Here is a 144,179-nt window from a genome sequence, read left to right on the forward strand (position 1 = left end):
TGTGCTATCTGGAATGTGCCAGTGATAGCAAGAGCTCAGCAGGCATCTTGATTCATAAGGTAACTTTGAGCATGAACTTAGGGCCTAGGACAAGGGCAATATGCTATTTATGTATTTATTTGCTTTCAGAATGCCCCATATGAGAGCTTTGTTTGCAGAAAGTATATCATGGGCCCTGGAGCTAGAAGGAGGTTAGGATATTAATTACTGTCATTTGTATGTATGACCAAACAATTGTTCAACACATTCCTACTCAGCCATTTCAGTACTTTTGTGCAGGTTTCTTGTTTTTATTTTAAAAATTTTTTAAATATGACTTGTCTTTTGCTGCTTTATTTTTAAAAACTCCCCAGTCTTCTTTTTTTTTTTTAACCTGAGTCATCTTAAAGAAAAGCTTTTGTAGATGTATTTCCTGTTTTTTTTTAAATGATTATCTAATCTTTGGAGTTGATAATAGAACGACGACAACAACAACAACAAAAATGTAAAATTTATTCCAGCTAGACTTTGGAAATTTTTTTCTGAAGATATTTTTCTTCCCTTGGAAAATAGAAGCTGAGGTCATCCTAATGTCCAAGGTTCAAATACTGAATATGTTTTGGTTCAAAGCATATTATAAAGATAATTTTATTCTTATCAACATAATCTAGAGATGAATGTACTGATTTATTAAACTGGTAGTTGAACCAATAGTAGTTTTTCTCATATTTTTACCTCTGTCCTTGGAGAAAATATGCAATGAGAGATAAACCCTCTACCTGTGATGAAACAATCTTGACATTTTTTTTCTCCCTGCAGGAATGAGTTAGGTGATGAGCAATAAAAAGCTCAAAACTCTTACTGCAGTCTAGGGCTCCTGTAGTTAGTCTTATATGTATTATATTAGGAAGACTTCCTTAGAGCCAAACCTTTTTTTCAGATTCTCTTGGGGATGAGAAAGATGGGAACCAGTAGAGTAAGCTAAGGTCTTTCTTCCATATATCACATCCATACAGATGGATGGAAGACTGTGACTCTGATCCCTCATGATTTACAGATGTATTTAATCTCACAAAATCATATTTCCTGCCTGCTTCCTTTTCTTTGTTCCAATGAAGTGGTTTTTGTGGTGCAGGTATTATAGTGGAGTTTTACATCTCATCTAGAGACTGAGACTTCATGGTTTACCACAGTGTGGACAGAGACACACACCAACCAGAATTCTGGCTGTAATAACTTACTATGGGTCGTCTAACAAACTACCACAAGCTTTGTGGTTTAAAGCAATGCAGATTTGTTTTTTTACAGTTCTGGGAGACAGACGTCTAACATTAGTTTTACTGGGTTAAGGGCAAAGTATTGACAGGGCTGGTTCCTTCTGGAGGCTCTGAGGGAAGATTCTGTTTCTTTTCCTTTTTCAGCTTCTAGTAGTTGCCTGCATTTCTTGGCTTGTGGCCCCTTCCTCCATCTTTAAAGCACATCAATCCAACCTTTGTTTCCATTATCACATTGCCGTCTCCTCTGACTGTGACTCCTCATACCCACTAATAATCCAAGATACTCTCCCCTTTCAAGATCCTTAACTTAATCATATCTGCAAAGTCCCTTTTGTTGTGTAGGATAACATTTACAGGTTCCAGGCATTAGGATGTGGACATATTTGGGGGCCATTATTCAGCTTATTATACTTGTTAAGACTCTTCAGTGTCTGCCTCAGCTTCAGAGAACCACTTTGCTTGAGATCACACCTTTCTGGGAAGCTTACATCCAGTGACTGAGTGAAGCAAAAGTATAAAGGCCTGGCCATTTTGACCCAGCTCCACTTTAATGGAGAATACTTACTACAGAGCTTTCTGCCACATTGGCTGAGGCTTTCTTGGACCTGTTTCACAGTTCAATTTATCTCTCTGGCCTATCCCACTTTCTCCCATTTTAATTCATATGTGTTTATCCCTAATCTTGTACCTCAAACTCTGCATCCACATCCGCTTCTCGATAACCTAAACTATTGACAGTAGGGAGTAGTTACTGATAGGTACTGGGCGTAGGCTAAAAAAGGAGTTGCTAAGATAGACTTTTAGAACTGGATCATTCTCTGTCTACCAGACAATGAGGAGCCCAAACTGCTCCTGGCAAAGGTGTTGTTTCATCAGTAAGCTTTCAGCCTTAGTGAATTGGGGAATAAATTAGTAGAGGAGAATGCACTAGTGGGTGAAATGTATTAGATACTTGAGACTTACAGAGGAAAGAATGAGTATATAGAGATAGCAAGATTGGGTAGTTATTACTAGTGTTATTACTTGTTTTTGTAAATAAAATTTTTTGGAACACAGCCATACCTATTCATTTATGTATTGTCTATGGCTGCTTTTGCGTTATAATGGCAGAGTTGAGTTTTTGTCACAGAGACTATATGGCTCACAAAGTCAAAAGTATTTACCATCTTGCTTTTTACAGAAAAATTTTGCCAGCTTCTGCTTGGATGCTGAAGTGGTAGTCCCTATAATATCTCTATTTAATTTACCTGGCCCTTGCAGAATCCAATGGATCGTGAAGAATGAATGTAGACTATCAGAAACTCAGCTAAATAGTATCCCTGATTGTACTCATGGTGCCTGATGGAGATTCTTTGCTAGAGTAGATTACTTTGGTCTCAGGTATGCGGTATAGGGCTATTGAGTCATAAAATGAATTCTTTTCTAGTCCAACTGGATAAGAGACTAAGAAACAGTTCACATTCATATGGAATGGACAATATCATTCATTTGTAGGTTTTTCCTAGGGCTGTCTTAACTCTTCTATCTTGTGTCATAATATAGTGTGAAGAGATCTAGACCATCTTGACATTTGGCATTCCACTGATCAATTATTTTGATGACATGTTGATTCTGTTGGATTTGTAAGAGGTAGTTAGCACAGTGCAAGCATTGGTAAGACATGTGCTCTAGAGTATGGGAGATAAAACCTATGAAGATTTAAGTGTTTGCCACATCTGTAAGTATTTTAGAGGCTTATTGATCAGGGGTGTGCCTGTATATCTCTTTCAAAGTAAATGACAAATTATTGCATCTTGTACTTCCTATATTAAAAAAGAAGCATGACACCCTGTGGGTCTCTGAGTTCTGAAGACAGCATAATTCTATACTAGAGATACTTCTCCAGTCCATATACTGGGTGACATAAAAGGCTGCCAACTTTAAATTGGATCCAGAGTAGGAAAGAGCTCCGCCACAGATCCAGGCTGTGGTGCAAGCAGCCCTGCCACTTGGGTCATACAATTTGGCAGACTCTATGATAGTAAATGTGTTAGTGGTAAGACAAGATAATGTGTGGAGTTTGTGGCAAGTCTCAGTGGGCAAATCATAATGTTAGCCCCTTGGATTCTGGAGCAAGGCAATGCCATTTTCAGTGGAGAATTATATGGCTTTTGATGTGCTCCTGAGCCCTAGTAAAGAAAAGATGCCTAGGTATGGAGCATTGGGTGACTATGTATATAGAAATTCTTATCATGATCTGGTCCTGTCAGACTCACCAAATAATAAGGCCAGACATGCCCAGCAACAGTACATTGCAAGATGAAGGTGGTACACTTGGGAGCAAGTACAGGCATAATCAGATTGTGCAAAAAAGTTTCATGAGTATCATAGACCATCATGGCATCTATCACTGTTTTACCAGTGCCCTTCTGTCAGCTCATGCCTGTGGTTCTATGGGTGATTCTACCTGAAGGATAAAGAAAAAACTCAAGCTTGGTTTATTAATGGATCAGCTCAGTATGTAAATGAAGGTCAAAAATAGCTTCACTTAAAAGTTGTCTTGAAAGACAGAAGGTCCAGGCAACTATAGTCTACTACATCCTTTGCACAAATCCATTTCTCCCTAGTCTCACTAGCACATTTTTTTCCCTCCTAACCTTAGCTCTTGCCTCATTATATTTTGAAACCATTAACCTTTCAAATAATTTTATGGAATCCAGTTACTTGCCTCTTTTAAGAGTTATCACCCATAACTTTGTCAAGCTTCCTTCTTTTTAGAGAGAAGACCTTATTCAACATGTAGATTAGCTATCTTTTTGACCCAAGAACTGTACATCATTGCCATAGCTCATGGCCCTGCCTATGTAATTTGTTTCTTGAGCTATAGAGTAGTTTCACAAGACTTGGCTACTTCAGGGTTTCATCTCTATGGTATTTAAAGGAATAATATTAAACTCAAACTTAGAAATGCTTCTTAAACATTATAATCTGTTAAGAAAAAAGAACATTGTTTAGGGTGTTTTTTGATGGTAAAAGGAGATGGTTTTGGCTGAATTATCAACATTGAAAAATGTCCACGTTTGTTATTGAGCCTCCAGGTTTTAACAACAACAAAAAAGAATTGTTTAGACATCAAGCAGAAAAAGCAAGTTACTTAAAAAGGGGAAAATTCAGTCTGCTTGCATCAGACTTTTACAGAAACATTTAGTGCTGGAAGAAATAGGGATGCCTACCACATTCTTAGACAAAATATTATATTCACCCATATTATCATTCAAATAGGTTAGAACTTTCTGATTGGACTTTTATCTATGAAAAGATAAATGTAGGGAGAAGGAAACGAGGTTAGTTATAGAAACAAAGAAACTGGGCCTTAAAATCAGAAAGAAACCTGGGAGCATGAGCCTATTTATGTTCTTGGCCCTACCACATGGGCACTGTGGAAGAAATTCTGACATCTCCTTAAACAAATGTGTGTCTTTTTTTATTGTTAATTATTTTCTGGAGTTTTCTTTCAAGCCACACTTTAAAATTCTTGATATATATCTTTTCTTGTAAAGCCGATCCTGTTTGATCAGAGGATAATTCAAGCTGATTGTTATTATTGTTATTCTTATTCTTATTTTGCTGTACCACAGAGCATTTCCCCCCATAAATGTACACAAAAAGGTATATGCAGGAAGTTTCTCACAAAGATATTACAAAATGAACAATTTACTTTAATCCAAGAATTTGCCAGAACTCAGAAGAGCCACTGGAATTTAACAAGTTTCCACTAGATGGCAAGCATCCTCTTTCAATTTCTCAGTGGCATCAAGCTAAAAAATTGCTATTTAAAACTTACATCTTTGTATGAGACAGCTGCACTTGTATCAAAAAATGATAAAGGCACTGATTCACAAATTTAGCCAAATTTAGAATCAAGTTATTCAAACTGAAACTGGAAATATATTGTGATGTTTAAAAGTTTTATTTGGAGAATATAATTCATTCATTCATTTGACACTCAGTGCTTCATGTCTGTTTTTCATACTTTGTTTCATTTACTCCCCCATCAATGAGATTATGTGTTTTTATTAGTCTCATTTTAGACAATGGGAAACTGAGGCTTAGGGAGATTAAACAGTTTATTAGCCAAAGATACACAGCTTAAACCTACACAGTTTGTCCCAAAACCTGTTCTCCTAACTCCTCATCTTAGTGCCCGCTATAAATAAATTATAGTAAATCAACTTAAAGTATTTAGCACAATGTCATGTCTGGAAGTATTTATTATTTTCTTCTTGTAGACATCAGCAGGGTTAAATCTTCTGGCATGCCCTTTATGAAAGACTGTATAAAGAAATGAAAATGATTACAAAACACACTCTATTAGAGCAAAGAATGTCTGTACAATGTTGCCTATTTTAAGCATGTGCAAGATGAAAAGAGATGGCATAAAACACTGCAAATGTACTATAGAGAAAGACAAAAATATAGACAGAAACAGAAAGAGAGTGAGAGAAACATTCATGTGAAAGACAGATGAGGAAACCATCTGTAAGAAATCATAATTTCAGTAACAGAAGCTATTTCCCTGTGAGTGAGTCTTGCTACGGGAAGAATTTTATACAAATACAATAAAATGAAAGTTTAAAGACAAGAATATAAAACAACAGAATGAAAAAAAAGCAAGTCGCAAAGTCAAGGAAACTCACTCAGATGTAAAAAAAAAAGCATTTAAAATCTAATAAATATATTAAAACAATAAGAAGCAGAAGACACATGGTTAAAATTCAAATTAATGTGATAGAAGAAAGGCATAAGATTGCAGTGAATGTGAAGCAAGATGGAGATGAAAGTAATTAGGAAGAGGCTGATAGACATGGAAGACTGACAAAACAATTGGCATATCCAAAGTAGACAACAGATGGTGAGAAAAAGTATTCAGAGATATGATAATGGAAATTTTTTTTAACAAGGAAGTACGCACATCTAATAGGAAAAATTGATACTGAATTATCAACATTGAAAAATGCCCTGTTTGTTATTGAGCCTCAAGGTTTTAACAACAACAAAAAAGAATTGTTTAGACATCAAGCAGAAAAAGCAAGTTACTTAGAAAGAGGAAAATTCAGCCTGCTTGCATCAGACTTTTTACAGAAACATTTAGTCCTGGAAGAAATCGGGATGCTTACCACATTCTTAGACAAAATATTATATTCACCCATGTTCCCATTGAAATATAAAGGATTTAGGGAATATTTAAGAGGTCTTTTTTAAAAAAGAAAAAAACTACTAAGCTATCATAAAATGGAGCCCAGCCAATCAAGAAATTAATGAAAAAAAAATAGAGAACCAGGAATACAGACATACATCTAGTGAGAGTAGTGGTAAGTGCTTGACACTGTACTAGATGCTGGGGTTAAAAACATGAGTAAGGCATTTCTGTCTTGATGGAACTTAGCCTAGTTCCAGATTCCAGCCTAGTTCCAAGATTCAGAGATGTCAATCACTTAGAGTACAATGTATTAAGTGCTCCTACATTAGTAGAACAGAGGAAAGAGTAATTCTGTATAGCATAACTGAAACCTGAGATGTGGAAGACAAGTATCCAGAAGGTAAGAGGAAAGGGACAGAGAGGACCATTCTAGGAAGGGGGAACAAAGTGCAAAGGTTTAACAATTTGAGTTGGTGGTGTGAAATGGTTGCATGGTGGGGCATGTAGAAGCAGCAGGATATAAGCTTGGAAAGTTTATAAGCAGCTCATGAAGGGATGTATATACAAATGGTCCTGATTTATGATCATTTAACTTGTGATTTTTTTTAACTTTACAGTGGTATGAAAGTGATACACATTTAGTAGAAAACCAAACTTCAATTACCCTTACAGCCATTCTGTTTTTCACTTCCAGTACAATAATCAATAAGTTACATGAGATAGTCAATACTTTATTATAAAATACATTTTGTGTTAGATGATTTTGCCCAAATGTATGCTAATGTAAGTTTTCTAAGCATGTTTCAGGTTGGCTAGGCTAAACTATGCTGTTTGTTGGTTAGGTATATTAAATGCATTTTCTTTTCTTTCTTTCTTTCTTATTTTTTTAACAACAGAAAAGCATACCAAATTTATTTAATCAAAATTTTATGTGACACGGGTGCCTTCAGAAATGAAGACCGAAAGACCCATGGAAAACTGTTTTTATGCTTAGATTTGACGAAGAATAGACAGCTGTGTAGAAATAGGATTGGGCAAAAGGGAATGATCTAATGTTAGTAGACTAGGAGAGAGGGAAGGAAATCCAGCAAGGCCTGCTGTTCAGATTCTTCTGGGCCTCTCTGTACAGCATTCCTTCCTCCCAGGTAAGGAGCAGGACCCCTCTGGAATGAAATCTTCGAGGGAGAAGGGAAAGAGTGACCTTTGTAGGTTTTATGGCTTGCTTTGGGGGAGAGGAGTTCTAGTTTCTGTGACCTGCCTTAGAGAAGAGGAATTCTGGTTTCTATGACTGGCTTTGAGAGAGAGAGAGCGGTGAGAGACAGGAGGGAAGGAGAAGGTCAGAGAGAGACTCCGCTTCTGAGGTTGCTTCAGAGGCCTCTTTAGTTGTTTAGTTCAGAGCACTCAGCACACCAAAGCGCCATCCTTTGGGGTATTGATTCTCAGCCCCAACACAAGTCAAGGAAGACTGAACCAAGATGGCCGAGAGTGATCTGAGCCAGCCTATCTATCTAACTGGTGCATGGGAGGGAGGCAGCCACAAAGTCTTAGTGAAAAGGGGGCAAGACAGAGGTCTTTGGGAAATAGGGATAGAGACACCAACCCTGCCGGGTCACTAAAAAGATGAGTAGACCAGTGGACAAAGCACTTGGCTGGGACAAAGTATTCGGCTGGAATTTGGCCTTGCAGACTTTGGATAAAAGTGACTATAATAATAGCCTTTCTTACTGCTGCTGGGTCCTCTCTTCAGAGCTTCAGGCTTTCTGGATTCAAAGCCTTCCTCAAGGTAAGGAAATAGCAGTTTGCTTGAATACAATTAAATGCATATTCAACTTAACCGTATTTTCAACTTATAATAGGTTTATGGGGACCTATCTCCATCATATTAAATAATTTGAAGAGCATCTAAGGGGTTTTGTTTTAATCTTGTTGACACTGAACATTTTTAATGTGGGAAATGACGAATTTTTACATTTAAAAAAATGGTTGCTTGGGGCTGAGGCTGGGGCAGGGAACAGGTAAATGGGGAGTTGTTGCTCTATTGGTATAAAGTTTCAGTTATGCTTGATAAATAAGTTTTAGAGATCTGCTGTACAACATAGTTTCTACAGTTAACAATGCAGTATTGTGCACTTAAAAATTTGTTAAGAGGGTAGACCTCACGTCAGTTGTTTTTAGTATAAAACAGAACACACAAAGGGACACAAGGAAACTTTAGAATGTGATAGGTATGTTTATTACCTTAATTGTGGTGATAGTTATCATGGGTGTATGCATATGTCCAATCTCATCAAATTGTGTATGTTACACGTTATAGTTTTTTGGAGGAGTTATAGCAATTATACCTCAATAAAGCTGTTAAAAATCATTCTGGGATTAGCTTAGAGAGATTAAAGAAATTTGTACAAAATCCTAAAGTGATCAGCTGCTTGAGGTTGCTTAGGAGATGTTTTGCCCAGAGATAGAACGCAAGCTTCTCCCAACAACATACAGTCAGAGTGGGGCAGAAAAACAAAAGAAAAGGACCTGCCTTATGATTCTCTATAACACTGTCACATCCATATGCTTTTCTGTACAACAATTCTATTATGTTTCCTATTTCAAATGAAACTTTGCATTTGACATTACAATTTTCTTCTTGTTTTTGTTTTAGATGTGCTTCTTTGATTTCTGTATAGCTGCTTCATTTTGTCTTATTTAGTAGCATCTTTTGCAATTTTATAAGTAGTAAGCATGCTGAAAGAATGTTATCATATACCTCAGATTTCTTTTCCCTGGCCAACCACAATTTTCATATAACCCTCAATCTTGCCATTATAGTCAGTTATTTGTTCATTATTTGACAAGTTCATACAATATTTTATTCCATCTAATTTGAAAAGGAATGCAGGACTCAATAAAACATCTATTATTAATATGTTTTAGTTATTAAAATAGGAGTATAGGATTCTGACTGGAAAATCAGAGCTAGAAGAGACTTTTAAAGTTTTCAATGATGATGTTTCTGAAACTTTAATATGCATATGAATCCACTGGGAATTTAAAAATGAAGATTCTGACTCAGGAGTTAGGGGTGGAGCCCGAGATTCTGCATTTTTAATAAGCTTTTAGGTGAGGTCAATGCTACTGATCTACAAACCACACTTTGACAGCGAGGTACTATTATACAAGTAAAAATAGCCAAATATACTATTCCTATAATTGTATAATAAACACAACTTAAAAATTGTCTGTTTTGCTGTATTTTGCACATGGCCATGAATCCATTAGGAAGCTCAGGAAATGCTACTGATATAGTATTCCATTTAAATTAAAAATAGACCATTCATTTCTGAATATTATGTTTGTTTTATGTGAATTACCCTGAAGTTAATTCTACTGAATGAGTCATGTTTTTTATCTCACAATGTCCTGAGATGATGTCATTCTCTGGTGGCTGGTGTTGCAGGGATCAGTTCCCGTCACTAATTATGCCCATGTAGTCACTTACTTTCCCAAGATAAAGAAAAACTAGTATTTTTACTGAGCTATAGTTATCCTGGGATACCTACGGAAAAACACTAAGCGTGTTATAAAAATAAATCCTGACATTATGTGATTACATCAATTTAACATTCATTTGGAAGAAAAAAACCCACATGAATTGTACAGTAATATTCTAAGTTCAGATTTAAATTACATTGAATTCTTACAGAAGTCTAGGTTAAATATGAAACTTTTAAAAGCAAATAGAAAGCAGGTAAAGAAGAATTAATTATTGACATTTTCTTACCCAATTGAGTAGCTACCACTTTGTTTAAAAATAGCTTTAGAGTGGTATTTGGAACCCATTTTTTGACATGCTTGTAATTCAGCATAATTTTAACATAGTTTTCTCATCTCTGATAAAAGGGCTTGTTTTAGTTGAAAAGGAGCCACCCCTGTTTCCCAATTTACCCATGCATTTCACACACAGCCTGTGGGTAATAGTAATGAAGTTGTGTGGTAGATTACTAACCTGGCTCACAAATGTGGAATTCTTCCTCTAACATCTGTGCCTTTTGTCACACTGAAAAAGAAATCAGAAAGGTGCAGAGGGAGTGCACAGTTTCTTCTGAAAATGTCACAGCTGCCCCCTCTCTATTGACATCTATTAAGATTCAGGCAACAGGACATACTTGCTTTATGGTACAAAGAAGTGTTATTTTGGCTTTACACAAGGTGGTGGTGGTGTTTCTTTGGTCTCTGAACATCTGCGACTCTCTCAGGATTGTGATGTGCACTAAAAATAAAACAACTATAGCTGTGATTCACCTCGTTTTCACTGAGTCAGGGCTGTAGATTCTAGGGAAGATTCAGTGACATAGGAGAGTTGTAAAAATGGAAATAACATTGCTGAATCTGAAATGAATTTAGAAGATGATCGTAGTAATTTATGCATGCAAAAATCAACCCTAATATCTAGAAGCTGACTTCTTCCAAATTTTACAGGAGGAAATAATTTTAGTATTGTATTGTTACAGTCCTCATGATTACCTGGAACCCTTAGGGACTCTTTATCTGGATCTGTTCACCACAGATGTTTGCATGAGAAATGATATGTATTAGAGTTTATGTTTAAAAGAAATCAGCAAATAATATCTCCTCAAATTAGTCCACTCAAAGCAATACTTTCAATAAATTCTCAGCACAATTCAATCACCATTATGGAAAGAAGGAATTAAAAACCTATGTAAGGATGCGATTAGCCAGTATAGGCTTATGAATAGACAGAAAATTACAATAGAAGAACTCTCCTGGCAGAAAACTTTCTCTCACAACTCTAAAATTTCATCTTTAGAAATTAATTTGTATTGGCCTTGCAGGTTTTGGGTATTTAAAAGGTTTTACACTAAAATGCAAACATGCTTTCAAGGCATAGTACATTAAAAATGCAGAAATTGGATTTGTACCTGGTTTGAAGGCTGTGTTCAAATAGTGCCTAAGGTATATCTCTAGTAATGTGTCTTTGAAATGTTGGATTCAACATTTTAAAATTATTTTGTTAAAATGACATACTCATTAAATTGGCAAATTATGAAGCTGGGAAACATAGCTAATATGTTGGATGATAGGATTAAAATCTATGTGAACTTAATTAGCTGGAATGGGAGATGGAAGGCAAAATTTAAGAAAATGAAATTTCGTAACACTAAATGTAAAGTGCTACATTTTTTTAGGTGACAAAACAACAATCACCAGCAAACCTGTGCATAATGTAGCACATGTGAAAACATTGTAGGGGTGTTGTGGACTGTAAACTTAAAACAAGTTGACAGTGTGATGTAGTTGAAAAAAAAAAAACCCAAACAAACAAAAGAACCTCAAAACAAAAAAAGTCCTCAAACTCATCATGCATCATTGGTCCTCTCACAAAGGAAGTGATATCTTTTCTTTCCCTAAAACATATCTAGTGCATTGTATTTAATGCTTGCTGTCACATTTTGAAAATGACTGACCAACTAGAGTATATCCAAAGAAGAGTGAATTGAAGCCACATCACATGAGGCATAATTGAGAATGGAAAATGTATAAAATGGAAGAGGGAAACTTGGATGGACTTGATTCTGTCTTTAAATAGCTGAAAGATTGTCATGTAGAAGAATTATATTTATTCTGGGAAGCCTCAGAGACAGACCAAGAAGCAAGAAAGTGTTAGAAGGATACTTTGATTAAAGAGTTATCTGCAAACAGTATGTTTCTTTAGGAGAAATTCTGCCATCACTAAAAGTTCAAATGTCTGTGCAGAAAGACTTGTCAACTACTTGTCAGGGATATTGTGGAATGTATTCTATGGTTAATGCTTTCTGCTATTGTTAATGAACATCTTTTTTTTTTTTTTTTTTTGAGACAGGGTCTCACACTACTGCTCATGCTGGAGTGCAATGGTGCGACCATAGCTCACTACAATTTCTAACTCCTGGGGTCAAGTGATCCTTCTGCCTCAGCCTTCAGAGTGGCTCAGATTACAAGTGTGAGCCACTGTGGCTGGCAGAAAGCATTTTAAAATAGAAAAGTCTTTACAAATATAAGGGATTAGATTAGGACACCTTCCTCCCACCCCCAAGTCTTTCTGGTGTCCCCGTAACCAAGAAATGAATTCCCACAAATGGGGCATTTCGCTGGAATGCTTGAGACACTAACCTGATTCACCTGTCAGGTATACTGAACATTATCAGCATTGGGTAGGAGGTTGGTGTAGATGATTTCAAGTTGCCCTTCCAACTCTAAATTTATAATATTACGTAAGCCACCTCTGATGTAAGCACAGTAAGGCCAAATCCATTCTTTATATAGACTTAATGCAGGAAGTCCCAATAAAGCTGATTTTGCAGGGCCAAAGTGTATCATTAAGGCAATTGATGAGGGACCAGAATTTGGGATAGATCAGTGAGTTTATAAGCATAGCAACAAAAAAAACCCCATGATGATGCAACATCGATTTATTGTCAACTAAAGCATATACTTAGGAAAGTATATTATTGGGTCATTTTATGGGAAATTTATAGTAAGAGGAGTTTTTACCTTAACAACAGTTCATGCAAAACACTTGGAGATTTTATTTGTCTGCAAGCTCAGTGTGAGTTCACAATGTGATAAGGCAGCAAAAAAGCCTATGCTATTTTTAAACACAATAAAAGATGTTTAGTACCCAGAATAATGGAGGTAACATCAGACTGTATCTGACATATATAAAGTACTATGATTTAAGGGGAGTATTGACAGTGTAAACAAGATCGTTTCTCAAGTTAGATGAAATAAAATAGAAGGAACTGAATTTTCTTCAGCTTGCAAAAAATATGATTTATGAGGAACCCAATCAAATATTTTAATGGCACTTAATGTCATGTAGAAGAATGATTAGACTCACATAGTTGTAGCTTCAGAGAATTAACTAGAACAAATCAGAGAAGTTAGAGAGGGATGGTTTGGCTCAGCCCCAAGTATATCTGTCTGATAATTGCAAAGGAGTGCCTTTTGATCTAGTACTCTTCCTGTGTATGACGACAATGATGACCTAACTTCACCACTCCCTGCATCCATGTCCTTTGCCATGTAACTTTGCAGTGCCTCCTACTGTGGGCAGTTCGACCTGCCCTGCCCTTTAACTCAGGGTTGAACCAGGTGAATTGCTTGGCCAATGGGATGTCAGCAGATGTGACACAGCAGAGGATTGAAATAGGCTTGCACATTGGGGTTTGTTTTCTCTTGTATCTTTGCCAGCACCATGAGAATATTCTTGGGCCAGACTGTTGGAGGATGAGATGCACATGGGACAGAATGTCACTTTAGTCATTCCAGTCAAAGACTTTTTAAATCAGCTGAGGGCCAGCTGAACTCTATACATCTCAGCTGAGTTCAACAAAGCCCAGGCAAGTCCTGTCTAAATTGCTGACCCATTTATTTATTACAAGCTAAATAAGTGCTTATGGTTTTAAGGGACTGTGTTTTGAAGTGCTTTGCTATGTAATATTACTGTGCCAATAAATAACTGACCCATTCTCTATTGGTTGGTTATGTTCAAGAAGGAGATGAATGGCCATCAGTCAAGATTATTATAGAAAAGGCTACTTGACTTAGATGGACATAGGCTAAATAAGTTCCAAAGATGGTTCCTTCCCCAGGGACTACGATGGTAATATTAATTTAATATTTCACACTTAATGAGCAGTTACTATCTGCCAGACATTGTTTTAAAGGATTTATACATATTAGTATTTACTCCCATGAGGTAGTTAACTCTCATTATTCCCATGATACTGTTAAGGAAACAAGCATAGGCCACACAACTAGTAAGTGGTGGATCTACGATTGAAACTAGACTTCTGGCTCCAGAAATCAGCACACTGCGCTCACATTGTCCATGAGCTATGTCCAGTATTCCTAAAGCCCATTGGAAAGTGAACATTTGTATCTCCATATATTGAGTGGAAAAATTAATCATTATTTTTTTAAATGCAGTTTTTTGGCTATAGGAAACCTTTTATTTTTAGTTGACACATAATAATTGTACATATTTATGGGATACAGAATGATATTTCAATACATGTGTACAATATATAATGATTAAATCAGAGTAGTTAGTGTATCTATCCACCTTGAACATTTATCATTTCTTTGTATTGTGAACATTCAAAATCCTTTTAGCTTTGTGAAAATAGAAACTAAATTGTTAACAATATTTTTCCTACTGTGCTACAGATCACTAGAACTTATTCTTCCTATCTAGCTATAATTTTATATTGCTAGCTCTATTCTTTCCTCCCCCCACCCTTCCCAGCCCCTAATAACCTCTATTGACTTTCTACTTCTATGAACTCATTTTTTTTTTTAGCTCTCACATGTGAATAAGAACATGTGGTATTTATCTTTCTGTGCCTGACTTATTTCACTTAACATAATTTCTTCCAGGCTCTTCCATGTTGCTCTAAATGATAGGATTTCATTCTTTTTTATGTCTGAATAGTATTTCATTGTGTATGTATACTACATTTTCTTTTTCCAGTCATCTGTTGATGGAAATTTAGGTTGAATCCATATCTTGGCTATTATAAATAGAGCTGCAATAAACATGGGGGTGCAAGTATCTCTTCAATGTACTGATTTCCTTTCCTTTGGATAAATACCCAGCATTAAGATTGCTGCATTGTATGATAGTTCTATTTGTAGTTTTTGAGAAACCTCCATAATGTTTTTCATAATGGCTGTACTAATTTACATTTCCACCAACAGTGTGTAAGAGTTCTCTTTTTCTCTGCTGGATATAAGAAAACTCTTAAAACACAAGTCATTCTTTCTCAATACTATCTTTAAAAAAACAAAAAAAACCCGTGAATCATATTAGAATTAAAAAGAGGTCCTTAGTGGTCAAAACCTTTGTACTCACAGTCTTCCATCCTTAACATTCTATACTTCTTACATACACCCTATTCTAATACTAATATTAACATTCTATGCTTCTTAGGTATACCCTGTTCTAATACTAATAGAAGGGTTTTCTTTTCTTCAAAATAATAATCTAGTGAAAAGCATTGTGTACAAATTGCATTAGGCCACTTGCTTTACAATAAGTATTCATAGGACCAATTCTGTAGGAAATATAAGTTTGTAGGTAATAGTGGAATATTCTACTCATCTACTAAGAAAGATGTGTTACAGCATAAAGAGAGTTAAAAAGAGAATGCATATTAGCCACACTATGGTTAGTAATATTTTATTGCAATAAAACCCTTTAATTACACTGGAGATGAGGATAGAATTTAGTAATAACTAATTGGTTGGTAAATTAAACATGTTGATTATGTTGATATTGGGGGAACATGGCTTAATCTTTCATGTCTTACTGGATGCTATAATTAACTATTCTACTTTGGTGGTAAGAAAACCCGTATTTTGATACATTTTCTGTAGCAGAGGATAAATATTGAATAGAACTCAATTTGAACTGTTGGAAAACATCTTTAGTAAATCTAATGAATTTATGTAATATGAATTTAGCAGATGAGCTCTGTTTTTAAAATTATTTAAAAAATTATATTCTCTTTTGCATTGCTTGCTTTTCTAAAATCATAACTATTTTTAAACTAGGGAAGTTGGCAGCAGTGTGGTAGGATGTGAAGCTTGTAACTGATCTCTTTTGAATGTTTTTATCATTTCTTTTTTTTCCCCAGAATATTGTAAGGTTACAAACGTTTTGGTTATATGAATTACTTTTGTACAGTTTGAGTCAAAGTTATAAGTGTGTCCATCACCCAGATAGTGTGCATTGTACCCGTTTGGTGTGAATTTACCCATCCCCTCCCCTTTCCTCCCACCTGCTTGATTTCTGTTGAATTTCACTACCATATATACACGTGAGTGTTGATCATTTAGTTCCAACTTAATAGTGAGTACATGTGGTGTTTGTTTTTCCATTCTTGTGATACTTCACTTAGGAGGATGGTCTCCAGTTCCATCCAGTGTTTATATCATTTCTAAAAAAAAATCACCACTGTTCAAAACTATCTTAACGCAAGTGACCTTTAGCATCCCTTACACATTTCAAAAATGAACCTAAATATTGTTTTTCAATTTGCAAAACTATTTGACCTAATGTGTTTATACATAGTGTATTTATTTTAAAATATGAGCATTTATTATGATGATCTATCAGTTAGTTGAACTTTTTTGGCAGTGTTGCATTGGCTGTTTGAATTGGGATATTCTAGATCAAAGCTTATTTAGTAATTTTTCTGTGGATTTGCTCATAGTTGCCCTTTTGCACCTCCTGATGGATTTTCCTATTCTCACAAAGGCTAGACTAAGTGAAAAGCAAACCATTTCATCAGCAGAAAATATTACTTATATGACAAAAAATACATACCTCTACCAGAGATGGAAAACATGGCTACTACCCTATTTTGTGCCCATAGGAGAGAGCACTAATCGATAACTGTTTTCCCCTGAGTCCAGAATGAGATTTGGAAAATCTTATTGATTTTGACATTATGTAAGAAGTTGTCCTAATATATTAAAAATACTTCTCTTTTATTAAGCAGATATAATTTTTCCTTGGTTTTATTTGTTTTTTTCTTTTTTTAAAAGACTTTTTTTTTTTTTTTTTTGAGGCAGAATCTCACTCTGTTGCCCTGAGTAGAGTGCTGTGACATCAGCCTAGTTCACAGCAACCTCAAATTCTTGGACTCAAGTGATCGTCCTGCCTCAGCCTCCCAAGTAGCTGGGACTACAGGTGCACATCACCATACCCAGATAATTTTTCTATTTTTAGTAAAGACAGGTCTCGCTCTTGCTCAGGCTGATCTCGAACTCCTGAGCTCAAGCCATCCTTGGCCTCCCAGAGTGCTAGGATTATAGGCGTGAGCCACCGTGCCCAGCCTTCATTTAAAAAAATGCTTCATTGGTCATTTGCAATTCAGTGCTCCAGGCAGCTGCTGCCAATTAATTGGAGCTAAAGACAAGTTCAAAACCTGTTTATTGTCTTGGAGTTACACTGAACTTAGAAATGTCCAGAAGATTGATTAGAGTTTTAATGTGATAAAAATTAAAAATCTGCTGATCACTCTCTAGGGACCAGGCACTGGGTTCAATGTTATGCCTGCATTAACTCATAATTCTCACAGCATTGTTATGAAATAGGTATTATCATTATTCCCATTTTACAGATGAGGAAACTGAGGCTTAAAGGGGTTAAGTAAACTTTCCCAAAGTCATAGAGTTAGTAATTTCGTGGAGCCAGTCTTTAGACCAGCTCTTTCTGACTTTCTGACTTCATAGCCCAGGCACTTAACCACTGTTCAGTATCACCTCTTTTCACTGAAGTCTTTGGTAGTACATCAACATTCTACTTCAGGCTGCCTCCATATTGTGCTAATGGCACAATTATGCAGAGCTGCCTTGTTCCCTGGGAGTGGGATGGAGGACCTGTTTGGTTTTTTTTTTTTAATTTTTTGTGAAGTGAAGAAATGAGCCAGAAAGCACATTATGATAATAATTTCTTATAGCACAGCATTAGGAATTTGAAACATCTTATTGATTTTGAAATTATGTAAAAAGTTGTCCTAATATATTAAAAAATACTCTCCTTTTTTAAATTAAGCAAATATAATGTTTCCTTGGTTTGCAATGATGCTTTATTGGTTATTATATGAAAGGTAGCTTAGTTAGAATTAAATGCTGCCTTTTAACATGGGTTAAGAAATGAAACCAAAACCTTAAACTGCTATTGTAGAACTGACAGTGTGTACAGTCCTGGAAAATATTAATTCATAAAGAATAATAGACATTAATGCTCTGCCTAGGATTTCAATGTCACAATTAAAAATTCTACAGGATAGTTAATTGAATATTTTATGCTTCTGGAAAGGGCCTTGATCCTTAGAATTGCATACTAATTCTCAAATTCCTTTTATATAATGCAGATTCCTTTAAGGAATTAAAAATTGATTTATATTGAGGGCATTATATATTTTTACCAACTTTTTAAATGAAAGAAATGTCTAGAATTAATGTATTAACTTTGACTTTTGTGGTTAAGTTAGGCTTTTGAAAGTTAAAATATCCATGCAGATTATCATAATTCTCCCATGTAATGGAGCCTCCTTTATAGGAGCAATTATTATTTTTCTAACTATATTGTTATGGAGTTGTCAGATGAGGATAGAAAACATTATATGCCCCAATTTTCACTTGTTAACAATCTTATTTGGCCCTTTCCCTTTTCTCTTTTGTAAGTTTTGAGCTTTTCAGCCTAGCCTTTGTTTTTCTCTTGATGCTTAATTAATGAAATTTTGGTACTAGCAATAAAACTTAGGGACTTCTCACTGCTGATGACAATCTCAGCAAGAAAAGAAAGGTAAAATATTCCCTCTTCTTCTATATCTACAGAAACATGGACACAATTTTATTTTTGTCATGAAACCTTCTTGGAAATTTTATTTCTAACAAAGGAGTCTTGTAAGATGCTTAGATTTCATGCATTGTTGGTATGTTCCAGGATGGTAACCTGTAACCTCTAAAAAAATTTGCAATTCTGTTGCTCATCTTACACAGTAATTTGTTGTTCTGAAAATGATATTTAAATTAACATTCCTTTTCTTTTTGAAAGGTAAAAATACTTGCAAATTGAAAAGCTTAACAAAGATTAAATGAGAAGGGAATTATTGGTACTTCCATCATCTCTCACATGCAGAGAGGAAAAAAAATAAAACCTGTTGGATGTCCTATTTAAATAAAAAAGTTTGAGAGCCTAATATATTTGATTAGAACTGTTTGTCAGATTTATGATTATGTCTTATCAAACAAACAAAAAAGAGGCTGAAAGGCTCTTATGAAATTATTGTGGTTTATGCCATGCCTGCAGAGTAGAGAAAAGAGATGTTTGTCATTTATCTGGCGTCTGTGATTTAGGCATCAGTGCCAGATTTTTCTCATTTGAATAAGTGAGGCTACTTTAAGTAAAACATGTCCACCCAGGTCAGCTCATTAGGAAACAAACAATTGTGGCTGCTGAGCCAAGGGTAGGCACAAATCACAGCCTGGTGGGGCTATGGGTTGTTGCTTCATTGGTGGCCCAGTGGGCTTTGCATCTGTCACAAACTTGAGTTGAGTTGGACAACTGGAGAAGTACAGATGTTCTCCTTTGGAGTTATTCTCTTCCTTTTCTGTTTTCTCTTCAGCACTAGCTCTCCTCCGTTTCTAATGTCAAGTGACTGTATTATCTGACCTTGACCTATAGAAGTAGGAAAAGCTTTGAGAAATTCTTAATTTTCCATTATTCTCATGAAAGGCTTCCTTCCTGATTTATAGCTTACCTCTCCACATTCCCCTAAGCCACGAGGAAAGCAGAATTTAAAGTGTAAAAATCAGATTCTCTCTAGTCTAGACAATTGAGGACCTTCCCCAAAGGGGAGACGGATAACTAATTCCCTTTTGCTTTTATTGTTTCTCATTTTCCTCTTTAGAAAGATCCAAGAGAGAAAATGAGTAATTGTTTTTTTGAGAATTTCAGTTAATAAGGAGTGCATAGATAGATCCTACTTTACCTAAGCCTGTTGAGAGTAACTGTAAGTTGAGCTTTCTAAATCAGAAAAGTTTTAATGCACATTATGACATGTGCTGTTCTAGAAATGTGAAGCAATTTTCAATATGCATAACTCCTAGTCTCAGTTCACTTATGGTAATATTATGTTATTGGATGATAGATTGAGGTCAGAAAGAAAGAGCAGTATCTCAGACCATGAGGTTGTTCCTTTTCATACCAACTTAGGTTGTCATTTTTTATTTTCTTGTGAGAAGTACTATATGTAAGAAATAGACATTATAGTTGTTGAAGTCCTGGTTGCATCTGAAATGCATTACTGGGCCACTTGAATTGAGCCATAATGAGATCTTAGATTAAGACAGTTATGTGGTGTCTGTAGCTATTTTAACATCAAATGTTGATGGGCACACAGTCAATCCTATTCCCAGTACATCACTTGGTTGTGAATATGGAACTTCAAAATGACCCATGTCAGTTTTGAACAGAGCCAATGTGAAACCCAATATATGTAATTTCAACTTCATGCATTGGAACAGATATTCACTTTACATTTACATGTAAGTGGGGGAATGTCCTAGGACCACTTGAGTTCATTGGTTACCCTGATGGACACAGATTAAGTATTTGCTTGGTTCTAGACAGTTACTGCCATTGCTTCTGATGGCTATGGACCATAACAATGAGTTGTAATAGCAGAGAGCTGTGACCAGAGCAGATATTTATGAGACCCAAGCAATAAGGTATGGAATTACAATTATAGGTAAGGTCAAAGCAATTGAGATGATATACTAATTTACACTTTTGAGTTTTGTTTTTTTGAGAGTTTCAACTCATTCCTTTTGAACAAGCCCCAATCATCTTGGGTCAATAGAGGAGCAGTGTGGTAAATGGAAGGATTAGATAGGCTGTATTTGAGTTTTGGCTTTGTTTTTACCTATCTGAGCCTCTTTTTCTTATTTGAAAAATGAAGATTGTCTCCTGCACCTCAATGTAATCCAGATTAAATGTTATAATGTATATGAATGTGCTTTTGTAAAATTGCTAAGCATTATGAAAATGGCATTTAATAGTACTTCTACCCAGCCTCTCCTCCTACATGCATTTCTTTCTCCTATTTATGTCAGTTCTGAGTAGTGTAATGGCCATATTTGGGCATAAAGAGGTGAGACAAAAGTGAAATGGATTTATTCTGCTCTGTGGGAAATTCTGTATGCTTCTTTTAGCTTTTCAATTTCTTTTAGATTTAGAGTTTGTGCAGATGAGAAAAAATGATTTTCTTAGGAAGATGTTGTTCAAATAACTTAATACACACAACCTGGAAATGTAGCAAATAGCCAATCTTATGAATTTGTCAGTTTAGCATACATAGCATATAACCTATAATATATATCATTTAAAGGAGGGGAGAAAGAAAAATGATAAAATAATGAGCTGTAATAGTGATGAAGGGAATTGCTCCACCTGTTGCTGGATTAATATTTAAGGCAGTTTTGGCACCAGTGGGGCTGACCTTTGTAGGGTGCGTAAGCAAGAAACAGCAGGATGGGAATGAGCAAGGAAACCATTTCCCACACACACTGGTCTGTCTTCCTTGTCAGCTGGCCTATTGGCCATCTGGGTGCAGGCTTTTATCCAATGCTTACAGACAGCTTACCATAACTTGCAGCTTGTTTCTTTAGGGTATTCTCCCCCATACCTCATGAGGTAATGGCCTATGTTGCATGTGTTCTATCTGTTAAAGTCTACTTAACCAAAGTAATTATTATGGACAGGTTTAGCATTGCCCATGTTATTAAGAAAGGCCACTTTGCACTTCCATATTCTATATATAGAGACATAATTTTTATAATTTCATATTCTATACATAGACATATGAATTCTTCAGCACCCATAGGCATATGGCTTTATTTACAGGCCTGGAGAAATGGCAGGCATTACATCGTAAATGGTCAAGGGAAGTGGATCCAACCTATAAGTTTGACGTTTTCTTCACATCCTTCTATGAGAGGAAGTAAGTGGAGCTATCCTATTACTAATTGACACTGCTCTGATATTATTTATAAGGTCAGACAAATCAGATGACTTATCTCCTCCCCTCATTTGCTGCAAATTATCTCAATAGAGCTTTGTATGGCTGGGTGTCAATATGGTAAATTTCCTTTATTTTAATCTCATTCCCTGTTAATAGATTAGACCAGTGTTTTTCAAACATTTTGACTTGTGACCTGTAGTAAGAAATGCATTTTATATCATGACCTAACACATGTATACCTACATACAAATATAGAACACAATTTAAAAATTGATTTCATGATTCACTAAACAGTTGCAAAACATGGCTTGAGAAACACTTTCCTATTTTAAAACAAGTTAGCTGAGATCTGGAGGCTCATTTTCTTAGGGTCAGTTACAATTTCATCTGAAAACAAGGCTAAAGTGGGAATGGTGAGGACTAATTTCCTTCGCTATATATACATTTAAGATTTTTATGGTGTACCTTGTGGAATCAAGAAGTGTCATCATGGCCTATCTGAAATAGCAAAGAAAAGATAAAGTCATTGAAGCAGGTAGGTTTAGAAACCTTTTAGGACAAAGAAATAAAGCTTTCTTTCCTGATGAAATTCCCTTTCCTCCTCCTCCTCCTCCCCTTTCCATATTACGTGGATATAGGCGTTATATTGAGATGGGAGGTTTAGGAGGAAATTTAAAAAGTTATTGTAATGTGGAGACTTAGATCTTCATAGAAGCTTCTCTCTGTTAGGCTGAGGTCCTCTTTGATCTTAGAAATCCACTCTTTGTCTAATGGGAATTCCCTTATATGTGATTTGATACTTTTCTCTTGCTACTTTTAGAATTCTTTTAATATCTTTTTGACTTTTGACAATTTGACTATAATGTGCCTTGGAGAGGACCTGTTTGGGTTGAATCTATTTGAGATTCTTTGAACTTCTTGGACCTAGATGTCCATTTCTCTTCCAAGACTTGGGAAGTTTTCAGTTATTTTATTAAATATGATTTCTATAACTTTTCTCTTCTCTTTCTGAAATACCTGTAATACATATATTTGCTTGCTTAATGGTGTTGCATACTCCTGTAGGCTTTCTCCATTCTTTTTAATTCTTTTTAATTTTTTTTTAAGTTTTTGCCTGTGCTACTTAGGTAGACCTATCTTTAAGTTCAGAAATTCTTTCTTCTACATGGTCTAATCTATTGTTGAAGTTCTTAATTTGATTTTTTATTTAATTCATTGAATTCCTCAGCTCCAGGATTTCTGTTTTCATTCTTTTTTGTGGCATCTATCTCTTTGTTGAATTTCTCATTCAAAGCATGAATTTTTTTTCTGATTTCATTTAATTCCCTATCCATATTCTCTTATATCTCACTGACTGTCCTTCAGATTATTATTTTGAATCCTTTTTTTGGCATTTCATATATCTACTTATGATTGGGGGTGAATTATTGTCTTCCTTTGGAGCTATCATGTTTCCTTGCTTTTTCATGTCCCTATATTGATTTCTACACATCTGATAGAATGTTGCCTCTCCTAGTTTTATGGAGTAGGTTTTGTCAGAAAAGACTTAGTCTGATGAATAGGTCTTAAGGTGTCAGTTTTGTAGCGTATGTTGGCCTTGGTTCTAGGTGGATACAGTACTATGGTCTTCATGTAGTTTTTCATGCATAATACCCACTAATGATATTTGTGAGTATCTCAGTGGCCTAGGCTGAGAGAGTTTGAGGCAGTGGTGGTGGGCTCAACAGGCTATTTCTCAGGTTGGGGTGCATATGTGCACATGGTGGGCCAGCCAAATTGGAATCTTGCTCACTGAGGTTAAGGCTACAGGACTGTCACTCTGGTTGAGAGCATAGGCAAGAGGTTGCTTGGCTGGCCTGATACCAGCACGCAACTGCTCAGCCAGGCTGGGAGCATGTTTTCCAGGGTTGGTATATGGGGCTATTTCTCAGGTCCAGGATGTGGGAACAGGGCTACTCAGCTGATCTGGGAGCTGCCTAGGGGGCTGTTTCTTAGGCCCAGAACATGGGAATAAGCTCCTCTGCTGGCCTGGGAGCATGTCTGACCAGGGCAGCCCACAGGGTTGTTCCTTAGGCTCAGGATATGGTCACATGGCATCTCTGGTAGACTGGGTGTATGTCTGCTAGGGTGGCCCATGAGCTGTTTCTCATGCCTAGGACATAAGCACATAGCTGACTAGCTTGAGGGCACATCTGCCAGGGGAAGCTCACGAGGCTTGTTCTCAGGCCTGGGATACAGGAACAAGGCTGCTCAATTGGATTAGGGGTGTTTTTGTGGGGGTGGTCCATGGAGCTGTTTCCCATGCCTAGGATGTGGCTGCACAGCTGATTGGCCATCCTGGGGGTGTATTCTCTGTTCATTTGATGTTACAACATAAGCATTTTCCCACATTATAAAAATATATTTATGAATATATATAATAGTTCTCATAATCTATCATGTAAAAGTTTGGATAATCATTACAAACACTATTACACTCATCTTACTTCAATTCTCAGAATTCTATAAGGTCAGTAGGTCAGATATTATTCATTTTACAGATAGGGAAAGTGAGGTTCTGATAGGTTAAATGTCTTGCTCAAGATCATAAAGGTATAAATAGGAGAATCAGGACTTAATAATTGTTAATTGCTATTATTATTGCTAATAGTAATCAGTATTCTTTATGAGGGTCTGCCACAAAGTCACACAGTCAGTGAGTGTCAGAGCTGGGATTTGACTCTTGTTTTATCTTAAAGACTAAACTCTTTATTACATCATTTTGTCTCATTAAAAAAGGACACGTTGGCATTGTGTGGCGTAGACTTTCCTTCATGGGAATTCAGAGGGGAGAAGTGCTTAGAGATTTCTAGCAGATGGTCAAGCTTGAATTAGACCTGAAATGATGAGTAGAGATTGGTAAGGCAAGAGAAATAGGGGATAGAGAAGAGGTGGGAGAAAAGGACAGAAAGGAAGGAGAGGAGAGGAGTGTGGGAGAGATGAGAGGAGGGGAAGTTCATTCAAAACAAAGGAGCCATCAAATGAAAACATGGAAGAATAAATATATTGAAAGAAACTGTGAAGGCTGACTACATTAATGTGATTGATATGTGCTGGGAAAGTGAGGAAAAGTTAGTTTATTGAGGTTGTTTTATGGCCCTTATATTAATAATTGGCAAGTTGGTTAAAATTTGTAAACTAACAGAATGATCTTTTAGAAAGTTCACTTCCACATAGGATCTATATATTTCCGTGGCTGTGGTGGAAGCTGAGAGTGTAAAGTAATTCTTTCTGTTGGATTTAATTTCTTTTCTGAGTTGACATTTATTCTTAAAGATACACAGCCTTTGCCTTTTCCCTATTCTCTGTATTTAGAAATTATCACCCTGGAACAGACCAGGAGTCTTACAGAATAGGGTGAAATCCCTCTGTAATTCACTAGAATATATTTGTAGTACTATATTCCTCAGGGGGAAAAAATCTCATTTCAATCCCAGCTAGAAGTCAGCTTATTCACTAATGCCTCAGGATTGAGACCAGTTGTACAATTTTAATGAGAAAATATGTTGTAAGAAACTGTCATGCCTTGGCAAAGGTACAAATCAGACAGGCCTTTTCCATCTCTTCCATAAAGCTCTTTCCACAGTGATAGACTGACACATAAAGTTTTATTCCTAGGATGCCTTTTTTTTTTTTTTTTTTTTTTGAGACAGAGTCTCACTCTGTTGCCCAGGCTAGAGTGAGTGCCATGGCGTTAGCCTAGCTCACAGCAACCTCAAACTCCTGAGCTCAAGGGATCCTCCTGTCTCAGCCTCCCGAGTAGCTGGGACTACAGGCATGCGCCACCATGCCCGGCTAATTTTTTCTATATATATTTTTAGCTGTCCATATAATTTCTTTCTATTTTTAGTAGAGGTGGGGTCTCGCTCTTGCTCAGGCTGGTCTCGAACTCCTGAGCTCAAACGATCCGCCCACCTCGGCCTCCCAGAGTGCTAGGATTACAGGCGTGAGCCACCGCGCCCGGCCCTAGGATGCCTTTTATATTTAAACTTTTCAAAAAATTACTTGTGAACAATCAAGTAAAAAACCTTTATATATCAAATAGTAAATGTTTGCTAAGTACAATATGTGCTCAGAGTGGGCTATCATATCTAATTATTGTACATTATGTATGGCTGAACTCTTCACTGGTTTGCTATTATTTTTAAAATTCTGTTTTTTTAAACATCATAAGTCACTTTAACTATAGGCATATTTAAAATTACATAGCAGATGGCATCCACAAATAGATAACTATATGTATCAGGTAGGATTCTTTGTGCCACAAGTAACAGAAGCCCTAATTTAACTAATTTAAACAACAAGGACATTTATTATCTCAAAGAACAGAAAATCTAGAAATGAGGTAGGCTCTAAGTTTAACTCCTTTATTGGCTCATTAATAACATCATGGACCTAGGCTCTTTCTGTTTTCCCTTATGCCACCTGCAAGGTCAGGCTTCAAACTAAGGCTGATTCCCTTTGTGATTTTAAATGACCGCCACTGGGATACATGTTTTCTTATTCATGTCCAGCTATAGAGAGATGCAAGTTTTTTGTCACTCTGTTTTACAAGCAAACAGTAATATTTCTAGAAGCATCTAGCATTTCTCTTCTCATTTCTAATTGATAATAATTATGCCCCTACAGGTATACCTCAGAGATATTGTGGGTTTGGTTCCAGACCACCACAATAAAGCGAATATTGCAATAATGTAAGTCACAGAAATTTTTTGGTTTTCCAACATATGTAGAAGTTACGTTTACACTATAGTGTAGTCTATCGAATACATAATATTTAGCATTATGTCTAAAAAAACAATGTATATACCTTAATTTAAAAAAACTGTATTGGAGGGAGCGACCAGGATGGCAAACTGGAAGCAGCCTGCACATGCTACTCTCATGGAGAGGATTAAAAGTGGCAAGTAGATATTAACCTTCAGATCAATCATCTAGAAGAGAGCATTAGGAATCTACAGAGAGGCAATGGGAGGCACCTAAAGGGAAGGAGAGGGAAGTGGGGTGACCCACTTGGCAGGATCCGAGATACCCAGGGAAGGTGCCTGCACAGGGGGAACGGACAGAGGAGAGAGCCCCAGGGCTCCATGCTTCCCCTGCAGACATTGTAATCAAAGCTGTGGAAGGGCCCTTCCACCTCAACAGGCTTCCATTCTGATAGAGGGAGCTAACTGGAGACTATGAAGTGGCATTGCTCTTGAGAGAAGGCATAGTGGGGTCCTGCTGCCCCCTGTACCTCAGCACTGTGGCTGGCATCATTTTGAGGTCCCAGGCCCAGAGCTCTACGTCTTCCCAGGAGTCAGATCCTTTGCTGCTGCCTCCTCATCACCTCTGCTGGCCCAGGAAGGGAGCAGGGAGGCCAGGCACTGTCCCATGAATGGGTGCTGTGTGCCCACACTGCTACTGAGGGACCCAGGCAGAATAGTTGCCCATCTGCTGCTGCTGTCCAGGTGGCCCTGCCCAGCCACAGCTGCCATAGGACTGAGGATAGCATGTGCCCATGGCTCCCAGTTCCTACTGCCACTGCTTGGGTAGTGCTGCCATTGACAGAGCTGGGCAGGGTGAATGTTCATCTGCTGCCACCACTGCTGCCACCACCATTGCTGCCAGACCTGGGTGGAGTGAATGCCCAGGCTGCCACATGCTGACCACCTTTTGTGTGCCCCCACATGATGACCACCTACCGTGTGTCCATGAGCCCCACCTGCTGTGCCTGCCCTGCCTGCCTGTGTCAACCACAGGGAAATAGGGAGACATAGGAGAGCAGCAGTGTTAAAGGCTGACAATGCATCTGCCTCTATCCTAGCTGGTTAATCTTCTGGAGTAGGACTCAAGCATGCCATCCAGGGACCTCTCCCTCTCTTCACTGAGCAACAGACTTCCTAGAAGAGGAAAACAGGTATACCACAAAGCTATCTGATTTGACCTGAGAGAAGAAGTTCCAGATGAGAAGGAATCAGCATAAGAATTCAGGCAATATGAAAAAGCAGGTGGTTTTTACTCCCTCAAAGGATCACACTAGATTTCCAGCAATGGACTTCAACGAAAAGGAAATTGTTGAAATGTCAGATGTGGAATTCAGAGTATGGATTGCAAGTAGGAGCAATGGGATTGATGAGAAAGTTGAAAACCAGCACAAATAAACCATACAAATAATTCAGGACATGAATGGAAAATTCACTAAAGTGATATATAATATAAGAAAAAATATAACAGAACTTCTAGAAATGAAAGAGTCTTTTAGGGAATGTTAAAATATATTAGAAAGTTTTAACAGCAGACTAGACCAAGCAGAGAATTTCAGAGCTTGAAAACAAGGCTTTCAAATTAATCCAGTCAGGCAAAAATGAATAAAAGATTCAAGAAAAATGAACAAATCTCTCTAAGATACAGGGGATTATATAAAATAAACAAATATAAGAATCATAGGTATCCATGAGAGAGAATAAGAAAAAGCAAAATAATGGAAATCTTATCTACGGGAATATTGGAGTAAAACTTTCCTGATATTGCTAGAGATATGAACATCCAGATCTAAGAAGGTCAGCAGACACTTGGAAGATTCAAGGCAAATAGGACATCACCAAGGCACATAATCATCAGTCTGACCAAAGCCAAAGTGAAGAAGAAAATTCTACCAACTGGGAGATGAAGACATCAAATAATTTACAAATGAAAACCTTTCAGACTAATGGCAGCCTTCTCAGCAGAAACCTTATAAGACAGAAGGGATTGGGCTAGCATTTTTAGTATTCTTAACAGAATAACTTCCAGTCAAGTATTTGTATCCTGCAAAACTAAGTTTCATAAATGAAGGATAAATAAATTATTTCCCAGACAAGCAAACACTATGGGAATTTGTCACTATCAGTCCTGCCCTACAAGAAATGCTTGCAAATGCTCGCAGAACTGCTCCATAACATTGAGAAAGAAGAAATCGTCTTGAATTCATTCTATAAAGCAAGTATCACTAAACCCAGGAAAGGACACAACAACAAGAATAGCAACAACAAAAATCTACAGATCAATATCCCTCATGAACATAGATGCCAACATTCTCAACGAAACACTAGCAAATCAAACTCAGCAGCACATCAAAAGGACAATTCACTATGATCAAGTGGGTTTCATCCCAGGAATGCAAGGATGGTTAAACATATGCAAATGAATAAACACGATCCACCAAATAAATAGAGTTAATAAAAAGAACCAAATGATCATCTCAATAAATGCAGAAAAAGCACTTGATAAAATCCAGCAAAAACCCTCAACAAACTTGGCATAGAAGAAACATACCTCAAAAACCATATAAGACAAACCTATAGCCAACCTCTTACTGAATGGGAAAAGTTGAAAGCATTCCTCCTAGGATCTGGAACAAGATAAAGACAACTAATATCACCACTTCTACTCAACATAGTACTGGGAGTCCTACCCAGAGAAATCAGGCAAGAGAAAGAAATAAAGGGCATCCAAATTGGGAAAGAGAAGGTCAAATTATCCTTGTTGGCCAACAATATGATCTGATATCTAGAAAACCCAAGACTCCATCTAAAGAATCCTAGAATTGATACATTAATTCAGTAAAGTCTCAGGCTACAAATTAATGTACACAAATTTGTAGTATTTCTATACCCTAACAACAGTCAAGCTGAGGGTCAAATCAAGAGCTCAATACCATATAAAATAGCTTCAAAGAAAATAAAGTAACTAAGAATATACTTAACCAAACAGGTGAAAGATCTCTATAAGATGAACTACAAAACACTGATGAGAGAAATCATAGATGACAAAAACAGTTGAAAAACACTTTCAACAGATTGAAAGAATCAACATTGTTAAAATGTCCATACTGCCCAAAGCTATTTACAAATTCAATATAATTCTCATCAAAATATAATACCAATGTCATTTTTCCACAGATCTAGAAAAAACAATCCTAAATTTCATATAAAACCAAAAAAGAGCCTGAATAGCCAACATAATTCTAAGCAAAAAGAACAAATCTGGAGGCATCACATTACCTGACTTTAAATTATCCTACAAGGGCATAGTAACCAAAACAGCATGGTAATGATACTAGTATAAAGATAGAGACATAGACCAATGGAATAGAATACAGAACCCAGAAATAAAGCCATATAGCTACAACCAACCAATTTTGACAAAGCAGACAAAAACATACATGGGGGAAAGGATGCCCTACTCAATAAATGGTGCTAGGAAAATTAGATAGCCACATGCAGAATAATGGAACTGGATCCCTATTTCTCACCATATACAAAAATTAACTCAAGATGGATTAAAGACTTAAATTTAAGACCTGAAGCCATAAAAATTCTAGAAGAAATCCTAGGAAAAACTCTTCTTGGCCTAGGCAAAGAATTTGTGACTAGGACCCCAAAGGCAAAGAAAACATAAAAAATAAAGGGACTTAATTAAACTAAAAAGCTTCTGCATAGCAAAAGAAATAATCAAAAGAGTAAATATACAACCTACAGAATGGGAGGAAATATTTTCAAGCTATCCATCTGGCAAAGGACTAATATCCAGAATCTACAAAGAACTCAAACAAATCAGCAAGAAAAAAATCAAATAACTCCATCAAAAACTGGCAAAAGACATGAATAGACTTTTTCAAAAGTAAATAGACAAATGGCCAGGAAACATATGAAAATATGCTCAACATTACTAATAATCTGGGAAATGCAAATTAAATCCATAATGAGATATGATGTTACCCCTGTCAGAATGGCCATTATTATTATTTTTTGAGACAGAGTCTCTGTCGCCCCAGGTAGAGTGCAGTGGAGTCATCACAGCTCACTGCAACCTCAAACTCATGGACTCAAACCATTTTCCTGCCCCAGTCTCCGCAGTAATTGGGACTACAGGCACAGACTGGACACCCGACTAATATTTCTATTTTTAGTAGAGATGGGGTTTTGCTCTTGCTGAGGCTTGCTTAAGCTCCTGAGCTCAAGCAATCCTCTCTCCTTGGTCTTTCAGAGTGCTAGGATTACAGGCATGAGCCACTGTGCCTGGGCCAGAATGGCCGTTATTAAAAAGCCAAAAAAATAATAAATATTGGCATGGATGCAGTGAAAAGGGAAGGCTTATACACTGTTGGTGGGAATGTAAATTAGTACAACCTCTATGGAAAACAGTATGGAGATTCCTCAAAGAGCTAAAAGTAGACCTACCATTTGGCCCAGAAATCCTACTACTGGGTATCTACCCAATTGAAAAGAAATCATTTAATCAAAAAGACACACCTGCATCTGAATGTTTATTACAGCACAATTCACAATTGCAAAGATGTGGAATCAACCTAAGTGTCCATCAATTGAGAAGTTTTGATAAAGAAAATGTAGTATGTTCACATATGTGTATTGCATGTGTATACATGTATATACACACGCACATACCATAGAGTACCACTCAGCCATAAGAAGGAATGAAATACTGTCTTTTGCAGCAACTTGGGTGAAACTGGAGACCATTATCCTAACTGAAGTATCTCAAGAATTGAAAAAAAGTACCACATGATCTCAATTATAAGTGGGAGCTAAATGAGGGGTATATATAGTCACAAAGTGGTGTAAGGGACTTTGAAAACTAAGAAGGAAGGAGGGTGGAAGTGGAGTAAGGGATAAAAAATCTACCTATTGGGTCCAATGTACACTATTGTGATGATGAGTACACAAAAATCCTGACTTCAGCATTATACAGTTCATCCATATAATGAAAAACACTTGAACCCCCAAATCTATTGAAATAAAAAAATAAAACATACTTTATTGCCAAAAAATGCTAACTATCATCTGAGCCTTCAGTGAGTTGCAGTCTTTTTGCTAGTGGAGGCTGTTGCCTCAATGTTGATAACTGCTGACTGATCATAGTGGTGGTTGCTGAAATTTGCGGTGGATGTGGCAATTTCTTAAAATAAGACAACAATGAAGTTTGCTGCATCAATTGACTCTTCCTTTCCCTAAAGATTTTTCTGTAGAATGTAAAAAATGCTATTTGATAGTATTTTACCCACAGTAGAACTTCTTTCAAAATTGGAATCAGTCTTTTCAAACCCTGCTGCTGCTTTACGAACTATTAATACATTTATGTAATATTCTAAATTCTTTGCTGTCATTTCAACAATGTTTACACAGCATCTTCACTATGAGTAGATTTAATCTCAAGAAACCACTTTCTTTGCTCATCCATAAGAAGTAACTCCTCATCTGTTCAAGTTTTAACATGAAATTGCAGCAATTCAGTCACATATCCAGGCTGCACTTCTAACTCTAGTTTTCTTGCTATTTTCACCACATCTGTAGTTTCTTCTACTGAAGTCTTGAACCCCTCAAAATCACCCATAAGGGCTGGAATCATCTTGTTCCAAACTTCTGTAAATGTTGATATTTTGACCTCCTCCCATGAAAAACTAATGTTCTTAATGGCACTGGAATGGTAAATCCTTTCCAGAAGGTTTTTAATCTACTTTGCCCAAATCTATTAGAGGAATCACTGTCTATGGCAACTATAGCCTTATGAAATATATTTCTTAAATGAGACTTGAAAGTCATAATGACTCCTTGTTTCCTGGGCTTCAGAGTGGATGTTGTGTTAGCAGGCATGAAAACAACATTAATCCCGTTGTACATCTCCATCAGAGCTCTTGGGTGATCAAGTACATTGTCAATGAGTAGCAATATTTTGCAAGGAATCTTTTTGCTGAGCAGTGTGTTTCAACAGTGGGCTTAAAAGTAAACCATGCTGTAAACACATGTACTGTCATCCAGGCATTGTTGTTCTATTTATAGAGCACAAACAGAGTAGATTTAGCATAATTCTTGAGGGCTCAAGGATCCTCAGAGTGGTAAATGAGCATTGGCTTCAACTTAAAGTTACCAGATACATTAACCCCTAACAAGACAGTCAACCTTTCCTTTGAAACTTTCAAGCCAGGCATTGACTTCTCTCTGACTATGAAAGTCCCAGATGGCATTTTCTTCCAGTAGAAAGCTGTTTCATCCACTTTGAAAATCTCAAGAAATTGGTTGGTTAGTGTGACCACCTTCATCAATGATCTTAGCTAGATCTTCTGGCTAACTTGGTGCAGCTTCTGCATCGATATTTCCCACTTCACTTTGTACTTTTTTGTTGGGGAGATGGCTTCTTTTCTTAAATCCCATGAACTGACCTCTGCTAGCTTCCAACTTTTCATCTGCAGCTTCCTTATCTCTCTCAGCCTTCATAGAATTGAAGAGAGTTAGGGCCTTGCTCTGGATCAGGCTCTGGTTTAAGGGAATATTGTGACTGTTTGATCTTCTATCCAGACCACTAAAACTTTCTTCATATCAGTAATAAGGCTGTTTTGTTTTCTAATTATTTTTTCACTGGAGCAGCACTTTGAATTTCCTTCAAGAATTTTGAAGTTGAATTTCACAACTTTCCTAACTGGTACAAGTCTAGCTTTCTGCTTATCTCAGTTTTTAACATGCCTTCCTCACTAAGCTTAATTTGATTTAAAGTGAGAGATGTGCAACTCTTCCTTTCACTTGAACACTTAGAGTCCATTGTAGGGTTATTAACTGGCTTAATTTCAATATTGTTCTGTCTCAGGAAATAGGCCTGAGGAAAGGTAGAGGGACAGAGCAGTGAGAACACACACATTTCTATTAAATTCGCCATCTTATATAGGCATGGTTCTTGGTGTCCCCAAAACATTATAATTGTAACATCAAAGATCACTGATCACAAATAACTGTAACAGATATAATAATAACAAAAAGTTTAAAATATTGCAAGTATTACCAAAATGTGACACAGACATGAAGTGAGCACATGCTGTTGGAAAGATGGCATTGATAGACTTGCTCAATGCAGGGTTGCCATAAACCTTGAATTTGTAAAAAAACAACATTTGCAAAGTGCACTAAAGTGAAGTGCAATTAAGCAAGGTATGTCTGTACTCATTCCTTAACCAGTAATTAGCAAATTTGAGCTTAGATAAATTTCTTAAGCTATATTTCTATTACTCGATGGGACCATGGTAGAATAAATATTGGATGTCTTTTGTAAGGTTCACCACAATTATTTTACTAAATAGTCTGGTTTTATCTACTACACTTCATAGTTTACATTATAATCTTTCATGCTGTATCATTATTATACAAAGCACAATACAGTAGAAAGCATCTATCATGGAGTCATTTGTTTAGATATAAAATGTCTTTCTTTCTTATTTTTGAGTGGTTATAAAAATCTGCTTAGATCAGTTTCAGATATATGTTAATCCAAAACTTGAAATGCTTTTCCCTGCTTCTGCTGACCTAAGTTAAGAAGAATTCCTGTGGGTAGGAAGAGGGTATTAGTCCTCTTCTATTGGATAAAATGCCAAAAATCCATAAGGCAGAGATTGAGTCAAACAATGGGAATAAATCACAAGATAGATTGGTGAGACAATTGGTGGTTAAGTTTGAAGTTGGCAGAAGCTAAAGGGTATTCTCTTCTAGCATTTTCCATGATGTCTACTTTAACTCTCTTCTTACAGTGTATAGTCTTTGAGATTTTTTTTTTTTTTTTTTGCAACACAGGAATACTGTGTCGAGATGAGTCTGTGTTTTGAGGAGAACTATAGGCTTAAGTAGGCATATATATTCATATGAGTCTTTTGGGAGAAAGGATTTACTGTTTTGCAATAGGATTACTATCAAAAAGGATAGCCAGCTGATTATTTAAAATGCTAGTCCTAGTCCTAATCCTAGTTACACTGAACAATAGAAAAACATGTTACAATCCCTGCTCCACAATAAACTTTGGAAAATATTGCTCTGATAGCTTGGTGAGAAAACCAAACACTAAAATATTTGTTAATGAATGTAATAATTCTCTTATATTTAACTTCGGTCAGTAATTTGGGGTTTTGACTGCTCCAAATTTTTGTTGTGTTAATGATGAAACTAATTTGGGATTGATACTGTGTTTTTCAATTGTACTAGGTTCATGCATTTATTCAATAAATATATATTGAAATACTACAAAGGGTCAGAGGCTGTGCTAGGTGCTGAGGATACATTGGTGAACAAAGCATATCTCTACATTCACAATTCTTATAATCTCATAGAATATGACTGGGAGCAGGAGATTGGTTTGTGGGTGATGTATGTTGCTAAATATGAGGATTGGAAAGAGCCTCATAGTTATTCTAGCCCACATTCGCATGTGATAGAGATGAAAGTCTAGACAAGTTTTGTTACTTGGGTGAGGTCAAATTAAGTCAATGGCAGATCCAGAAATAGAACCAGTCTCTCAGCTCACTTAACTCCCAGGACTCTTTTTGTTAATACTGGACTCCTTCATGTTGGTGAAGTGCTGGATTAGGAATGCAACACAATGCCTCTGAGAGTCACAGGATGTGCCATCTTACCCTTAGAGCTCCATTTCACCCCTAAATCAGATCTTGAGTATTAAGCAGACATCATTTGGACATTATCTCATTTTTAAACTCCAGTAAGGTACATTTGCATCACATTATCTTACAAAAGCAAACATTTAGAATGCAAAGAAGCTGCAAGATGATGATTATTTTTTTAAATAAATGAGCTAGTTTAATAGATAAGGCATACACCCCAACAATACAGATGATACATCTTTGTAATCATTCTGCATTGTTTCAGCTGGCTGTGAGAGAACTGCCAAAGAAACTGGAAGAATTAGGTTTCATGAATTATTCATTAGATTCAGTTTAACACTCTCATTATTTATCGTGCTTCAGGTTAGTCTGTGGTGCTGACTATTTGCTTTAATAAGGATAAGAATAATGACTTGGCAGTGTATCTGTTTGTATTATTTTGTGTTACTGTCTACTGAAATAAAGCTCAAGGTATTTTTAGAAATATACTTCTTTAAAAATAGTCATGGCTGAAAAATATTATATTCCATACTATAGGGCCTAAAAACTCTTACTTGCATATCCTTTAAAGAATATGATTAGTATAAGGGGGCAGCATTCATATTTAAGGTATAATTACTTATTGTTTAGCTAATGCATGGTGAGATTGTATAAATATTTCTAAGCCTTATAATTAAAAAATAATATTTAAAGAGGCAAAGTAGACCTAGTTAGATTGAAGATGGTTTATATACTACTGCTCTTCCATTTGAAGTCTATTAATAGTATTTATTTCAGAGAGAAAAGTTTACTTTATATGTTAGATTATAGCAGTTATTTCCTGAGTTATTTGTTAGGTTAAGTTCCTATATATTGCATTAAATGGGTAAAATATATCTGATGGTCCAGTTATGAAGAATGCAGTTTATTAAATCTAAGCATGAATGGAGGTATTTTTTGCTTATTTTTGGAGAATTCTGTTAGGCTCTGTCAATAATTTCCTATTAAAAGAATAGTAGAGACTAGAAGAGAATTGAAAGGTACTTAAATGAAAAGCAAGAAATGATAAATTATTAGTAATGCCCAGGAAATATTTCTAATAATTTTTTATACTTTTGGATTTGTTGACCTTTTTTAAAAAAAGCAAGTTACATAGCTATAACTCTATCCAACAGTGGTTGGGAGATTAGTTTGGATTTCCTTGGCCACACAATTTCCCATCTCTTTCAGATAAAGCACTGTGCTTCTCTTCAGTCACACCTGCCATTTTTAATTGTCAAACTGTGATTATACCTCAGTGTAGGCAACTTTGTCTTAATTTGAAGTGTGATCCAAAGCTGCTTTGTGAGGCTTTGCCAACAGATACTCCTGTAGTTCATGTCTATTTTGGAGAAAATTCATGGATTGGTTACATAAAAAATTCATGATCTCTGACATCCAACTGGGCTCATGATACTATTGAGAAATCTTTTATGGTTCCCTAGTCATCTCTTTCCTATTCACAGAAGCTACTTAAAATTTCTTTATCCTCTTCAAACTTAAAGCCTCTCCACTCCTTCATCATTCTTAATGGCTAACCCCACTTTCTTCTTATCAGAGAGAATAGAACATCAGATGCATGCTTCCTCATTTCCTGCCATTGACCAACAACTTGACTTGATATAGCCATCTTTTCATTTTCCTCCTATGAAATGCAAGAGGTATTCTTTCTATCTGAAGCTGATCATTTCACTTAGAGAACACTTTCTTCTTCTACCTCACCAGATATATTGCATATCAATGATTTACTTTCTTTTGTATTTTTATCTTCTCTCTTTTGATACCATAATATTCTGCATTAGTTATCTGTTGCTGTTTAACAAATTACTAGCTTAAAACAACACATATTTATTATCTCACATAATCCTGTATGTCAGGAGTCTGAGAGTGTCTAAACTGGGTGATTTTGGCTTAGAGTCTCTCATGAGGTTGCAGTCAAAATGTTAGCTGAGGCTTACAATTATCTGAAAGCTTGGTTGGGGATGGAAAATCAATTTCTAGGATGACTCACCTACAGGGTTATTGGCAGGAGGCCTCAATTCCTTGCCACAAGAGCCTGTTTATAGTGCTACTTGAATATCTTCACAACATGATAGCTGACTTCCTCCAGAGCTAGTGATCCAAGAGAGCAAGGCAGAAATTATGATACATTTTATGGCTTAGCTTCAGGAATCATACACCATCATTTCCACACTATACTGTTGTTTACATCTATTCAATGTGAGGATGGGATGTTATGGCAGGTGGGTGGGACCATACAAAGCCATGAACTGTGGATCATTAAGATCATCTCGGAGATTGACTCCCATGCTTTCCCATAAGCATTTAAACATATTCAGTTTTCTCCTATTTAAAAAAAAAAAAAATAGGACAACCGCAAAAACAATCAAATGACTCATTAAACAATTAAATAAACAATCAAATCAGTATAATCTCTTTTTAATACACAACTCTTTCTAATACTGCCTTGCCTTTCTCCTTTTTTTACCCTCTTTACTTTTGAACCTCTTGAAAATGTCCGTACTCTGTTATTTCCTTACTTGCATTCATTTTTCAATCTGTTTTCAAATAGCAGCCTTTCACTTCACTAAAGTACTCTTGTCAAGATCCTGACCTCCTTGTAGCTGAGTGCAATGAGCATTTTCCAATTCTTTTTATTTTTACTTGACTTATCAGTAGTATTTGATGCTATTGACTCAATGTCATGCTCCCTTTTTTGTGAAAAATCCTTCTTTCCCTAATTGCTCTGGTACATCGCTCTCCCATTTTTCCTTCAGTTTCTCTGTCTTGCTCTTTCTAAGTCTCTTTTGCAGGCTCCTTTCCTGCTGTCCATTCTGTATTACACTTTAGGTAATCCTCAAAATTTTGTAATGAATATTTTTCCATTCTACACACTCTCTTGGGTCCTATTCAGCACTATCGTGGCTTTAAGAATTACCTGTATGTTGCTGACTCCCAAATCTACATCTCCAGGCCACAATTCTCTCCTAACTTAAGCCCAACAACTGTCTTATTATCTCTAGTTTATTATAATACACATATCTGACACTAATAATATCCCCAAGCCCTAATCAATATCTTCCTTCCAAACTTTCTCACCCTATTATGTTTCTAATCTCTGTGAATGGCAATTTTATCCACTAGGAGGTGAATTCAAGAAACTCAGCACCATTCTCACCTAATCCCTCTCACCTCCATCATCTCATTAACCAGCAACCCGTGATGATGCTAATTTTTAAATATCTCTTGGATCTGTCCATTTATCTCCATTTCATTTTTTCTCATTTGTTCAAGTCCCTGTTTCTTCCTCTCTGGATTACCACAAAACTTCCAAATTGTTATCCTAGTGTCTCCTCTGGCCCTCTACTAATCCATTTGTCACATTCTCTTTCAAAATGTAAATCTGATTATGTCATTTTACTTTTTGAAATTCTTCTTTTCAATTTCTTTATCTGGGAATGTCACATTTTAACAATTATAGTTTTATCATATGTTTTAATATTTAAAACCTCACTAATTTTCCTTTTTGAAAATTTTTGGCTATTCCTAAATCTGTCACAAGGAATACTTCTGTAGAAATAAAGCAGTGCACCAAAGATTCAATCCACCTTTTCATGGCTATTGCTCAAGGGAAAGATGTTTATAGGGGACAATACCAGAAAAAGGGATTTAATTTTTTCTAACCTGAGATTTGCTTCAAAATTTAGGGTAGTCTCTAATGCTAGTGAGTTAGTTTAGTTGTGGAAGACTTCTTTTCCCTAGAATAGGCAGATCAAAGTGCACTCTATTTCTCTCAGCCTTACTCTGGGTCCCGCTTGTCTTTCTAAGGAGGAAGAGAGCAATGAGGTATAGGTGGGGAGAGTACCTCTTCTTAAGCAAGTGAAATATTTCCGATATAGAGGATGTTGGTACTTTGCGACAGGAGACTGCCAACCTCCTCATTTGCCAGCAAATGAATAAACTTCTCTTTTCTTCTCTTCAAACCACTTGTCCTTGTTCTTTTGATGTGGCCTCAGGGACAAGTGCCACACTTTCCGTAACAGAATTTGGCATCCCTCAGCGGGCTTATTGGCTCTCCGGTGGGTTGGCACACTGACTGCTGAAGGAAGCAGGGGGCAGCCCCGGAAAAAGCCATGGGTTTTCACTGGAAAGAGTGGCTTCTTTTTGAGGTGAGAGATTATGGGACAGTTCCAGCAGGTGCTGGAGCCTGTTTTAGTTCTGGAAACTCCTGTCTATGTCTCTCCAAAGTAGATGCAATTCCCTGCAACCTGAACTGAGTTGAGGAAAAGGAAATGGATTTGGAAACATCTGGACAGCCTTGGCCATTTGTTTGTTAAGTCCCCCAGGGTGCATCCAAAGACTCTGATTCCACCGTTTGGGGGGTTTTCAGACCTTTCTATTGGTTTTGTTTGTTTGGGGTGCCTTTTGGGGGTGGAAGTCATGATGTTGAGTGGGACTAGGAAAACTGGTTTGAATTTGGAACTCATTTGCAGTTCCCAGGGAATGGGAGGACTAGACCACCATTTCAGGAGGATTTCCCAGGGAATGGGGGGGTTAGGCTACCCATTTGGAGAGAGTTTTGAACCTTCCGGTTGGGGTGGTGTTTATCCCCTTTGGTTCCCATTTGTGAACCTTCCAGCTCTATGGTAGGGTATTTGAGGGAGACACTGGTTTAGGCCACAGCCCAGGGGCAGAGCCAGCAGGAGGTTAGGATCAGTGCATGTGGCCCACCTTTGAGTAGCTCGCAGGAAGGGGGACGAAATGCCTGCCGCTCCTTCCATCTTGGCACCATGGGAGGGACTGGAGAGGGTGCCGCCTGAACTAACTATTCAGTCCCATGCCCAGTAAATTATGACTTGGGGTTTAGAATGGTCTCTTCTGGCAGCAAACTCAATGTGGGCCAGAAGGAACCTATAACCAGGGTGGGCAATTTGCGGCAATATCAGATGGGGGGTTGAATGTGCAAGAACAGCAAGCAGGGTCCTTTGAGACAGTAAAATGGAATGGTGAAAAGCCCCAGACTGACTTTTTGTAAAGAAAAGGACCTTGAAAGGAACATCGCCCAAAATTGTAAAGGACTCCAGGTGGCAGGAAGCCTCCAGGAAAGCAAATAGTTCAGTAACTGTTACTTGTGAGTTGATTGGTTGATTATGTTTATTGTCAATCCCCACCACCCTTTTGCAGTTAAAACATGACTATTTAGAGGTTCTCGAGGCTAGGTATTCTAGCAGGATGGATCTGTCAGATCAGCCAATGCAAGAGCAAAATTGGGATCTTTTTTTGCTGATGGAGCAACTTTATGGACAACGAAGAGCTGAATATGTGGTGTCACAGCAGTGGCACTGCCACCTGGGACTTCAGCCCAGGGACTTGAGTTGCAGTTACCAACAGGAAAAAGATAATGGACTCTGAATATGTTTTTAGGATTGTACATGCTTTTAGCGCCATTTGAAAGAAAAGGGCTCTCCTGATGACAAGAAATAAGAATATTAAGTATGCCACTGAAATAATGGCCTTGTTACAGGCCAGGGCTCACCCCAAGAAGTGGCCAGCATGGCAAAAAGAAATCAAGCCAATGACAGGGCTGCTAAGGAGGCCACTGGAGGTGATCTGTTCTCTGGGCCTTGATACCCCAGCTAGATTTAGACTCCCTTTAAAGCTGAAGACTGGGACTCTGCCATTTGGGATGGCACAGCTAAGTGGAGACAGAATTCTCATGGACTCGTTCTCCTACCCGAAGTTTTGGTTTGACCTCTTATGAGGCACCTACATGAATTCACACATTAGGAGTGTTATGCCTTAATGGATTTGGGAGGGGCCTCATTTGGAAGGATTGTCTTTGCAACAGACTGTTTATATGCTTGCCTTAAAGGATTTAGTGGGTCCTCATTTGAGAAGACCCTGTTTGCAACTGTTTATGTGCTTGGGGTGGTCCAAGAACAAGAAGGTGACCCACTACACAGGGAGCCCAACATGTGGGGGTCTGGCCTTTCAGTGATTGGCAGCTTTACTCAGATGCCTAGGCTTATATTGGTAGATACCTTTTCAGGATGGATAGAGGTTTGTCCTGCCCAAATGGAGAGAACATTTGAGGTTCTGAGATGGGCTCCTACCAAGAGCTGCTGGCCTGAGAAAGGGCCTTTGCTGAATTCCTGCACACATATGCCAGCATGGAGCAGGAGCAGGCCACAGAAGATGATGGGATAAAGGGCATTGGCAGTCCAGGGAAAGAGGCTGAGCAGATAGAGAATGACATGCTAGGGATGGAAGCCATGTACAGACAGCTGCAGAGATAGCTCAACAGCTCCTTCCTCCTACAGCGAGGACATCAACAGACACCCCATTGTCAACATGACCCAGGATGTCCAGGATATGCCACAGTTCCCTGCGCATTTCACAAGAGTGATAATGGACCCTCCTTGTGGCAGAGATAACCCAGTAAGTCTCTGCCCCAGTTGAAAACAAGTGAAAGAGACCTTATGAAGTGTCTCTAACAGCTGACACCTCATTGACTATGTCAGAAATGAGAACCTTAGGTCCATCATACCAAAGTAAAGAGGTGTCCCATGGAAGAAGAAGACCCAAGCCCCAGTGGAGGGACAAGCTTTTAGGCTATCTAAAGTATCTGTTGAAAAAAAAGGGAAAAATGAAAATGTTGAAATTTTTGCTAATGTTTCTTTGATTATTTGTTCTGTCTATAGGATGGAGAGACAATTCAATAGTTAGGATTTCCTTGGGCTATTACTCTTCTGTTGATCTGTCTTGCTGCTCAGTTTGTCATCTTAAACCTCATTTAGTGCTGTATATGATTTCTGAATTTGCAGAAGCTGGTCTCTTGGAACACCCACAGGGTGCAACTGATAGTTCTGCACACAGAGGTCCCATGTTTCTTTTCTAACCCAGCCCTATATTGGACATTGTGTGCAAGGTGACTGTCCATTTTGCCTAGTCAATCCTCACTGTTGTAGTTATTGCTTATGCCTTTTTTTCTCCTGGCAATCTGTTGTTGTAAATGTACTGCCAAAACTGCAATGGCACAGATATGTATAAACCTTCTATCTAAAACATTACCCCAATTCAGCAGGAAGTAGCTTGATGACTATGTCACCACTCCTCCCAAAGATATGGAAGGGCCATATTGATGGGGGTGGGGGGTGGAGGTGGAATATGTAACAGAAGAAATGGCTTGGGAAAATGGCAAAAACAAACAAACAAACAAAAAACCACATACACCAAAAAAATTTGGGATATATCTTATGTCTCTAGCATCATGGAAGTTAGATATTCCTAAAAGATACCTAGTATTGTAACTCAAAGATTACTTTGATATTTGACTAATTTACAACAAAATTCTTCTTCCTTATAGGCACAATGAATGGGGACAGGGAGAGATGTGAAGGCTTCAAAATTTTCCTCTAGAATTGATAGTGGTTTGTTTATTTTACTACTTTGCTTCAAGAAACTAGCACTGGATTTTTGCTAACACCAAATTCAAAAATAATTTCTTTGTGAAACTTCATATAAAGGATGTTGATTATTAAAGAGGAAAATATCATTAACAATATGTTTACTGAAAATCCAGGAAGGAATTACTTATATATTTCTAGCTTTTTATAAAAGCTAGAGGCTTAGCAAAAAGAGCAACTTGATGGAGGTGATTTCAATAACACCACTTTATGTATCTATTTAGATAGACTATAAAGTGTGTGGGTGGGTGTGGGGAGCAGAGGGAGAGTGTGTCCCTTTTACAAAGAATTTTAAGTGCACAGTTCCCATGGAGTTTTCAGATGTTGTGGGCTCAGGTGAGTCAGGTGTGAGCTAACCTAATATGGTCCAAATATGTAGATTTTTGGCGGTCCAACTTGATTCCTACTTTTATTTTTATAGTAACATGAAACTGTCTTCTTAGACTTTATGGATAGTTTAGAGCATGTAGAGGAAAAACCAGATTGTTTGCTCCTAGGGCAATTTGTCTAAAATTTTCTTGGCTAAGTCTGTAAAGAAAGGGAGAACAGACAATTTGAGATTATAGTTTTTTGGTTTTGTTTATTTTTATTTTTATTTTTTGAGACAGAGTCTCACTCTGTTGCCCAGGCTAGAGTGAGTGCCATGGCGTCAGCCTAGCTCACAGCAACCTCAAACTCCTGAGCTCAAGCGATCCTCCTGTCTCAGCCTCCCAAGTAGCTGGGACTACAGGCATGCACCACCATGCCCGGCTAATTTTTTCTATATATATTTTTAGCTGTCCATATAATTTCTTTCTATTTTTAGTAGAGATGGGGGTCTCACTCTTGCTCAGGCTGGTCTCGAACTCCTGAGCTCAAAGGATCCGCCCACCTCGGCCTCCCAGAGTGCTAGGATTACAAGCGTGAGCCACCGCGTCCGGCCGAGATTATAGTTTTTGACAAGAGAAAAGAATGCTTGTGCTGTCTTTTAATGATTGAAGTGAGGTCAATATGACATAAAAACAGATAAAGAGGTGATATAGTTAGCATTTGTAGGGATGAAGGCCCTTGGGCCCCTAAAGTTTTGCTGAAAATCACTGATATGAGACAGATTGATTAATAAGAAAAAAGGCATGCAAATTTATTTAACATGTTTACAATGGAGCCTTCAGAATGAAGATTCAAAGATACAGGGGAAATTGTCCATTTTTATGCTTAGGTTCAATAAAGTGTGGACAGCTGTATAGAAACATAATTGGACAAAAAGGTTATTATCTAATGCTAATAGACTGGGTGGGGAAACCCAGCAAGGTATGTCTGTCTAGAATTCTTCTTGGCCTTTTTGAGCATGTATTCCTTCTTTCTGGGTGTGGGCCACGACCCTCTCTGGAATGCGGGTCTTATGATCTACAATCAAATAAGGTAGGTCAGATAATGTGTTTATGGTCAGTTTTTACATAGGCTAATTTTGGGTTTTATGACTGGTTTTTAGAGGGGAGAGGGTGGGTGTTCTGGCTTTTACTACCTGCCTTGGGAAAGAGGGATTCTAGTTTCTACGGCTAACCTCAGGGGAGAATAGAACTAAGATACAGGAGGACAGAAGAAGGTCAGAGAAAAACTTTTATGTCTGAGGCCTTCATTTTGGGGTACTGTTTTCTGAGCTCCAACACATTCTATTTTGAAATGTCAGGAGCCTAATCAGTGCCCTAGCTTGAATCATTTTATAAACATTCATTAATTTATTCAACAAATGTCATCATCCTCATAGAGACTTAGTAGGGGATAGGGACAAGTAAATGGGCAATTAATAAAGCACAATAAATGCTATCACGATAAAGTGAAGAAAGAACTAGAGCAAGACTTAGAGAGCTGGTATCATAGAAGACATCCTAGGGGAAATGACATTCAGGTCAGGCTGAGATGTGAAGAATGAAAAGAAAGGCAGGAGAGTTTTTTAAACATTGGGGTGAGCTGTTGGGAAAGTATTGGAAGATGTTAGGGAGGAGGTTGGTCAGTGTGATTGGGTCTTCTGTGTTTGCTCATTGGTGCTTATTGAAGTTAGGTCCTCCCACAGAGACTAGGCGATAGGGTAGCTGTCTCTTTCTTGATGATTACATTTCCTTGAGAAAGATATTCCTGGATTATATTTACATTTCAAAGGGGCAGAGAGAGAATTTACAATGGAAAGTTTTCTAAAAAGTAAATGCTGTAAGAAAAGGGAGATCAGGGTCTTATATGCACGAAGAAACTTGTCTCAAGTTTAATTAAGAAAGGGAATGCTAAAGCTGTCCTAGGCACATTAAAAATAAAGTTAGAAATTAACTGTTGATGATTTTGAGACTAAATGTTCAATCGTTAAAGAGCTGGGGTTGCTGAGTTTCTATAACTAATTATTTGTATTGCAAAGGCCATTACACAGTGTTTCAAACCTCTCTGGATGGTCAGTTTGTATAATATTCCTCTTTTAATATTTACAGTAATATGAAACTGTCTTCTATTTTAGGAATTGTTTTTAGACTTCATGGAAAGTTTTTCTCCCTTTAAATTTATCTTCCATATCACTGCCGAAATAATTTTTCTAAATGAGAAATTTGATGTCACAAGCCTTCTTATGATCTTTTCTCTTCAGTTTCAGGATAAAATCCAAACCTTCCAGTATGATATTCAAGGTCTTTCTTAAAATAAATTATACTCACCTTTCTAGCTTTACTTTCATCCTTTACAGTTTCTGCAGCTCTTTAATTTTAAAAGCTTCATACAGTTTCCGCAGCCTAAGTTGCCCTCTTCTCTTTGTTAAGATGACTCTTTCTTTTATCTGGAATGACCAAAATCTGTCTGGGCACCTATCAAGTTATATTATTTTTCTTTCTCCCTGACTAGACTCTGAGCTTCTCGAAGGCAGTGACTATAACTTTCATCTCTTTTTTACCTAGTCAAGTAGGTACCTGACAAGTAGTTAATATAGACCTTTGTTGTACAAATGAATGTACAAAAGTAGCAATTAATTTCTTTATAAACATGGTAGCTGCTTGGTGACTTACTGTGTTATTGTTAATAGAATAAACGAATTTTCCTGTTAGCTAGTTACTGGCAATTTTCTTCTTGGTTCTTGCTACTCATCTAAAAAGAGAAGACACAATAGCACTTAAACACCTGTAGTTAGTTAAACTAAAACATTAGTCATTGTTTTTCTGGAGATAGTATCTAGTTTAAAATGGGGCAAGGGGTCAATATATCTGCAAATCAGGATCTCTACTTTCAGTAAAAGAGTGACAAATGAGATATCATATTTGAATTTTTTAATAGATAAGCTGCTGTGTTAAATTTTTTCTAGAAAAACTTTAGAAAAATTGGAGAGTGTCCAATTCAAATGAAGCAATGGTCAATCTGTTTAGTTAAAAAAACAGATGGATTATCTGGGCTTCTATTGGCTATAAGCTTTGTGAGGATGACACCTCTTTTTACTTAGAAGGAAATAGAAAGGAGACTACTTATTGAATAAGTTTTTAATTTTTATGAACCTCCTCAGAGCCTATTCTCAGCATGGTGCTGATTTTTAAAAAGATCAGATAGGAATCAGAGAGAATTAAGAGTGAGCAACCTAAAATATGGTAAAAATTTACTGCATTTCTTAGGTGACATGAAGTCTAAAGTGGGTCATTTAAGAGCTCACTTCCAATTGTATCTTATGTTTATTTGTATATTTTCTTGTGTTTCTTATATTATTTCAGGCAACTTATCCATTTGGGTAGTATTCATGCTATCAGAAAGCCACTTTTTCTGGAATTATGACTGTATAAGAAAGAGATTTTTATACAGAAATAATTTTTCTCTAAGGCCTTTAAAAAACCCTTGTAGGTTTTGGTAAATGTGCTATTTATTCATTCATGAACTAAAAAAAATAAATTGGTATAGCTATACTTCCTGCCCACATTGAACTTATAGTCAAGAAGGGAGAGAGACTTTAATCAACTAATCTTACTAATGAATTTAAAATTACAATCATGATCGGTGCCATAAGGATATATGTGGTATCCTGTGGGTACACATCTGCAGGATGAGTAGAAATTAATTAGGTAAATGTGAAAGTGGTGGTGGGAGGTACTAGAAGATAGTGTTCAAGGCTGAGGGAACATGACATGGAAAGGACCAGTGGTGGAGAGTATATGTAACGTTCAAATTACTGAAAGAAAGCCATTGTGACTGGAGGACAGAGATGGCTTCATGTCAAGCGGGACATGATGGAGATAATGCTCAGATCTGACCCTGCAGAGTTTTGAAGACCATAATTAGGGATATTGGTCTTTATCTTAAGAGAAACAGAAAGTCAGTGAAGTATTTTAAGTAGGAAGGTTGACATAGTGAGATTTACATTTTGATGAGATCACTCTGGCTACAAGTGGAGAATGGAAGGGAAGGAGCCATCCCTAGAGACAAGTTAGGAAGCTCTTGTAAGATTACAAGTAAGAGATGGTGGGAATTGGGACTAAGGTAGACAAGGTTGCCCTATGCAGTTGTGTAGCTAATGCACGGCACAAAAGCTCCCAGCTTCATTTGCTCACAAGGCTTCATCTTCTCAGAGGGAGTGCCAGTTGGTGATGGATGAGAAATGTGGATTTAAGGGACAAGGAAATGTGAAGGATAACTTCTAAGTTATGGACCAAACCAGTGGATAATGATGATGTTATTCACTATACAAACTTAGATTTGTGACTTTAAGAATATCTTTCTATAGATTGATATGTAATGCTTTTTGCAATGTACACTCACACTCTCTAGCCTCGTCATCTACCATTCATCTAGATGTGTAGCATAACCTAGCCATAGTAATGACACGGAGTTCCTGAGCATTGATAGGTAATTTCATGATTCCACGCCTTTCCTAACGCTATTTTCACTTACTAGATTAGAATATCGTTCCCCTCTTATTCTGACTGGAAAACTCCTAATTAAAAACTTAAGGTTCTATCCAGAGAAGACCTAATCTGTACAGCTTCTCACACCTCCTTCTGCCCAAGGAAGAATAAATTGTACCTGCTTAAGTTGTCCCAGAACATCTTGTACGTGCCTTTAATACCACTTAACCAATTAGCATTTGATATCTTCCATTAAAACGTAGACACCTTGAGAGCACCAGCCTTTTCCTTCTTTATTTTTAGAGATTAGTTTTCTTTTTGTTTTTTAATCACTCAGTTTAAAGAATCAAATGGTAAGCCAAGGCTTTTCTCAAAAAAAAAAAAAAAAAAAACAAAAACCACAACAAAACAAAACAGCAGACTCTCCTATCCTCTTGCTTTCCAATCATTTTCAGACGCAAACATTTTCAACAATTTAACTATTTCCCTTTAATCATGTATTGCCAAATCTCTAAACAACAAGCTTATATTGTCATCTTTTTAAAGTGAAGGATTTAACTTTTTTTCACACCTTTCCCCTAGCACACACATTCAGTAGTGTGTACATATACTCTCATACACTTTTGTCCCCTCTCATACACTTCTTGTCCCTCATCCTCTCAATAGAACTACACTGTAGTTTTGGTTAGATAAAAATGTGGTGTTTACAATGCTATGACTTTATATATGCTCTTGAAAGCTGAATCATGCAACAGACTTTAATGCAGAACTTTTTGTTTTCCTTGAGGTTAATAACAGTCTTTTTTGTTTGTTTTGTATGCCTATGTACTTTTAGATTTATCTCCTCTTAATCTGTTCAAATACAACAAATTTTCTATCAATTTTCTCTTCTTAAGAAGATGCACAAAAAGTATTGAAAATATCTTTATTCTATCTTCACATGTAACTTGAAGTTTTCCTGCTATAGGATTCTAGTAAATAAATCTGGGAAATAATAAATATATTATAGAAAATGATTTTGAAGGCATTGTGCCACTCATCTTTAACTTCCTGTGGCATTGGAGAATTCTGACTCTTTGCTGATTCTTGACCCTTTGCATGAAACTTCTTCTCTTGGGAGCCTCATAAAAGATGGGCCTGAGAGAATGAGGAAGATGGCGGAGCGGTGGTGACTGCCTGGATCTGCGCTCCCAGTGAGGAAGTCGTCGATCGGGACCTGCCACAATGCTAGAGGACCGCTCCCACACAGGAACAGCGGTCTGAATCCACGGAAAATCAACGTGGGACAAACAGAGCGAGTGAGGTCTGAGGTGAACGAAAATTAGGATCGCGGGATTCTGCAGAACGCGGGACAGACAGTAGCCAGCAGAGCGCGGGTCAGCTACACCTGCCCCCAGGTGGGGCGGGTGCAGCCTCTTGGGAAAGCGGCTTCCTCTCCTCAATGACCTCCACTCCCAATTGATTAGAGACCTGCCTCAGGCCAGTGTAGAATCACCGAGGGATACGTGGGGCATTGCAGACAGGAGGCTTTTTCAGGAAAATACCTTAGAACCTGGGGCTCTCAGCTGAGACAGTGCTTGGCGAGGAGGGACGGTCCTACGCCAGGGCGGAAAAACACAAAAGATCCCCAGACAGCGAATAATGTTGTGCCTCCGTGCTGCCTTCTTCGGCGGTTCTCCAGCCGGTGCCCCCCGGTGCGCGTCTTTGCTGGCCAGCCCCCCAACAGTGGCGGTCTCTGCCTGCCGGGGAGCCGGTCCCCTCCAGCCCTGGAGCTCTGCAGGTGCCATCTTGAAAGCGAGGGCGAAACCGCTCGGGAGCCATAAAGTGCCCAGCGGCTCTCTCTGCCCGGTGCCCTCCGCTGGTCTCTGAACCAACGCCAGGAGTGTGGGATATGCATGAGCACGCTGGGTAGCAATAAAGGGTGAACAGCTTGGACCCTGGGGGAATCTCCGCTGGGCCTGCGCTTGGCGTGAAAGGGTGGAGCTGCGCTAAGGCATTAAAAAAAAAATAATAATAATAGACTCGCCGAACTATATATTTTATTCTTGGTGAATTTTTTCTGGTTTTCTTTGCGGCGGCTCACGAGCCGGACAGCCTCGGCGGGAACCTTTGCCCTCCGGGCCTTTGGCTGCCGCGACTTTTTGAACGTGGAGGCTAGATCCCCACCACCCCAGGAGCTCTGCGGGCGCGCAGACGCCATCTTGAAATCTACTCCGTAACCACTCCGCTTGGGACCCAGCTGGGTGGGCGTGAAGGGGCGGAGCTGCACTAAGGCGTAAAAACAAAAAGCTTTGAATCGCCGAACTATATACTTAAGATTTGTATATCTTTTCGCTTTGCGATGTGGTGTGGTATTGTGTAGTTTTGTTTTTGTTCTTTTTTTGTTGGTGTTTTTGGTTTGGTTTTTTGTGTGGGTTTTTTTTTATTTTTTTTTCTTCTTTTTTCTTTTCTCTTTCTTTTTCTTCTCTTTCTTTTCTTTCTTTCCTTTCCTTTTCTTTTCTTTTCTTTTTTTTTCTTTCTTCTCTCCTTTTGCCTTCTAACTGGAGACCCACAGTGAGCTTCGGAACGGGCCAGGCCCCTGGCTCTGGTACATACCAGATCCTGAGCAGTCACCCCCAGTGCCGGCGATCTGTGAGCACGCAATCGCCATCTTGGGGCCCAAAGCCAAGTCACTGTGGAGCAATAGGGTGCCAAGAGGCTCCCTGGACGGCCCCCTCCCCTGGTCCACGGACCTCATATAGGGGCCCTGCCCATGTGTAAACACCGAATACTTCTCCAGAAGCGAGAGTGTGGAACCTGATCCCTGGGGACATTGGGCCAAGGCAGACTTTTGCCCGTGGGAGCTGCAGCAACTGGGGTGCTGAGCGAGCGAGGGCACCGTCCACTCCCCATAACTAGTATCTTTCCTGTGGATAGAGACAGAAACCTCCCCTATAGAGGAAGAACCAAAGGGAAACAAACAAACAAACAAAGAGAATTTCAGTCTACTACTAGAGTGGACCCTGCCTGCCTTCTGAAAGACCACAACACAGTGTCCTAACTCGCCAAAGCGGTCTTGGATCACTCCAATCCTCTAGGATTGGACCCATCAGAAGCAGTCCCCCAACTGAAATAGAAAAATCTCTAAACAGTACACAACAGTCTCCTCCTCTTGCCAAAAGAAGCAACATACCTAGACTGCTTCACAGCCTAAGAATAGAGCACAAAGAGTGCTGTTAACCAGACTAAATCTATAAGAAAAGATCCAACGATAAATCTAGATGGGAAGGGCCCAGCGAAAAAACACGGGAAGCAAAAAGAATCAAACGGAAAGCTCATCCCCAAAGAGAAATACCAGCTCTCAACCATTTGACACAAACCAGACTCAAAACACCAACATATCACAGGAAGAATTCCAATTATGGATCATAAACAAGCTGAATAATATACAAGAATCAATGGATAACCAATACAAGGAAATCACAAAAAAAATATAGGATTTGGAGGAAAAATTCACTAAAGAAATTGAAATATTGAAGAAAAACCAAACTGAACTCCTAGAAATGAAGAATTCACTCAGAGAGCTACAAAACACTGTGGAAAGTCTCAAGAGCAGGGTAGATCAAACAGAGGAAAGAATCTCAGAAATTGAAGATAACTCCTTCCAACTAAATAAGTCAGTCACAGAGATAGATCAAAGAAGTAAGAGAAATGATCTGAGTCTTCAAGAAATGTGGGATTATGTGAAGAAACCTAACTTGAGAGTTATTGGCATTCCTGAGGGTGAAGAAGATAATAAGCAAGGGTTGGACAAGCTATTTGAAGACATAATCTAGGAAAATTTTCCAGGCCTTGCCAATACTCTAGACATACAGATTCAAGAAGCTCAAAGGACCCCTGGGAGATTCATAGCAAATAGGAAAACACCACGCCACGTAGTCATCAGGCTGACCAAAATATCCACTAAAGAGTCCCTTCTCCGAGCTGTAAGGAGAAAGAAACAAGTAACTTACAAAGGAAAACCCATCAGAATTATGCCAGATTTCTCAGCTGAAACCTTACAAGCAAGAAGAGGTTGGGGCCCCATTTTCACGCTTCTGAAACAGAATAATGCCCAGCCTAGAATCTTGTACCCAGCTAAGCTAAGTTGTCTATATGAAGGAGAAATTAAGACATTCTCAGATAAACAAAGGTTGAGGGAATTCACCAAGACAAGACCAGCCCTCCAAGAAGTACTCAAAAGGGAATTACACACGGATCAGCACAAGAAAGATCCACGAATGTAAAACTACGCAAGAGCTAAAGATCAAATTCCAGACACCACAATGGCTCAGGAGAGAAAACATCACAATGAAGTTCTACCCAACAAGTTGAACAAAAAACCTTCTCACTTATCAGTTTTCTCGATAAATGAGAATGGCTTGAATTCCCTGCTCAAGAGACATAGACTGGCCCAATGGATAAAAAAACACAATCAAAGTATCTGCTGTCTTCAAGAAATTCACCTAACCTGCAAAGATGCATTTAGACTGAAAATAAAAGGATGGAAATCGATATTTCAAGCAAATGGTAACCAAAAGAAAGCTGGCGTGGCAATCTTAATTTCCAATAATTTAGCTTTCAAACCAACAAAAATAATAAAAGACAAAGATGGCTACTACATACTGGTTAAAGGCACAATTCAACAAGAAGCCATGACTATACTCAATATATATGCACCCAACCTAGGTGCACCTAGATTCATAAAGCAAACCCTACTAGATCTGAACCAAATGATAGATAACAATACTGTAATAGCTGGAGACTTTAACACCCCACTGACAGTACGGGACAGATCCTCTAAACAGAAAATAAACAAAGACATAATGGACCTAAATAGAATGCTAGAACAAATGGGCATGGCTGACATCTATAGGACATTCTACCCAAAGTCCACAGAATATACATTCTTCTCATCAGCTCACGGGACATTCTCTAAGATTGACCATCTCCTAGGACATAAAGCATGTCTTAAAAAATTCAAAAAAATAGAAATTATATCATGCATCTTCTCAGATCACAGCGGAATAAAAGTAACAATGATCACAAACAGAAACCCTCACTCTTACTCAAAGTCATGGAAGCTAAATAACTTTCTCCTGAATAATTATTCTATAAAGGAAGAAATCAAGATGGAAATCAAAAATTTCTTTGAATTAAATGACAATGGAGATACAACTTATCAAAATCTATGGGACACAGCTAAAGCAATCCTGAGAGGAAAATTCATATCCATAAATGCCTATATCAAAAAGACAGAAAACATGCAAATAGACAACCTAACGAATAGACTCAAAGAGCTGGAGAAAGAAGAACAGAATGATACCAAACCCAGCAGAAGGCGAGAAATTACTAAGATCAAATCAGAATTAAATGAAAAGGACAACAAAGAAACTATAAGGGAAATTAATAAAACAAAAAGTTGGTTCTTTGAAAAAATAAACAAAATAGACACACCCCTGGCTAGACTAACCAAGAGCACAAAAGTAAAATCTCTAATAACCTCCATTAGGAACATGAAAGGAGAAATCACAACCGATGCTACAGAGATACAAGATGTCATCTATGAATTCTACAAAAATCTTTATGCACACAAACTGGAGAATGCGGAGGAAATGGACAAATTTTTAGAAACACATAGTCTTCCCAGGCTCAACCAGGAAGAAATAGAGTACCTGAACAGACCAATATCAAGAACTGAAATCGAAACAGCAATAAAAAACCTTCCCAAAAAGAAAAGCCCTGGTCCAGTTGGGTTCACACCTGAATTTTACCATACATACAAAGAAGAACTGGTGCCCATCCTACATAAACTATTCTCCAATATTGAGAAGGATGGAATTCTCCCCAACACGTTCTACCAAGCCAATATAACATTGATACCAAAGCCTGGAAAGGACGCAACAAAAATAGAGAACTACAGACCAATTTCTCTCATGAATATAGATGCAAAAATTTTCAATAAAATACTAGCAAATTGAATCCAAGTACTTATCAAAAAAATAATCCACCACGACCAAGTGGGCTTCATCCCAGAGATGCAGGGGTGGTTCCACATACGTAAATCTATAAATGTAATTCACCACATAAATAGAAGCAAAAACAAAAACCATATGATACTCTCATTAGATGCAGAAAAAGCATTTGACAAAATTCAACACCCTTTTATGATAAAAACGCTTAACAAAATAGGCGTTGATGGAACCTACCTAAAAATGATACGAGCCATATATGACAAACCCACAGCCAACATCATTCTGAATGGGGAAAAATTGAAAGCACTCCCACTTAGAACTGGAACCAGACAGGGCTGCCCACTGTCCCCATTACTTTTCAACATAGTATTGTAAGTCCTTGCGAGAGCTATCAGGCAAGAGAGCAGAATCAAGGGAGTCCAAATAGGGAAGGAAGAGATCAAACTCTCACTTTTTGCTGATGATATGATGTTATATCTGGAAAACCCCCAGGATTCAACCATGAGACTCCTGGAATTGATTAACGAATATAGCAAAGTCTCAGGCTACAAAATTAATATACACAAATCAGAGGCATTTATATATGCCAATAACAGTCAATCAGAAAACCAAATTAAAGACTCAATACCCTTCAAAATAGCAACAAAGAAAATAAAATATCTAGGTATATACCTAACTAAAGAGGTAAAGGACCTCTATAAGGAAAACTATGAAACACTGAGAAAAGACATAGCAGAACTTTCAAATAGATGGAAAAATATACCATGCTCGTGGATCGGAAGAATCAACATTGTTAAAATGTCTATACTACCCAAAGTGATCTACAGATTCAATGCAATCCCTATTAAATTACCAACATCATTCTTTACAGACATAGAGAAAATATTTATACACTTTGTATGGAATCAGAGAAGACCCCGTATAGCAAAAGCAATTTTAAGCAACAAAAACAAAATGGGAGGTATTAATTTGCCAGACCTCAAACTATACTACAAGGCCGTGGTTCTTAAAACAGCCTGGTATTGGCACAAGTGCAGGGACACAGACCAGTGGAACACAACAGAAAATCCAAATATAGATCCATCCTCATATAGTCATCTAATTTTTGACAAAGCAGGAAAGAATATACTCTAGGCACAAGAATCCCTATTCAATAAATGGTGCTGGGAGAATTGGTTAGCCACTTGTAGAAGACTGAAACAGGACCCACAGCTTTCACCTCGTACAAAAATCAAATCACAGTGGATAACAGACTTAAACCTTAGGCGTGATACAATCAGAATTCTAGAAGAAAATGTAGGAAAGACTCTTACAGACATTGGCCTAGGCAAAGAATTTATGAGGAAGACCCCCAAGGCAATCACAGCAGCAACAAAAATTAATGAATGGGACATGATTAAATTAAAAAGCTTCTGCACAGCGAAAGAAACAGTCACAAGAATAAACAGACCACCTACAGAATGGGAAAAAATTTTTGCATACTACACATCAGATAAAAGACTGATAACAAGAATCTATTTAGAACTCAGGAAAGTCAGCAAGAAAAAATCAAGCAACCCTATCAAAAAGTGGGCAAATGACATGAATAGAAACTTCTCGAAAGAAGATATAAGAATGGCTAACAAACATATGAAAAAATGCTCAACATCCCTAATCATCAGAGAAATGCAAATCAAAACCACAATGAGATATCACTTAACCCCAATGAGAATGGCTTTTATCAAAAAAACCCAAAACAACACATGTTGGCGTGGGTGTGGAGAGACAGGAACACTAATACACTGCTGGTGGGACTGCAAACTAGTGCAACCCCTGTGGAAAGCACTATGGAGGTATCTTAAACAGATTTAAGTAGACCTGCCATTTGACCCAGCAATCCCATTATTGGGCATATACCCAAAGGAAAAAAGGTCATTCTGCAACAAAGACACATGTACCCGAATGTTTATAGCAGCACAATTCACAATCGCAAAGATGTGGAAACAACCCAAATTCCCATCAATACATGATTGGATTAGTAAGCTGTGGTATATGTATACCATGGAATATTACTCAGCTATAAGGAATAATGAAGATACGACATCTCTATGGTTCTCCTGGAGAGAGTTGGAACCCATTATATTAAGTGAAGTATCCCAAGAATGGCAAAACAAGCATCACGTGTACTCACCAGAAAATTGGTTTCCCTGAATATCACCTAAATACACATCTGGGAACGACACCAATCGGATATCAGACTGAGGTGGGGGGTGGGGGAGGGGATGGGTGTATGCCTACACAATGAGTGCATTGTGCACCATTTGGGGAATGGTAACGCTTGAAGGTGCTGACTCGGGAAGGGGGGGTGGGGAAGGGAGGGATATATACCTACATGATGGTGCAACGTGTACTACCTGGGGAACAGACACGCCTGGAGCTCTGACTTGGGGGAAAGGCGGTACATGGGCAACGTATGTAACCTGCAATTCTGTATCCCCCATAACAATAAGATGAAATAAAAAAAAAAAAAGAAAAAAGATGGGCCTGCAATGGTCAGAGAAGTTCTTATATTGAATTTCAATACACAAAGAGGCACGTTGGCATTCTGGGGAGAGCATGAATTAAACAGGCATGGTTCAAATCCTAATACATTTCATAAAAATAGGAGGGGGAGTTTTTGGATAGAGCCAAATTAATTTGAGAAGAGGGTGCTAAATTGAATATAAAGGGAGAAAGAGAAAAATATTCAAATAAACCAATGAAAACAGTGGCTAATAATGATACCATGTATAGATTAGAGCAAAGAATAAAGTGCTCCATGTAGATGATACAATAATTAAGAAAGGGTCAAGACTGCTACTTGTGTCCTCAGATTTTTTCCTTAGCATTATACTAAGAATGAATAATCAACAAAATAAACTTAGGAAACATTTGTGGTTTGAAACTCAGAACTCAAATATAGTCAGGTAGCAGAATATGTTATTCAAAAGACAGATATGTTAGTATAGGGTGGAAAGGGTGTAATACCTTTACTCCCTATCATAAGGGTGATGGCTGGCAGTTCTACAACAAAAGACAGGTTAACAAGAGAAAAGCATAACAGATTTATTTATTCAAAGTTGTGTGTGACAAGAGAGACTTCAGAAATGAAGACCTAAAGACTAAGGGAAAATTATTTTTATGGTTAGGTTCAATGAAAATGAGCAACAGTATAGAGGTGTGATTGGACAAAAAGGGTATGATTTAGTGGTAATAGGCTAAGGCAAGAAATCCAGCAAGGCTTCTCAGTTCAGATTCTTCTTGATCTCTCTGTGTAGCATTCCTTCTTCCCAGGTTTAGGAAAGGACCCCTTCTGGAATGAGGGTCTTAAGATCTACTATTAGACAAGGTAGGTCAGAGAATTTCTCTATGGCCAGCTCTTACACAGAAAGATAGAGGAAGGTTAAAGTAATATTTCTGGTTTCTATGATCCATCTTGGGGCAGAGGAGTTCTAGTTTCTATATCCTGCCTTGGGGAAAAATGTAAGTGAGAGACAGGATAAGAGGAGGTGAGGGAGAGACCTTGCTTCTGAGGCCCTTCCAATGTCCTTTAGTTCAAAGTACTCAGCATGCCAAAGCACCATACTTTGGGGTATCATTTTCTGAGTTGTGACATTAGGAAGGGGAGGAAAAATATTGCTGTGAGCAATTATAAATATGCCCATGAGAAAATCCATGGAAAAATGGAAAGAAGAGAAAGAATATTACAGTGTAATTTTACTAGTGGTCATATTGCCAAATGAGAGAATAGATGGTAAGTTTGTATTAACAGATTACAAAATTTCCATAAAGATGAGCTATGGCAGTGATGGGCATTTTCACCTATCCCAAATATTCTAAACCTCTTACAAGCCAAGAACATTTGACATGTTCTTGACTGGCTTTAGTGTTAATTTTACCTAACTAAGAGATTCTATTTGGAACTTAATTCTGATGAATAAGAATAATTTTCTGGTGGTGGGTAAGGGAGGATTTTTTTTTTTTTTTTTTTTGAGACAGAGTCTTGCTCTGTTGCCCACGCTAGAGTGCCATGGCGTTAGCCTTGCTCACAGCAACCTCAAACTCCTGGGCTCAAGCAATCCTACTGCCTCAGCCTCCTGAGTAGCTGGGACTACAGGCATGTGCCACCATGCCCGCCTAATTTTTTCTATATATTTTTCGTTGTCCAGTTACTTTCTTTCTGTTTTTTAGTAGAGATGGGGTCTCACTCTTGCTCAGGCTATTCTCGAACTCCTGACCTCAAGCGATCCTCCCGCCTCGGCCTCCCAGAGTGCTAGGATTACAGGCTTGAGCCACCACGCCTGGCCGGGAGGATATTTATTAAGCACCTTCAACATGGCAGTCACTATATATACATTATATATTTTTCACATAACTCTCCTAATAATTTTAATGAGGTAGGTCTTAGAATATTAGCTTCACTTTTCAAATGATGAAATCTGGGCTCAGGGAAGTTATATAACTTTTCCATGGTCAAATTAAGAGTAAAATAGGGGTTTATGATCCAGGTATTCCTGACTCTTAGCCTATGTCTGTGACTGCATTACTGCAGACATATTGATAATCAGTAAGAGGATGATGGGGCATGATAAAAAGCTTAGATTTTAGGAAGGCAGATTCTACAAAGTTGAGAGTCAAAAACAAAAAACAAAAACAAAAAAACCCAAAAATTAATTACATGGTATGAGTTTCTGAAAGAGAAATAAGCTAAAGGTTTAAAGTTCTAGAATATCATCAAAGAGGCAATTTTTGCCACAGGATTACAGATGAGGAAGAAGAGACAGAAGGACCCAAATAAATCAGTATAGAGACACTGAGGATTCTCTAATGAGCTCATGTATTAAAGTCTATGAACAAAAACCTAGAAAGAGGAGCACATGACTGAGGATAAATAAGAGACTGTTATAGACTTTTAAAAATAGAATCAGAAGGACTGTATTTTCAAATGATTCGAATCTTATAGAAGTATAATGAGGCTAAAAAGTCTTTTTAAAAATTTAGGGTATTATAGGAAAGTCAAAGAAGTGACATTTCCTGCTCAGGACTGATGGAAAACCAGGTGGGTGGAAAAGAGAAAGGAGAGTTCACACACCTGATTTTGCCTCTATCTCCTCTGTAAGGAAAATGATCTTATAATTGGTAAGGGTAGAACAAATATTTGAAGGAGGAATTTAAGGCCCTAACAATGTGAAGAGATTATAATAGGGTGCCTACTCTCTCCAAGTGAATTCAGTTCCCATAATGACCTCTGAGAAGACGAAGAACTGAACTGTTGCTGTTGTCTTGGTGTCTTAATTCAGTAGCACTGGTTGCCCTGAAGCCAGGAGCACTGACTCAACAAGTTAAAATGAAGGTACTACTGCAATGTAAACAATCAAGTGGGCTGGGTTTTGAGCAAAGGTTGGACAGTTGGTAGATTTAGTCATTAGCACCAAGCAAAAGACATTGACAGAAAACGAATAAAATCAAGCGAGGCTAGGTAAGACATCTGATACCAATGATGAGTACATAGTATCAGTCTTGCAAATTACTACACAAACGACAGGTGTATTTTGTGATCTTGGAGGCAGGATGGTGAATGGGAATATAAGCTGATACAGAAGAGCATTAGTAGATGCTGAGATGTACTGAAAACTACAGACCAGAAGGGAACTGAAAAACAACTAAAGTTCTCAGGGTTTGGAGAGATTAGAATATGGGAACAAACATGGGACTGATTCAAATAATTCTCTAGGATTGTTTTAAAGGGCTGATCCTTCTTGACCGAATGGCAACCTTTTTTATTTCTCACAATTTTTACCACAGTTTAAAAAAGATTTGTAATTTACCATTTCCCAGTGTTCATTATTAGAATAAATGAACATAAACTCCTTAAAAAATACATTTGAAGTCTAAAAGATTTTAAACTGAGAATTTCTAGAGCTCAAATGTAAGCAACTTTACTCTGAAAACCATTGATGAGGAAAAAGAAGTATTTGTCAAACATAGTTCAATGATACTGTCAAATAAAGATATCCTACTTTCCTCTGCTTCAGGGAGCCCTTCTGGATTGCTATAATGAATTTCAAATATAGCAATGTCAACTTGGATAATATACAGTCATGCATCACTTAATGACAGCAATACATTCTAAGAAATGTGTCCTCAGGTGATTTCTTCATCATGTGAACATCACAGAATGTACTTAAACAAAAGTACTACACATCTAGGCTATATGGGATAGCTTATTGCTCCTAGTCTACAAACCTGTATAACATGTTACTGTACTGAATACTGTAGGCAATTGTTACACAATGGTAAGTATTTGTGTATCTAAACATATCTAAAAATAAAAAAGGTGTGGTAAAAATATGGTATTATAATCTTATGGGACCGCCATCACATGTATGGTCCATTGTTGACCAAACCATTGTTATGTGGCACGTGACTGTACTTTAATTTCTCTGGTCTCACTCTCTTTATCTGTACAATGAAGGGTATAGACTCCATGAGTTCTCTGTGTGTTTCTGAGATAGTACAAAAATCAAGATCTAATCAAAACAAGTGCAATAGATATGTGAGCCACGATGGCTGAGTAGAGACATCACTTTTTAACCTGTCCCAGCTAGAAGGTAGAATATTGGACTAAGGAAAGTGGAGATCATTTGCAGCTCAGGTGTGAATCACAGGGAGAGACAACGGAGATGTCTGGAGACCCAACCAAGAAAAACTGCAAAAGTGAGAAAGAAGATAGAGAAGAGAAGACAGTGGTGTGGTCCAAACCCAGAAAGGCTTAGAGTCCATTGCAAGGGTAAGGGGGGCTTGAGGACATAAAATATTTTGGTGGTGCTTCCACCCTCCACAAGCCCAGGCATAGCAGCTAAATGGGTATAGCGGGGTGAACCAGCAATCTACAGGAGTTTGGGCGTTCAGAAGGGACACTCCATAGGAGAGTGCCATGAGAGGTCAGAGTGCCTGCTTTCTAGACACTTCCTCCTTTGCACCTCTTCCAGTCATGGCATTAGAGAGACAGAGAGAGTTAGTTTAACTCTCAAACTGGCTAGTAGCCATGGCCCCTCTCCCACATTGCAACTGCAAGTATACTCTGAACTGAGTAGCACACAAATGGCTGCATCTCCACAGCTGGTGCGCATTTCCAGCTAAGCCCACAAGTGAGAAAAGGGCCGCCACTGTTTGTCAGCAGCTTCCTGCCCGAGGAGGGGGGGATTTCACAGGATCCTGGTGGCTTAGAGAGGTGGGCCAGAACCAGTGCCCCGCCCAGACACAAGAATAGTGCAGGAAGACACAGGGAAGAGGTCTCAGTTCGGAGAGATCTCAGTCCTGGACTCCTGGCAAGGAATCCCTCATGGACATATCCACTGGGAAAGTGTGGAGGGGCATTGAGGAACTGATCTGTGAGTGCACCCATCCCCCACCCCTTCTGGAGAACCACCATACTGGATAGGGGTGTGGCACTCAGAGTGAATTAACATAGTCCCTGGTTCCCATGACAACTGAATGCCTCAGGCATGCTGGTTGAATGGGGGCAGTAGACCCTCCCCTACTTATGCAATGGGAAGTGTACCTTGAGCCAAGAAATATGTGAGTGGCTGCTTCTCTCAGGCAGGAGCATGCCACTGGCTGAGATCCTTGCAGACAGACAAAAAAAAAATTAAAGAAAAATAACTTAATGAATAAATGCCCCCCAAAAGTCTTTTTATTTATTTATTTATTTTTTCTTTTCTTTTTTTCCAGCATATTACAGGGGTACAAATGTTTACATTACGTATATTGCCTTTGCTCTACCCAAGTCAGAGCTTCAAGCATGTCCATCCACCAGACAGTACGCACCACACCCATTAGTTGTGAATATACCTATCCCCTCCTCTCCCCTCCCACCTGCCCAACACCCTGTAAGTGTTATTACTATATGGACACAGTTGCTGATGTGGATGTAGAGTGAAAGGAACAATTACGCACTGTAGGTGGGACTACAAACCAGTACGACCTCCTGCGACTTCTGCCAACATTAGTGAAACTGCGCAAGCTAACTTGTAAGTTTGCAAACAGGCATAACCTTAAACCCATCACTGTTCTTGATACTGCGTATACCGTATTTAGGGGATTCTCTTGTGTTCCCATGGAGAGAAGTTGAAATTTGTTTTTATTATCATTATCATGATCAGCTGTTACTCACAGCTTGACTGCTAGCATGAGCAACATGTTCCCCTCCATTCTCCTTGCCCTCTGAGTCCCACAGGGTTTACATGGAGGTAGGCTTAGTTGGATGCTGTGCAGTGATTTTACATCAGAACCAAGGAATACGAGTTTAGAAACCCCAACCATTTATAAGGGAATGTAAGGAAATCTGCGCAAGCTTTGCCCTAGAGGGAGGTCTGTTTATTGTACTGAACAACATGTTTGCTATACAAGCATCCTGGAAAAGACACTCCAGAACAAAAACCTGTCAGTTCCCCTGCCTCCAGAAACTCAAGAGTCCTTGGAGAATTCTCTCACTACCCAGTTTCATAGCGTCCCTGCACACTTAATAAAATCTAATAATAAAAGACAAAATAAGACAAACATTGCCTTTCAAGTTTTATTTAAAATCTTTTCCCAGTTTTAAATTTTTACTCCATCATTTGAATCTATTTTGAAAAATATATAATATGTATATTATATATAATTTTAACTAATGTCAAATCCCCAATTTTATATTCTGTGGCAATTTCATGGTAACACAATGGAAAAAAACAGAAAATAATATTTAAAGCATAAAAGTCCATAAAAAGTCTAATATAACAACATTTTATTCCAATTTATAATAAATTTGGAACACAGGATAAAAAAATCTCAGCAGTAAAAGTTTTTCCTTCTCACTTCTATTGCATCTTTTATTCTTTTTTTTTTTTAACATCTTTTTAGAATTTTTTTTTACATTATAAAGACATGGTCAAAGAAAATGGTATTAAAATTTGTTAGAGCTATTAAGTTCCACCTGTGCTGGGTTTTTTTTTTTTTAATTTCAAATTTTTTACAGGGGTATAAACATTTAGGTTACATATATTGCCTTTGCCCTGCCTGGGTAGGAGCTACAAGCATGCCCATCCTGGACAATGTGCACTGCACCCATTAGGTGTGAATTTACCCATCCCCTACTCTCCCCTCCCACCTGCCCAACACCTGATGAATGTTATTTCTATATGTGTACATAATGTTGATCAGTTAGTACCAATTTGATAGTAAGTACGTGTGGTGCTTGTTTCTCCATTCTCGTGATACTTAGAAGAATAGGCTCCAGCACTATCCAGGATAATAAAAAGGTGTTAGTTCACCACAGTTTTTTGTGGGGGAGTAGTGCTCCATGGTCTACATATAGCACATTTCATTAATCCACTCATGTATTGATGGGCACTTGGGTTGTTTCCTCATCTTTGCGATTGTGAATTGTGCTGTTATAAACATTCAAGTACAAGTGTCTTTATTACCGAGTGACTTTTTTTCCTTTGGGTAGATACCCAGTAGTAGGATTCCTGGATCTAATGGTAGTTCTACTTTTAGTTCTTTGAGGTATCTCCATATTACTTTCCAGAGAGGATGTACTAGTTTGCAATCCTACCAGCAGTATATGAGTGTTCCTACCTCTTTGCATTCACACCAGCATCTGCTGTTTTGGGACTTTTTAATAAAAACCATTCTCACTGGAGTTAAGTGATATCTCATTGTGGTTTTGATTTGCATTTCCTGATGATTAGAGATGTTGAACATTTTTTGATGTTTCTTGGCCATTAGTCTATCTTCTTTTGAAAAGTTTCTGTTCCTGTCCTTTGCCCACTTTTTAATGGGGGTGTTTGTTTTTTTTTCCTTACTGATTTTCCTGAGTTCTATATAATTCTAGTTATTAGCCCTTTATCAGACATATATAGCATGCAAATATTTTCTTCCATTCTGTAGGTTGTCTATTCACTCTAGTGATAGTTTCTTTGGCTGTGCAGAAGCTTTTCAATTTGATTATTTATTTTTGTCATTGCCATGATTGCTTTTGGGATCCTCTTCATAAATTCTTTGCCTAGGCTGACATCTATAAGAGTTTTTCCAACATTTTCTTCTAGAATTCTTATGATTTCATGCCTTAGGTTTAAGTCTGTTATCCATTGTGAGTTGATTTTTGATTTTGCGAGAGGGGCAGATCCTGTTTCAGTCTTCTACATGTGGCTATCCAATTTTCCTAGCACCATTTATTGAATAAGGATTCTTTTTCCAGTGTATGTTCTTGTTTACTTTGTCAAAGTTTAGATGGCCATATGAGGATGGTTTTATGTCTGAGTTCTCAGTCCTGTTCCATTGGTCTATGTCTCTGTTCATGTGCCAGTACCATGCTGCTTTGGTTACTATAGCCTTGTACTATAGCTTGAAGTCTGGTAAATTGATGCCTCCCAATTTGTTCTTTTTGTTTAAGATTACTTTGGCTATATGAGGTCTTCTCTGGTTCCATACGAAGTGTAGAATTGTTTTTTCTAGATCTGTGAAAAATAATGTTGGTATTTTAACAGGGATTGCATTGAATCTATAGATCACTTTGGGTAGTATAGACTTTTTAACAATGTTGATTCTGCTGACTCAGGAGCATGGTATGGTTTTCAATCTGCTTGCATCCTCTGCTATTTCTTTCCTCAGTGTTTCATAGTTCTCCCTGTAGAAGTCCTTCACTTCCTTAGTTAAATATATTTGTGGGTGTTTTATTTTCTTTTTTGCTATTGTGAAAGGTACTGAATCTTTGATTTGGCTCTTAGCTTGACTGCTGTTGGTGTATAGACATGTTACTGATTGCTGTATATTGATTTTGTAACCTGAGACTTTGCTGAACTCATTTATAAATTCTAGTGGTCTCATGGCAGAATCTTTGGGGTTTTCTAGATATAAGATCATATCATATGCAAAGATCAATGGTTTGACCTCTTTTGCTCCTATTTGGATGCCCTTGATTTATTTCTCTTGCCTGATTGCTCTGGCTAGGACTTCTGGCATGATGTTGAATAGAAAAGTTGATAGAAGGCAACCTTATTTGGTTCCACTTCTAAGTGGGGTTGCTTTCAATGTTTCCCCATTCAGTATGATGGTGGCTGTGGGTTTGTCATATATGGCTTTTATAATTTTTAGGTAAGTCCCATCTATGCTGATTTTGTTAAGTGTTCTTACCATAAAAGGGTGCTGAATTTTATTGAATGCTTTTTCTAAGTCTATTGAGAGGATCATGTGGTTGTTGTGTTTACTTCTATTTATGTGGTGAATTACATTTATGTATTTTCCTCTGTTGAGCCATCCCTGCGTCTCTGGGATGAAGCCCACTTGTCATGATGGATTGTTTTTTTGACATCTTACTTCGATTTGCTAGAATTTTATTGAGAATTTTTGCATTTATATTCATAAGGGCTATTGGTCTGTAGTTCTCTTTTTGTGTTAGGTCCTTTCCTGGCTTTGGAATCAGGGTGAGATTGGCTTAGTAAAACATGCTCAGGAGGATTTTTTTCTTCTTGATGTGAACTGATTTCTGCACGACAGGCACGTGTCCATTTTGTTAGGTCTGGTATAATTTGAGTGTGAAACCATCTGGTCTGCGAGTTTTTTCTTTTAGGAAAGTTTTTCATTACTGCTTCAATTTTAGTACTTGATATTTATGTGTTCAGGAATTCTATATCTTGCTGATTGAGCCAAGGCAGACTGCGTGTGTCTAAGAATTTGTCCATTCTCTGCACATTTTCAAGTTTATGTGCATAGAGATTTTTATTGTACTCAAAGATGATATTTTGTATTTCTATGGTCTGTTGTAATCTCTCCTTTTTCATTCCTAATTGAGCTTATTAGGGTCCTTTCTTTTCTGCTTTTGGTTAATCTAGTAAGGGTTGTGTCAATTTTGTTTTGTTGATTTTTGGTATAGTTCTTTTATTATCAATTTCATTTAGTTCTGCTCTGATCTTGGTTATTTCTTTTCTCCTGCTGGGTTTTGGGTTGGTTTGCTCATCCTTTTCCAGATCTTTGAAACAATTCATTAGATTGTTGATTTGTAATCTTTCTGTCTTTTGGATGTAGGTATTTATGGCTATGAATTTTCCTCTCAGGACTGCTTTAGGTGTATCCCACTGATTTTGATAAGTTGTGTTGCCATTATCATCAGTTCAAAAAAAAAATCTTCTATTTCCATCTTAATTTCCTCCTTGACTTCCCAATACTTCAGCAGTAGGTTGTTTAGTTTCCATGACTTTGTGTAGAGATGAGTGCTTCTGTTGGAATTGATCTCTAATATTATTTCACTGTAGTCTGAAAAGATGTATGGTATAATTTCTATTTTTTTTAACTTTGTTGAGACATGTTTTGTGGTCCAGGATGTGGTCGATCTTCAAGAATGTTCCATGAGCCGAAGAGAAGAATGTACATTCAGTGGTTTTTGGGTAGAATGTTCTGTAAATGTCTGTTAGGCCCATATGTTCTAGAATTAGATTTAAGTTCCTTGTTTCCTTTTTTATTTTCTGGTTGGAGGATCTGTCCAGTTCTGTCAGTGGGGTGTTGAAGTCCCTGGCTATTACGATGCTACTGTCTCTCATTTTGTTTAGATCAAGTAGAAGTTGTTTTATGAATCTGGGCACTCCAGTGTTAGGTGTATAGATATTTAAAGTTGTCGTATCTTCTTGTTGAATTATTCCCTTTACCATTATATAATGACCATCTTTATCTTTCATTACTTTCGTTGATTTGAAGACTATACGATATGAGAATTGCTATGCTGGCTTTCTTTTGGGTTCCATTAGAATGGAAAATTGTTTTCCATCCCTTCATCTTGAGTCTGGTTGAGTCCTTGTGGGTAAGATGTGTTTCCTGGAGACAGCGGATACTTGGCTTGTGTATATTTATACATTTGGCCAGCCTATATCTCTTCAGTGGGCAGTTCAAGCCATTCACACTTATTGAAAGAATTGATAAGTGAGGTGGCTTTCTTTCTGTTCATCCTGTTGATTTCAGCTTTACTGCTTTATTTTATCTCTTGAGCCATTGTCATATCTGGTCTTTGACCTGTAGCTTTTGGGTAATTTTACACTGGTGAATGTTTATTGTGCTGATCCATGAATAATGCAGTTCTGAGTATTTCCTGTATGGTAGGTCTCATCTTCACAAATTCCCTCAGTGTTTGCTTGTCTGAGAAAGACTTTATTTACCCCTCATATCTGAAACTCAGTTTTGTGGGATACAGAATTCTAGGCTGTGCATTAATTTGTTTTAGAAGACTGAGAATGGGCCTCAATCCCTTCTGGCTTTTAGCATCTCAGCTGAGAAGTGTGCAGTCAGTCTGATGGGTTTTTCTTTGTAAGATACCTTCTGCTTTCACCTTACAGCTCATAGGAGTGTCTCTTTGAAGTTTATTTTGGCCAGTCTGATGACTATGTGTCCTGGTGTTTTTCTCTTTGTGATGTACCTCCAAGGGGTTGTATGAGGTCTTGTATCTGGATATCTAGATTTCTAGCAAGGCCAGGGAAATTTTCCTCTATTGTTCCCTCGAATAGATTATCCAACTCTTGTGTATTTTCTTCTTAACTTGTAGGGATGCCTGTGATTTTTATGGTAGGCCTTTTTACATAATTCAATATTTCTTATAGGCTTTGCTCATTCGTCTTATTTCTCTGCTCTATCTCTGTGACTGATTTGTTTAGTTGAAAGATGTCTTCAAGCTCTGAGATTCTGTATTCTGCTTGATTTTACTTGTTTTTAAGGCTTTCCACTGTTTTGTAATGCCTTGAATGAATTTTTCACTTTCAGAAGTTCTGTTTGATTTTTCTTTAATAATTCCATTTCTTTAGTGAATTTTTCATTTATTTCCTGCATTGTTTTTGTGGTTTCTTTGTGTTCGGTTTTTATTTTATCTTGCATTTCATTTAGCTTCCTTACAATTCATGTTTGAAATTCTTCATCATCTGTTTCTAATTTTATCAGGAAATGTGTATTCCCAATGAAGCTAATTCTGGAATCTCTGGACATATGTCAACCAACTAGTTTTCAGTATAATCTCAGAGACTCAGGGAGAAAGTTTGACACCTGCATTTTAATACAGAGTTACTCATAGATAAAAACATTAAATTGGAAACTTCATTATGTTTAGCCATATTTTCACAAAAGGCCAGTTAAAAAATATGAGGGACATCACCTTTCCTGGCGGAGTGATTTAACAACCTTAGGTCAGTGGCCAGTTTACTTGGAAGCCCCTGGAGACCTCACCTGGAGATCTGCCCCAGACATCCCAGTATCCCTATTGCTTATAGTCACTCTCTCCGTTGGGCAGAAAGAGGAGGGGAAGCCCCTTGGCATTTTGTCCTTGTTGGTCTCTCTGAGGTTTAGCACAGTTCCTTTTCCAACAGGATTAGCTATTGCATTTTCACTCCTGCTGTCAAAATGGTTTGGGCTGAGAGTACATAGAAATTATCTGTCCTAGCTTCATAACATTCAAGTTTTCTACACTTATTCTAATTTTCATCTGACCATGGCCAAACCTTGCAGAAGGACTCCTGGTTCTGTCTCCCAAGCCTTTATCTTCTTGGCCAGTGCTATGGACAAACCTTGCCTTGGATACCTGGAAGCAGATCCTTTCTTCTTTCCTTATCCTGGGGAAAATTCTTTCAGTTTCATCATTTGAACATCTCCCCCCAAGTTTCCTCAACGACTTGAGAAGGCTTCCTTCTTCTCCCCTCCACCACCAATTTTTCAAACAGATCAGATACAAACTGACCCATATTTAGCATCTATCTTCTGGGGAAAGTCTATCACAGAACTGTTCCAGTTCAATATTCTTCTTAGTGTTGGCCTCTGAGCTGTGTTACCTGGTTCCGCAGAGAGTGACTCACCTATCCACCTTCCTTGGGGGATAGAAAGACAAAGCTGGACAAAACTAGCATCTGTCTGCCTATGTTGTTCTGAATCTTTACACAGTAGTAAGCCAGTCAGTAGCCATTTCTCCCAGGCCAGGATTCCGGGTGCTTGATGTTTCTTTCTAAGCAGCAATGCTAACAAGTACAGCAAGAAAGACAATCTGAGCTCTCACTGTATGATTTATTGCTTAACTTTGGCTTGTCCAGAGTTAGTGGGAGAAGTAGGGTCATCAGCTGAACTTATAGAGACTTTATAAGATTTAAAAAAGTCTCCCTTTCTACTAGGCTGATGCTGGCCAGATGCAGTTCTGTGCCCAGTGCTGAGCCTGGCAAATGGATTTCAGCTCCCACACCAATACTTGGCCATGCATTCCTGGGCAAGGCCCCATTTAAGCTGTAAGAATGTAGAGATTCAGTTAATTTTGTGTCATATTTTTACAGTAATGACATGATGTAATGTAGTGGTGAGTTTATTTTAGAGGTGGAATTCATTTTAATAGTTTTACAAATGACTCTAGTCTTATATTTATGGAATCATTAAGGATCTGAAGTAATCACCTAAATTTTTCAGTTGTACCTCATTGAATTTTATGGAGAGAATAATATGCTTTAGTATATTCACAAATTTGAGATTCGTGAAGATCTTAGGACATATCCTTGTGTATAACAGAGGTCTATGGTATTTTCAAAGCATTTGAATGACTTTATATTCTTTCTTTATTGTAAAGCTATTTTACATAATATAGGTTGAGACTATTTTAATATTGTTTTACTGGAATCATTACATATCAGCTTTTTCCACATCCAAAACACCTAGAAAGACCTAATTTATACATATATGAGGTTAAACCATTAGGGGTAGCAAATTTCTCCTTTGTTCTCTATAAAACCATGAAAGATTAAATGTGCAGTTATCAAACAAAGTCATTAATATAGTGGATACATTTGTGATAAAATTATGTTACCACTTATTTTACAAATATGAAGACCAACAGGCTATTTCTTATATCAGACAATTGGGCAATGAGGATAATAAATCATAGGGTATTAAGATATATGACTTCTGAATATTTTGGGGAAGATTTCCAAAATACATTGGCTATTATTGGGACTGAGAACACAATAGCCCAAAGAATGGTACCTTGGCATGCTGAGTACTTTGAAAAATTTTGAACTGAAGGAGACTGGAAACGCCTCAGAAGCAGGGTCTCTCTGACCTTCTCCTGACCTCCTGTCTCTTGCCCCTCTTATTCCTCCAAGTAAGCAAGTCATAGAAACCAGAATTCCTCTTCCCCAAGGTGGGTCATAGAAACTAGAACTCTTCTCCACCAAAGCAAGCCATAAAACCTAGAAACATCACTCTCTGAGCTTCTCCCTTCTTCCTTGAAGAACTTTGTTCCAGAGGGGCCCTGCCCCATACACCAGGGATGCTACAAGAAAAACCAAGAAGAATCTAAACAGGCCTTGCTGAATTCCCCCCAGTTTGTTATCATTAGATCATATTGTTTTTGTCCAATCACATTTCTACATGGCTGTCCATTCTTCAATCAAACCTAAGCACAAAAATACACAGTTTTCCTTGGGTCTTTTGGTCTTCATTTCTGAAGACTCCTGTGTGATGTAAAACTTTGATTAAATACATTTTTATGTTTTCTCTTGTTAATCTATCTTTTGTTATAAGGATGTCAGCCTTAGACCGTCAGATGGGTGATGAAAAGGACTTATACCTTTTTGTTCCTACACTAACATAAAACTCAGCTCTTTATTGAAGAAATCTGTTGATATACACGATCTGCTATTTCAAGGAATTGAGTGTGTGTTAAAAACAAAAAATGGAAGCAGTTATCCTGGAGTCATTTGGCCTCTTTAAACAGTATATGTGGTAATAAATGAATAATTAAGGAATTTAATGCAGGTGAGTTGTAAACTAATTTAGCTATGAGCATCAACAGCTTAAATTATGACTACAGGAAATGATTTTAGAATTAAGCACTTTTTGATAGCTCTAACTGCCTTTGTAATTCATTATTCTTCACTCTTCATTTTTTTTTAATCTTTAAAAGCAGACTGCATGCTGGGATGCCATAAAATTTCCCTTTTAGTCAGCCTATAATGGTAAGGGTCACATTTCAGTATCTGCAGTATAAAAACAGTGTACCTCAGGAGCTTGGGTTTAATATTTTACCAGCATGGCCTGGGGTAACAGTTAATGTTTTTATTTTAAATAAAGGATAGAAATTAACTTTAAAAAAAGTGCTCAACTCCTGGCTATGAATATATACTAATTGATGAGGTGAGAAAGAATGTTTTCTTGTGATTCAGAGCTAGAGATGAAGCCAGCTCAAATTAGTTTTTAGAGTAGTTTAGGTATATGCAAGTGGTGATCAATAATGAGCAATGATGTGGTGGAAGGCCACTATGTCCCAGATGTCATTGTATTCTTAGCAATGTGTTATTACCAACATGGCATTTGACATGGGCAAGCAGGGGCAAAGGCTGTGACATAACAACCTCTCTCTAAGTATTGAAAAAGAATATGAGAGCATCTAGGGGCAATAGTACAAAAGGGTAAGGCAACAGAAAACAAGAAATAGTCTGGAAAGTGTAACAGCCTTGGGCATGCAACATTTTCCATTTTACTATTTATCATCTTTAAGGTATGCGTGATTTCTGTTTGCTAGGAGAGATTTTAGTAATAGGAATTTCTTTCAGTAATTCAGAGGCGAATCAATCTTTTCTTTCCTCTGAGCTATAGTAGTTAATGCTCTGACTTTTGAGGGACTGAGAAACCACCCTCCTCATCCATCTACTTTGTTGGAAGAAATAAAGATTTTAAAAATCAGTTTATGGGCTGACATCAGAGATGAGCAATTCAGGAAGCTTTTTCTTTTTTGCTTCTAAAATGTAACCAAATATATCTTAAGAATTCATAAAGCCCTAACAAGCAAAAATACTTTTAACAAGGTATCAACATTTCTCAAAGTAAGTAGTACTTTTGGTTCCTGGGGAAGAACCCTGAACTTAAGTGTTAGGAAACATGGATAGTTCTGGATGTGCATCTGGCTTAATGATGACTCTGGGCAAGTCATACAGTGTCTCTAACTCATAGTTTATTTATCCGAAAAATAAGTGGATTGACTATATCCATGGTTTAAAAGGTGCTCTATGATGTCTCAGGGTTCTTACCAGGTGGCTCATTGTCTGTGTTGGAGGCTGTCAGGGCTCAGGTTGGCTGGACTCCACTGAGTCTGCTTTTAACAGGGCTTTTCAGTGTGTGTATGTTGTATATATTAAGTAATATTAAATTAAAAAATGGTAATCCAGCTAAAAAAGTTTGAAAACACCACGTGAAGATTCAAAATAAAATAAACCCAAGATTTCAGAAATTATATTTGCCTACAGACAATGGACTGTGTCTTTTTAGTACCTAGCACATACCAGGTTCTCCATATATATTTATTATACGAATACAATAGTTGTCATGTACAAGTGAGAAGGAAATGCAAAAACAGAAGACACCATATTTGTGTTGATATGCCTGAGTGTCATTTTTGTACAGCTTGTGATAACCAGTAGTAAAAAACAATATGGACTATATTTGATGAACAATAGCTAATTTTATCGGATTTGTGTACATAATCAGAAATTTTAGTCTAAGGCCCTATATTACTATAAATTCCAGGAAATCTAGACAGAAAAATTGGGTAATTTAGAACAGACTAGAAGAGTAACTATGTTAGTTTGTCTACAAAACACTATCTAAGGAATAAGGTCAGTTTCTTTCAAATAGGGTTGATTACTTTTTTATGCAGTTTATAAGCACACAAACATTTTCTTTGCATGGGAATATCAATTCTAAGACCTCTCCTAAACAAAAAGAAGATTAAAAATTTTATTCTCCATTAAATGATGTTTTGTTTGCATGTTGCAAAAACAAGAGAGAAACAGGAATAACTCTAGCAGATGCTTAAAGGTTTAAGATTAAAGACACATGTAAATGTGTAAGTGTTCTTTGCACTTGAATATTTCCAAATCACAGCTAGAAAAATTTAGGAGTAAATTGACTTAACTTAGGGTAAATCAATAGTGATCCCTGAACTGGAGGGAAACAGAAAAAAATTAGTTGACAGGACCCCACTAAAGAAAACAACATTCAAGTAACCGATGAGATATTCTGCTGCCTAGAGGAATTACCTAGCCTTTAGCAAAGCAAAGTCAGCTTCAACTGGCAGGTGGTTTGTTTTAAAACTGAAATGAGAAAAAGGATCTGGGCTTACAAATGATGAGAAGATATATGTCAACAGGGGAAAAACACCCAGAAAATAGCAACAAACTTGTTTTCCCAGCACAACTGAAAGCACAAAGAGGGAAAGCAATTTAATGTACTCTGGTCATGCAGTTACTTTCCTTTATCCTTGCTAACAGGGCTTGTCAAGATGGTTCTGGAAACTAATGAATGTAAGTTATGAAGCATGATAGACATCAGTGAAATGCTTTATTTCTGTTTCTCTGGGTTCATTGTTTCTTGCTTGACTTTCATGGGAAGTTTACAGTTGTTTCCATTTTTTAGGAGTCATGGCATTGACTTCCCTGGTCATGGCATTGAACAAACAATTAGGAGAAAGTAGGTGTAGTCTTTGCTTGTTTCTCTCTCTCTCTCCCACTCTCTCTCTGTCTCTGTCTCTCCAGCATATCAACATATCAATAGCACTGAATCATGCATGGACTGTCTGGTTTAAGTGTTACTCCCAAATTACCACTCTGACTATAATATGATGATGACTATTATTATATTTGAGACAGCCACCACATTCTCCAGCTTTAATGAGCTCTTTTATGAACATAGTCTTATATTATATGCCCACGATAAAAAAGAATAGTTTCAGAGTTTCTACATAATGACTCCAATGTCCATAATTCTTTATTTTTGTTTCCCTTACTATCATGGTTATTGGAAGGAAAGGATTGTTTTTCTGACTTAATTGGTTTACTTAACTCAATTCTAATAAATAATAATATAGTACCATTCATGATTACCTTTCTTTCTTGTCCTATATCAAGGTATAGGTAGATCTGCTTAATATGTAGTAGTATATCCAGAACAAAAGAGAATTAATTAATCCTAATAACCAAACCCCTAGATATGTTGCCTTTGCTTTAATTCTTTTTATAAAGACTCAGAAGGTGAGAAAGTTGGCTTTAGCACTAGGGCCAAGTTCATTTGCAAGTTATTAAGATAGCACATGGTCAAGTTAACTGCTGAAGGGAAAATGCCCAGGACCAGGTTTACCAATAATTATTAGGAAATCCTGTTTAGATGTCAGTGCTTTCCTCTCCCAGTAGATTGATCTTTCGTAGGAAATATCATGGTCGTAATTTCAGGAGTCATCTTATCAAGACCTATTTAAATCATAAAGTACCGAAGTTTCAATGTTATTAATGTTTTGCCAGGTCCCTAAAGCTCTTAACATTCATGAATTCCTCAGATTGCTAAGGAGAGATATGTGGATCTTTGGGGTCTGGGTGAAATTGTGAGGTATATAGAGAGAAGCAACAGTCTGGTATTTGCTCTGTAAGGAAAGAGAACTGGTTGAGATGTCATTGGTTGTTTGTTGGTGGCTTTGAAAGCAATGTCATGAAAGGGATTTGGTGTGAGTGAGTAGGACAGGGTTGTGGCAGTTATTCATATTATGGATTTTTAGGGACTTAGTCATAGAACTAAATAATGTCAGAGGTAGAAAATTACTTCCTGCGGTGATAAATGTAAATTAAGGCATAGAGTAGAGGTAGGATGATTATAAACCTTGATTTGTCTGGGATTGTCCTCCTTTATGCCTGTTGTACTGGCATAATTATTAACAATAATACCTGTGGTAGCCAGCCTCCAAGATGGTGTTCAGTGATCCCGGTATTCACACGATAGGTAATCACCCACCACATTATACCACAGTTGGTCTATCTGACCATAGAATAAGGCGAAAGTGATGGTATGTCACTTCTGAGGTTAGATTATAAACAACACTGTGACTCCATCTTGCTTGCACAAGCTCTCTGCTCGTTCACTCTTGATTCACTCTAGGGGAAGCTTGATGCCTTGCCAGGAGCAGCTCCAGCCCAGTCAAGCCTTCAAATGAAGGTAGTCTGGGCCTATATCTTAAACTACAAATTCATGAGAGACCCTGAAATAGAACAATAAGCTAAGCCTCTGTGAGGTTCATGATCCTGAGAAGTGTGTGAGACAATGTGTGATTATTGTGTTAAGCTGCTAAATCTTGGAGTGATTTGTTATAAAGCAATATATAACAAATATAGCATCCTTCCACTCTCCAGAGTGTCTTGATTTGGATGAAAGACTATAAAGTCACTTTCTATAAAGCTGATATGTTAACATAAGTCTAATTCATGAATTTATTAGGGATTTTTCTCTCCTGAAAGTTGGAGGTTTTACTATGACATTTGTATGCAGATACCTATGAAGGTTATTAGGACAGAGGCATTTGATAGTGTCAAAAGTCTCAATCTTTAGACTCAGAGTTATGAAAGAGAGTATGACAAATTAAATAAGAATGTTTGATTTGGAATCAAATTTTCCTGTATTTGAATTCTGACATCATTAACAAAGTAAATAAGAATGTTTGATTTGGAATCAAATTTTCCTGTATTTGAATTCTGACATCATTATTTACTGACCTTGAAGAGTTATTTAACTTCCCTCTGTCTCAGTTTCGTCATGTAAAAATTGGGAATAATAATAGTACCCCCCCACAAGATTTTTTTCAGGATTAAATATGTGTAAAGCATTTACAATAAAGCTTGGCACATGTAAGTGTTCAATAGGAGTTATTATTCCAATGAGGAGTTGATATTTTTCCTTTATTCCATTTATGTACAAATAGATATCCCCTATCCAGTGGTATTCTCACTGCTTTATTCCTTAAATATATTTATGTTCTTACTATGTGCTAGAGACTTAAGACAGAAATATATCACCCCTTAAGGAACTTACAAAGTAGTTGGATTTTTAGTTTGGTGTAATCCCATTTGTCTATTTTTGCTCTGGTTGCCTGTGCTTTTGAGGTCTTGTCCATAAAATCCTTGCCCAGATCAATGTCCTAAAGCATTTCTCGTATGTATTCTTCTAGTAGTATCATGCTATCAAGACTTGCATTTAAGCCTTTAATCCATTTTGAGTTGATTTTTGTACACAGTGAGAGATAACGATCTAGTTTCATTCTTCTGCATATGGATATCCAGTTTTCACAGCACCAATTATTGAAGAAACCATCCTTTCCTCAATGTATATTCTTGGTGACTTTGATGAAAATCAGTTGGCTGTATATATATATGGATTAATTTCTGGGTTCTCTATTTTGTACCATTGGTCTATGTGTCTGTTTTTATGCCAGTACCATGCGGTTTTGGTAGCTTTGTAGTATATTTTAAATTCAGGTAGTGTCTTAGTCTGTTTTGTGTTTCTGTAACAGAATATGGGAGGCTGGGTAATTTATAAAGAAAAGAGGTTTATTTGGTTCATGTTTCTGCAGGCTGGGAAATTCAAAGACATGTCCCTGGCTTTTGGTGAGGGCTTTTATACTACATAATAACATGGTAGACAAGATCAAAGGGGAAACAGACACATACAAAGAGGAAACCAGGGAGCATCCTGGTTTATAACAATACACTCTTACAGGAACTAATCAATTCCCATGAGAACTAATGCAGTTTCACCAGAGTGAGGACTTACTACCATGACAGTGGTATCAAACGATTCATGAGGGACCTGCCTCCATGACCTAAACAACTTCCACTAAGCCCCACCTCCCAATACCACCACATTGGGGGTCAAATTTCAACATGACTTATGGTGGAGACAAACTGAAACTGTAGTGTGATGCCTCCAGCTTAATTTTTGTCTTTTTTTGCTTAGGATTGCTTTGCCTATTCAGGGCCTTTTGTAGCTTCATATGAATTCTAGGATTTTTTTTTTTTCTAGTTCTGTGAAGAATGGCTTTGGTAATTTGATATGGATTGCATTGAATATGTAGATTGCTTTAGGTAGGATGGTCATTTTAACAATATTATAATTCTGATCCATGACCATGAGATGACTTTCCATTATTTGTGCCCTTTTCAATTTCTTTCCTCAGTGTTTTGTGTTTTCATTATAGATATCTTTTACCTCCTTGGTTAAATTTATTCCTAGGTACTTTTTTTGTAATTATGGTAAATCATATAGAAAATGGTAGTTATAATAAATGGTATTGCTTTCTTAATTTCTTTTATAGCCAGTTTGTAATCGATGTGTAGAAATGCTACTGATTTTTATATGTTGATTTTATATATTGATTTTGATCTTATATAGAGTTTTTTCTCTATATAAGATCATGTTGTCTGCAAACAGGGACAATTTGACTTATTTCTTTTCAATTTGGATACCCTTTATATCTTGCCTAATTGCTTTGGCTAGGACTTCCAGTATTGCACTTTATCAAATGCTTCTTCGGTGACTATTGAGATGATCAGATGGTTTTTCTTCTTCATTCCGTTGATGTGATATACCATGTTTATTGATTTGCATATTTTAAACCATTCTTACATCCCTGGGATAAATCCCACTTGATAATAATATGTAATCTTTTTAATGTGCTGTTGAATTTGATTTGCTAGTATTTTGTTGAGAATTTTTGCATCTATGTTCATCAGGGATATTAACCTGTAGTTTATGTTGTTTACTTGTCTGGTTTTGGTATCAGAGTTATGCTGGCCTTATAAAACAAGTCTGAATTAATTCTCTCCCCTTCAAAATTTTGTATAGTTTGAGATGAATTGGTGTCAAATCTTTAAAAACTTGATAAAAATCGGCCGGGCGTGGTGGCTCACGCCTGTAATCCTAGCACTCTGGGAGGCCGAGGCGGGTGGATTGCTCAAGGTCAGGAGTTCGAGACCAGCCTGAGCGAGACCCCGTCTCTACTAAAAATAGAAAGACATTATATGGACAACTAAAAATCTATATAGAAAAAATTAGCCGGGCATAGTGGCGCATGCCTGTAGTCCCAGCTACTCGGGAGGCTGAGGCAGTAGGATCGCTTAAGCCGAGGAGTCTGAGGTTGCTGTGAGCTAAGCTGACACCACGGCACTCACTCTAGCCTGGGCAACAAAGTGAGACTCTGTCTCAACAAAAAAAAAAAAAAAAAAACTTGATAAAAATCAACAGTAATGCCATCTAGTACTGGTGTTTTCTTTGTTTAGAGAAGATGTTTGTATGCATTTCCTCTAGGTTTTCCAGTTTGTTGGTGTATAGTTGTTTATCATAGCCTCTGATGATCTTTCATATTTCTGTTGTATCAGTTGTAATGTTTCCATTTTTTATTCTGATTTTATTTATTTAGATCGTTCTTTTGTGTGAGTCTAATTTTGATTTTGTTTATCTCTTTAAGAAACAACTTTTGATTTCACTGATCTATTATTATTATTACTTTTAGTTTTTATTTTATTTCTACTCTGATCATTCTTAGGTCTAATTTTGGTTTGAGTTATTATTGCTTTCTGTAGTTCCTTGAGGTACATTGTTGGATTATTTATTTGGAGTGTTTTTACTTTTTTTTTTTTTTGCTGTAGGCATTTATTGCTATAAAATTCCCTCTTAGTACTGATTTTACTGTATCCCATAGGTTTTGGTATATTGTATTTTTATTTTCATTTGTTTCAAGAAATTTTTCGAATTTTCTGCTTAATTTTTTCATTGACCCATTGGTTGTTCAAGAGCATGTTGTTTAATTCCCATGTATTTGTACAGTTTCCAAAGTTCCTCTTGTTATTGATTTCTACTTTTATTGTGGTCAGACAAGATACTTTATATGATTCATTTTTTAAAAATTTATTGAGACTTGTTTTGTTCTAACATATGATCTCTTCTGCAGACTATTTCATTTGCTGATGAGAATACTGTGTATTCTATATCTGTTAGATAAAATATTCTGTAAATGTCTGTTAGGTCTACTTGGTCTATAATGCAATTTAAATCTGATTTTGTTGTTGTTGTTGTTGATTTGCTGTCCAGATGATCTGTCGAATGCTGAAAGGAGGGTGTTAAAGTACCAAACTATTATGTTTGGGTATATCTCTCCCTTAGATCTACTAATATTTGCTTTATATATCTGGATGCCCCAGTGTTAGGCACCTATATATTTACAATTGTTATATTCTCTTGCTGAATTGATCCTTTTATCATCATATAATGAATTTCTTTGTCACTTTTTACAGTTTTTGACTCAAAGTCTGTTTTATTTGATATAAGCATAGCTACTCTTGCTCATTTTTGGTTTTTATTTGCATGGAATATCTTTTTACATTCTTCCACTTTTAGTCTTTACAGGTGAAGTGAGTTTCTTACAGACAGCATATATTTAGATCTTTTTTTTTTTTTATCTATTCAGTCAGTCTATATCTTTTAATTAGGGAATTTAATCCATTTGCATTCAAGGTTATTACTGATAGGTAAAGACTTACTCCTGTTATTTTATTTATTGTTTTCTGCTTGTTTTGTATATTTTTTGTTCCTTACTTCCTCTCTTATGGTTTATTTGTAGTTCGATGGTTTTCTTTCAAGATAAGATTTGATTCCTTTTTCTTTTTCATTTGTGTTTCTTCTGTACCAGTGAGTTTTATGCTTTCATGTGTTTTCATAATGCTGGTTGTAATTGTCCTTTTGCTTCCAGATGTATGCATTTCTTGTAAGGTTGGTCTAGTGGTGATGGCTTCTTTTAGTTTTTTCTTGTCTGGGAAGCCTTTATTTCTCCATTTCTGAAGAATAGCATTGCTCAGTATATCATTCTTGGATGTCAATTTTTTTTCTTTTAGCATATTGTCTATATTATCCCATTCTCTTCTTGCCTGTAAGGTTTCTTTTGAGGAATATTCTATGAGTCTAATGGGGATTCCCTTTATATGACTTGATGCTTTTCTCTTGCTATTTTTAGCATTCTTCCTTTGTTTTTGACAATAATATGCCTCAAGAGGACCTGTTTGCTCTGAATCTATTTGATTACTGTTAAGCTTCCTAGATCTAGATGTTCATATCTCTCCCAGGACTTGGGAAGTTTTCAGCTATTATTTCATTATATAGGTTTTCTTTGCCTTTTTCCTTCTCTTCTCCTTCTGCAACTCCCATAATGTGAAAATTTGTTTGCTTAATGGTATCCCATAGGTCAAGTAGTCTTTCTTTATTCTTTCTTTCTTTCTTTCTTTCTTTCTTCTTCTTCTTTTTTTTTTTTTTTTTTTTTTTTTTGTCTGCTTGGGTTATGTCAAAAGATTTCTCTTCAAGTTCAGAATTTTTGTCTTCTGCTTGATCTTGTCTATTGTTGAAGCTCTCAATTGTATTTTTTATTTCATTCATTGAATTCCTTAGCCCCAAGATTTCTGTTTGTTTCTTTTTATGATATCCATCTCTTTGTTGAATTTATAATTCAGCTCGTGAATTGGTTTTCTGATTTTACTGGATCATATCTATCTGTACTTTTTTTGTATCTTGTTGAGTTTCCTTATGATCACTACTTTGTATTGCTTTTAGGTATTTCATAGATTTTCTTTGAGGGTCTATTACTGGAGAATTTCTGAGTTCCTTTGGAGGTGTCATGTTTTCTTGCCTTTTCATGTTTGTGTGTTCCTATGTTGATATCTGCACAGCCGTTGGAATAGTCACCTCTTTCAATTTTATGCAATAGGTTTCCTAGGGAAAGACTTTTTCCTATAGATGTGACCTATAGTGTTGGTTTGGGCAGGGTGGGTGCAATACTGTGGTCTCTGTGTCTTGTCTTTGGGTGTAATCAACATCAGCAGTGTCTGTGCATGCCTCAGTGGCCTAAACTTTGGGTGTTTGTGTAGGCAGTGGTATGGCTTTGCTATGGATAGGGTTGATGACAGTGGCAGGCACTAAGCAGGCCTGTCCTTTGGCCCTGGTGGGTGCATGTGTAGCACATGGTGGCTCTACTGGTTGAAGGCGAGGGGCTTCTGGCAGCAACTGGTGCTGGGTGGCCGGCTCTCAGGCCCTAGAGAATGCAAACATCAGATCCCCTGGTCCTTGAGCAGCCCCCTCACCGTGCCTTTTCTTAGGGCATATGGTGATGTGTGGGTTTGGATATCCAGGTCACTGGTGTACTGTTGGGTCCAGCTAGAGTCTTCATGTCACAGCCCTTTATGTGAGCATGGCTGCATGATGTTGGAGCCCCAAGAAAGTGGAGATGACGGGGTTATTGGGCCCCAGGGCAGGAAGCAGTCTAGCAGTGGCTCATTTCTCAAAATTGTGCTGTGCCACAGCAACTTGCATCCTGGGGGATACCCTGTGTGAGTCCTTTCTCTGAAGCAATGCAGCTGTATGGATTCCAGGCAGCTCTCTATACTTGGCTCAGGGCCTCTTGTAACTATGATTGTAGGTATCTGTGGGACTGCTGGGGATCTCCAGCTTACCTTCCACAATGGGAAGTCCCTCCTGGCTCTGGACTTATCCTGGCTGGTTGCTTCACTTCACTTTCTATACTTCCATCCCGCATTTCTGTGCCTCAGTCTTTGTCATTTCCTTGCTGAATTTTAATGTTCTCCTTTAGGTACACTACTCAAAGTGAAGTTATCTATTTGTTGTTTTGGCCCTTCTTTGTTTAGGAGATGACCATTGGGTACCTCTAGTCAATTATATTGATGACCTCTGTTTCTTATATCTTGTATTATATGGGAATTATTTTATTATCATTAACTTTTGTGTTATATATCTTTTTGCACAAAGAGAATTACATATTTATTTAGCATGAATCTTCATGCTAAATAATCTTCACTTTCTTCAAAATGATACTTCTTTAATAGTGAGATAATCCAGTAAATAAACTTCTTAAGGTCAAGACTCTACTGTACATTTCACTTTTATGTACAGTACAGAAAGTCAGTCACTAGAGGTTTAGCTATAAAACATTTCAGAAGAATAAGTTGTGCATTTCATTAACAAGGGAAGAAATAAAATGTATTTTTCATCTATTACAGACTTTGTGCTAAAGAAAATATTGTAATTTTACTGGTTCCTGTACATTTTTAACCTTCCTAGAATGATTAATGACCACCTATCAACACCCTAAAGATCATGTGTCTATGTTTCCCTTTCTTTCTCCTGTAAATTAAGTTGTGTCTTTTAAAAATTGATATCAAGAAGTTTTGCATTACTAAGAGATAGCTGAGCTACATCATCAAGTAAGTTTAACATAGAAAAAAAAAAATGTAGAAAAAAATCTAATGGCCATCCAGTGTATTCTCTGAAACAATTTTATTGTTTATGAATAAAGGCCTCCTGTGGTGTTCTTTTTAAAGCCATCATAAACACATATCAACCATGTAAAATTGAACTCATTACTTCTCTCTGGAAGATAAAAAAATAATTCAAATGATGGGTTATATATCCAGAATGAAATATACAAACTTCGGAGAAGAGGTAATTTCTATTTAAATTATGTGATTCATTAAAATTACATTAAAATCTATAATTCTTTCACTAGCTAGAGTTACTTAAGTTTGTGAAGGGAAGGAAGTTGAGGCGATCAGGGTCTTATTTCTTTGTAAAATTTCCCTGTGTTTGTTTTTCAATCCTGGTAACTTCTAAAGGCTTCATATGATCATCTGATACAGATATAACACCAATTTCAGCCTAAGTATGATATACCCCTTTCTCTTTAAAGTTAGTGTATAATTTTGGAATAAATCCTTTAAGGAAGTAGTGTCAATAGGGTGACTCTGTGGTGCCTAACTGGTTTTGGTTGCTTGTCATGATGTTATTACTTTATCCTAAAGCCTGGGAGAAATAAGGAAGTCCCAGAGTTTGAGTTAATATTGCTGACACACTTAGGGATTACATGGAAACATGAGGCATGTGTGCTTTCCTGTGTGCTTATGGATTTAAAATAAATTGGCTTTTAGGGTAAATGAGATTAATGTGGAAGCCTAAGTAGTCCATAACAGTGTGTCTTTGGCATCTGTTCTGAGGATCATACTGGAGTTTGAAGAAAGTTTTAGGTTCTCATTCTCTCCATCCCATAGAGAAAGATTGTGGCATTTTCAATCCAGCTTTTATACCAGTTTCACAATTTTTTTGGCCAAAGTTTGTGATTGGTCCAACTTTTTATTAATGATGGGAGCCTTTGTCTTATTCACTGTAGATAATAGCTGTCCACCAAATTTTGTATAATTTGCATTGGATGGTAGAAGTTGAACTTTATAATGTTTAAGAATATGAAGAGCTTTGAGTCCATATGCATTTATATTTATTTTTTCCATTTAATATTTTCTAGTCACTAGTGTTAAAAAGTAACGAGATTTCTAAATACTATGGCTTATTGTTAAAAATCTTAGTTTGCTCAGATGATACAATTTAAAATAGAGTAATTTAATTTAGATCAGCTTACCCTACTAATTGAAACCATCAAAAAAGAGATACTGAATTAATCATAACCAAGAATGAAATGTATATTTTCCTGAGCTTATTGTATTAATTATTAGTGCATTTAAACCACAAATATCACTGTGTAAACTCTTAAAAAAGAAATACTATGACTTAAATCAGCATTTGATGAAAATGAATCATTAGTGGGTGTTCTAAGCAACATAGTTACTTGTCAAAACAGGAAGAATGGAGTGTCATTTCTTGATGAAGGAAAAATTGACTGTGTGATGAGATATGTATTTTGGATGAGAAATTGACATCTCTATTTAAATGAATGGAGGGCCTCACCTGGAAATGTCTTTCATATTGAGTGACATAATGCATAATTATCTGTTACAGTTGTTGATGTGATTTGTGTATAAGGTATGATGTTCATTCAAAGAACATCTCACTTACAAGGTTTATATAATACAACGTATAAAGAAACTTGGTGCCCCATAGTTTTAAAAGTCATTAATCATAGTGAATTAAGATAGTTAATCAAGCCTTACACATTGACAAAAGATGGTCCCTGAGGATTTTTACCTTGAAAACCTTTAGAAAATGATAGTTTCTGCTTTCTACTTGACTGCCTCAGTAAGCCAATTCATTTTCTTCAGGAGAACCTCAAGGTCAATGATATGACTGTGTCAACTTTAAGTGATGTTTTCCTTCACTCATGTAAGCAGACTTCCATTGTTATAACTGATGCTGAGAGTGGTACTGTCAAGAAACCAACAGAGCATGGTATGGTTTTCCACCTATTTACATGTTCTGCGATTTCCTTCCTCAGAGTTTCATAGTTCTCCCTATAGAGGTCCTTTACTTCCTTAGTTAGATATATTCCTAGATATTTTATTTTCTTTGTTGCTATTTTGAAGGGTATTGAGTCCTTAATTTGGTTCTCCGTTTGACTGTTATTGGCGTATATGAATGCCTCTGATTTGTGTGTATTGATTTTGTATCCTGAGACTTTGCTGAATTCATTAATCAATTCCAGGAGTCTCTTGGTTGAAATCTTGCTGGAACCCATTCTATTAAGTGAAATATCCCAAGAATGGAAAAACAAGCACCACATGTACTCACCAGCAAACTGGTTTCCCTGAGTGCACATTTGGGATTCACACCAATTGGGTATTGGACAGAGGTCGGGGCTGGGTGGAAGGGATGGGTGTATACCTACTTGATGAGTGCGTTGCGCACTGCCTGGGGAATGGACTCGTTTGAAGTTCTCTCTGGGGGGGATGGGGTGGGGGGAGGGGAGGAGTGCACACCTATATGATGAGAGTGATGTGCACTGTCTAGGAAATGGACATAACTAAAGCTCAGACTCGGGGGGATGGGGAGGCATGGGCAATGTATATAGCCTGATCTTTTGTACCCCCTTAATGAGCTGAAAAACAAATAAAAAAAAAAAAAAAAAAAAAAGAAAAGAAACCAACAGATTGTCTAGAAGGAAATTAGGTAAAGGAAAAGGCCAATAATATTGCAGACTTCAATTTGTCTTTGAATGAAAATATTTATTATTTAATTGAATATTTGTACCTCAAGATACAATTAAAAAATTTTAATAATAAATGGTGAGTATTGCTGAATTATGAGAATATGCACAAGAACTGGGCTAGGGCATAGTATATTATTCTGGGAAAAAATTCAAAGAAAAAATCTAATTGGGTTAATTTTTATAAATTATATAATTTCTGTGATTAATTTCAAACAGAATTACTTAATCAGTTTTTCCCATTTGATTCTCCAGGGCTCTCCATGGTAGCAAATTATTTCACTGAGTCATGAAGTTTGGATTCTTGAAGTCTGTCAGAGACAAATGTCTCATTTATGCTGATCTGAGAGACATCTGTGATGAGACTGTACATCAGGCCAATTGGCAGTGCTGATCAGAGGCTGATGAGAAGTTTTGAAGTGAGACAGGCTAGGAGTGAAGATTCCACAAAAATAAGGTAATTACATCTCTATTTTCAGAAAATGACCTCCTAACCCCTGACTTACATGTTGAATTTCTTAAGGCTCAAATGTACAGACTTCCAATATAATTCAAAAGTGAATTGGAGGATTGAGTCAACTTGCAGAAGAATTCAAGTTCCTTAACCCCAATTTTCCTTGGATGTACTGGAATTTACATAACTTTGAAATTTGTTTTAATTCCTTATTTTGGTAGAGACTTTCTGGCCTCTAATATAACAGTGGCAAATTCTTCTTTCCCAAACTATTTTTTTTTTAAGTAAAAAGAATGCCTAGGATTTGTGATAAAAATTAAATTGAAAAAGGAATTCAAAATAGCTATCTTTCTCCAGCAATGTATATCTGGCCTGGAGCTTACTACTAGAATATACTTTATAGTGAGTGGCAATGCAATAAAGGAAAAAACTATTAGAAGTAAGTGATATTAGAAATAGTAATATTTTCTGTAGTCCCATCTATTGGGAAGCCTGAGGCTGGAGGATTGCTTGAGGCCAGGGGTTAGAGGCTGCAGTGAGCTATGAAGATGCCTGTGAATATCCTCTGCACTCCAGCCTGGGCACCATGGCAAGACCCCATCTCAAAAAAATAGTAATATTTTGGTTTTATGGTTTTATTTCTAAAGAATGATGGCTAAAGAAAAATTATGCTGCTTTAAAATGAATTTTAAACATTATGCTAAAAATAAAAGTGAGGCATTGTTTCAGCATACAAAATAATATTTCTGAAGAATTTGGATTACTTATGAAGTACTTTTTCAACCATTAACTTGTTTCTCTGCCTTTGTCACTACACATCACCATACCTTAGGCATAAACCCTTGTTGATTTCTACTCATGTATCAATAACAAGGATAACAAGTATTAAAAACTATTTGAAATAAATTTAAAAACTGGTAAAAAGATAATGAAAATTGATGCCTAATGAATAATACAAATTAAAATGGCTAACAGGTTAGTTTTCGTAGCTTTTCTACTTTCAACTTTGAGATATTAAAATTAACGTGTAGAGAAAGAGATAAAAAATTTGATGTTTATTTATCAGCAGACAGGATCCAGAAGGATAATAATTTAAACCAAGAATTCATATAATAGTGTATAGAATGCTTTCTATTTTGAAAACTGAAGCAAGATAATTCATCTTATAAATTAGTAATTTATTACAACAGTGCTAATTATGCTTATGTTGCTATAATTAAGCCACACCATGATTAAGAGTCTGTCTGCCTTTTCAATTATAAATAAATATTTTAAACCATTATCTCAGGATTCCATGCTATTTTCAGGGAATAATTTTTCTTCATCAAATAGAAATTAAACTTTAAATTACACTGAGAAAAATGTGCTATCTTCTGTAGGTTTCACTGTAGTGATATGTGGAAATTAAGACAAGGGTCATAGTCTTAATTTTCCTGTTTTAAGCAGGATGGAGAGTAAAGAAATAAACATTTAATATAATAAAAAAGAAAGCCTTTTCATATGTTTGTCGACCATTATTCTGTCTTCTTTTGAAAAGTTTCTGTTCATGTCCTTTGCCCACTTTTTGATAAGGTTGTTTGATTTTTTCTTGCTGATTCTCCCGAGTTCTCAATAAATTCTAGTTATCAGTCCTTTATTAGATGTGTAGCATGAGAATATTTTCTCCCATTCTGTATGTTGTCTGTTTGCTCTTGTAATAGTTTCTTTGTCTGTGCAGAAGCTTTTCAATTTGATCAGGTCCCATTTATTTATTTTTGTTGTTGCTGTGATTGCCTTTGGAGTCTTCCTCATAAATTCTTTGCCTAGGCCAATGTCTAGAAGAGTACTTCCAATGTTTTCTTCTAGAATTCTTATAGTTTCACACCTTAGGCTTAAGTCTGTTATCCACCATGAGTTGATGTTTGTGAGATGTGAAATGTGTGGATCCTGTTTCAGTCTTCTACATGTGGCTATCCAATTTTCCCAGCACCATTTACTGAATAGGGATTCTTTTCCCCAGTGTATATTTTTGTCTGCTTTGTGAAAGATCAGATGGCTATATGAGGGTGGTTTCATACCTGGGTTCTCTGTTCTGACCCATTGGCCTATGTATCTGTTCTTGAGAAATATGAAACACTGAGGAAGGAAATCACAGAGGCTGTTAATAAGTGGAAAAACATATCATGCTTATGATCGACAGAATCAATATTCTTAATATGTCTATACTACCTAAAGTGATTTACAGATTCCATGCAATCCCCATTAAAATACCAATGTCATTTTTTGCAAATCTAGAAAAAAATAATTCCACACCTCGTATGGAACCAGAGAAGACCCTGAATAGCCAAAGCAACCTTAAGCAAAAAGAACAATTCAGGGGGCATCACTTTACCAAACTTTAAGCTATACTACAAGACTATAGTAACCTAGTTAAGTTTTAAAAGAAGTCAAGCTACTAGCTAGTTTAAAAAATAAAAGAAGGGCATCCTGGGGAGAAGAGTCACCAGGCAGAAGGAAGAAATGGTCAAAAACGTAGGATAATAATATCAATGACTAACGCGTATTTAAATCCTTGTTAGATGTCAGTTGTCTCCCAGTTTTTTTTCATACCTTTTTTCCATTTAATCCTCACAAGAACTAAATGAGGTAGTGGTATTATTCCTATTTTATGGGTGAGTAAACTGAAATTTTAAGAGGCTTACTTGGCAAGGGCAAACAATTTATGTTTTTTAAGCTGAGGACTTAAACCTATGTTTGTAGGACTCCAAAGCCCATGCGTGTTCTCAGTGTTTACTCAGCTGCAAAAAATGATGTATTGTAGGAGCTGTATGTTGTTCTGAATTCATTCATTCAACAAATATTTACCGATTTAGGCATTGTGCTAGGTCCTAAGTAAATTCAGAAATAATCTCTTTCAAGAGGGAGCTTTTGGTTTAATAGGATAGTTATGGCTAGGTAAATAGTGCCATAAATAAATAGTGTAAATTATAAGTGCTTCATTACAGTATAGGTGAGTGTATGTGACATTCAGTAGGTGGGTAAAGTTTTGGTGGGTATAGGGAGTTAGTAGAGGGTCAAGAAAAGATTAATTGAAGAGGTGACACTGAGTCCTAAAAAATGAGTATACGAAAAAGAAGAAAAGGAAATCCAGATAATAAAACAAACTGAGAAAAGCCATGGAGAGATAAAATAGCATGGATTTGAAAGTAATAGCCAATAATTTTGTATTATTATGGTGTAGAGAGTGGCATGATCAAATTTTAAGGGAATGGATAAGAAAAAATGTTTTTGATGCAGAATATATAGAATTTGATTATTTTTGAATATGGGAGTGAGGGAATAAAAGGAATATACAATAAATCCTAGACTTGTCTTCCATGATTACAAATTCCAAAATAGTGGATACGATAGAAAATATGATATAGTTGAAATTGAATTGGGGAGATATAATAAGAATAGTAAGCTTAGTTTTATGTATATTGAGTCAGGCATCTACAGGCTATTGGCCTAGACTTTAGGGCAATGCCTTGGTTAGAGATCTAGATTTGTAGTCATGAGCATATAGAAGGACCTATTTGAAGTTATAAAAGTATCTGAAGTCTCTTTGGTGGCATGAGTTAATAAACGAAGAGAAGAGGACCAAGCATAAAACTGTGAAGTATACCAATCTTTTAGGAATAGCTAGAGGAATACGAGCTCAAAGAGATATTAAGTTGGAATGGTTAAGTATACAGTCAGAGAACCAAGAGACAATGATGTCATTACAGTAAAATTAAAAGAGAGTTTAAAGTTGATGAGAGAGGTCCCAAGTTTCTAAATGCTCCAAGAGGTCATGGAAGATGAAGTTTGCAAGGAGATTTTAGGATTTAGCATGTGTGTGATAACAGCCATTGGTGAAGTGGTAAAGTTGTGAAAAGAAGAAGTATCAAAATATTTGTTTTTGGAACTAGAGAGAATCTGACTAGGGTAAGGGCCATGGCCCAGTGGAGATCAGAGATCCAGAATACAGTGCCTTTATTCTGCATATTTGTTTGGTTTTCTCAGGAAGCTTTCAGCAGCCCAGGTGTAAGGTCAGAGAAGGTTGATTGTTAGGTTTATCCAAGATCTAGAGTGTGCAGAGTGGCTGTGGGAGAAAGATAAGGGGACCAGTATCAATATTGAGTGTACTAAGGAAAAAACAATTAAAAGATTGCATTATGGAGTTTAGGCAAATGAGGGAAGGAGGCAAACCAAAAGGGAGTGGAGATGAATGAGGATAAAATGGAAGAATCAAGCATCTGGAGAGCCTTGGTGAGGGCCTATCTTAAACATTATTTCCTGGGAAGCTTCTAGCCCTTAAATCTGGGTTGGGTGCCCTCATATAAACCCCTACAGCATCCTGTATTTCCCCTGTCATAGTTTTTGCCACTAATTTCTTGTTAGTTGTAACTAGGATAACAGCTCTGTGAGAACAAGGACCTTGAATGTCTCATTCATCACTGTTTCTCCAGGGTCCCACTTAATGCCTGGTACATGTAGGTGATTGAATGGATATACAAATAGAAGAAGACAGTGAAAGAGAAGGAAGACTCTGCATTTACATTCAGATTAACATTTTAGAATTTAAGATTTCAAAGTTGATGCAGTTTTGGTTGATGACAAGGTCCAGGCTGCATTTGAAGTGGATAGAAGATAGTTGAAATGCAGATCATGAAGATGTGAGGCCATGATGTTATATGGGTCATCTGCATGGGCATTAAGATTGTACAGAATCTCAGGAAGACTAGAAATGAAAGGACCTGGGAACCCAGGACATAGTTCTCAACCAGTGAAGGTGAATACTGAAATTTAGTAAATGATAGCAAGGAAAAAAATAATGTGGGAAAACAGAATGGGGCCACCCCAAGGGAGGAAGAAAATTTTCATGAGGGTATAAGTGACCATGAGGACTACGTCAGGAGTGTAGTGTATGGGCTGAATGAGTTGACTAAGGGTAAGCAGTGCTCAGATGGCAAAGAGTCTAATAAAACAGGCTAAGGATTTTGTATTTTATTCCATGAATATCACAATACAAAAATATCCTTAGCTTTTAAAATGTGTTGAGGTAACTTTGGAAGAGTAGGATAGTGATAAAAGGATCACAGGATTTAAAAGTGTGGAGACAGGCGTTCTGGACTTGCCTCTATCTTTACCAGTTTCTAACTGAGTGTTGATAGGCAGATTTCTTAACATTTCTTTACCTCAGCTAAAGATCAGGCGATCAGGCAGTCAGGCATTTGATTACGTAATCTTTAAATTCCTTTGGTTGGCTTGCATAATTTTATAACCTGGCACCATCTTACCTATTCAGCATTTCCTCTATATCTCAATGTGACCTGCCAGGCTACTCTACAAGATATCCTATGAATACACACTGCTTATTCCGACTTTAATACTTTCATTTATCTTTTCCTTTCATTGGAATATCCTACACATGTCTATATTTATTTAAGATCCAGCTTATGTTCCTTTCCTCTATAAATCCTTCCCTGCCAGCACCAGTGCTCACTCACGGCTATCCCCACTGAAATGCCAGCTGCTCTGAATGTCTACTCCACCACAGTTCAGCACTTACTTATTATTTCATACTGTTCATTATTTGATGAGGTCCTAGGCAGTAAAATAAAATGTGCTATTCTGGAATCTAGGAGATTTGAGATCTAGTTTTTGTTGTAACTAGTATTATACTTTGCACAGATGTTTCCTCATCTTTAAAATGAAGGGAGTTTAACTAGAGGAAAGCTGTCTTAGTTTGGGTACCATCTGAAAGCAGAGCCAGAGAAAGGGCTTATGTGTAGGTGATTTATTTTGGGCAGTCATTCCTGGAAATAGAAGGAAGGACCTGGGGAGAATGGGACAGAAAAGGTGAAAAAGCCAATATAAGGGAACATGACTGAGGTTACTGCTGGAGGCAATGGAGTTCAATTCCGTTGGGGCCTCCCAAGAAGCATACAGAGTGCCTCCAAGAATTGCTTGCCAAAAGAAGTGAGGTGGGAACATGTATTCATCAGCAAGGGTTGCCCTTGGGGGTGCTTCTTCCCCTGAGTTTCTGAGCTGTACACATAAGCTGCTGAGCTGAACTATTAATACCTGGGGGCAGAAAGCTAGGAGGCATATCACATCTCTGAGGTGAGATGCTGTCAGTGTGGAGTCCAAGCCACACATGGAGACATCCACCCACCCATGACTGAAATCAGAGGCAAAGCTGAGAGGAAGTAAGTTGGGGTCCTAAATATCATCAATTTAAAAGTTTTGTGATATGTTCTTAGCTAAACTTTACATTTTAATACCACAGATAGAGTTGCTTACTTTTGGAATGTTAACTTTCTGTTTAAAGCTGAGACACAACTTAGTAAATCAAGGGCACACAAAATTTCCATAGTCTCTGAAGAGGGACATTTTAATCAACTATAATAGTACTTGCCCAAAAGCTATTAAAAGGAAGAAGTTAAACAAAATCTCTTTAGATTATTTAAAGTGATGCAGTTATTGACTTTAGTAGGAATTTTGGTAATTCTGAGGTCATGCCTCAGAGTGACCTCTTCTAAACATGGCAGAATCCCTAGGAAGATTATTTAGATATTAAATAAAGAGATTTGAAACTGGAATATGATTTAGAATTATTTAAGTTGCAGGAACTGCACATTAGGTTTTTTGTAGAATTAGAGAGAACATCGGATGCTTGCTATTCCATGATAAATAGGTATATCTTAGATAGCTCTAGAAATGAGAGATGACCCAGAGGAAACTTTCTCGGGCAAGCAACCACTATATAGGAACATCAGTACTGATATTTGTCCAAGACTGGAGACAACATTTTTCAGCTTTCCTTCTCTGAAGATTATATTATGATTGAATTTTCACAACCCCACCTGAGGATTTTTAATTTCAGGAGATTTCAATTGCTGAAAAGAATGGGGCTATAAAAATCATTATTTCTCAACCAGGACATGCTAGCTTATTGGTTCTCTTGAAATCTTGCTCCGCTGAGTACCTTTTCTCGGTATAGAAGGACTAGTAAAGTATTCCTTGAAGGAGGATATAATTCCCAGGACCTAGCTTCTGTTCTTTCTGGAATTTCCACTTGGGCTCAATCTCTCCATGTTTTGCCCCCACTTATAGTAGTCCCCTAAAGAGACCTTCATGTCCTTCACCCAACACTGTTCTTACAATAGCTGTAACCTCCAGGTCTCTGGAGGTATGTGTGGCAGAGGAGATGGAGAGAGGGAATAATCTCCCACTCATTTCCCTAAATTTCTTGGTTTCTACTCTCTTTCAGGCTAGACCTCAGTACCATCCTGATGATGTCCTGCCATACTTGGCTATCTCATCTGGAACTGAGCTGCCACTGCTGTTTTTCTGCCTTGCAGTAGCCAGTGGCAAAGGTTAGACAGGGTTGTGTCTTTGGTAGTAGCTATCCTCCCAGTTGCCACACTGGAGATCTGGTCATTCTTGAAAACTGTCCTCCTTCCTCTCTGGCTCACTCACATCCAATAATCAAAAAATTATTTGAATTTTACCTTGTTAATATTTGTCTACTTTCTTTCATCCTCATCACCTTTTACTTTGCTTTTCTCTTCTATGCATTCTGGAAATTGCTTCCTAGTATATTCTCACCATCTTCCCCCCTCAGTTTTTCACAGGTCATGTGGAATAATATTTTCAAAAGACAAAGTCTAATTGGCTTGCTCTTTTGATTAAAATCTCTCCAATAGCTCTCCATTTACCCAAAAATAACTTAGAAGACCCTTTATCCTCTGACTACAGTTTATTTCTCCAGCCTCCTCCATTGCCACTCCCCACTTTGCATTCTGAGCTACAGCTCTAGTGTATTACTAGCAGATCCCCAAGAAGGCTGGGCACTCAGGTACTCTCATCTGTTATAATAGCACCAGGGGTGCTATTGAAAATATTTTTCACCTGCTGTGGCATTGGCACCAAGCAATCAAAGCAGGGAACAGCCCAGTGAGAATGAATATTAGCTATAAATAGCTGGCTAAATACGCATCCTGAGGAGCCCCGATGTATACTCATCTAATACTTATTATTAATACAATATATTGCTAGCTTGCTTATTAGTGTAGAAGCTTCTTGCACACAGAAGAAGTGGTCTTGTTTCTATTGTATTTCTAACTGTGTTTTAGAAACGCAAATATTTTTTAAGGCAATTTAATGAATGAATTTTGCAACTAAAGTTCTGCTCAGAGATCTATTTATGAAATCCTGTTCCTCTTCCTGTTCTTCTAGTGATCTTTAGACTTTGGGAGAAATGAAAAAGTAGATCTTATTTTGTTGAAGTAAATCATTTGGGTATAAACAGACTTGTCTCTCCTTTTACCCCTTCCTCTCCCAGACACTACTAGAGTGAGAAAATAAAGGATAACATTACTACCTTTTGAATATTTTGTAAAACACCTCACTTTCTGTGAATTTTGGCTTTGCATTTTTCTTGAATTGCTGAGTTTTGATTGTTAGACAGCTAGACCTTCAGATATTCCATTCGGCAGGACATGATGAGACTGTATATATGATAATGAAATTTGTGCATTAGTAAAGTTCTTGTATGAGTTGTTAGGTGGAACTATAATGGTAAACCCTTGTTTCTTGATCTTAGTCAACATCTCTCATCTCACGTGCTTTCCTAGATCCTTGACATTTCCCTATCAAGAGATGGAGTTTATGTCTCCTGCCTTTGAAAGTGGGTTGCCCTTTGTGACTGCCTCAACAAATATGGCAGAAGTGAGGCTTGATAACTCTGAAGCTAGCTCACAAAAATACAACACTCTTCTGACCTATTCTTTTGGAATCAGGCTGTGAGGAAGCCCATACAGATACATGGAGAAGCCACACATAGAAAATCCAGTCTTAGGCAATAGCCAACATTAACTTCCAGATATATGAGTGAATGAGTCTTCAGATGATCTTAGTCCCAAGTTTGAAGTCTTCCTAGATGAGGCCCCAGGCATCAAGGAACAGAGACCAGTTTTGTTCCCTCTGAATTCCTGATCCATAGATCTCTAAGCATTATATAAAGATTATTGTTTAGGCCACTAAGTTTGGGGTAGGGTGGTTTGTTAAGAAGAAATAGATAACTGGATGAGATGTCTGTTTCTCCATCTTAAATATAGTGAATTTTGTAAATGTAGTGATGGAGTTTAAAAAAGTATGTTTGAAAACATTAAAAAAATTCCCTTTCCTTAACAATCTATTTGATGATCACAGTCACATTAATCACAAATCTGCATTGATTTGGATTTCTAAAGAAAATTCCATGGAGATTCAAATCAAGATGAAAAGAAACAGAAATACATTCTTTTTCCTTTCTCCCCTCTCCTGAGAAATTTCAACTCTAAAGAAGCTCAAAAGGAGAAAATATGTTAAATTAGATGGGAGGAAAGACATATATTCCTATTGATTGTTCTAAACTCTCCTGATATTTAAAACCCTATTTCTGCATGGTTTATCCTTTTTAAAGATGTGAGTCAGGCCAATGGAGGGACTGAATATTTATATAGTCCTCCCATCCCCTGGCAGTTAGGTGGAGTTATGCAACTTTTTCTGGCCAATGGGCTATGAAGGGAAGTGGTTATAGTCACTGTTCAATAGTGACCATGAAAGCTGTGTATCAGAAGGGAGGAACTACAACCTGGAAGCAGCCTAGATGGCTGAGCTATGTTGAGAAGTACAGCTGCCTACAGAGCCACCTTGACTTACAGTGGACACATAGCCCTAGTATGTTGAACCACTGCATTTTATTGTTGCTGTTGTTAGGCATAGCCTCCCCTGACTAATAATTGGCAGTTGGGACTACCATCAATATGGCCAATTGCCACCAGATTGTGCTCTGTGAAGTCCCCAGTGGGCAAGCCCTACCCATGGCCTTTTAGTTTCTCACTTTGAAACATAAATGAACAGTAAAAGATCATCAAATATTTAAGTAAATGTTCCCATATTAAAAAGATTGACAAACAAAAAACAGATCTCAAAGGAAACAGAAAGAAAGAAATGAGCCAAAGAAAATTTCAAAAAGAACATAGTTTATAATCTTAAAGCAATGTGAGGACATATTTTATCCATGAAACAAAAACATATTGCTACTAAAAAAAGCAACAATAAGAGAAAGGAGATGGAGATCAAGAAAAAACCTTTGGAAATAAAAATTAAAGCACAACAGTTGAAATTAAAGTTCGATAAAAGGGTTGAAAGTAAAGTTAGAGGCCGGGCACGGTGGCTCACGCCTGTAATCCTAGCACTCTGGGAGGCCGAGGCGGGTGGATCGTTTGAGCTCAGGAGTTCGAGACCAGCCTGAGAAATGAGCGAGACCCCGTCTCTACTAAAAATAGAATGAAATTATCTGGCCAACTAAAATCTATGTATAGAAAAAATTAGCCAGGCATGGTGGTGCATGCCTGTAGTCCCAGCTACTCAGGAGGCTGAGGCAGTAGGAGCGCTTGAGCCCAGGAGTTTGAGGTTGCTGTGAGCTAGGCTGACGCCATGGCACTCACTCTAGCCCGGGCAACAGAGTGAGACTCTGTCTCAAAAAAAAAAAAAAAGAAGAAGGTAAAGTTAGAAAACTCTTCCAGGAAGAAATGGAGAACAGAATTAAAAAGGTAAAATTAGAGAGGGAAGTTAAGCAATAATGTGTTGGAAAGAGTGCTAAATCCTCTCATTGCAAAATAAAATGTCAATATCTAACTTGCTTAAATAAGAATTCTTGGTGTAAGTATATTCTTTAAAAATGAAGGGTAGCCAGATGAAATAATGAAATGTTTGTGAAGGGAAACTTGAGTGGGGGAAAAGCAGTGCAGAGGACTGCTAATTTTCATGAGAATCTTTATTAGTTCTATTTAACTAGATGTCAGTGGCACTCCTCCTCCTTCCTCCAGTGTGACAAACAAAAATATCCAGATATTGTGAACTATTCCCTGGGAGATAAAATTGACCCCTACTTGGGAACCACTGTTCTAAATCTACACAATATTAACATTAAAAACAAACAAATAATGCAGGCACAAACACTCTCCAAATGTCCAGCAACAACATGTCAAAAATATTTAGAATTCATTTTGAGTTATAAAGTTTCTTAGGAGTCCATAGGATTTGAAATGTATTTCTCAGCATTTGTGCATTTAAATTTGTGATACATTGTGTTGCATGGGTAATGTTGTTTGCCTAAAATTAAGAACCTCATACCCACTGAGTACCCTGATTTTCATTTTAGCTACAGTGAATTGATTAGCAAGTCTAACGTAGGAGGCATCGAGAACCCTCTTGGCTCTCTGCTGGATGGTATGCCCACCCCTCTTGTTCAAAAGTTGCTAAATAATAATTCACTGTTCCAAAGGAAAGACCTAACTATGGAAGGGATGTAATTAAAAATAACAAGCTGTGTGTTCTGGTTACCACAGTAGCAAGTTTGGCTTTGTGTGCCTGAGCTGTTTGGAGGAAGATCCTGCAGTTTTAACAGAACTCCTCTTGTGTCCATATTAATCAATGCTCTTGTGGTCAATCAGAAGTTTGACTGATGCTTTCATGCTGATAGAGTAACTCTGCCAGCTAAGAATAGAATAATAACACAGAGAAGGGATAATAATAGACACTTGCAGTTTTAATGGCCACAACCCTCAGTCTGGAGAGCTTGTCAACCTTGGTTAAGGAGTCAGCATGCTGATTTCTTTTTAATTTGGGCATATGACACCCAGGATTTCACTTCTTACTTTGCATGGTGTAATGACCTGGTCAAGGAACCAAACGTCAAGTAGTGTGTTCACATCGCATGAAATTGAATATAATAATGTTTTCTCACTGTTTTGGGGCATATTTTCTTGGTTCACTTGCAGAGAGGTTCAGAAAGAATGATTTTACAACAAAGCTAGGGAGAGAGAGCCCTTAAAAAGAAGTCTTGTTAATGACTAACTTATTGTTTTAGGTTTTTAGCATTAATTCAATTTAGAACTGTTTTGTGCTTGATTTTATTTTCCCTCTCTCTCCGATAAGGGCATCTTCCTGTGTCCAGGCAACTGACTCACCTTTTCTCATGGAAATGCTGATGGATTCTGCCTTTTCCCTTAGCAGCTAGACTCTTGGGCTTGATTTGCTCCTGGCATTTAAGTTAAAAAAACAAACAGAGAAATGTTCTTTCTCTTCCTGCCTTTTACTTTCTTTGGACCTTTTACTTTCTTTTCTCTTGAGTGCTGTGCAGCAGATGGAGAAATGATGCCTGCTGTTTCAGCTCATGAACAGCTTACCTTAGTGATTCAAACTGGAGATCAAAGAACTGCACAGGTTTGTAAGACAGACACATCAAGATCCAACCTTTTAAAGCTGACAATTTTTTTATAAATCTATACAAAGGCAGTCTAGTCAAGGCAATATATGTATCCTTTGCCATTAAAGAAGTAACAGAATGTAATTTTCAGGTGCATAAAGACTATTCATTTTATCTCTTATCATCAGGGAAATGCAAATCAAAACTACAATGAGGTATCACTTATCTCCAGTGAGAATGGCCTTTATCAAAAAGTCTCAAAACAATAAATGTTGGCATGGATGTGGAGAGATAGGAACACACATACACTGCTGGTGGGACTGCAAACTAGTGCAACCTCTATGGAAAGTAATATGGAGATAACTCAAAGAGCTACAGTAGAACTACCATTTGACCCAGCAATCCCATTACTGGGCATCTACCCAAAGGAACAAAAGACATTCTATTAAAAAAAAACATGTGCACTAGAATGTTTATAGAAGCACAATTCACAATTGCAAAGATGTGGAAACAATCCAAGTACCCATCAGTACATGAGAGGATTAATGAAATGTGGTATATGTATACCACGCAGTTCTCCTCAGCCACAAAAAAACAATGATGATCCAGCACCTCTTGTATTATCCTGTATAGAGCTGGAGCCCATTCTACTAAGTGAAGTATCACAAGAATGGATAAACAAGCACCCTATGTACTCACCATCCAATTGGTATTAACTGACTTAACTGACTAACACTTAAGTGCACATATAGTAGTAACATTCATCAGGTGTCTGGCAGGTGGGAGGAGGAGAAGAGGATGGGTATATACACACCTAATGGGCGCAGTGTGCACTGTCTGGGGGATGGACATGTTTGAAGCTCTGACTCGGGTGGGACAAAGATAATATATGTAACTTAAACATTTGTACCCCCATAGTATGTTGAAATTAAAAAAAAGACTATCCATTTTCATGAATGTAGACTTGTGCTCAGAGATTGAACTGCAAACTTATTGAGGAGGTGAACAAAGTAAAGCTACATGTGGTTAAATGAAAGCAAATAGAACATTGAAACATTATTGTGAAAACATTATTGAAACATTATTCTGTCAGCTAACATGAATGACGAAGGAACAAAAATGACAATTTTGCCTGTGTCAAATAAGCAAGCTTCTTAGGACATAAAGAGTTTAGAAGCCAAAATAAAGAGAAAATGATTTGGAAAATTTGAGAAAGTCACAGTTAGATAGTTAATTGGTAACTATTCTTGCTGTTATCTTTTTCCACAAGGAAAGCTACAGGTAGCATTCTACACCATATTGGCTCTTCTGGACTGACAAGAAATGTGAGAGGTATAACTATTAAATGAACTAAAAGAGCTCATCACATTTCTATATGATCATCTTTGAAATGGAGATAACTAAGCTATGGAAGTTTTTGAAAATGATTGAAACCTTGAAAAGAAGACTGCCTTTTGTAGTGATATATTTAGTTCTTCAGGGAGTTAATGGATAGAGCAGATATTCCCAACTTATCTTTCAGTGGAGGAAATGTACTGCTTCATCCTTGTGTTCCTGGTTCCTATACTGAGTGAACATTTATTGAGCATTTATTCTGTACTGGAAAGGCAGCATGGTTAGCACTAGGAATATGGAGACTCAAATATACAGTTGTTCACCTCAAGAAACTCATATTCTAGTAGAGAGAAGACATATAAATATGATGTTTATGTTACTATGGCAAGTGCAAAGATGGAGCTGTGCCTAACTCAGGCTGAAGGAGGTGTTGGGGATCAGATAAAGGGTTTGGGAGAAGACTATGTGTCATACAAATCTTGAAGGGCCAGAGAGATATTGTCTGTAGAGGAAAATGAAGCAGGCATTCCAGGAGTTTGGGTCGAGGACTTTGTGGCTGCTTGAAACTTGGGTAGGGAATAAACAAGAGTCATGAGAAGGGTTTGTATTGGATTTATGAGGAGGGGTGTTGCCTTAGTCTATTTTCTATTGCTTATAACAGAATACCGTCAACTGAGTAATTTATAAGAAATGAAATATGTTTCTTACAGTCCTGGAGGCTGGAAAGTCCAAGGTTGAGGGGATACATCTCATGAGAGCTTTCTTGCTGATGGGGACTTGGCAGATTCCCTAGGTGGCATAGGGCATAACATGGCAAGGGAGCTGAGGATCAGGTCCCTCTTCCTCCTTTTATAAAGCTACTACTCCCCTGATCCACTAGCTCATTAATCCATTAACCCATTAATCCATGAACTGATTAATCCATTCACAAGGACAGAGTCCTTATGACCCAATCACCTCTTAAAGGCCCTACCTCTGAATACTGCCACATTGGAAGTTAAATTTCAACATGAGTTTTGGAAGGAACAAATGTTCAAACTGTAGCAGCTTTCATCTTTGAGGGGGCTGATCTGGAGGCTATTTAATATGAATACATTTAGCTGTGACCTATGCTATTACATTTATCTGTGACCTATGCTATTAGTTTGTATCCTTCTCAAGATTCTCTTTCTTGTATTGAAGACTAAGGTTTTTTTGGGGTATGTTTTTTAATTTTTTTCATAAAAAACAGAACAATTCCCTATGATATCATTTGAAGCTTACCATGGCAGTGAGGCAAAGTTGTGTTGAAAGAATGACAAAGCTAATTTATATGATGAAACAATCAGAGAGATTAATGATTATTAGGCACCATTTAATCCATGTGTTGACTGCTGCTTGCTTGTCTATTTGAAACTGGTGTGTAATCACAGATGAAAACTGAATTCAGATACAGTTTCTAGTTGCTTTTCAATCATGGGGCAGTGGAAGGCAATCCAAGATTTGGGTTAAAATACAAAATACTCTGGCTTTTTTTGGATGGACTATCTTTATGGGTGAAACAGATTTTAGACAGTTCATGGAAGAACCACATTATAAGTAACCTGCCAGAGAGCTACATGTAAAACTAGCTTTCATAAGCTTTTACCCCCCCAAACTTTTGAAAGAATAAGAACTACATTTTCAAGTGGCAAGATCAGAATTTGTTTTGACTAAAACTAGTGTAAATTTTTAGTACCAAAATAAGAACACATGCATTATCACATCTTTTCCTCTATTATTAGTAGGGATTTACCAAACAACTTTGTCACAAAGCCTGGACAGATTATTTCTATCAAACCACAATGTAAAATGCCATTAGATGTTAAAGGCTTGCCAATTAAGGGTTTGACATCGCAACAGAGGCAGCAGATACACAACAAAATTTGCCATTTCCATTCCCTATAATCTGTAGAACTTGCAAGTAGCAGAACAACTGTATTAATGAAATTTCATATCTTTATCTCTAAATCTTTCAAACTTGGCTTCCTTCATAGCTCTTTTTCATGTTTTGCTTTTTTGCCTATTATTAATTATAAATCTAGGAATGTAGTAAGTCAGTCAACTCTTGCCCTCAGTATGAGGGAAAATGTGCATTGTAAAAGTGGATGGACTCTGGACAAAGAACTCTGAACTTCAGAGTGCTTGTTCACTGCCTGGAGCTCTGACTTGGGGGGAAAGGCAGTACATGGACAACGTATGTAACCTGCAATTCTGTATCCCCCATAACAATAAGATGAAATAAAAAAAAAAAAAAAGAAAAGCTGAACTGGAACTTTAAAATGACAACTAAGAAACAGTGGCTTAAGTTTAAACCTCTAAGGAATCTGAGACCAGCTGCACTATTGTGGTTCTACTAGTGTATAGATTTTTGTGTTCTGCTGTAAGTTACATTAATTCACCTTGGCTCTAGTTTGGAGGTGCATGGGTGAGGCCTGACAAGTGAGTGTGCCACACTCTGCAGTACTGGGAAACCCCAGGGGAAAGAAAGGCACAGTAACTCCTGTTGAAGGGGAATGTGCTTTAATACAGGATGTTGTTGCCTCTGTGTGACTTCTTAAAAGATGTCTCCTCTGGGCTGGGCAGATTTTGGAAAGCAGCGTACAAGCTAGATTTCAGTTCTTACTCATCACCTCAACCAGGTGCCCTGCGTGGTTGGTAATGCTGCTTGAGTGGCCTGGATTTTAATAGAGGACTGTGAAGAGAAGCCTGCACGGTAGCTGCAGATCATATGCAGAAAGCTTTTGCCCTAGACTCTTAAGCATAAAGCTCATGTCTACTTTTTCCTCTGTTTTATCCTGTGCCTAATGTAAAGCCCCACTCTATAAATATTAGATCTATAACTGTGACTTAGCTGACAAATGAACTAGATACTGAATTGTTACTTGGGTATGTCTCCCAAATATTATACATTTAAGGAATGGGGATGTTTCAGTTGTGAGAAGGCCATCTGGTTTTCTCTGTAGGTCTAGACCTACAATTTTACTCATTGGCTAGTCATAGTAAAATGTCCCTCATTAACATGGGTGACTTGCTACCCAACTGCTTTCTGTATCAGAAGTGGCTATCTTAAGTACTTCAGTCTGTTTTTAATCATAGTACAGCCAAATCACTATGAAGACATATGAATATTCATCATAAGTTCAAAGAAATGACAAAGTGTAGAAACACAGAAGGGCAGTGAGAAACAAAGAGAGGCATAGGGAGGAAGAAATCATCTGTAGAGATAGTGAGTCAGAGGTAACTGACTCAGTAATTACACTTTTTTTCTTCTCATATTCTTTTCCTTTCCATCCACAGGGGAAGGTCTTTTCTGAACAGGCATAAAGCTTTCTCTCCCTGTTTTCAGCAAAGATGTTTCTTGCTAGCTCAGTATGTGGGTCATGAGAACAGACACTTGTCTGATGAAACAGGGCTCTCCTGTTTGGATAGATTACATTAACTACAAACATATGCTACCTGTGAAGAGTTTCCTAAGATATAGCCTAAAGCATCTTTCTTTTGAACATTTTTACTTTGCATTCAAACTAGGTTCTGAGTCTGTGCCAAAAAAATATCTTGCAATTCCCTTATTACCAGAAGTCAGAGGTAGCATTCTTAGTTTGGAACCATGTGTGTCTTTTCTCTTGCTTCTTCTTATCAGATGTGCTCAATGTTTTGACTACACAGGTGAGTCAGATAAACAGGAAATTTCATGCTCAGCTTCCTCTTCCTCCACCACTGATTTAGAAACTACTTATTTTGCAATGGAGACAGAGATGAAACGCCAGTAACATTTTCAATTTCCTCCACGATCTGCTTGTTTCTAAGAAATTTCTAAACGTTGAGTTCCAAAATCTGTGGTCTTTCCTGGCAGTTATTTTTCCATGTGGAAACTGAACAGGAGCTAGGAATTTAGTAAATTTCATCACATTATATGTTTTTTCATAAAAGCCTAAACTGGAATCTTTCAGAATTTTACATGGCAGTGGTGGCAGGATATGGAGAAGCAAAGAAGGCCAAGAATGCTTTAAAATATGCTTTAGGTTCTTTATGATCTTCATGAAAACAGTATTCAGCTTAATCTGGGAACAGACAGTAAGTACTGCAAAGAATAGAGTATGTAGAAAATGGGTTTTTCTTTGCCAAATATTTTCTCATTGTGACCTCAGTTATGAAAGAGTTAAAAATTAACAGCTCAGCCTGCCATCATCTTCATTTCTTGGTGTGGGGCTATAAAGAGGTGATGCCTCCTATGAAAGAAATTATGCCCAGAAACACTTGAGGGATAAGTCACAGATAGCTTGGGAACCCTATTTACTAGATCAGTGAAAGGGGTCTTATGTCCCATTTGGCTAATCGGCAATTTCTTTTTTCAGCCAAGGGAATTCTAGCAAACTGTGTTTAGGCAAAGAAATAATAATGGCTTGGGGTGAGGCTATTAAGTCTCCAGCTGTAACATATGAAATTTAATAATGACTCTTGGCTCTTTTCTATAGTAAAATACCATGCTGACTAGCTTACATCAGCATGGATGCTTGCCCTCATTAGCTTCACGGCTGTCAAGACTGTGACTTGTAAATTTTCACCCTTCACCTTTGTGTAAAAGGCCATGTACTCATGGTTATAGAGAGCATAGGAAAGCATTTATTTTCCAGAAGATTTAAGTGATTGGAATATTGTATTCAATATTTTTCTTTTGAACTATGTCTGTTCTTCTGATTGTGTAACTAGATACAGAAAATAAAGAATAGGAGAAGTTTAAATGAGCTTTACCTGAGGCAAAAATGATAAAGTTAAGCATTAGTTGGCTTAGAAAAAGAGTAATTAGAAACAGAAAAGAAAAAATTAAGGTCAAGAGCAAAAGGACAGCTGGATTTAAAAATTTTCTTTTATTATTGTAAATTAAAACATAATCATGAAATCAACTTTGTTTCCATACGTTGGTAAGCCATCTATATTTATGGGAGGTTGGCTTAGAAATATGTAAGAATATTATTTTCCTTAAGTGTAAGGACTTTTGTTTCAGAGGATGAACAATAAATATCAGAACATAAATATTTTAAGAAATTAAGATATCTCTGAGATTTTGCCTTAGGTTTGTGTGTACAGTATAAAGATACTGGCAAAATTTTGTTCTTGTTTTGATGTTTTCTCTCTCTAGGAGAAGATTTGTTATTATGCCATCTGCAAGATGCAAATCAATAATTGTGTTTAAAGATTTTTTTTCTCTGAAGCAAGAAGTATGACATTAAGAAAACCACACCTAGGATTATAATCATAAGCTCATAACAACAAAATAATAGAATGCACAAATCCAGGATGTGTTGGGAGCATGATAGGAAGGGAAATATGTGTGGGAACATGCCTGGGTGCTGAGCAGTCTGTCAAACTAATAAAACAATAGCAAATATGATTTTGCAGGACATGGTCCAATAACTACAGGGCTGCAAAACAGTATGAAACATTGCCTAATGATGAAAACTTCATTAGGAGTCAAGCTTTGTTGATTACAACTTAAATGTTATCCCATTCTACAAACTTAAGTTTAGGACCTGGGTCAAGAGTCACTGCAATTTTCTTTGAACCTTGGTCTCACTCCACTAGGCCAATCTGCTTTCTCGGCTGAAAATGTCCTAGAGGGAAGTTAGGTACTATGGCATTACATGGAAAGGATACTGGGCCAGAAATTTAAAAGCTTGGTTTCTAGTTTCCAATGTGTCACTAATGAGCTATGTCCAACGGGACATGTAGAAAAATTCTTTGGGTTTCAGTTTCCTCAGTGATAAAGTGCTAGGTATCCTTCCCACAATAAAATTTTGTGATGATTTCCTATAGTCTCCCACATCTTGTGACAAGGGAAGGAGGCTCATCTGAGGCCTGCTAACATGGAAACTTTGCCTTGGGGTCTAATCCTATGATTATATGCCCAGTGTATTACCTTCTTGATCTGTGATATTGTTAGCGTTGGTGAGGGAGGAGGAGGAGATTCTAACTGATAAGTTTGGATACTGAAAGTTACATAAAAACTTTAGGAATGAAATGAAATTGAAGAATATAAATTGTACAATATTAAAAGAAGTCAGAGGAAACTTATGGAGAGAGAGTTGCTAAGACTTGAATGTGATGAAATTCAAACTTGGTGCCAGGCTGCCAGCTGCAGTGTTTTCCAGAAAGCAGCCCTTTGTTTCTCATATTGAAACATATGGGAATGTGTCTGGGTGCTCTCAGAAACCTCCTTATGTTAAGATTTCTCTGCAGACCCAAACCTCAGGATTTTTTCCAGTGTTACCACTAGGTGACACTAATGGTACATTCTCTACATAAAGCTGCTTTCAGTTTGGGAGATCTCTTTCCTGTTGCTGAATTTGCTCGGTGGCCTCAGTAGGGGATCCTAGTTCTAGTACCTCCTGGCTATACCATGAGTAAATGATTTAATACTAATATAACCCATGTTCTTAGAGAAAATGACTTTTATTCTGAGTCTTCCTAGAGAATATGATTTAAAGATTTATTGAGTTCACCTCCCCTATATTTGTAAAAATAATAAAATAACTTCAAGTCAAGACTGGTCTGTGAGCAGCTTGGCTTTTTTTTTTTTTTTTTTTTTTAATGTGTGAGTGCTTTCAGATGGATGGGTATTGTGGGAGTCCTTTTCTTGCCTGAAGTATCTCCACAGGAGAAGAAGAGAATCTTTCAGGTTAATCCCTCAGGGGAAGATTTCTTGATATATAGCTGAGTTTTAATTGTACTTGTGGTACAAGGACTTGACTGAACACCTTTTAAAGTATTACAGCTGTCATAATCTTTGAAACAATTTTCCATGTTTTTTTCTCACTGTTTTTTCCTCCTTTTTTCTTCTTACTTAAGCAAGCAGTCAATTTTGGGCTTATTGCCTCAGATGGGGGATATAGCAGGACAGGAAATAGACACATGCTGTGTCTCTGAACATTGTGTTTCAAATCCTAAATCTTAATGTGAAGAAGATTTATAGGAATAGAACAAGTGCTTATCAAAGCTGTGAAGAGAGCAACGCTATAAACCAAACTCCAGACTAGAAAGAACTTTCCTCAGGGTAGGAAGAAGAAAGGGACAGAGGCCTGTGGGACCTGGGAAAAGAGGGATCTATCTAGGGCCTGCTTGCTGCCAGTGCCATTAGGGTGTCTGCAAAACCCTAGAGAGGAAGTGGGAACCCTGCAGCATCATCTAAGATTTCTCTTCCAAAATCGTGTATAGAAATGGCAGAGAGCCATAAAAAAGAGGCCATTTCATCAGAGATTACGGATGTCATAGTAATAACCCACTTGTATGTACTGGATCACTCCTTATTAATCAGGGCCTTGGCCCTCATGTAAGTTTGGTAACGGGTAAAACTAATATCAAGTATTTTCTATTTGTCCACAGTATGGGGGCTTGCAATTAAAAAGTTACGGAAAATAAACATATATTTCTTTCTTTCTTTTTTATTTCAAAATATTAAGGTGGTACAAATATTTTTGTTACATGGGTATACTGTATAATGCTGAAGTCAGGGATTTCAGTGTGGACAGTGTTTACTGTACCTGATAGACAAGTTTCTACTCCTCACTTCACTCCCACTCTTTCCACTTCTTAGTTTCCAATATCCTTTTTGTCTTTTTGTGCCCATGTGTACCCATTGTTTAGCTCCTACTTATTAGTGAGAACATGTGGTGTTTGTTTATCCATTCCTGAGATACTTAATTTAGGATAATGGTTTCCAGTTCCATCCACATTGCTGCAAAAGACATTATTTCATTCCTTTTTATGAGTGAGTAGTGCTCCATGGGGGGGTGTTTGTGTGTGTGTGTGTGTGTGTGTGTGTGTATACACCACATTTTATTTATCCACTTGTGAATTGATGGGCACTTAGGTTGGTTCCATATATTTGCAATTGTGAATTGTGCTGCGATAAACATTCAAATGCATGTGTCTTTTGATTAAATGACTTCTTTTCCTTTGGGTAGGTACCCGGTAATGGGATTGCTGGATTGAATGGTAGGTCTACTTTTAGCTCTTTGAGGAATCTCCATACTATTTTCCATAGAGATTGTACTAGTTTACATTCCCATCAATAGCATATAAACATTCTTTTGGAATTCGCTGCTGTAGCTCCACTGTGATCCCTTGGGAGTTTGACCTGTTTTGATTTTTCATGTTGTCAGGGTTCTTTTGCTGGTGTCTTCTCATCTAATACCTCTTTTTTTGATTCAGAGTTGATAAGTTTGTAGGATTCCTATTCCTTGCTGGAACTCTCCAGATAGTTGCAAGATGGTCAAGTTGGGAGCTGAACGAGACTCTCTTCACTGAGCCTGGTGTTGTGGGGATTGCTCTACCTGGGGTCTCCCCACAGAGGTAACCATGGTAGCTGGATAAAGTTTTCATGGGTTCCTGGGTTGTGGGAACTTGCTTTAAGCAGATCATAGTGTGCTGGTGGCTTGAGGCTGGGGATGGGGGGAGTCCCTGGTGGAACGTTGGACTTTGAAGCAGCTCTTGTAGCCCTGCTTTGGTGGTAGAGGCTCTGGGGTGGGGTCTTGGGGTCCAGGGGCAGCACTGGAGACTTGGGGATGGTGTTTCAGGTATGGTGGGAGTTCTGGAGGCACTGGGGTAGAGCCTCAGGCTCTGGCATGAGAGCCTCAGAGCTGGGACTGGGAAGGAGCCACAAGCAGTACCACTGAGCAGGGCCTCTGAACCAAAAGTGGGGCTGTGTAGATGGAGGGACCATCAGACCTGGAGGGCAGGGTCAGGGCCAAGCAGGCAGGAGGCAATGAGGACCTGGAGGGTGGAGTCAGCCCAAGCAAGCAGCAGGCTGCTCCTCAGGCACCGGGGTCCTGTGAATGCCAAGTCAGGTTGGCTGAGATTGGCTCCAGCAGCCCAGGGACTACAAGCCTCTCCACATTCCTCTTGGGGCCCGTTGAAGTGGCCACCCAAAGCCTCTTAGGTTGGAACTTGCTGTGCCCAAGTGTGAGAGTGTCTGAGCAAGGACTGGGGTGGAGCCAGAAGCAAAGCCTCTGAGCTGGGCCTCTGAGCTGGGCCTCTGAGCCAGAAGCTGTGGAACAGATGGCGGGGCAATCTGACCTGGAGGGCGGGGTCAGGGCCAAGCAGGCAGGAGGCAGCATGGGCCTGGAGGGCAAATTCAAGGCTGAGCAAGCAGCAGGCTGCTCCTAAGTCACAGGGGTCACACGCATGCTAGGTCAGGCGTGCATATGTTGCAGCACTCCACATCCCACCCATGGCCCATGGAAATGGTTGTCCAAGTCCTCTCTGGTCCGAGCCTGCTGTGCCCTGGCATAAGAGCCTCTGAGGTGGGACTGGGCTAAAAAAATAATTTTCTATTTTAAAGGAGAAATATATCACACATGTTGAATGAAGCAGAAAAATGTATTATAGTTAAAAATACTAATGATGACAACAATAACAATTACCAAAACCTGTGGGACACAGAAAAAGCAGTGCTAAGAGGAAATTCCTAGCATTAAATACCTACCTCAAAAAAGGTAGAAAGATCACAAATTAACAACCTAATTTTGTACCTCAAGGAACTAGAAAAACAAGAACAAATCAAACCCAAAGCTAGCATAATACAAGAAACAACAAAGATTAGAGAGAAGTAAATTAAATGGAGACCATAAAAGCAATATAAAAGATCAACAAAACAAAATGTGGTTCTTCGAAAAGATAAACAAAATCAATAACTCACTAGCTAAACTAATCAAGAAGAGATGAGATCTCAATAAACAAAATCAGAAATGAAAAAAGAGATATTACATCTGATACCACAGAAATACAAAAAAAAAATCATCATAGACTGTTATGAACAACTACATATTCACAAACTAGAAAATCTAGAGGAAATGGATAAATTCCTGGAAACACAGAACCTCCTGAAACTGAGCCAGTGAGAAATAGAACTCTTGAACAGACTTATAACAAGTGTTAAGATCGAATCAGTAATAAAAAATCTCCCCCGTGCCCCCAAAAAGCCCAGGACCTTTTGGATTCATACCTGAATGTTTACCAAACATACAAAGAAGAAGTACTATCTGTCTTCCTGAAACTGTTCCAAAAAATTAAGGAGGAGAAAATTTTCCACAGCTCATTCTATAAGGCTAATATTACCCTGATACCAAAATCCAACAAGACACAACAACAAAAAAAGAAAACTATAGACCTATATCCCTGATGAACACAAACACAAAAATTCTCAACAAAATACTAGCAAATTGAAACAAACAGCACATGAAAAAGATAATATACCATGATGAAGTGGGTTTTATGCTAAGGATGCAAAGATGCATAAGCAAATCAAAAAATGTAATACATTACATAATGAGAATTAAGGACAAAAACCATATGATCATCTCAATAGACACAGAAGCAGCATCCTATAAAATTCAGTATCCTTTCGTGATAAAAATCCTCCACAAACTAGGCATTGAAGGAACATACCTCAAAATAATAAAGTCCATATGGACAAACCCATAGCCAACATCTTATTTAATGAAGAATAGTTGAAAGCATTCCCCCTAAGAACTGGAACAAGACAAGGATGCCTACTTTTACCACTCTTATTCAGCATAGTATTTTAAGTTCTTGCCATAGCAATCAGGCAATGGAAAAAAATAAAAGGCATCCAAACTGGAAAAGAAGAAGTCAAGTTGTCCCCTTTCACTGATGATATGATCATATATCCAGAAAATCCTAAAGACTCCATCAAAAAGCTCTTATATTTGATAAATGAATTCAGTAAAATTTCAGGATATAAAATCATTGTACAAAATTCAATAGCATTTCTATATGCCAACAATGATCTAGCTGAGAACCAAATCAAAAACTCAATACTATTTATAGTAGGTAAAAAAAAAAAAAAAACAGAAAACAAAAACCTAGGAATTTACTTAACCAAGGAGGTGAAAGGTCTCTACAAGGAAAACTACAAAACACTGATGAAAGAAATTGTGGATGACACAAACAAATGGAAAAACATTCTGTGCTTATGAATTAGAAGAATTAATGTTAAAATGACTACCCTGCCTAATGCAACTTATGGATTCAATTCAATCCCTGTCAAAATACCAATGTCATTTTTCATAGAATTAGAATAAACAATTCTAAAATTCATACAAAACCAAAAAAGAGCCTGAATAGCCAAAGCAATCTTGAACAAAAAGAACAAAGCTGGAGGCATTACATTGCCTGACTTCAAATTATGCTACAAGGCTATAGTAACCCAAACAGCATGGTACTGGTATAAAAACAGACACATAGATCAATGGAATAGAATAGAGAACCCAGAAATAAACCTACATGCTTATAGGCAACTAATGTTTGACAAAGTCAACAAAAACATACAGTGGGTAAAGGATACTTTTTTCAATAAATGAAGAAGAATGAAACTGGACCCCTATCTCTCACCATATAAAAATCAACTCAGGATGGATTAAAGATTTGAATGTAAGACCTAAAACTATAAAAATACTAGGAGAAAAGCTAGAGAACATTGTTCTAGATGTTGTTCTAGGCAAAGAATTCATAAATAAGACCTCAAAAGCATAGGCAACAAAAACAAAAATAGACAAATGGGACTTAATTAAACTACAAAGCTTCCGCAGAGCAAAAGAAACAAACAACAGAGTGAACCAACCTGTGGAATGGGAGAAAATATTTGCAAACTATACATCTGACAGGTGACTAATATCCAGAATTTACAAGGAACTCAAGCAACTCAACAACAACAAAAAAGCAATTAACCCCATTAAAAAGTGGGCTAAGGACATGAATAGACATTTTTCAAAAGAAGACAAGTGAATGACCAAGAAACAGATGAAAAAATGTTCAACATCACTAATCATCAGAGAAATGCAAATTAAAACCACCATGAGATATCATCTTACATCAACCAGAATGGATATTATTAAAAAGATAAAAAATAGCAGATATTGGTAAGAATGAAGAGAGAACGGAACCCTTATACACTGTTCGTGAGAATGTAAATTAGTGCAATTTCTATGGAAAATAGTATGGAGATTTCTCAAAGAACTAAAAATTAAACTTTTGTATGATCCAGCAATCCCACTTCTGGGTATCTACCCAAAGGAAAAGAAATCAAAATATATAAAAGATACCTGTACTTGTATGTTTATAGCAGCACTATTCACAATAGCAAAGATATGGAATCAACCTATGTGTACATCAATGGAGGACTGGATAAAGAAAGTGTGGTGTATATACCCAATGAAATACTATTGAGCTATAAAAAAAAAGTCTTTTGCAGCAACATGGATGGAACTGGAGGCCATTATCTCAAGTGAAACAGCTCAAACACAGAAAGACAAATACTGCATGTTATCACTTATAAGTGGGAGCTGAATAGTGTGTACACATGGAAGCAGATTGTGTAACAATAGACAATGGAGGATTGGAGGGCTGAGGGAGTGGTAGGGGGTGGATAATGGGAGGTTGTTTGGTGAGTACAATTTGTGTTGCTTCAGTGATGTATGCATTGAAGGCCCTGACTTCACCACAGTGCAATATATTAATGTGTCAAAATTGCACTTGTACCCCATGGATATATACATATAAAAAGCAAATGGGAAAAAATGATCAAATATATATCATATTTTTCTGGGTAGAAGATACATAATTTGTAGCCTTTTTTAGGGGGATCAGAGCCCCTTTCAATGTCTAATGGATTCTATAAACCTAATCAAGACTTGGATTTGTTTTCTCTAATTTTTATTATGAACAATTTCAGAGACACAGGAAAGCTGAAAGAGTAGTACAGCAAATACCCACAAAACCTCCCACTGGATTCAACAATTATAGAATTTGCTATTTAATTTTTCTTTTTGATTCTCTCCCTCCCTTTTTCCTTCCTTCTCCCCTCCCTCTGTTCTTCCTTCCTCCCTCCCTCCCTTCTACCTTCCTCCGTCCCTCCCTTCTTCCCTCCTCCCTCCCTCCCTTCCTTCCTTCCTTCCTTCGTTCTTTACTTCACCTCCTTTACACACACACACACACACACACACACACAATTTTCTTCTATACCATCTGAAAGTAAGTTGTAGACATCATGACACTTTATCCCTACATACTTCTGAAATAAGAACAATTGCCTACGAAACCAAAATGCCATTATCACATCTAATAAAATAAATAATAATTCACTAATATTATATAATCCAGAGTAGAGTAAAAATTTCCTGTCTCAAGAATGTCATTTTATAGATGTTTTTCCCAAAAACTGTCTGTAGTGTCCTATAATCTAATATAGGGTGGTCCATGGGCCTCTGAAGGTTTCTGAGAACTTTCAAGGTGTCTGTGAGTTTAAAACTATTTTCATAATTATACTAAGATGTAATTTGCATTTTTCATCTCTGTTGATAGTTTCAGTGACAGTGGTGCACTAGCAATGATGAATAAAATTGCTGTGCCTTAGCATATATCAAGGCAGTGGAACTAAACTGTTCTTGTCAGCTATTGTAGTTTTCATTGCTGGACACTAGCAGGAAAAAAACCCCAGTTTTACTTCACCAATGAAATAGCATATTTTATTCATACAGGCTGGGTGCAGTCGCTCACTCTCTAAGCCACCTGGGAGGCCCGGGTGAGAGGATTGCTTGAGGCTAGAAGTTTGAGAGCAGCCTGGGCAACATAGTGAGGCCCTGTCTTGACCAGAAAAAGAAAAAAAATATTGGCCAGGCATGGTGGTGCATACCTGTAGTCCTAGCTAGTCAGGAGGCTGAGGCAGAAATACTACTTGAGCCCAGGAGTTTGAGGCTGCAGTGAGCTAAGATCACATCATTGCACTCCAAACTGGCAACTGAGCGAGACCGCATCTCTGAAAAAATTAGTAAATATGGACCCTTGAGTATATACCTTTTAAATATTCCATATGAATAAATGGGAAATGTTCATTAAAAAGTTCTGTTGCATACCAAAGTGTCATGATTGGCTTGAGGAAAACATTTGTGCAATTGTTTGATTTGTGAGCTGAATTAGCCACTTTGTTTTTCATTTTGTTTGAAAGAATAACTGACAGAGAAACTATGTCTATTCAAGTTTGAGTATTTGGCAGATAGTTTCTCAACTATGGGCAAAATGAACCTGTCTCTTCAAGTTGAATAACTGACAGTATTCATTGCCAAGGGTAAAATTTGAGATCTCAAAAAAGATTTATAATTTTTGGAAAACTTTTATCTGCCATCATGAAGTTAACAGCTTTCTAGGACTTAAAGATTTTAATGATGTGATTGATGGTGACACTAACAAATATGAGTTTTTGATATTGGATTATAAAATATTTCAACATTTAGATCTGCATAAGTTAATGAACCAGCATTTTCTAAATGGTTGATACATGATGTAACAATATCAAATTCAAATTACAAGAGAGACCAATAGATTTTAGTGTAATAGAGAAGTTTATAGATATGGTTTCACATCCTATACTATAATTAACCTTTAAGAAACTTACACTTGTTGAGTTTTGATGTAGCATCAAGGAATATCTTCAATTATCTGAAAAAGCTTTAGAATACTCCTATCTTTTCCAGCTACAAATCTATGTGAGGCTGGATTTTATTCATTACTTTAACTAAAAGAACATTTTATATCAGATTGAATGCAGAAGCAAGTGTAAGAGTGCAGCTATGTTTTATGAAACTAAGTGTTAAAGAAGTTTTCAAAACTGTAAAACAAATGCCACTGCTCTCACTCAATTGTGTTTTGCTTCAGAAAATAGAATTATTTTTCATAAAACATATTTATTACTTTGGTATGGGTTAATTATTTAAAAATGACTCAGTAAGCATGTAATTTCAAAATATCTCAGTTTTAACTTCTAAATTACATATTGATAGGCATAATTTGCAGAAACAAAAGCTCTTTGGAGTTCTCAGTAATTATTAAGAGTACAAAAGAGTCCTGAGACCATACAGTTTGGGAACAGCTAAGATTGAGAGAGAGGAAATTTAACTTAGTGATTAGGGAAGGACTGTTTTGGAAATGACATTTGAGTTGAGAATTAAATGATGAGAAAGCAGCCAAGTAAAGATTTAGAAGAGCCTTCCAGGCAGGTGGAGATGGGGAGCAGCCAATGGAAAAGCTCTGAGACAAGAAGGTGCTGTTAGTGTTTCCAGGAATAAAGAAGCCAGTAGGGCATTAAGTCAGAGAAGTGGGCATGGATCAGGTCACCAGCATCTCATAGATCATGATAAGAAGACTGAATTTTATTCTGTATATAACTAGATTCCATTCGAGAGTTATAAGTATTAAGAGGATAGTGATATGATCTGAATTTTGCCTTTAAAATACACCTTTTCTTTCTTTTTTTTTTTTGCTATATGAAGACTAGACTAGGTTCTGAGAGTAGAAGAAAGAATTCCGTGTCAGAAAGCAGTTGAAGTATCCTAGGAGAGAGATAATGGGGACGTGAATTGTTCTAGCAATGGAAATGGTTAAGAAGTAGTGAGATTTAGAATACTTTGTTTGAAAGTAGAAAGGACTGATAAATTAGATGTGAGATGTGAGGAAAAATGATGAATTAGAGTTTGGTTAGAGCAACTGGATGGGTGGAAGTGCCATATACTGAAACTAGGAATATTGGGAGATGCACAGTTTTAGCAAGGGTTAAGAGGGGAAATCAATAGCTCTGTTTTGTACTAGTAAATACAGATCTCATAAGCACTATTATTGTCTACATTTAAAAAATGAGGATGTTATGGTTGAGAGAGGTTGTGGAACTTGTCAAAAGTCACTGGTCTGTAAGAGGTGGAGGCAGGATTTGACCATAGGCAGTTCAATTCCAGAGCCTGTTCTCTCAATTACTAAGATAAAAAACGCTCGGGTTGCAGGAAGGAGACCTACTAGGGTGATCTTTATAGAGTGATAAAATATAAATTAGATCAGGCCTTCCTCCCCCGCTCTGGTTAAACCTTTCCCTGACTTTCCGCTGGCATAGAGAAGAAAGTCCAGACTTCCAAGGTTTGGCTCCTGCCTGTCTTTCCAGCCTCATGTCATACCACCCTCTTGCAATGCTCCAACATACTAGCTTCCCTTCTGCCCCTGGAATATGGCAAGCCCCATTCTGGGGTAGGACCTTTGCACATACTGTTCACTCTGCTTGAAATACTCTTGCCTCAGCAGTTTGCCTAGCTGGCTCATTCTTCGCCTTTAGGTCTCAGGTCAAAGTTAGCTCTTCAGAGAGAACTTTTTTGATCACCTTTGCTCAAGGAGCCTCTCCAGGCACAACCTATTTCAGCACCTTGTTTATTTCCTCATAGACCATTTATAATGTGAAATTATCTTGTTTACTTATTTCTTTACTTTTATACCATATGGTTTTTGCCACCAGAATGTGGGCTCCATGAGGGTAGGCCTGCTGTGCCTCTTTCAGTGTTGCACCTTTAGGATCCAAGGTAGTGTCTGAAACAGAATATGCACCTGACAAACATTTGAGTGTTGAATGAATAAATGAAGTACTTTATATTATAACTAGCAAGTAAAGAAATAGAGATATTTATAGGGTGCCAAAGAAATAGAGAGAGTGATTAACTCTATTTATTAACCTTAAACAAGACCAACCCGACTGAATGAGAGGTTGCCTAAGAAGTCTTTCCAGTCTGTTTTTTTTTTGCCCAACCCAAACTGCTTGAAAGTCTTTATTTTGATTTGTTATGCACCCTAAATTACCACGATATAAGACTGTTTACTTAACATTAACAATCATTTCCTCTTTTCCATTTGCTCTTAAAAGGCAGATATCTCTGGGAAAGTAAACACAGGACTATTGACTATTCATCACATTTTAGTAGGTATCAGTTCAAACAGCTTCTTTTCTAAAAATCTGGACCCTCAATAAAATGGGAGAAACATTCTAGAGTGCAGTCACTGGACATCCAGAGGATGGCCCAGGCACCAGGTAGCTGGAGTGAAGGGGAGTACAGAGATGAGTGAAGGGCAAAGACAAGGACACTAGAAGACTGAGGAGGCAAAAGTCCCTTTTTTTCTCAGTTTTGGCCTGGACTGAACTTGGTAGTTGAATGATGTTTCAACCTATTCAGGTTGGCTATAGTTTAGTTCATGAAATGTCAAAGTCAGTTAAACCACCCCACATGAATTCAGCTGTAAAGATACTTTACTCTCAGAGATTTAACTGATGCAATCTTTTCAGGAGAATCTTATGAATTATTGAAATGGTAGAAGCAGCAGCAAGCAGTTACCTAATTTGCTCTTGATGATGAATGGCAGGGATTTAGAGATTAATCTCTTTCTTTGAAACTTGTTTTTGTTAAATGGAGATGTAGACACTATCATTTGAGTTGGACTAGAGTAGAAAATATCTTTCCAAAGTTTATTAGCTTTCCAGCTGTGAATGTAATAAACAATTTTTGCAAATTAATGTTTGTTTTCATTCTTATGATTTTAGCAATTGTTTTCTATTCTGGGAGATAGAAATGAAGGTGTTGGCTTGGGAATAAATTACCTCAGTCATTTGTGGTTTAAGGCATTAATATGTAGACAATATTTTCTATGAAGTAGCAAAAATCATGACTCTTAGGAGTGTCTATTACTTATGCTATTTTTTATGGTTACCTATTGGGAAAAAACTTTATTCCTTAAATTCAGAACAATTTCTTCTTCTTCTTCTTCTTCATCTTCTTCTTCTTCTTTTTAGTGTTCTTCTCTTTGTTTTTAACATGCAGTGATATGAAATAAAGTATTTTCTCTAGTATTGACCAATGGTGAATTTTTAAATCTTCAGAATGCTTTAAAATCTTAATTAGTTTAATGGAATCATCACAGAATCTTAGTAGTTTTAAGTTATAATAATCATCTTAAAATTTTAAGATATAGCCTAAGATACTGTCTTAAAATTGAGTGCTCTAAACCTAGAACTTTCTTCTTATTTCTATTTCTTTATTCTTGCATTTCTGGGGCCTACAACAAGACCATGCATATAATAGATGTTTCATAAATATGTGATGAATGGATGTGGCTGAATGAACAAAAGGTCTGTTTAATGACACTTAAGTACAGTTGTCTTGGCAATATGTATTTTAACAGAATTATCACAGAGAAGTCGAAGTTAATCCCTTAAGTCCTTTTCATTAGCTTCTTTCCCCAATGAGTCTAGAAGATGTTAATTATCAGTGTAATGTCCAAAAATTAGGCAACATAAAATTCCAATGAGGAAATAGAAAGCAAGTGTTAAGTTTTATCTGTAACAAGAAACTATATATTCCTAAAGTAGTAGTTATGATGCAATCCTTATTAGTAGTTGGAATTTTCATTGCTAAGATAATAACCAGCATAAAAGCAGTTACTATTCTATTGGTAGCAGGGTTTGGTGTATCAGCAATTTGTCATTGCCACATTTTCAGCATTTATATTCCTGCCACACGGCCATATACCCAACACCATGTTTCTCTAGCTATTTTTTGATTCCTGAGCCAGGAAGCATGAAAGTTGAATGACTATTTCTAAATATAAAAGGAGTATCATGATTTCAACTTTATTATGAGCAAGTGAGCCAATGTGTTGAAAACGGTGGCAGTAAATCAGGACCTTATGAGCTTATGAGCTCAGATCCTGGTGTTTCTTACTAGCCAGAGGGGACTTGGAAATATTTTATGTTATGCTTTTATAGTATTATTGACAGTAATAGACTCAGTCTATATGCTAAGTCAGTCTCTCTCTCTCTCTTATGCTTGACATCTAGAGATATTTCTAAAGTCTGTTCCAGAGACTTTGCAATACTTTCATTGGAGGTTAGTTGAACAGTAATAAATCATTGAGTCCCTCAAGCCAAAAACATTCCTTTGGCAATAATCTATACAAGGGCCATGGCTAATATTTCATCCTGCTTTGTAGTCCTTTGTGGTTTTTCTATAGTTGCACTTCTAAAGGCCCAAAGCATTTGGAGTCTAGATCTTCAGAGACACATCATGTACCTTAATATTTCCTTTGATTTGGAAGCAGAGGAATTTTTAAATGGAAGTTATTGAACAAGAAAACTATGGGACAGATAGGTGTCATCTTAGAAAAGATAATGAACTTTGATCTGAAGAATAATGTACTAAGTGGAGATAATAAAACTTTCACTGAATTCATAGCATTGCCTTGTTAAAAGTAGCTTTTTATTGTATTTTTGTACTTTTCTTAAAAAATAAAAGATGACTCATGTAACTAAAATACATAAGTCTGAAATACATAAGGCTGAACGTATTCAGCATGGCTTAAAGTGAGTAATGAGAAAGTGTTCTACATTTTGCCATGATATGATCTTGCATATAATTTATTTTTTCTGCATCTTTTTCCTGTAAGACAGAATGTGCCTGCTCATTCAATGATTTATAATTCTTTGAATCACAAGTCTGGAGATTCTGTTTATGCTTAAATTTAAACTCAGCAGTATCAATATGCCAATGTGATCAAATGATTAATAGGCAGAACAGAGAGTGGGGAAAATTAAACTGCAGGCCCTGAATGTATAGCTTTATTTTTTTTTTCAAAATCCCTACCCCACCCAACTTATATCTTCTGATTATAAAATTCATAAATGCTCAATAAGGAGAATTTGGAAACTGTAGAAAGCTATTGAGAAAGAAACAATCACCCTACAGTTAGATAGAATGAACAATATTTGATAGCTCAACAAAGTGACTATAAATAATAAGTTAGAGTATATGTTAAAATAACTAAAAGAGTAGAGATTTTTCCTAACACAAAGAATGTTAAATTCCTGAAGTGATGGATACCCCAATTACCCTGATTTGATTAATTCACATTGTATCTCTGTATCAAAACATCACATGTACCTTACAAAGATATAAAACTATTATGTACCCATAATAATTAAAAATAAAAAATTTTTAAAAAGATACAACGACCCTTCAGAGATAACCACTGATAGTAAACAGTTAGAAGTTTCTTTTCAGTTTAAAATTGCATATTTTAAAAACACAACTTTATGAATACATCTTAAGAGTACTTAAAATCATTTTTTCCTGTAAGAACCTTAGAAATATGATTACTGGATCAGAAATAATGCATATAATGGAGATTCTTAATAAATATTTCCATTGTTCTCAGAACTTTGGTTTTATTGGATAAGGATCAATTTTGCTCTTTAGTAAATTTTTAATGACATTTTAATCATATTCAGCATCATGATTACATTTAAATAATTAAAACATTATCCCAAGAGCTCAGTATCTTTTGCCCAAATATGCACAATTACTTAAGTCAATTTGTATATTGTGAGAGTCTAAGAAGCACGTTGACAGATTTCTCTAAAGTTCTGATGCCAGGCCATCTCACATGCTTAGAATATATGTTGGAATTTCAATTCTAAACAGTCAAGGCCCTGAAACTTTTGATTGACTCATTCTTATTCTAATTGATTGTACATTTAAAAGATGCCAAGCAAACCAAAGGAAAAATAATAGTAAATTGAATGGTAGTTTGCAGACATACTACCTCAGTGCTTGTGACAAGCGCTTTTTAATTTTTTTTAATTTCAAAATATTATGGGGGTACTAATGTTTCTGGTTACATGGATCACTTTTGTAATGCTTGAGTTAGGGTTATAAGTGTCCCCATCACCCAGATAGTGCTTATTGTACCCCTTAGGCACGTTTTCCCCTGTCCTCTCCTTCCCCCTCCCCCCTGGTTGATTGCCATTGAGTTTTACTGTTCTCTATGCACATGTGTGCTCATCAGTTAGTTCCAATTTAATAGTGAGTACATATAGTGTTTGTTTTCCCATTCTTTAGATACTTCACTTAGGATAATGGTCTCCAGTTCCAACCAAATTGTTGTAAAAGGCATTAAGTCATCCCTCTTCATGGCTGAGTAGTACTCCATGGTATGCATATACAACATTGTGTTAATCCACTCATGAATTGATGGGTATTTGGACTGATTCCACATCTTAGCAATTGTGAATTGTGCTGCACTAAACATGCGAGTCAAATGTCTTTTTGATAAAATGACTTCTTTTCCTTTGGGTAAATACTCAGGAGTGGGATTGCTAGATCAAATGGTAGGTCTACTTTTAGTTCTTTGAGGAATCTCCATACTGTTTTCCATAGAGCTTGTACTAATTTGAAGTCCCACTAACAGTGTATAAGCATTCCTTTTCTTCTGCATCCACACCAACACCTGTTGTTTTTGGACTTTTTAATAAAGGCCATTCTGCCTGGGGTAAGGTGAAATCTCAGTGTGGTTTTAATTTGCATTTCCGTGATAATTAGTGATGTTGAGCATTTTTTTATACGTTTATTGGTCATTTGTCTATCTTCTTTGGAAAAGCTTCCGTTCATGTCTTTTGCCCTCTTTTAATGGGGCGGTTTCATTTTTTCTTGCTGATTCGCTTGAGTTCTTTGTAGATCCTGGTTCTTAGGGTTTTACCAGATGTATAGCTTGTAAATATTTTCTCCCATTCTGTAGGTTGTCTATTTGCTCTGTTAATTATTTCTTTGGCTGTGCAGAAGCTTTTTAATTTGATCAAGTCCTATTTATTTTTGTTGTTGCTGTGATTGCCATTGGGTCTTCTTCATAAATTCTTTGCCTAGGCCAATATCTAGAAGAGTTTTTCCAACATTTTCTTCTAGAATTCTTGTGGTTTCATACCTTATATTTAAGTCCCTTATCCATCTTGAATTAATTTTTGTAAGTGGTGAGAGATACGTATCGTTTCATTCTTCTGCATGTGGCTATCCAGTTTTCCCGGCACCATTTATTGAATAGGGATCCTTTTCTCTAGTGTATATTGTTGTCTATTTTGTCAAAGATCAGATGGCTATAAGTAGATGATTTGTATCAGGGTTTTCCATTTTATAAAGGTAGGTTGGGTGATTTTAAGGTGGGCCTTGCAAAGTGGGAAACAGGTAGATTTTATGACATAATAGTTTTGGATTGATGGATAGAGCATAGTGTAGGTCTTGAAAGGAGATTTGATAAGTAAACTGTGTTTGATAAGTAAGGTGCCTGCTCAAGTCAATAGAGTGTTGTCTCAGAAATCAATTTCCAGGAATTTCCAGGCATAAAAGTTATTTATTAGCTGGTAGTCCACTTTCATCCACACTTGTACCCCAAATCTACTTAAATAAAAAGATGAAAAAAAGAGAAAAGTTGCTATACACTTATCAATACATTTGTCAAAATTATAAAGTAAAAAAAATATTCAATTAATGGTTGAAAAATTCAAGGGAAACATAATCTTTTCTGATTTTGGTTGTGATAATATTCTTAGCACTTAGTATAGAGCCTGGCAAACAACAGCAGCAGCAGTGAGAAAACCTTACTAGGTACTACTGTTTGCCAGTCACTGTTCTAAGTGCTTCAGTTATATTAATTTGATTCTTAAAACAATCTTATGGAGTAGATAATATCATTACTCTTACTTTACAGATGAGGAACTTGAAGTACAGAGAAGTTAAGTAACTTGACTCATGGATATGCAGCTAGTAAGTTTAAGGATTTTTGGAGTGGCCGGTGCCAGAGAAAGAAAGACGAGCAGAGTTGGAAGGGGTAAGTAAAGAGGCTTTATTGGGGCGCTCCCAGGTGGGGGTAATGGGTCCCAAGAGAGGTGCCCGGGTGAGCCTCATGGTCCCACGAGTGGAACCAGAGAAGCCGCGCCTACCAGAAGTCTGGGTGGGTTTATACACGTTTTTAGGGCTGGGGGATGGGAGTTTCTTCAGCCAGGAGATGTCGGCACGAGGAATAAGGAATTTCTTTGTTTCAGTTTTGGGGCGGGTATTGAGGAATAGGAGGGGCTTCTTTTTTCATTAGGGAAGGGAGGGGTGCCTGCCACCAGCCTTACAGTAAGCAGCAGAGCTAAGACTGGAATCCAATCTAACACCCATTAATATTTATTGAGTAGATGGAATGAATGAATAGCAAATAGTTCTTTAGGACTCTTTTAGGGGAAAACGGTAATGTAGTGGGCTGCCATTGGTCCCCTATAGCTAGACTATGCATGAATAGTAAGTACAAACTGCATTATTATGACACATTTAAGTAAACTTAAAGAAAGGCAACATTGGAAGCATTTATAAATCAAGCACTTAATTCACTTAGGTCTACGTAAAGAAAACTGTGTAGATTCAATCCTCACCTTCTAAATAAATTGCCAAAACTATTAATATTTAAAAAAATGAAGTGCCCTTGTTTATTAATAGTAGATGAGCTAGCTGGGTGGTTTTCTTTCTGCTTTCCCTTTCTTTTGGTGGTTTATGACGCTTTATGCAAAAAGTACCTTGTTGAACATCTATAGCCTAATCTGTTGGGATATAGTATTTTTGTAAAGCAACTCAGATATTAAGAATTATAGTTTTTCCTTTTGGGCTGCAACTTACCTATTTTTAATGCTTTCAAGAATACAGTTCTGTAATAGATGAATTGTAAAACCATAGCATACCCAATAGCTTTTCCCTTTACTATCTTTTACCTCAATACGTCTTGCTACTTTAGTATACCAAGTTTCAATCTATAATGCACAACAAAAACCTTATCAACTTCCCAAACCCTTATTTTTACTAAATTTATATAAGAGCTTTTGTTTTCTTAGAAATGTTTCAAGATAAATATTAGGGCAAAAGATTCATCGTTTGTAACACGTCTACTTCAACTAGATCAGGGTTTTGTTTTAGTGGAAGCTGTCTTGTCTTATTAAGAACTTTAGCTAGCACCTAAAATTTGTATTGGCAGGCTTAATTGCAAAGAGAATTGCTTTCATGGGTTTGCTATAGATAATTTATGACTTGATGTTATTTCTCTAATATTTTACTATTTGAAATGGAATTGTGTATGCTTTCCCAAAAACGATGGTACAATGTTTCAATGGAGTTGAAAGTTTCATTTCAAACTTGGACTTTTGCAAGACAGACTGCCGTATTAAAGTTACAGTGAAAGGCATTAAAAATTATTATGTCCTATTAGAGAAATGTGATGGTTGTTGCAAATCACCAGAATGGAAGTTAATCAGAAGTTGGTATTGTAATTTCATACATCCTTGTATTATAGTACTCTAAGTAACTTACTTTAAATCAGAATACTTTTGCTGTACTTGGATAAGCTTAAGTAGAAAAGATCTAGTAAGAGGCTTAACATTATGTAATGTGATGTCCTTCTTGGTATAATTTGAATGATACTAAAATTCATGGAGTCATTAAATCTAGAAAAGTTATGGGCATGGAGTGACTTTTATGAATGATCAGATAAGGGTAAAATGTTGCACTGGCTTAGGCAGCTGAAGGAACTCAGAAAATTTCACCCCAAAATATGATTCCTTGTTATAAAGAGTATTTTGAATTAAAGGCTCTTAGAGATTAACAGGCCCTTGAAAGAGGCTTTCCCTCTATCTTCATAAATGGAACTGACCTGATCAAAAGATCAAAGGGGGCGATTGACTTCCCTTCCTCTCTCTGTTATCTAAATATATTGCAGAATGCAACCAGACGGAGCCCAAGTCATTTAAAACATAATACCTGTCTCTCAGGTTAATTTACAAGTCAATCTGTTTCCCTGACCCATTCATCCTCCTTAGCAACTGTCTAACCTCTGAACAGAATTACCTATACTCCTCATTTCCCCTCCTCCCCTCTAAAAGGCATGTATAAAACATCTGAACTTAACTGGGATATTGAGTAATCATTCTGGGATTCTCCCCATGCACATGGTAAATAAATCTTTCTTTTATTAATGTGTCTTAATTGTGAGTTGATCTTTTAGTGAACTTTCGGGAGAAAGGGCAAATTTACCCTCACCCATACACAGCCAAGGAATAGTTTGATGATCATGTTGCAGTGATGGAGTAATTACTGTAGAATAATACCAAAGATAAGTAGGACCTGCTTTATAGTTTTTTCACAAGTGCTTGACTTGTTCATTTGCTTTCATTAAGAATCAGGGAATGGACAATAACATCCTAGATTCTCCGGAGGACCAAAGCAATCTCAGAAGAGACACCTTTACACATTAAAAATGTTTATGAAAGGCACTTCACATCCTGAGTGCCTTTCACACAGTAGATACTATGTTGAATGAATGAATAAAATGGCATGCAGAAAGAAGAGGCTGGGAGAGGAAGAAGAAATGAGGAATTTTTTGTTCTAGAGGGCAGTGACCATTGTGAACTAAAATAAAATATTAAGGTTCCCCCTCACTGGCTGACTGAATGGACCCCCTCTTTGACCCCCTCTTGGCCAAGGGGATATCCTAAAACTAAACTGCCTGTCAGGAGGAGGTAGGTCAGACATGCCTCATCATGCCCCCCTCCCTTTTTGGAGATATCCCTTGTAACTCATTAACGGACCTAAGGCTATTTAAGGCAAACCTGCAGGTCCTCAATTTACATAATAAATATATAGCTGGTGGCTTGTCTCTGATTAACAGACCTCCTTATCTTAAAACATTGCAAGCCTTTAGACAAAGCTTCATGTCCTTAACCAATTACAGGTCAAAGAATCTTTAAACCCACCTGGGACCTGTAAGCCCCACCCCCTCAAGATGGCCCACCTTTTTGGGCCAAACCAATGTATGCCTTCCATGTATTGATTTATGACTTTCCCTGTAACCCCTGTCTCTCTGAAATGTATAAAACCAAACTGTAACACAACCACAGCAAGTCCATTTGTTCAAGGATTCTTTGGCATGGCTCTGGGTAATAGTCCTCAAATTTGGCTCAGAATAAATCTCTTTAAAATTATTTTATGGAGTTTGACTTCTTTTCCATTGACACCATGATTTTTTTCTCTCTCTCTCAGATTATCTCCCTTTCTACCTTGCTATGCACTTGGAAAAATTACTACCTGGAATATTATTTAGGCTTCAATAAAAAAGAATTTATTTACTAATCAAAGATTATCAAGCACATGCTAAGTGGCAGCAATGTGCTAAATCCTGGGAAAGTAAAACATGGTTATGTTCATATGCAGCTTACATTCTAGCTGGAGTACAGGAGGGATGGGAGAGAGAGAGAGAGACAGTAAGAGAGACAGAGACAGACATAGAGAAACATAGAGACAGAGAGATATCAAAAAACAAATACCTGTCAGACAGGGCATAGATAATGATAAAGCTGTTTTATATCGGGTAGTCAATAGACTGACATTTGAGCAGAGACCTGGATGAAGTGAGGAAGGTGGCTATCTGGTGAGAGCATTCCAGAGGAGAATGAAGAGGTAGATGTTGCAAATAATTTGGTTCCCATATTACCCCAGCCTGTGTTTGGCAGCAAGCTGCCTTGAGTGTCTAAGACTTTTCCAATATATCTCACCATTCTGTGTTCTTGGGGAAGCTCCAGTGATTTACTTCTTTATTGCCCACTTGTTAATAATAATATGTCTCATTTATTGAGTGCCAACCAAGGCCACAGATACTGGTTATCTAATTTATTTCTCACAACAAGTCTTCAAAGCAGGCTTTATTATCTCCATTTTAAAGATGAGAAAACTGAGGGCTCAGGAGGTCACATAAGTTGGTAGCAGTGGCAGATCTGGAATTGAATGGGAGTTTTCTAATTCTGGAGCTTATTTTACCATTTGACATGATCTTTCAATATTAATTTGGCTTATCTATGCCCCACAACCTTACTTTCAGGTAAGAGCTAGTGTATCTAATATACAAAATTATGTTAATGGGTTAATATTTTTAAATTTAAACATTTTATTCTGAGATAATTGTAGATTCACATGAGGTTGTAAGGAATAATACAGAGAGATCATGTGTGCCCTTTACACAATAATAACATCTTGAAAAACTATATTACAATAGGGAAGAGGAAATTTGAGGCAAGTCTTAAAAATTGTACAAAACTATAGTATAATACCAGGATTTAACGTTGACAAAACTCACTGATCTTCTTCAGATTTCCTGTTTTACCTGTACATGTGTGTGTGTACATGTATATATATGTGTGTGTGTGTGTATATATATATATATTTAATTCTATGCAATTTTATCAAATGTGTAGGTTCTTGTATCTGTTAAGATATTTCCATTACCACAAAGATCCCTAGTGTTGCCCTTTCACAACTACACCTATTTTTCCTTGCCCTCAAATGCCTTGTATTCTTAACCCCTGGCAATCACTAATCTGTTCTCCATTTCTATAATTTTGTCATTTCAAAAATCTTAAATAAATAGAATCATATAGTATGTAACCTTTGGAATTGTTTCCCCCTCATCATAATTCTCTAGAGATTCATTTAAGTTGTGCCTATAAGTACTCCAGTCCTTTTTATTGCTGAGTAGCAGTCCATGGTATGGATATTCTACAGTTTGATTGACCATGCAATGACTTAACATTTTACCATTTTTAGGAAATATGTTCATTATAATAAGGGTTACATGCAGTCAATGTCCTAACACAAAGTAGGTGTTTTAATGTTGAGAACATCGGTTGTTGTAGACTAGAGGATTTTCTTGGAAAGCATGATCTTGGGTTACTTCTTTTATAAAATTTTTTTTATAGATTTAGGGGGTACAGTGAAGTTTTGTTACATGGATAGAGAGTGTAGTGGGAAAGTCTGGGCTGCTAATGTACCCATCACCTGATTAGTGTACATTGTACCAAATAGGTAATCTTTTATCCTTTACTCCCCTCCCACTTTCCTACCTTGTGGAGTCTCCAATGTCTAATATTTCACACTGTATGGCCATGCATAACTATGTTTAGTTACTATTTATAAGTGAGAACATTGGATTATTTCTTGCTTACACCATGTAAGTACATGGTGGTAGGAAATACACTTTTCCATTTTATGCTTGATCTTACTGACAGTATTTCAAATGATGCTTCTGTAGTATTTCTTGTAACTGGATGAGATACAGTGCTGGGCAGGAGAAAAAACATTTCTATTTTGCACATTGTCTCAAATTTATAAGAAGGGTTGCTATATATGCAAGCATGGTTCATTTTTTTCCAAAAAAGAGAAAGATAGTAATGAGAAATACTATGTTTATCTCCTATATCTTATGGATGCCTCTCAAGTGGTTTTTCTCTTGGCTGCTGCTTCTCCACTCTAACCAAGCGCCACCACTTGCCATCTGCTATAAACCCTAGGTGGGCCAAATTTGTAGATTGCCTCCTACTGACCCAGGAAACTTATATTAAAAAACTCTTTTGCTTCATCCAAATAGTTGGTTTTATTTCGTTTATAAAGGTATATTCTAGACTGGTTCCCCCTCCCCCACCCGCTGCTGGGGAAAAAAATAAAGGTGTATTCTCTATGCCTTGTTTGGCCTCAATATGCTTGCTGGTCCTCTTACTGTGTTTGTTCTAGGTTCTCAGATTACCTCACTGATTTCCTCCTGTCCTGCCTATACTGACCTTGAGATCCTGCTGCATCTTTAAGACTTAATTCTTTTCTTCCTTATTTCTCGTCTACTGCATCAAAAGCCCATTGATATGTATGCTCTGACCAGTCAGGGTTTGAAATGATAATTTGTGTAGTGCTGTGATGTGTTTGAGGGCGGCATATACACCTTTTCTTTTAATCTATTAGCCTAGATTTCTATGAAAAGGAGAGTGAATAACACTTCAATTTCTCTATTATCTTAACTAGTACTTATTGAGCACTTATACTGTGTAAGACAGCATGCTAGACGTTGTGATGGTCACAAAGATGAGTTGCTAAGGAATATGTTCTAATGGCAAAGGTGAGACAGGTCTATCACTCTTAATGCAAAATGCTATTAAGGCTAGTGGAAACCTGAAAGGATCATGAAGATTCATTGACTCTATTTTTTTGTTTGTTTTTTAATATTATTAATCTGATGACTGTGTCACCCCCTATAGTGTACAGAATGCATTTATAGCTTACAAGATATTTTTGTTTAATCTTCATGGTTCTTTTCTACAGATTAAGATAGTAAAGTTCAGACATGGGGTGACAGAGTTCAAAGACAAATCTAAGGCTTTGAGTGCAGTATTCATGAGATTTTACCAAGAGGCGTTATGTTTTTATTTTTTGTTTTAGCAAGAATTTTAGGTTTTTAAAATTTACCCAAGTCTGCATAGCCTACCTTGTGACTGAGTGCTAGAGAAGTGATGAATTCAGGAGTCAATTTCGATCATTTCATTTTTCTTTAAAATAATAATCCTCAAAATAAATACTGTTTTTCTTCTATAAAAGATGAGAATTAACTCTCCATGGATATAATTTTGAATTATGTTGATTGGAGGATAAATCAGGAGAACTGCACATGAGTATACGAATGTTTAAATAATTATCGTTAATTTAAGTGTCCTTAAGAGAGCTTTAGCTACTCAAGTGAACATTTGCTTAGTTTAAATTGAATTAAAAATGATCTATGGGAGAAACAGTTTCTAAAGCACAACTCAAGTTTTGTGGAAATGAGAGGAATCAGAGATGTGTGTTGCAGTTACCTAATATTGCAAGGATGGTATTTTGAGCCACACTTATGCAGATATTCCTGAATATTATATTGGTACAAATTACAATGTCAAATAGTACTCCAGAGGGGCCAGAAAACTTATGCTAAAGGTTTCTTTCCTGTGGCCTCAGAGCTCTATAAAAAGTTCATTGCTTGCTTTCAAATTTAGGAGCATCTAGGAAATTCCCTGAGGATAATTTTATGTAGGGTATACTGAAATATTCTAATCTTTGCTCACCTTCTGGGTGGCTGACCAGAATTCATAAGGGAAGGAGAGCACATAGAACTGATACATAACATGAAGTAGGTGTAACTTCGTTGTTTTAGAAATGTGGTTTTTGGAGAATTGCATGAGTAAACCAATATATACCGTATGTCTATTGTATCCCCGATTGGAATAACTTGGGCATGGTTTGAATCTTAAAATCATCCTGTTTGATTTGGCGCCCCTATTTTAATGGGGAAAGCACTACTAGAAGTGAAAGCAGAAAGTGGTAAGAGGGACAGCTCTGGAAAAGAGCTAGGAGAAATGAACATGACTATTACTAATGTGGATAGGATCTTTGGTACTGGCTCACTGATGTCATTATACTTTGAATACTGGTATCAGAAGAAGCACAAGATTGTCTCTCTTTGATTACCAAGTAGGTGAGGGCAGGCAGTTGAGGCAAAAAAGCAACTGAATTATCCATCTGAAGATCTGAAGAAAAAGACCCAGGGAGTTTGCAAAAATTTAGGAGGGCTTAATATTCCAGGGAGCATGAGATTGGGAAAGGGGTTCAAGTCAAGTTTATCTAGATCTCAGGTGGCAGGGAACTGGCACAGAAAAGGGTTAACATAGCTGGCCTGAGATTATTTCTAGAAAGGCTGGTTACAAGGTTAGCCCTTAGTTGGCATCTGGGTGCTTAGATTTTGGAAATGTTTCCATCATTCCCTAACTGATAAGAGTGGTTTACTGTGCCTAAATTATTTGTGCAAACAATGTGGCTTGTGTTAAACATCTGCTTTTATACTTACAGTCTGGAATTTTGGTATGTGCTAGGCAGAGGGGCCTATATGACCTGCCCCCAGCAAAATCTTGGACAGTGAGTTTCTAATGAGATTCCCTAGTAGTCAACTTTTCACTAGTGTTGCAATTCAATGCTGAAGTGATTAAGTTACCCCATATGACATATGATTCTACAGAAACAAGACTCTTGGGAGTTTGTTCCTGGTTTTCTCCAGTCTCTGCCCCATGCATCTTTTCTCTTTCCTGATCTTGCTTTGTATCCTTTTGCCACAGTATATCATAGCTGTGAGTTCTGCGAGTCTGCCTAGCAAATCACTGAATCTAGGATTGGACTTGGGGACTCCTGGCACAGAACTGTAACTGGAATAGGTTGAGAATTACAATGTGGGGTATGGTACATTCTGGAACTTAAACCAGGGATGTTTGGAATAGCTCTTTACTAGTATTCAAACTCTTGACAATTTTGTTCAGAAATTAACTTGTGTGGATTGAGGTCCTTCTAACATAAGAACAATAAGAGCAAATTAAGGAAGATGGAGCCAATAAATTCTTCTTCTACTCCCAACATAAACTGTATCTAGTGAATTTAATCTATTAGAAGAGTAATGGATAATCTGTTAATGGAAAATCCCTAAATGGACATTTTGGTGGAAAACTCCTAGTTCTAGCAATACAGGCACAGATAAGGGGAGAAAGCCCCATCACTGGCATGGCAAGAATTTTATGGCCTCACATTAAGCATCCATAGTTAATTTGATAAATGTTTCTTAGTAAAATGTAAACTAATTTCCTTTCACCTTTATGTTTTGCTGAATGTTTCTTTTTTGTGTTACATATAGTAATTTCATTGATAGCAAATTCTGTTAGAAACCAAAGCAAAATGGTTTTACATCTAAGAGAAAGTGCTAATTGAATTGTGAAGACCTGCAATTTAGTGTTAGCAGATAGTCTGGCTTGTACAATCAATGTCCAAGAGAAAGAAGGCCTCTGTTTGAAAAAATAAACCCCTTTGCTTAAAAAAATTGCAACAAATGCTTCAGTTCTTTAAAAGACTATTTTAAAGAGCATTTGACTTTTCTTTAATCTGCCTATTCTCAAAGATGAACTAGGAAAATCTCCCTTTGACACCTATAATGTGCGGTTTAGTTATATAGCCTTTTTTGGTGTTTTGGCACTTAAAGACTTATGAAAGCATAGAGAGGCTGCTACTCTGTAACATTTAGAACTCTATAAGGCTTAGCATAGAAGATACTGGTTTCTTACATGAACAAACAAAACTGGATTTATACTCTTCCCTGTTACCTATTATTGGACCTAAATTAGGGGAGAGGGACTTGGAGTCATGTGGTCCTGGTTCTGCCTCAGTTTTCACTACCAACTACTGGTTGGTATCTTCACATAATGGTAAAGTAACTGTCATGTTGCTAAAAAAGCCAGTGCATTTGGAATATTTCATATAATTAATTAATGTATTTTAGATTAAGGTGAGTTATTTAGGAGAGAGGTGAGGGTATAATTTCACTTTGTATGTATAGACAGGGTCTTGAATTAAGACAACTGACATCAGATAGGAGGATCACATAACTTACCATTCAAAAGGACAATTTTGAGAGTGAAAGGGGAGCTATTAATAATTACATTGGGGATAACATGTATAAACTGGGACAGTAACCAAAATCAAGTTTGTCTTCTCACCATCCAAAAAGCCAGACATGATAGGCGAGGGTTAATGCAAGGAAAGCAGTTTTTATTCAAGTGCTAGCAGCTTTAGGAGATGACTGGACTCAAGTACGAAAGAATCATCTCAATTTCTTGGGCTGGCTAAAGGGGTTTTAAGGGGGAAGGTGGTATGGAAATTATGTGCAGGAGTGGTACAGGGTGCAGGCCTGCTTGACGGCTTCTGATGGCTATCTAGTGTAATGGACCACCTGGAGGTCTGGTTGGCGTCACCTGTGTGGGAGTCAGGTTATGGATTAATTTCTTGGAAAGGCACCGGCCTTCTCTGCTTTATGCCTGATTGCTTCAAGATTAGCCTTTGGAATTCTCAAGCAAAGCAAACAGGTAATTAGTTATGTGTGTAGCAAGGAACAAAGCAAGGGAGGGGTTATTGTCTAAAATAAGCTGACAAACTGGCTGCACTGGTTACAGGACTATTCCTGGGAGAACTGAAACATGTGGTTATATCAGCTTTGAATATGTATTTTGTACTCTTTTTCCTTTCATGGGTATTATGAGGATTTATGAAATTGTGAAGTATTTTAGGTATTGTGGGAGAAAATAATCAGCAAACCTATGTTTATTGATATTAAAACAGGGCCTCAAAATTCTTTGTCACTTCTCCCATTGAGAGATGGGGTCTATGACATCACCCCTTGAATCTGGGTGGCTTGTGGCTTCTTTGACCAATGATGGAAGTGGCACTGTGTAATTTTCAAGGCTGAGTCAATAGATGATGGAGCTTTTCCCTTATTCCCTAGAACACTCCTATTTGGAGCCCTGAGCTGCCATGTAAGAAATCTTGACTATCCTGGGACCACCATGCTGTGAGGAAGCAAAGTCATAGATATGGAAATGCCACATGCAGGTGCTCTGGTCAGCATTTGTAGTCTTCAAGTCATCCCAGCCTAGATGTACATGAGCGAGTGAGCCTTTAGATGATCCCAAGTCTTTCTAGCTGAGACTGGTGTCATCATGAGCAGACAAGAGCCATCCCTGCTTTACCCTTTCTAAATTTCTTGTCCACCAAATCCTTGGGCATACCAAAATGGTGGTTTTAAGTCACTAAGTTTTAGAGTATTTGTTATACAGTAACAGTAATGGTAATACAATGCTTTCTATTTTTGCATTGATCTGTTTCAAGGTACTCCTGGACTTTCCCCAGTACCCTTGGCTCTGGGCAGAGAAATCTTGCTATTCTATAGACACACTGTTGGTCTTCTCTGAGGTGGATCCTTATGTCTTTAGTCACTCTATCCACATATTAGCTCTGTTGAGGCACACCTATTTTCTTGAAACTTAATTGTGGACTCTGATACTCGATTTTCTTGTCTCCAAATTACATTATACCCTATCATACCAACCTTAGCGCTTTCATCTATGCTATTTGCATTGCTCACTTCTGTTTGTGTGTATCTTTTCTCCTCAGTTAGTTGGTCATAGAAACTTCTTGAGGGCAGGGGGAATGCTATGTATTTTATCTTGGGTAGCACAGTGTAGTGGTAAGCACAGGAGAGGTTATCATACCCCCTGGGACTATATTAATTAATACATTTTCAATATTTCTTTTTGGTCTCAAAATGTGGTAGATCCCTGATATTGGTATTTGAAAACCATTATCAAGGGTAATTCTGAATTGTAGAGAGAAAGCAGAAGAGACTATTTTAGATGTGTGCATGGAAGACAAGTTAATGAGATGCTGGGAAACAAAAGCACACAATGAATAACTTTATTTGTGGGATAAACAAAGCTCTCAAAATGTGCTGATGCAAAATTCTTTATTATTAGGTGGATTTAGATTCTTTTAAAGATTTTGATCATGTTTTACAGGGTAATAAAGCTTCTTGGGGGAAAAGTAAAGACTAAAATCTTTCCCATAAATTAGTTGATGCTTTTATTTTCTCTAAATCAATATTGTATTCAAATAAAGAAAACTTTAAGGGAGGTTTCTTAGCAATGGATGAAGGGAAATTCTCAAAGAACTAGAAATATGTTAAGAAGATTCAGAACATTTTAAGGTTAATTGCCTAGGAAGAATTTCAGTTTCTAGTACTGTGAAGATAGGGTAGTCCTGATAAAATGTAACATTCCTGCAGTATCTTGTGGGCTGACAGTAATACCATTTTATCTCCTCTTCCTGATCTTTACTCAGTGCTGAAATCTGTAGTAGAAGATTGGGGTAAAAGTTTCCAAGTTTTCCATTTCATCTTCTGGGAGTGGCATAAAGTACCTAGGGAAGATTTGGTACTATTAATAGATTAGATAACAATATAGACAAAATATATGGAACTATAGAGAAATGTTGTCAGAGGTAATTTTTTCAAAGACACACACAGTAAAGACACCATTGCACAAAACTAATTATGAAGGGGAGTCTCTTGCTTAGTTGTTTTAGGAAAAAGTACAAGTCTCAGTTACAAGTTCTAAGTTGCTGTAGAATTTTTTTCCCCACCTAACCTACTGTTATAAAGTGAATATAGAGTTTGTTCATAACTGATGACCTTTCAATTTCTGCTTTTTAGGATTTTATTGTGTCTTGGAAGTTGCCTTATTTCAGGTCTCCAGATCAATATAATATCTTTGATCCTATAAAAATGTTCACATTTTATTATTTTGAAGATGTGACACAGGGTTAGAGAGTTTCTAGTAATTACTTTTTTTTTTTAAAGGACCTTTGACTTTACTAGTTCTATGGCTCCTAATTAACCTTAGTTTTGAGCACTAGGAACAATGGTTGACCCAGAATGTTGCTTCTTATCAGACCCTGCACAGGGAGAGTTTGCAGGACCTACGTGCCACGGCTGTTCTTGAAATAAGTTCAGGAACCTAGTGATATAAGTTGATGGTCTCAGAAACCTAATTTAATTAGGTGATTTATAGAACATTGCAAAGAAATCAGACAGTGAACACCCCCTGGGAAAAGTGACAATGGATGCATAGCTTAATTCTCAAATTTAGGGAAAGAGGGAGAGACAAACTGATAGAGCATGCCCTGTGGCTCCTACATTTAAGGGCTTGGTTGCTCAAAGTGAATTGAGTCTATTGACTCTTTCTTTTATTAAACATCTCTTGGTTTATGAAAGAAATAACAGAGATACAACAGCATATCTTTGAGGAACATATAAATCTCAAAAGTATGTGGCTCCAATTCATTAGAGAAGGGGTAGAATCTGGAGCACAAATATATATTCTAGTCGGTAGGGTCAATGGTGGTCATCCTCTGTTTTTTTATTGGATAGATCACAGTGGGACAGAGGAAAGGCAGGTGGTAGCATCTTTCCAACTTTTAATGAAATTTTAGAGTGTTCATATTTCATGCATTCTATTTCAAATGAGAGGTTCACACTGAGAAAAGAGAAAAGGGGAAGAACAACAACTTAAGACTTAGGTTCCTTTGGGCCAGGAAACATTCATATCAAGGAATAATGATAATAAAATTTACAAATTAGCTTTTTGCTTACTTTTAATAAAAAATATAATAGGGTTGATTGGGCATTTGGGGATTGAAGTATAAGCAGAAGAACAATTCATTAATTTGTTAATTATTTTCTCTTTTATAGGCCTCAAATAGTTTGATCTTTAATGATAGTAATGGAGCATAGAAAGAAAAGAAGCTTGTTAAAGGGAACTACTTACCTGCTATTATTCACTCTGAGTCCCAGAAACTCTCCACACTCCCTATTTGTAAAAGTAATATATGCTCTGTATAGAAAATTTTTTTGATATAAAGAAAACAAAAATCCTTTATATTGCTACTACCCAGACAGAACTCCTGTTAATGTTTTTCTCTATTCATATTTTGTACATTATTGAGACACTACTGAATACATTTTCCTGCTTTTAATATAAGTATTTTCCAGTTTTATTGCAAATTCTTCATGAATATGTTTAATGCTTGCATAACATTCTGTTGGTTTCTGATTTAACATCTACTATCCACTTTGAGCAGAGTCGACCCTTCTAGGTATTGCAAGCGTTAGGATGAGCAATCTAAATAGACTGCTGCAATCCATCCAATCTCAAGCCAATTTACCCAGGCCACCAGGAAAATTAGCTCTGCCTTTTTCCAGATAAGTCTCTTTTTGGTAATGATACAGACAGAATACATTTTATGAATGCATAAAACTCTTTTTTAAAAAAAAAATACAGGTTATGACCAAAGTCAGCAATAGGAACAACAGGACTGCCATACCTAAGACATCCCCAGGCACCCAGCCACAGTGAAATCCCTGACATATGAAACCCAAATTCATTTCCTTTGTCATTTAGAAACTTTCACTTTGCTAATTTGGTGGGCCCCTAACTTTCCCAAGATGGAACTAACAAGGATGTATTGTTCTACTTTTACTTAGCAATTACCTCATGCATACACTGATTTTCCACAAAATATGGGTAGCATAAAGAGGAGGGCTCAATCTTAGGACAACAGAATAAGGTGCATGTTCAATTTTTACTGTTACTTTAGCCTTACTAGGTTAAACTCTTACAGAGGTCTTAGTGAACCTCATTTCTATACATTTAATAATAATTTTTCTGCAGTATATTTCTTCCTTTTTCATCTGATTTTCCACAGGGTTGCACTTACTGGTACATTGTAGCCTGAATTTACTGACAACTTCTTTTGTTTCTAACAATGCTTAATAACAGTCTCTCCTCCATTACTGATAGCTCTGAACAATACCATCTATCACACCATTCAATACATTCCAGTGTATAAAGATACTATGATTTCCTAACCATTTCATAATATAAATATCTTTGAATATTAAGCTATTTTGTGTTTGGGATTAGTTCTTAGGATATATTTCCTGAAATAAAATTACTAGATTAAGATTTATGAACATTTTAAGGCTCTTGATATATATTTCTAAAGTGCTTTCCAGTATAGCAACAAATGGTATACATATGAAACAATTACTGAGAATGATGTCAAGATTTTGACTGTGCTTGTTAGGAAGGATCTATCTGATATGCATGTGCTTTTATATATATTTATGATTATCTCTCTATGAGATATTTTTAACTTGACGCTTTATTATGAAACAAGGAAGATTGACCCAAAACACAAATGAATGATAGTACATTTAATCTGTAGTTAATTTAAGCATATGTTAAATGTAAAAACCATGAATACCATAAATATAATTCTAATTTTCACTTCCAGTTGCCATTCTGTAAAGAACCAATAATCATCCTTTGCTTATCATTTCAAGAGAATAGTTGCTCTTTCAGTATGAGTTCTGTCTAAAATTGCTTGGTCCAAGTACCAAAATGCCCTTTCACATGTTCTATTCCATTTCCTCATTCCCTTTCAATTGGAATTGGTCCTTTTATTGCTTAAAGATGCTTATTAGTATTTTCAGAAATTTCTTATTTTGTCATCTTGGAATGCTAAAAGATTTCTTAAATATCTGAATGTTTTTTGACATATTAGTTAAGAATAATTTACTTTGCTATTATGTTTTTGGTTGCATGCTTTATGCATTCCTTGGGAATTCTTCATGCTCTCTCCCCTTATGTCATTCATTCTCTTACTTGCACACTAACTCACATGCTTACATACTGAATGATGATCTCTAACTATAGCTTTAAATATCATTTATTTAAATGATAAATGACAACTCCCAAATTTTCAACTCCTGCCCAGATCTCTCCCAACTCCAGATTTATATATCCCAACCATCTAATTGACATCTTCACTGAGATGTTGAATAAGCATCTGAAATGTTTTATATGCAAAACTAAACTTCTAAACTCCCTACTTCCACTTGTTACCCCAAAGATGCTCAAATATAATTTGTCAGCAGTCTTTCTTAGCTCAGTTGATGGCAATCCCATCCTTCTAGCTGTTCAGGCCAAAAGGTTGGCCTGATCATTGACTGCTTTCTTTCACACTCTACTTTTAATCTATTAATAAATCCTATTAGTCTACCTTTAAGATATAACCAAAGTCCACTTCTCACCCCCTCTACTGCTAACAAATCATTTTGAATGCATCAAGTCTTGCTTGTATTATTGCAATCACCTCCTAGCAGGTCTTCTTGTTTATATCCCTGACTTACTATACTGGGTTGAATAGTGTCCCATTAAAATTCATGTCCACATGGAACCTGAGAACGTGACCTTATTTGGAAATTGGATCTTTGCAGATATAATTAATTAAGAGGAGGTCATACTAGATTAGGATCTCTTCTAATCCAATGACTGGTGTCCTTATAACAAGAGTAAACAGAGACATAGAGACACATAGAGCAGAAGAAGGCAATGTGAGGGTGGAGGCAAAGATTGGAGTGCTGTGTCTATAAGCCAAGGAATGCCAAGGATTACCAGTAACCATCATAAGCTAGAAGAGTCAAGCATGGATCTTTTCCTTGAGCTTGCAGAGAGCGTGTACCCCTGCCAAACCCTTGATTTTGGACTTCTAGTCTCCAGAACTATGAGAGAATGAATTTCTGTTGTTTTAAACTACCTAGTTGTGGTATTTTGTTACGGAAGCCCTAGGAAATTAATATACTTATTATGGTTGATTTTCAACAGAACAGCCAGTTATCCTTCTCAAATATAAGATCAAGTCATTCTTCTCAAACCCGTCAGTGAGTCATCTTTTCACTCAGATTAAATACCCAGGTTCTTTCAGTGGTTCAAAACCTGACATTATCCTCACCCACCCTCAAAAGATATGAGAACCTCTCAGTTCTCGTATCTTTTGTTCCTCCTCACTCACTCCTCTTTGCTATACCTTGACAATGCCAAGCATGTTCCCACTGTAGAGCCTAGGCATTGTCTGTTCCCTCTGGCTAGAATACTCTCCCAGATGACTAAAGAGTTAACTCCATCATTTTCTTCCATCATTACACAAATGTCACCTTCTTAATGAGGCCCACCCTAACTACCTTATTTAAAATCATAAACTGCTCCCTCCTCTGACCCCAGTGCCGATCTTTATCCTCCTCTATTTTTCTTCCATAGAAAAATCATCTTCCAATATGCCAAATAATTTACTTAAAATATCTATTATCTATTTCTTCTCATCCCCTACAGGCATTATAAATGTAGTAATATTTGTATGTTTTGTTTAATAGAAGAGAGTCCAATGTGTAGTAGGTCTTCAAATATATTTGAATAGACTCACTCATTCATTCAAAAATATTTTAATACGTACCATGTGTTATGCATTGCTCTGACCCTATTTTCATGTGTTGTATTTTATGTTGTTCTGTAGTTCATGAAAACATTTTAAACTCTTTTAATAGCTACTTTTTAGAGTTATTATGAATATTTTATTAGTTGTTAGATATGATGTACCTAGAAAAATCCTGGAACATACTAAGTGATCTATAAATATTTATTTTTACCTTTAGAGGGAAAAATAATTGCTTCCTAAATACATTTTAGGCTAGAAATAGATTTCCTCAGCTGCACAGAAATGTAAATACTATTATTTCTTGGCTTTCATGAATACAGCAACTCAGAGGTGTCCTTTTAAAATAATTTAATATACACCATTAAATGGGATATAGTAGCATATATGTAATATAACTATGCTATTCTATATAATAAAAAAAGGCTTTATGTGAGACTAATAAGAGTGGGTTTGTAGACAGTCAGCACAGCTAGTAGATTTCTTTGATTTTCAAGTAAACATATTTTTAGATTTTGGTACATTTTAAAATTCTTTCTGAAGGACAAGAATTAGTAGATTTATTCCACATCATTGTATTTACAAATAAAGAATAAATTATTTTAAAAATTAAAGAGATTTATAGTTCATTCAAAAACTCACTATGACCTATATTAACCCAAATAAAATAAGCAATATAAAAAATGGCATTGCACATATAGATCCTTTCTTAAATCTCTGCTGAGATACAAATAAACTCTAGAGCAGAATAAAAGCTGATACAAAGATAAATTAAGAATGTAAACATATATATGTAAGTGTATGTATATACATATATATTTCCATTTTCTTCTCTATGTAAGTGTGTATACGCATATGTGTCTATTTCAAACAGAGCAAAAAGCATCAACAACATACTAAACCAAGGAGAAGAAAGGATCTCAGAGTTTCAAGACAAGGCTCTCGAGCTAACTCAGTCATTTAACAAGGAAGAGAAGAGAACAAAAAAGGTAGGGCAATCACTGAGAGAGCTATGGGACTACACGAAGTGAACTAACATATGAATTATGGGTATCCCTGAGGGAAAAGAAGAAAGAACTAAAAGCATGGAAAATCTATATTCAAGGGAATTAATGAGGAAAACTTCCCTGGTGTCATCAGGGATCCAGACATCCAGATGCAAAACGGTCATCAAACTCCGGGAAGATTTACAGCAAACAGGATATCTGCGAGACAATAGTATTCAACCTGGCCAAAGTCAAAATGAAGGAGAAAATTCTACAGGCAGCTGGACATAAGCAACAACTGACCTACAAAGGGAAACCCATCAGGCTAACAGCAGTCTTTTTAGCAGAAACCTAACAAGCCAGAAGGGAGTGGACCCCCATCTTCAATCTTTTTAAACAAAACAAAGCCAGCCTAGAATTTTGTATCCTGCAAAACTAAGTTTCACATTTGATGGAGAAATTAAGTCTTTTCCAGGCCAGCAAACCCTAAGGGAATTTGTCATGGCCAGATCTGCCCTTCAGGAAATACTCAGAACTACATTGTACATGAATCAGCACAATAGATAACCCATCGGTGTAAATTAACCCCCAAAAGCTAAAGCTTGCAACTCTTATAAAATTCTTATAAAACAAGAGGGGAGTTAATGTCAAGAGCATCAAGAGTTTCTTCATTTGATGACAGGAAATGTTCCACTAGTGGTTATAAAAATTTGGATAAGCTTAAGATGGCTATGCTGGAAATTTCAGTACCAACCATCTTGGACATTATTGGGTGAATTTCAGCAAGGCCACAGAGATCACAGGTAGGAAAGCATGTTTGGTAAATCCTTTGGGGAAATATAGCCAGAAATTTATGAGAGTTTGACTCTATGAGAATGTATATTAATTATAAGACACATTAAAAGTGAGGCAAGCAGGACCAATACAGACAAATAAAGCCTTAGATTATAAATTAGACTGATTGAAGGCTATTTCCTGTGTAATAAGCCTGCTCAGGAAGTGAAAGGATGGCAGAATGTATTTGAAAAATATGTTGTAGCTTGTAGCATACCTTGCACTTAATGATTTCATATCTTTCACTGTTGTGGAGACTCTATAAGACAGACTCTAGAGTATTAATGAAAAAGAGCATTATTGTTATTACTTATGTGGGGAGGAAACAGAAGCAACTTAAAGATCAGGTTGAAATTGCTTAAAAGAAATAGGGGAACTATAAAAGGAAGTGGAAGCCTAGAGATATGTTCCATTATTATAGTGAACAAGCTGGCAGAAAGAGTTTCTGTTGCTAATGAATTGGTGCAGTTTACAACAGGTCAGAAAATTACAAAACTGAAGTAATGAAAAATTTGGGGGACAAAAACATATCAGTTGACAGGTGGAGTCACTTTCCACAGGTGGAAAGTCTTGTGGAGTCACAAGATTGAAAACATAGAACTTTGAGGTTATTATCTAGTGGAGACAAATACGCAGACCAGGGATAAAGTTAAGCTTTGAATGAGGATTAATAGGCTCAAGGAATTCTCGACCAGGAAGTAATAACACCTGCCTCTTTGATATAGGAATCTTTCTAGGGATGCAAGACACAGAGAAAAACAAGTGACTGGGACTATGGGAAATGCAAGACATGACATTTGCTTGGGGGAAAGTGGAAAGTGCCCTGTTCATAAGAGAGAGCAAAGGCCACTGGTGTGTCAAAAAATTTATAACTTATAAATTAAGTTGCTCATATATGGAGTAGACACCAAAGGATAAATTGAAGCCTTAGGGTAAGTCCTGAATCCTAGAGTTGTCACCATTATAAATGTCTACAAATTTAAAATAAGATACTGGTGTTCAAGTTTTATTCTTCTAGAGAGGTGAAAACATGGTAGGAGGATTTATCCCCTTTGGATACGGGACACCAGTTTCACAATTACTCTCTAGAGAGGACACTTCTCCCAATTGAGTTTACATTATAGATCACAGGTACTAAGGCACTAAACGGTGGCATGAATTCACCAGCCTCCTGGCAAGACCAAAAGAAGAAAATGATTCTCTCTTTTCTGCTCTGTTTTATCTTTCTATATTCCACTAACAACCATTCCCCCAAAACACAAGATGTCTGTTCTCTGACTTATTTGACCAGCACAGCAATGTGGGTCTCATTGTAATATTAATATATGCTTCGTTCTAACAGTATAATTTTAGTTTGGGATAGGTGTGTTAGCAATAAGATACTGACTTTTCTTAGAGTGGGGTTTGTGTTATGAAAAAAGGCAAGGAATTTTAGACTAATGAAACTTGATTCTTGGAGTTTAGGGAAAATTAAAAAATGAAAGAAACTTGTAGGAAAAATAAGTGTAATCCTTTGATCTAGGATTCTAAAACCCTGTTGTTGCTTATGAATGATAAGAACTAAAAATAAGTTTAAATACCCCCCAAAAAAATTCAAAGAGAGGGAAAAAAGAAAGGACCTATAGAAGTCATTATAACCACAACAGATAATCTTTGGTAAAATCTAACATACACACACACACACACACACACACACACACGCATGCACACAGAAGGAAAAGCTTATGAACAAGGAGGAAAGATACAAAAGAGGTTTTTTTAGGATAGCTAAAGCTCAGAATAAACTAAAGTTCACACAAGTGCTAACTAAATATTAAGCTTCTAAATAGTGTTTTGAAGAGCAAGGGAGACAACAGTTCTGCAGAACATTATGTAATACTCATAGATGAGTTAGAACAGAGCTACTCAATTCTAACTGAACTTTCATTTTACATCAAAGGGAAAAATATTAAAATTGGAAAGGACAGATCATACAGTGTTATGGAAAAATTGAAATCTCAGGAAGGTTGAGGAGATAGGGAACATCTATTTTCTTTCAGTAAATTCAGGTCACCAGGCCCAGATGAAGTATATCCCAGACAGTTGCAAGATATTTTAAGATGATGTCTCACTGCAATTACCAATTCTCTGTTCTTCATTTTGTGAGAGGTATAATGGAAATGGGCAGAAAACAAATTATAAATAAATGTTATCCTTATTTTCTAAAAGATAAACAGTAGATTTTGATATCTACAGATTGGTGAGTTTGATATGAATTATTATGATAAAATAGATAATAAAATAATTGGCTTGAACAATTATAAGGAAATGATCAGTCATGAGTTTTCCAAGAACAATTTATTTTACAAATTTTTTCATTTTGGCCAGTTATTCTCAAAAAATGGTTATTGAATATCAGATTGTTTCAGGCATTGTTCTAAATGCTGTTGGAAGAGCAGGGACCAAGGGAAACAAATGGGGTAAAGATAATAAACATGTAAAGTAATGAATCATCAAGATAATCACATATATTACAGAAAATGTTATGAAGAAAATAAGCTGGATAGAGAATAAATTGATTTGATAAAAGCATAGTATAGGTGGTCAGGAAAGGGCTTTCTGAGGAGATAAATTTTAGCTGATCTTGGAGAATGAGAAGGAGCCAGCCATGCAATGACCAGGGGAAGAGGAAACAGCATTTTCAAGAAGGCTCAAAGGAAAGAATGAGTTTGGTTGTTTAAGGAACATAAAGCAGACCAATGTTTCTGAAGCATAGTGAGAGAGGAAGAAAGAAGAATCAGGTAAACTTGGAGAGGAAGGTAGGAATCAAGGCATGTAGAGCCTTGTGGGCTAAGTGAGAAATTTGAATTTTATTCTAAACTCAGTGGGAATCCATGAATGTTTCAAGTAGGAGAGTGATCTCATATGATTTATATTTTAAATGAACACTTTGTATAGATTAAATTCCAAGGTAGACAGGGGAAGAATGTAAACCAGAAAGGAGACCATTATACAGGCTTAGGTAAGAAGTGATAGCAGTTTAGATTAAGATAATGGCAGTGGACAAAGAAGAAAAATGATGGCTTAAACATATATACTGGAGATGGAACAAAGAAATTGAGCTAGTTGATTAGATATAGGCGATAAAGAAATCAAGGGGAGATCTTAGGCTTTTGGTTTGAGCAACTAGGTGAATAATGGTGTTATTTCCTGTGATGAGGAAAGACTAAGGGAGGAACAGGTTTGTTGGCAATAGGAGGCAGGAGAAGACTCAAGAGTTGGACAATGTAAGTTAGTTTAGAGAAGCCTATTAGACATTTGGATATTAGGTATCAAGTGGGCAATTGCATATAGGAATCTGAAACTCAGGGGAAAGTTCAGAACTAAAGATATATATTTGGCATACAAATGGAGCATTATTTGGGAGCATGTATGGTGTGTTTAAGGACATGGAACTCAATGAGAGTACCAATGAGTGTAGACAGGATAGACAAGAGAGCCCAGGATGAATCCAGTTTTTGGAAGTTGGGAGAGGAGGACACTCAAAATGTATGACTGGGAGGGAAGAGGAAAATCAGGAAATGTAGAGATAAGGAAGCTAAGAGAGGGGTGTTTATCAAGAGGATGGTGTGGTCAATTGTCAAGGTCTGCTAAGATGTTGTGTAAGAAGAATATAGGGAAAAATCCACCAGTGCTTCCATTTAGGCTGTAGATCTCATTTCTTCTTGCTGTTCAGGTGCCACTTTTTTGCATTATGAATTTCTCTCTCTCTTCAGAATCATGAGCAAGTCAAACATGCCATAATATCACCCACACAAAAGAAGAAAAAATATCCTTTGAATGTTTGTTATTCTCAGCTACTTCCCTTTATCATTGATTCTTTTTTAGTATATTTGATTAGAATTGCACAATTGGTCCTTCTGTTAATTTGAATTTGAATTTGAAGATGAATACACATAAGTAGAGTGTAAGTCACACCAAACTAGACTCTATTTACAATTAATATGCTTATGAGAGAGATAGGGGATACCTAGCAATAAATACATTGTACCATTATATTATTAGGACACTGGGCAAAGTTTCTTATGATCCTTGTGCCAATAAAATGGCAAAATGTGGCTGAATGAGAGGGCAGGATTAATGGCTGACTAATAGCTTATCCTCAGAAGATTGGTTAGCTGGGTGGTGTCAATGTGACTTGAACTTTTAAGTAGAGTAGGCTTTGGTGATATATACCTGAATTTATCTTGGTGAATAATTTTACCCAGCACAGTGAGAGTAACCAGCAACATTTTGTCATATTGAAAGTTTATATTCTATGTTTTTTTGCCCTGCAAGTACAGGAAACAACCCTAAACATTTACAGGCTTTCAAAAGTCATCCTTTTCCA

The sequence above is a fragment of the Eulemur rufifrons genome, chromosome 2 (assembly GCF_041146395.1).
Source record: "Eulemur rufifrons isolate Redbay chromosome 2, OSU_ERuf_1, whole genome shotgun sequence".
Taxonomy (NCBI): domain Eukaryota; kingdom Metazoa; phylum Chordata; class Mammalia; order Primates; family Lemuridae; genus Eulemur; species Eulemur rufifrons.